At 41.8% G+C, this 111,563-nt stretch overlaps 5 protein-coding genes across 13 annotated transcripts in view; 2 read left to right on the top strand and 3 right to left on the bottom strand.

Moving 5' to 3' along the window:
* dock5 (dedicator of cytokinesis 5) overlaps positions 1-7,229 on the top strand; it is a 36,129-nt gene extending 28,900 nt beyond the window's left edge. Inside the window, exons 45-51 of one of the 3 annotated variants that reach the window (XM_086207242.1) lie at positions 3,184-3,267; positions 3,356-3,493; positions 3,725-3,897; positions 4,147-4,270; positions 4,384-4,543; positions 4,740-4,858; positions 4,984-7,229. In XM_086207242.1, the coding sequence (XP_086063368.1) occupies positions 3,184-3,267; positions 3,356-3,493; positions 3,725-3,897; positions 4,147-4,270; positions 4,384-4,543; positions 4,740-4,858; positions 4,984-5,085 (900 nt within the window). In that variant the 3' untranslated portion in view covers positions 5,086-7,229. Of the gene's footprint in view, positions 1-3,183; positions 3,268-3,355; positions 3,494-3,724; positions 3,898-4,125; positions 4,271-4,383; positions 4,544-4,739; positions 4,859-4,983 lie in introns of those variants that run through there. The other 2 variants (XM_086207241.1, XR_015116632.1) reach the window with 2 other exon arrangements.
* A 2,071-nt stretch (positions 7,230-9,300) lies between these two features.
* tas2r202 (taste receptor, type 2, member 202) lies at positions 9,301-10,278 on the bottom strand. The gene has a single exon (XM_086205477.1). The coding sequence runs from the start codon at positions 10,276-10,278 to the stop codon at positions 9,301-9,303; it is 978 nt and encodes a 325-aa protein (XP_086061603.1).
* Positions 10,279-14,442: 4,164 nt separating this feature from the next.
* vsig8b (V-set and immunoglobulin domain containing 8b) lies at positions 14,443-19,806 on the bottom strand. Of its 2 annotated transcripts, none has more exons than XM_086205475.1 (8): positions 19,579-19,715; positions 19,344-19,423; positions 17,782-17,942; positions 17,471-17,669; positions 17,072-17,224; positions 16,831-16,953; positions 16,509-16,647; positions 14,443-15,398 (listed from the first exon to the last, which is right to left on the bottom strand). In XM_086205475.1, exons 2-8 carry the CDS (start codon positions 19,393-19,395, stop codon positions 15,149-15,151), a joined length of 1,077 nt encoding a protein of 358 aa, XP_086061601.1. In that variant the 5' UTR covers positions 19,396-19,423; positions 19,579-19,715; the 3' UTR covers positions 14,443-15,148. The 2 variants fall into 2 exon arrangements, with proteins under 2 accessions (XP_086061601.1, XP_086061602.1); XM_086205476.1 differs by lacking the exon at positions 19,579-19,715 and adding an exon at positions 19,718-19,806 and having other exon boundaries at positions 14,444-15,398.
* A 16,520-nt stretch (positions 19,807-36,326) lies between these two features.
* On the bottom strand, positions 36,327-39,932 carry lrrtm4l2 (leucine rich repeat transmembrane neuronal 4 like 2). The gene is made up of 2 exons (XM_086205474.1): positions 39,693-39,932; positions 36,327-39,351 (listed from the first exon to the last, which is right to left on the bottom strand). The coding sequence occupies exons 1-2, from the start codon at positions 39,694-39,696 to the stop codon at positions 37,754-37,756; spliced, it is 1,602 nt and encodes a 533-aa protein (XP_086061600.1). The 5' UTR covers positions 39,697-39,932; the 3' UTR covers positions 36,327-37,753.
* A 6,652-nt stretch (positions 39,933-46,584) lies between these two features.
* On the top strand, positions 46,585-104,517 carry LOC147260600 (leucine-rich repeat transmembrane neuronal protein 4). 6 transcript variants are annotated; one of them, XM_086207234.1, is made up of 5 exons: positions 46,585-46,640; positions 47,091-47,338; positions 47,527-47,904; positions 48,356-49,896; positions 103,200-104,517. In XM_086207234.1, the coding sequence occupies exons 3-5, from the start codon at positions 47,853-47,855 to the stop codon at positions 103,416-103,418; spliced, it is 1,812 nt and encodes a 603-aa protein (XP_086063360.1). In that variant the 5' UTR covers positions 46,585-46,640; positions 47,091-47,338; positions 47,527-47,852; the 3' UTR covers positions 103,419-104,517. The 6 variants fall into 6 exon arrangements, with proteins under 6 accessions (XP_086063360.1, XP_086063365.1, XP_086063363.1 ...); XM_086207239.1 differs by having other exon boundaries at positions 47,091-47,904; positions 48,356-49,945; positions 103,200-103,321; XM_086207237.1 differs by lacking the exon at positions 103,200-104,517 and adding an exon at positions 52,232-52,947 and having other exon boundaries at positions 47,091-47,904.
* Positions 104,518-111,563: the final 7,046 nt, after the last annotated feature.

Here is a 111,563-nt window from a genome sequence, read left to right as displayed (position 1 = left end):
AACCAGTTCTTCCCTGGTCAGATTTTTTTTTTTTTCCCCCTCCATGAACTCACATATTTGAGCTGCTTTTAAACATTGTGGAAAGACGTGTGGATCCTAATCCAGCAATGCTGGTCGGATTCACGGATGAGGGTGAAGGGATCTGACTCTGATCTTGGGTCCAGCTGATAACCTCGACACTGCTTCCGTGTAGACAGAGTAACAAACACACGTACAATCCTCTCAGCCTGTATGAAAGATGCATTTGTTTTTTTAAAAAAAAGAATCAATTTTCTCTGAAAGGAACAAATTTGTCCTCTTTCGTCGAGCCTTTTTAGACCTTTTCCACAAACCAACCTACCTCACTGAAGCTATTTGACATCTATATTTGATCTCAATTTGAAATAAAATGCAAAGCTGTCTCCTTATTTAGAGTGAAAGCTCTCTGTGGTGAGGACTGTTTGCACTACGTCTTTGAAAGGTATGAAAAAGAAAAATTATAAAAGGGGCTGTCATCCATACAGACAGGTGACAAATTAAAGGAAAATCCAACATAAAGTGTCTTAGTGAAGTGTCAAGCTGCCTGATCAGCTTGGCAACACCTTAGGATAGAGACTACAAGATTTTGGACTCTAGTGGAGGAGTCGAACATTCATGTTGACGATGTTTCTTCCTCGAGTCTTATTAACATCAGTCTTTTGGACACACAACAGAAGGAATACTCGAGACCTCGTTTTTCTCTTGGTTTGAAGATTGATTTATTATACTGTGAGGTTGTTTGATTAGTCATCACAACTGTATTTGATTTAATTTCGTACCCTCCCTGCTTATTAATAGCTCTCTGATCCATAATCACCTGTCTGCTACAGTTTTCTGCCACTTTCCATTGTAACGCTGCTTCGCAGCGATGTGGACTTCTTTAAACAATTTTCAAACAAAGACCTTTTAGCGCTGGATAAAGTGGCCCCCATTAAAACCAGATCGCTGACTTAGATTAAGCCCAGCACATAGATAAATGACAATATCTGTTCTCTTAAGAGACTGTCGGCAGAGTTGAATGTCTTTGGAAATCAACCAATCTACCTTCATTTAGATTTTAAATTTCATCACTTTTTAAACCCTTTCATCGCTGTGATGCCTGAGCTAATAGTACACTGACAGTAATGATGTTACTCCTGCCTCACCTGTGGATTGTCTTGTCTGTGGGTACGATTAATGAGATAAGATCAACCATTTAGCCCTTATCTCCTCCTCCTATCTTGGGCTCTCCTCTGCTTACAAGCCTGCAGTTTTTCTCCAATAACTCTCGCGAACCTCATGAACCTAGTTAATCGAATGGAAAGTTTCCTCTCGCCCTCTTGACACCTTACCACAATCTCTGTGTAAAGTGTCATTGGCTCGATTGCTTCTATTCTCCATAATCAACAACTCCTTGCTATCTGCTCGTGTCCCTGCTCAAACCAAATGAGCTGTTATTCAATCACCCCTAAGAAAATCAAACCTTGATCCTCAGCAGCCCCAAAATTACAGGCTCATTTCCTCGTTGCCTTCACAAGATGCGGTTGCTAAGCAGCTCATGACTGCTTCAGAAGAGCATCGTGTAATTGATAAGTTTCAGTCTGGTTCCTGTTGATTGGGCTCATAAACAGCTTTTGTCAGACTCTGGGATGATACATATTGATAGGAGGTGACACAGCTGAATGTTCCATCTTTGTGCTGTTCTGCGGTTCAGTTGCTGGATCTGCACTGCAGGTGGGTGTCTCTGGGCCGCTTCTTACCCAGTTTCAGCTCCTCATCTAACCCAAGCTGCAGGTCTTTGTCCAGGTTTCCATTAGAGTGTTAAAAGGGCATGTCCTTCACTGCTACACTAATGAGATTAAAATATACACCTTTTTAAACCTCAGCTCGTACTGTCTGAATTGTATTCCTGCCTACGCAGTCTAAAAATGGATTTCCTCCCAATTGCAGACAAGCAGAAATCCACAGTTCTGCTCCTCCCAGTCTTGTCCCTGAGATGAGGGTCTGGATTCTTTTCAGTTCAATCCTCTATCAGTAATTCAATTGTCAATATGGACCAGGGTCTGGCTCTGGACCAGTGTGTCACTGGGCTGATTGGTTCTCATTTTTAGGCCTCCACGGCAGCAAAGGAATCGTATTTCAAAGGGAATCGCATCAAGTTTGCCACAGTTGGACTGATGAACGAACGATTTTGATTTTGAGTGTCGCGGTGACTGCGCTATAACCGTAGGATTAAAACATTAACGCTAACTTATTTTTGCTCAAATCTCCCCATAACATTTAACAAGGAACTGGTGTCTTTATCAAAAATGTCAAAGGTCATCATCATACTCTGCACAAAACTTTTTTGGGCATTAATCAATGCAATTTCTGTAAATCCTTCAGGGAATAATGGGTGAGATTTTTGCAACAAAAAAGTCATTCGATACCTCTGTTTTATATTCTGTTAAAGTCTGCACTCTCCACAGTAGACTGAATTATACAAGGCTGCCCAACCGTTGATGTAAAGCATCAACTGGACTAGTTTGCAAAGGCAGACCAACATTGTAAACCTCAGATACATTTGTGTCTCAAGTACAGATGGAAATAATCTCAACTAAAGTCCTATGATTAGCGTTCGGTATTTTCCTTAATCTCGACTCAACAGTCTTCCACATGAGGACACTGAGCAGTTGGCTTGAGATCCACTTGCTTAGACTTCCTTTTTTTTAATGTTCAATTTCCTTTGTGATGTCTCTGCTCTCTAAAGGTGCTATATAAATAATAACATGCATATGATTCACATCATTTTCATGCTCATCAAATCATTCAGTGACCCATCTGTTCATTATGGAAGCATCATTATGTTTCTACACTCATTTATTCATTTTTTCAGGCTTGTCCTGACTACGCATATAAACATGACTCTCTTGTCTGTGTCAAAAAATAAATCAATTCCACGTCCATCTAGGTTATAGGTTTTCCTTATGTCTGCACTACAAGTATTTTTAACTGTGTGTTTTAACTTTGAAACTTCCAATAAAATGAGTTGTAAAGATAAAAAAAAATCAGTTCCGAGTGGCCTCAAGCCTGTTTTAATCCCTAGGTAGCTGCTGTGGAAACATATTCAGCGTTACTTGCAGCTATATTGTACACAGTATTTTTTAATGCGCTTCACATTTTTCATCCGCTTTTCATCCTCTGTAGGCGTTCTTTACAGACACCTACATCCAAGAGCACCCAGATGACCACGAGCGCATCGAGGTCCTTAAACACCTCATCGCCCTGCAGGTAAATCCTTCCACCATCGTAGTCATTCACGCTGACCTTAGAGCAGAACATGCTTTGTGATATTTTAAGTGCTCGTCTCTTCCTCTAGATCCCTCTCTTGGCAGATGGGATTCGCATCCACGGGGAGAAGACGACAGAGCAGCTGAAGCCCCTACACAACCGTCTGGTTACTTGCTTCCAAGACCTTCGGGAGAAAGTGGAGAAGCATTATGGCGTCATAACCTTGGTGTGTTGCCAACTGCAAACTCAATTTAATGTAAGAGGGTGCCAACTTAAGCTATTGGCCCTCTTGCCTTCCTATCAAACTCTTCTCATTCATAGCGGAGTCTACATTATATTAGTGCAGGCCCATAAATCTCCCTTTAGCCAGTCCATTGCGACCTGTGTTTTGTCTGTCATTGTGCTCCTCCCCTGCCAAGATTCCCTGATGATGCTTAATCCCATTTGTGTGTCCCAGCCGTGCTCTCTCACTGAGAGGAAGAAGAGTCGCGTGGGCTCGGTGGTGATGCCCTACATCCTGTCCTCCACACTGCGTCGCATGTCCACTGTCTCAACCCTCTCCAACGCCTCCTCAGGCCTCTCCAGCGGCTCCGCGTCCTCAGATGGACCCTCCTGCATTTCTTCCCAAGAGTCGGTTCCTGCATCCTCTCCCTGCTTTCTTTGCCTCTGTCACGCTGTTTCTAGTTTTGTGCTCCTGTGTTGTAGTCACTATCAAGACTGCTATTTTAATAGCCAGTTTGGTTTTGTTTTTTTACCTCAAATTCAAAATTAAGCTTAGCCTAAATCAAATGCACCGTATGTCTTTGTGGTTGTTCATATTTCTGTGTCTCTTTCTCTGCCCCCATCATTCACAACCAGTTCCTTGTTGTCCCGTCCCAGTGATCGCAGGACCTCGGTTTTGTGCCGCTCAGAGGAGGACAATCGGATTGCTAGAAAGAACAGGAAAGAATGGAGTGTGAGCAAATCCCAGGTCCTGCTGGAGAGGCAGTCGGATGTAGATGAGGTGAGCTGTTATTATGTACCTGTCTTGGAGAAAATATTATCTTATTCAGTTGTGAACAGGGAGTAGCATCTCTGCTTTACATGGAGATGTATCTGTGTGTGGTTTTCTTCCAGACTCCTCCAGAGAAGCATCAGAGGCCCAAAAGTTTGCAGTTAGGAGACCGCCGTCTCACCCTCTCCCTGTTCCACGGTGTTTCATCACAGCTCAGCCTATCTAACCCTCTCAGCCCTCTACCTGGCTCTCCACACACACCTCGCACGCCGCGCAGCTCAAGTATGTACCAAAGAAACTCTTAGCACCGCATGTCATCATTCTCTTCTTACTAATATGCTTCACACACAGAAAAGAGGGACTATGCTAACGTTGTGTGAGCAATTTCTGGTCTGTAGTACCAATCAGGTCACACACACATGCATATTCACTGATGGATGCAGTATGAAATGCTTTTTCCCCCTCTATTCTGTGGCAGGTTTTTCATCTCTTCTCAGTGACAACGATGTCAATAGCATTTACACACCAGGGACCCCCCCTCCAATGCCTCCAAAGAAACACCCGCACGAGATTGACAACGTCGGGTTCTCTTCAGAGGTGCAGTCGCTCAGAGAAATTAGCAAACCCTCGCTATTGCATATTTAATGTCACGTAAATGTTAAGATATTCTTTTTTCATTTTGAAGTTCTAACATGAACTCCATTCTCTCATTTTTTTCGCAGTTCACTCCTCCGCTACCGATGAAAATTGAAAGTAAGCCTCCTCCGCCGCCTCCCAAAACACGCAAGTCCATGTTCCCGTCATACGAGCACAGCCCCCAGTAAAGCTACGCCCACACACACACACACGCCTTTAAGTTTGTAGTTCTCTGATTTGGCCGTGATGAAGCGTGGTTACAGATGCAGGACCGTCTACGTGGGATGTACGTAGGCTCTCTGGTGGTACAAGTTACTATCTGATGCAAGTCACTAATAATTCCGAGCAGTTTCTTTGTTGTGGAGTTGTGTTTATAAGCCTGGAGGAAGAATATGTGCAGTGTCGTAAGAGAGCAGTTTATGGTACTAAAATGGATGTATGAATTTTGGGTACAAAAGGTCACTGCATCCTTTGATTTAGATGCTGTGTTTGTTTTTTAGTTGACGAAATAGATTTTTTTTTCAAAAAGAAAAAAAAATCACTATCACTAGCAGGGAAAAGGAATGACCAACACTCCAATGTAATATTTTGTTTTCATTTGCTGCAGTGGCACTGGATGACTGATCTTGCCCCAAGCTGTTTACTAGTATTCCATATCTGAACAGGAAAAGCTGTTTTAGACACTTTTTAAATGTCGCATTGATCAAGAGCAGGGAGTACAATGTACAGAATTGATATGTGTTGATATGTACTTGTTTTGTGTCCGATGGCGGTGTTCAGTAACGTGATCAAACACCATTTTTTTCCAAACCACAATGTTTCAAAGACACTGGATGTTATTAGTGAATGTGATTATGAAATTGTTGTTTTGCTTGTTTATGTCATTGATCCGATTACTGTAACTGATGCTTCCAAACATCATCTTGTTGATGTTGGGGATAGCTTTTACTTAAAGGAATAGTTTGACATTTGATGAAATAAACATATTTGCCGTCCAGGAGTTGGATGAGAAGATTGATGCCGTTGTAAAATGGAGCTAGTTAGCATAGCTTAGTGTAAAGACTAAACGCAAAGAGAAAGATCCTCTGCTCTGTTTAAAAGCACACCTACCAACACCTCTGAAGCTTAATAGCAAAACTATGCTAGCTGCTGACTCTTGTTTACAGTTTTCATGTTAAGCAAAGTGTGCAGATATGGAGAGAAACTAGACTCATAGTGGTCACAAATTTATATTGGATGAAAAAGAAAATGTAAGACAATTATTGTGGGACCTCTAAAATGCGCCTTTCATTTCTCACTCTAACGAAGCAAATTTGGAAAGGCAGAGTGTGTTTGTGGATCTGTCTGGTGCTGGAGACCGCGAAGACCCTCAGAACTCCACATGCGAGTGTAACCCGATCTGTGACTATCAGGCGATCCGTGTACGCACTTTTAACCATCTGTAAATAAACACGAGAGAAGGTCACACGTATTTGTTTACATTATACATACTACACACAGGAAGTATTTCAAAAGTGAAAATGATCAGATCTGGAAAGTGTAAAATGCAAAATACTGATAATTAGTCAAGTTGGTATATGTGCATTTCTGTTTGGCTCATGTTTGAGTGTTGATCAGATGATGCATTTGTTACCCCCCAATCTGCAAGAATCACGTTATATTGCATTTGAGGACCATTGTGAGTTGATTTTCTCCATAAACCGGCTCCTCGCTGTATCGACATATTTTACATCCATTAAAGAGGATCTGTGTTCTTTATGAGTCGATCAGTGTGTCTGCAAAAATATCCAACTATTCCTTCAAAGTACCCTAAACACTGTATGGTACAAGCATGGATGCCTTTGAAGTTCACTTTGGTTTTATATTTCAGGTGTTGGTTTCATTCTAGAAATTTAAATTATTGCTGTTAATTGAATTTGAATATTTCAGCTGTTTTGCACATCCAGTGTGTACAGAGATGGTTTATTTTTATGCTGCATGAATGTAGTCATATTTCAACATATTGCTTTGTTGTGCACTGCCAAATTTATGCATGCACGCTCCTTAACTAAATCAAATTTAATCATTAATTAAGTTGTCAGTATTTGTAGAATATTTTTTTAGGTTTTTAATTGTTTTACAAGGCATTGTTTTTCTCTGTTGTTTGCATTTCCCAACAGGGATCAAATTTTATACAAATATTGCCTCAAGAGATATGATATGAGTTGTATGTACATACTGTATACATACATACATAGACATATATATGTATATATATATATGTCTATGTATGTATATATAATATGAATAAATGCTGTTGTTGCTTGAACAGAAATAAAAACTTGTTGAAAGACCTGTGAACTTTTGTTTTTGTGGCATTATTATTTTAGGTCCTTTCAATCGACATAATAAAAGGAGATGACTCACTCCAGTTAAAAAACATCAAACAATGTGATGTGAAACTGATGGTTTATGTATTTAGAGTGTGTGTGTGCAAATCTTGGCAGACAACTTCAGGAGGTGAGGAGCCCTTCTGTGGGGAGGAGGTCTGCAGGGAGGAGTTTCGGAGATGTTTATCAGAGTTATGCGATGGGTGCTAATCTTGATCGCTAATGGCCGCCTCCGCCCTGCATGATAGTGAGGTGCAGGATATCACTCTCCCTCTGAGTTCAGCAATAACTATTTAAAGTGATGTTCTCTCATGTGAGAAGAGCAACGCTGCAACTGCCAGGTGTAGTTGGATGCTCTAAAGTGTTACCATGGAAACCCCCTCCATGGTTCAGGCATGTTTGTGCTGTGAAGAATCTGAAGACATCAATCACGAGGCTTGTTCCTTTCATTTACATCACTGACATCCACAACTTCCTCTCGGCTGACAAGTGAGTGACATCGAGTCTGAACTTTGTGTTGTGGAGTCCCAGGTCAAACACACACATGCGCACACACAAACATGCACATACACACATATACACAGAGATGTAATTATACTGAGATACACGTGATAGAATGCAGTTTAAAGCTGTTGCATTGCATAAATATGTACAGATGGTTTATTATCATTTCCAAACAAAGAACTTAAAATGGAAATTTATTCTATATTTGTTTTTTCAAGTGTTTATTGGTCATATTTATCATTTTTGAGCTCTTTGTGCCTGTCATGCTTAAATTGATTCCCTCCAACAGAGAGAGACAGACAGGAAGATGGAAGCGGAGGCCTTGCTGGGATTTGACTCCCCTGCATCAAAGCAAAATATGCTAGTTCTTACTTTGTCCATTGAGTTGCTGGAGGGATCCCGAGCGTGTGTGTTGAGTGGGATTAGCCTCACTATTGTATCTGCTTTGAACCTCACTAGGTGGTGCCAGAGGGTGTGAACTATTGGAGTATAGCTGAGAGATCCGCTAGTCTTATTTTTTTAAATATATAAACCTTTCTCCTTCTATTTACCCAGGGTAGGTTCGATTGCACTTTTCAGGAACACCCAGTTTCACACCCACACACACACTCATAGTTACACCTGGGAACTGCTGAGGGCAGACAGACACACACTCCTGCAGCGGACCAGTGAGCAACCACACAACCAACTCGCAGCATTTAGATCTGCTTCTCCCTGCGCAGTTTAGTTTATGATTACTGTTGCTGCCCCTGTGTGTGTGTGTGTGTGTGTGTGTATGTTCAGCTGAAACCATCTGCAACCTGAGGGAAAACTCTTAAATCCTTTGTGTGAGAAAGAATCCAGGTTGTGGGTAGTTTCTTATTTTATTAATATGCTCTGTACTCTCACCACAGTTACATGTATTTTTTAAGCTTCTTAGATGAGTACAGACCTCCATCATGTCTGGCAGCCATGCTTGTGCGTCTGTCTCATGAGCCTGACTATTATTTGTTGTATTGAAATATTAACATTCATAGGTACAGTCTGATGAGCATGTGATTTAAATGGTGTGCTTGTTACCTGGCAGCTGTGATCTGTGCAGTTCTAGCTCTGCTTTCACTGGCTAAGACAGTTAAAAAAGCTGCTTTGAAACAATGTTATTAAAGCAATACTTTACCAAAAAAGTGCACTTTGCCTTTAGAGTTCTCACAAACAGGCGTCTTTCGTTCGTAATGACTTCTTTTTTTTTTACCCCTGCATTTCTCCTGTTTGACTCCAGAATTCAGAAAGAGCCAGTTTTATGTATTTAGCTTGAAGCTAATGGTGACTGACGGCTAACAGCAAAACAGCAAACTGCTGGTAAAATGTCTGTTAAATCTCAAGCACATAATCCAGTACAAGGCATTACTTCCAAAAACACTTTAATTTTATCTGGCTTTTTTCCTGTGTCCTGGAGTCACATGGAAGGGAGGACTTTGGAAACTGCTAGAATAAATGATCACTAATCAGGTGTGTCTCAGGTGTTGAGTTTAGCACAATCTATCACAATTTTTACTTGACTTTTGCAGAAGCACTGCAACAGTTGGCCTTTTGCTGGGGCACTTTCAGACAGGAAAAACACAGATATTCATCCAAGAAGATATTAAATTCACAAATCAGTGCTTTCCAAAGGGTTTTCTTCCCGAGGATCAGCACCATGGCGGTGGCAGTCGTGTAGACGGAAGTGAAGAAGAAGGTGAGCACGATGGCGTTCTCCTTGTACACTGCTATCTTATAGTTTACATACAGGTCGACCACAAGGAAGATGAGGAAGACGGCCACCAGAGACAGAGCCATCTGGATCACTCTCATCTGAGAGCCCAGCTTGGGGCAATGGGTGCCATTGGTGCTGGCTTTCATGTGGCGGAGATGGATGGCCAAGTGGATGGAGATGGAGATGCAGCATTTCATCATGAACATCCCCGGTACTACATCAGCCAGGAGCAGATAGATGGCTTCGTAAATGCGACCGGAGTGTGTGTCGGGCATTATAACCCCGCAGTCTCTGTTGGCTTGGGTGTAATTGGCTGGGTGGAACATCACAATCATTGGCATGCAGGTTCCCAAGCCACTCAGGGGGATGAGGAAAAGCACTAATGTCATGTGCTTGAGGATGGTGGCCTGAATGTGTGTGTAGCAGCGATTGGGTGTGTTCACCAGTTTGGTGCTGAAATAGAAGGTGAGAAAACTGCTGTCCCACATGATAGTGAACTTCAGGCTGAAGATCAGGAGCAGCATCACAGTGTACGTCATTTGGAGGATTCGACACTTATTATCAAACTCATCCATGGACATCCAGAAGTAGCAGACGAGCTGGTGAGCCATGCTGGCCGCAGACAACGCCACGATGATGGTTTCACTTGGGCTCCACTGCTTCCTCTGCCTGTAGTTCCGCAGACTCATCAAGAAGATGTAGAGGTTAAAGAAGATGGTGGTGACAGCCAGCAGACCTGTCATTACCCATAGGGCCATTTTATTAGCCCCGAACATAACGGCACAGCTGCAGTGCAAACATTTACAAGGAAAAGTTCATATCTATGTACTGTATGAAGTACTCGACTGCCTGTGTGGGGTTTTGAAGTGTTTCACTTTTTGCTGCATTCAAAGGGATGACAAGAATTATGCACACACACTCTGATTCTTCATTTCGTCTTCGGAATGGAATCCGTCACAGCTTGTCAAAAGGCCTGGAGGAGAAACTCACACATTTAGCTTTTTGAAACGTAAAACAGATTGAAATAACATTTTGAATCTCCCTTAGTCGTTAAAAATACACATGTTAAAGTAATACTTCACCCCTACTGTGTATTTTGCCACGCAAGTACTCACAAATAGGTACCTTGAACTCACAAAGTTCTTTTTTCCCCCCAATTCTTTGTGAATTCAAGATAACAAAAAGAGCTAGCAACCTATATTTAGACCGGAGTTACTGGCACCCTTCTCAACCAACAGCAGCGGAACTGTCCAAAGACATCTGTTTACAAACCCTTAAGAGAATCAGCCAATATTATCCACATCTCCTGGATCCAGGCACGATGCTCGGTGATCCACAAACCCTTTGTCGCTATCACCAATGAGTGTAAAGGTTCAACTGAATGCGCCAGCTGGTCACGCTTGGCACGACAGTGAACAAGCAATAAATTACAGTGAAGTATTGAGCATAGGAGGAGAGAGCAGACATGGATTATACCGGACGATACACTTGAGGGTTTGTAAACTGATTTTTTTTTTGGACGCTTTTGTTGTTGTTAGCTGTCAGAAGCCATTAACTTCAAGCTAAATATACACAGCTGCGTCTCTCTACATTGTGGAGCCTCAAAGAAGTGACGCAGCAGTAAACTTGTCTTTGTGAATCCAGAGCTCCTACTTGGAAGTACTTGAAAGTCAAAATGGAATTTTTTTGTGTGAAGTATTGCTTTAAATCTGCAACTTGGTTATCAATGCAAAATGCAGAAGCTGAGATTAAAGTATGAAAGCAATTAGGCTTGAAAAAAAATATTTTTACCTCAGACCAAGGTCCCAAGGGGTGGACTGTTTTTTTTTGTTTTTTTGTTTTTTTTTCTGAATCCCACTCAAGGTTTCTGCTTTCACTCTTTGTTTGCAAACTCACAAAATGTCAGATTCAATACCTTTGGCTGAAGCCGAAGGATCCTTTGTTTTATTTATCCGAGTGTTAATCCTCACCTGGAGTTGTCTGCAGAACGCGCACAGCAAGGTGAAGTTGTTGGATTGAAGTGTTCCTTTACCGCGACTTATGTGTGTGTATATATATATATATATATATATATGTATGTATTTATAGGTATGATGATTTGCATCAGTTGTGGCCACAGGTGCTGTATTTGCATTCAAAAAGGGGGACAGGACACAGAGGCATTACCAAAATCCGGTGGCTTTTACTGTATGTCGACCAGCGCAGCATGACAGACCTCAATCTACCAGACTCCCCATGCAAACTAGATATTCCTGCTGTCCTACCACATATTTACAAACACCAGACTGACACGCGCGCACACACACACACGCACACACACACACACACACACACACGACCGCACGCACACATGCACACACACATGCACACACACACACACACACACACACACACACGACCGCACTCACACACGCACACACACACACACACACACACACACACACACGACCGCACTCACACACGCACACACACACACCTCTTTACCTGATAAGAAAGGCAAATAACCTCTGAATCACCTTGAGGAATAGCCCTGTTAATGCAGCACATTATTATTGAAGCCTGTCCTGCAGGCAAAGCTTCTACAATCTTCAGTTTGGATGCTTGTTCTACGCACGACTACTGAACCAAAACAAAGCTGGTTCGGTTACATAAGCAGTTAATATTCTCATGCACACGTTTCCTTGTGAACAGCACCTTAACTTGATATGCTGCATAATAGGGAGGCTAATTTCTGATAACAATCCAAGTCCAAATTTCATCAGCCATTTTTTTTTTTTAAAAAGAGAGAGGAAAAAAACCCCTTTGAATGTGAAAGCACAGTGGAAGTCTTTGCTTCTAATGATTAAAGTGCCAGGGCTTCTAAATTGCTGCCCTCTAAGAAAGTTGTTATTAGAGGAGATTGTAGTTTCTGATTGAGGATTCCACACAAGTATTTGCAATTAATTACTGTATCTATTTTTCATGCTTGGTTCAAAGACCGGGCTTGTGTGTTTGTGTGTGTGTGTGTGTGTGTGTGTGTGTGTGTGTGCGTGCGTGCGTGCATGTGCAGGCACATAAAAACAGTCCTCATTCCCTCTGATGTGTGTTTCTTGGGATGTTTAAACTGAGCAAACAGAAGGACTGAGACATTAATATGTACTTACAGAAGTTAAGTTTTCAATTTGCCTTCACGCAGAGCAAACAAGTCACAAAATCAAACACACCACAGGCAAATAGTACAACAACATGGCTCTTACGGGTGTTTGAGCGTGTGTGTAACCAGCAAATGGCAGTGCTGCTGCTGGTTAGTTTCCAAGTCACCTCAAAATACTTTGTTGCTCTTGTATCCATTGATTGTGCCTGTCACAGTGACCTTTGACCACCAAAACCATTTCAGTTCATCCTGGGGTGTCAGTGGACGTTGGTGCCATATTTTCAAGAAATTTCCTTCGGGTATTTCTGAAACATGGAGTTAACTGGGATGAGATGGACAAACAACCTGAAAATGTTCTGTCTCTGAGCCTCGGCTGGCTTTTACAGGTTCCGGTGCAACTGTGGAGGAGTGTAACTATGTAAACCTAAATTTACCCAAGCACTGTTCTGAAGTCCAAAGATGAAGAACAATTTACTTTTTGAATCTCTATTTCTGTTCTCTTATTAAAAGATAGAGAACAAATAAACACATAAGAAGTACAGCAAGTAAAACACGGGCGCAAGAGAACCACAGGACGACGAGACACACTAAACAGATACAAACTATCAGAGCAACAAATTGCAAAAAATTAAGATCCAAAAATATATTCATAATTATGTAAGCATGTGTGAGGGTTCTTTTTTTTTTAACTTAAGTTGTTCTTTTCATGCCAGTTTTTGCTTCCACTACACCCCAGAGGGAGTTTTGACATCACTCTCTGACAGCTTCAGTCATCTGTTACTTTTCATTTTCAGGATTTCATAAAGCACAGACGCACACAATTTACAGGAAAATCCTGAATAAATGTGTAGGAATATAGCAAATGTAGATAATGAACGGAGGGATCACAGGCAAAGGCGATACTTTTAACATCGACTACCTGAGGGGTAAATCTCTAAGATGCCATTTCTTGTTGCTTCGGGTGGAAAAATGTCAATGTCAAACATCAAACTAAAGAGGTTTAAGAGACAAGTGACGTCTAAGCACATTTTCATAAATTGTTTTTCATTTTATGAAACACATTTTTGTGTATGTGTTTTTTTTAAAGAAATGTTCCAGTTGCAGATTAAACCCCATGTTTTTGAATTAATTTTTTATATTGTTTAAATAGTTTTTAATTGGTATTGACAGAAGCATTGTTCAGTGTCAAAGTCAAGGGATTGTGAACGTCCGATGGGGTTGGATGAGAACAAGAGAACAGAAGAGAAGGGAAATGATGTGACTCATGTGCTTCAGTTTTACAAATTAAACTGATTCGTGCAAATTATTTTATTGTTAGGAATTATGAAAATACGTATTAAAAAGCAGTCGGATTAGAATAATTCAAAAAGAGCTATACCAAAAACAAAGGGACACTTCTACATGAACATCTTTCACTTCCAGTATTTTGAATATATTTTCATAATTACATTACATTTTGGTATTGGTGCTTTTACTGACAGATGATGTGAATACATCTTCCACCACAGCTGCCCTAAAGTGGTGCAGATCTGAATTTATTTGCAGATCTAGCAACCCTCCCTCCTTCCAGCAGCTCTTATTAATTCAACATACGCCGCTCAAAAAGGGGATCGGGCTAATACAAGGCACTTTGAAGGGAGGAGGGGCCGCAGGCGGACTGCTGACTGCCTGCTTACAGTACCAGCGGGGGGTTTAGTGCATCAGATATTTGCCATTAGACCAACAGCTAGTTAACTAGTTGTGCTGCAAGAAACTGTAGGAACTCAGCACACCAGGCCATGCTGCAACAGTACGCTGCGTAAATGAAATTTTGTAAGGAGGACCAGAGGGAAAAAACTGCCATCAGAACTGCAGATTTAGATCAGGCTGTAGCAGAGCTCTTTGTTTGGCACCATTTTTCATCTTATAGCATCTCCAAGCTCACTGACTTAGTTGTTTTGAATGACCTATTCCTGAGTCTCAACACACAACATCTGATTTCATTATGACGATTGCAAAAGTGTGATTTTTTTTGTTTTTTTGGAGGGAATTGACAGATTTAGTATCCTGGGAGCATCTTTCAGATGTTGTCCTAGTACGTTTTGTCATAACAGAAAAGCGTCAAGAACTAAAATATGCAGTGCTGACACCACATTCAGAGTGAGGAAACCATGTGTAGGATTTGCACTGTACTCTTCTCTTTGTCGCTTAAAAAGAATTTTATTGTACAGAAGCGAGTACATTCATCATAGAAAAGGAAACAAAATACCATCTGCTATATACATTTGACATACAGTTTGTTAAATGCTCGCCTTGACTCAGAGAAGCGTGTTTTCTCCCCTGTTGTGCAATATAGACATTTTGTTACAGTGCATCAGCAAACATTCAACATTTGTCCAGACGCTGAGTGCTAATAATGCATCAGTATCCCCAAGATACTGTGAGGCACCATTGGAGCACAGTCCTTATTTTACACTGGCATTAAAAGAAGTCTCGTGTGCTTGCTCTAAAAAGTCCATCCTGCATATGAAATGCTACACAGGGTATCCGTAGCGATGGTCATATTTCAGAGGGGTGAGCCGACTCCCTTCAGCGGTTGGCTGTGATGTCATGTTGCTCCTCCCTGAGAGGATGAAGCTGCCTCCAGACTCGCTGGGCAGATGTTTCCTCACCGAGCTGTAGTGCACACCATGGTGGGTGCGGTAGCCCAAGACTGAGCGGAGGCTGGAGTGCCTGCTGGAGTGCCTGCTGGAGGGTCGGCTCTCCGGAGCCTGGACGTCCTCCCTGAGGAAACAGATCCTAGTCAGATTATCATCTCTTCCAAGGAGGTTTTCAGTTGTGTTTGTCAGCAGGATTATGCTAAACCCGTGTGGACGATTTTCAGCAAAATTGGTGGAGTGTTTGAGAATGAGCCACAGAGGTACCCAGTACATGTAGCAGATTACTCATAGGGCCAGCTGGAGGGAGGAGAGGGTCAACCAGATCCATGTTAAATAAGATCAGAATCTTCCTAAAATCTTGGTGAAGGGAAGACTGAGTTTATGTTACACTGTGTAACTGGAGCAAGGCGGCGAATTTTGATTCTTCACCATTGAACACGGAACTGTTGTAACTGGACTCCTCAAGGCCAGATCCTATCTGAGCTTGATATAACTGATGAAATTCCAATCCTGAATACATCTACGGGCTGCATTTAGTCACAGCACTACCTAGTGGCCACATGAAGTATGCCTGATGTAACAAATTGACAAACTGGCAACATGAAAATGGAGAAAAAGGCATGAGGTCCTGGAAATTACTCACCCTATTAGGCAAATCTCACCCAGTGTTGTTTTGAATTATTCAATTTCATGACCAAAGGATCACTTCATTGGTGCTAGTTGACTTTTAACTTATATCATGATAAGATCCAACTATACTCTAATATAACTATACTATAGATCGTGTTTCTGCTGGCAGGCTTCTCTCAAACGATGGCAGGAACTTGTAAATCTTAAAAAGGCTGACAGTGACTGGCTCAGTATGCATTACCACGGTAACAGGGCCCTCCATGAGTCAGGGACCTGGCTGATCCAGTTTACTGTAGGATTCTCCTCATTCTCAGAGAGATCTCAAATCTAACTTGTTTTTCAAGAAGGTAGATGTCCTCTGAGACTTCCACAGGATTTTCTCTTCCAGAACCAAGGTGTGTGGTCACTGTTCAGTTCTACACTATATATCATCATATACATATATCAAGTGTCTTCTCTAGCGCCGAGGCCTGCTCAGCGCTGCTTACAGCTTCAATCCCATGACCGTGCCAGGGGCCGAAAAGTTCCCGTGGTGCACACATGTACCCCCTGAGTGCTTTCTTGCTTCAAATGGAATGTTTCCTTCTTAGCTTTGACACTGTACCTTAACTCATTTGCAACCTCCTTCTCATAGCGCCGCTTGTGGCAGCAGCAGATGAGCAGCCAAATGAGCAGCAGGAGGAGGAGGAGCAGCAGCAGAGCGCCTATCACCGCCCCAACGATGATGCCCACTTTATTGGTAGCTGGAGGAAGGAACATGGTGCTCAGAGGTCAAACAAGTTGGGGTTTCCTTCCGTACAGTCCTGAATGCCACCATTAATCAGAAGCTTACAGAGTGGAGCAGTTAACAAACCAGACATATAAAATGTTCCTTGAGGGTATACAGTAGAAAAATGCATTACTTAGGAATTAGAAATGAGGCTTACGGTTGTATGCATGCAGTGCATATCTACAGTGGGCTTTGCCGACAGCATTTACCGCCTCACACATGTAAGTTCCAACATTGCTGTCTGTATGGTTCATTATCAAGAGCTCCCCAGTCTGTGGGTCTGAGTAAAAAAAAAAACCCAGAACATTCAGTTAGAGGACATTACAGAAATACAACTTCCACTAAGGTTTTACGTCTCCTCATAGAAAGGCCTTTTTTCTGCGGAGCTGCAGCCTTACCTTGGACTGCATTGGGGGGCATTGCACCTCCACTATCTCTCCTCCACACGTAAGTGAGAGGAGTGGATCCCTGGGAGGATTTGCAGCGGAGTGAAACTGTGCTGCCTTTCTCCTCACCGCCTTCAACCCAACATTTGGGCACAGATGGAGGAACTAGAGAAAGACGATGAGTTTAAGGTAATGCTTTACTATGGTGGTTCATCACAGGGGAGGAGAAAGAAACAATCAGACTGGAGAGGGGAGCGAGAGAGCGAGAGAGAGAGAGAGAGAGAGAGAGAGAAGAGTGATAACTGAACGAGAGAGTGGAAAAGACATAAGAAACATTCCATGTGAATGAGCACAACGTTTAAAAGAAGAGCATGAACAGGTTGTACCAGTTCAGAGAGTGTTTCTCCTCACCCATCACCACCAGAGTGACTTTCCTTGAGTCCACACCCGGTGCCTTCTTGACTTTACACTGGTAGGTGGCTTTATCTGAGACCCTCACATCAGCGATAGAGATGGAAGCGTCGCCCAGCTTGGGGTCAGCTACAAAGTTGAGCCGATTGGAGAGGGCGGGGTCATAGTGGTGTATCTGGCCTCCTGTATATGTTAAGATCTGAGATGCAGAAATTGTACTGAGTGACGACACAAGCAGGTTTTTCCACCAACAGAGCCTGAAGCTGAGAGGCAACCCCCGACTCTAGCATGTCTGTAGGCATTCCACCTACCAATTTATCTTTCTGCGTCATATCCGGGCTGAGGTTGGACCACTCGATGTCCAGCTCTCCGGTGTCTTGGGGCCCGGGGGTGAACGTACATCCAAGAATGACATTCTCTCCTGTGGGCTTTTGGATAGTCTGTGGCCCCGTGGACGTCACCTGCATCCCTTCTGTGAAGCAAACGAGTCTGGTTTGTCCGTCCTGTGATATGCAGTTCTCCAGCTTTACGATGTGTGTAATCCAAAAGAAAATTATCATACATTCTCCCTCTTTAAATGTATGAATATTTTTCCCACTTAATGGCATTCAAGCTGTGGGCCAGTGCCTCTAAACAGAGAAGAGCGCTGATCTGAAACTAATTGGCCTTTTTAGTCAAACTAAGGATCTCTTCAAACCGCAGTAAAAGGAATATTTTTTGTGTGAAAAGTATTTACACATTGATTTAAAGCGCTCCCGGCTCATTAATTGTCAGGAATATATTGATAAAAGATCAAAGCTGAAGCTATCACTTATGGTTTTTAATTACACCTCAACATTTTATGGAAAGAACTAAATGCTCATCAGCATTATTGAGCTGATCATTTATCTTGGTAATGTCATCCAACCTCTCGAGCTTTTCACCATGTCCCATTTAGGTGTTTAACCTTCACTAAATATTTTAATGGACCATGTTGATGAATCCAAGCTGCCTCACTTTTGATACCATTCGCCATTTAATCTACTCTGAAAGCACTGTGACAAAAATAAAAATAAAGTCAGACTTGTTTATAAAAGCGTTTGAATGGCAGATGCAATCAGGGGAGTTTGGAATAAAAAAAAGTTCAAATTAGTCAAATTAGACCCCCCCCAACCACCACCCTTGAGCAAAATGCTTTGATCTGAGGAGGACGTGTTAGCACAGAGACAGCTAACTCGCTGGTGGAGTCAGTCACTAAACTTACCAACAAATATTCAAATCCTCAGACTCTGATATCATTTTCTTTATAGTTTACAACTGGGAAGCTAGAAGAAGAACTTCAAAAATCAATCAAACAGCTGGTATATTGAAGTGGTGAAGATTTAAGAGGATTTTGTGGATAAGAGTCTTGCGTGTAATCTCTGCTTCTGACTTTTCACTTTGCTGCCTGCATGCATTTCTTTTAAATCTTACACCTGTTTTTATGTTCAGACAATAAAAACTCCACAGGGAAGAATAAAGTCTCTGACTTTAGAGAAGTAAACAGCAGTACAAGGAGCATGAGGAGAGGGTAAGAATGCTATGCAGGCTACCTGTCAGCCACACACATTACATGGATCACTGCACATCAGCAATGGCATTCGCCCAGTGACATTACCGTCAGATCATTTGCTGTAAAAGCACGTCACACTGGCCGCTCTTTATGCTCAAATCACAGAACCGACTGACAGAACCCCAAGGAAATAGATTCATCAATACCCTTTAAATGAAATGTGAAGCTTGCTATCATATATTCTGTACTTTTTACATAATCGGTCTTGTCTGGCTTCAAGTGCGGCATTTATATTAAAAAAAAAAACCCTGCAGAGCTTTAAAGAACAAAAATCTGACTCACCTGTCTTCAGCAGCAGTGTTACCAGAAAAAGCCCAGCCACCTTCAGCCTCATGCTTGTGAACGCAGAACAAACCTGGGAGCTACAGTGAGAGGACAAGATCCTTTTGAGAACGCTTTCACATCAGAGAACTCCCAGAATTTCGGAATCCTTGATATTTCTCGTCATCTGCTTCCTGCTGCAGCTGTTTATATGCCTCATGTTAGAAATAATTATTATTTACAAGCAGGTTTTTACCTCTTTTCTCAACAGCTCAGGGGCAGAATGAATGTAAAGCAAGCAGAGGTAAAAGAAACTCAAGTCTCAAGTCCACACTACCAAGAAAATTAACAGCTGCCGTGTGTTCAAAGAGGAAAAAGTGATAGCTGGAACCTACCTTTCAGTGAAGAGATAATCCAGCGTGTGTGTGTGTGTGTGTGTGTGTGTGTGTGTGTGTGTGTGTGTGTGTGTGTGTGTGTGTGTGTGTGTTGAGGCCTGCCAGTGTTGCAGTACTGGTGAAGCTTGCTCATTCAGTTCTCAGGTGAAACTTAGCAGCAGTAACTAATGCCACACCCTCTCTGTCCATAGTGCACCTTTTGGCCACTCCCAGACTCGGGAATGCTCATTGGTCTGTGTTTTGTTTTTTGTTTTTTGCTTTGATTAGTTTGTTGTTTTTTAAATTTAATCATTCAACTGGATTTGATTATTGCAGGTTCATTTATTTGTTTTTCAAAGGAATTTCAGTTTTTATTTTCTCTCAATTTTGTAAAGAATGTAATGTAATGTAAAGAATTTATTAATATATATTTCATGAGGGGTGTCACGGTGGTGCAGTGGTCAGCACTGCAAGAGGGTTCCAGGTTCGAGCCCCGTCTCCAGCACGGCATCTCGCTATGTGGAGTCTCCATGTTCTCCCTGTGCCTGCATGGGTTCTCTCTGGTACTCCAGCTTCCTCCCACAGTCCAAAGACATCAAGAGGGGACGAGGCTGATTGATACTCTAAATTGACCGTAGGTGTGGCTGTGAGTGTGGTGGTTGTCTGTCTATATGTATTGGTCCTGTGATGGACTGGCGACCCGTCCAGGTGAACCCGCCTCTTGGCAGAGGGCTACTGGGATAGGCTCCACCCCCCTTTACAGGATAAGCTGAAGAAAATGGATGGATGGATGGATGATTCATGTACTGTTTTTAAAAATGAAAACTCAAAATAAAGTATAAATCATAATAGATAAACATTTTATATCAGAAGGAACTGTATAAATAAGCATCAGACATTTGAGAAGTATTATTTGTCTAAACTGTATTAATGATTACCTGCCACATGCGATGACCCTGCAATACTTCATGTGCTAGTCAACGTGTGCGTCAGCTGTCAGGTTTGTTTCTCTCATCATCACCAAGAGAACAAACATTTTCAAAGAAATTCTGCATCAAGATGCTTGACTTGTGTCACTTTATGTGTTTCATCACACTTCCTGACACACCCATGACTACACACTGTTGTTGTTGTCATACACACGCACACACACACACACACACACACATAGACACACTATAAAAATTACAGTATGTAGGATTTGCCTTCTCGTGAACTTCAAGAACAACAAACTCAAAGTATAAATGAACCTTTTATTTACAGAAGTGAAGCTCTTATCTTATTCAGTGTCACACTTCTTATCAAACATGACCGTCAAGTCCAGTCAAGGCGCTGCTGTAGATCAAATAATCTGCTTCACACTTCAAGAACATGTGGCTGATGATCCAAAAATAAAATGAGAGACATTTTCAATTAAGCGGGACGAGGGCGGTGAAATTATTCTGTATTGATTGTGCGAGAGTGTACATTATGTGGTGTGAGCGTAGAGCATGACGTTAGCCATTAGGAAACCTAAGTGCTGGGTTAATGTGATCCTGCCAATAATGTTCATTAAGGAGATGAACCAATCAGTAACGCTCTCTCGCTACCGGGCATGATCAGAAAGCAAATGTGAAATCAGAACTTTTGCTTTGTTGCGGGGCATGTTTGTGCGAGCTGCACCTGGGTGTCATGCAGCGTGACTGCGTCTTGGTAAATCTGTTCTGCAAGTGTCAGGGTGTGTATAATGCCATGTTGTACGGCTGCTTTACCAGCAGGTGGTTAATTGGCCCACTCCCTCCCCCTGGTGTGAGGGGGTATCTGGCAAGAGCCGTGAACAGACTGTATGACAGGAGAAGACGGCCAGTTCTGGGACATGGCATAAGACCACCATTGAAAGAAGGAGGTAAACGTGTGATCTGAATCTTCGGGACGTGCTCACGACCTTCCTGCCACCTGATGCTTTCTTAATTATCTTACATGAGCGGAAGTGAATCTCTCTCTTGGATTTTACAGCCAAAACTTCAGGTGTCATCATCTATCTTTTCAGTTTTGGCAAATGTTGCCTAATCGCACCATGGGGTGGCAAACAAACCACCTTGACAGATGTCCAAATTACATGTAAACAGCTTTCCAGGGGAGGCAAACAAATGACCAGCATGAAGAAGAGAGAGAGAGAGAGAGAGAGAGAGAGAGAGAGAGAGAGAGAGAGAGAGAGAGAGAGAGAGAGAGAGAGAGAGAGAGTGGCTAAGCCAAGCCAAGGTTTGCCGGCAGCCATACTGAAATAGCACAGCAACATGACTCACTGTGTGTCAATGTCAGGGAGCCGGTTAGGCACATGTATTCGTCTTTTTAAGGTGGAGCGCTACTGGGACGGGATGGCACTGGCAGGAGGAGGCAGTGGCTCGGCTCCTCAAAGAGCTACGTGACAGGAATGCAGCCATCTGGGCCACACCGTATTCACGACCCCCTTAATCTTCACTTTCACACGATGAAATTGATTTTTTTGTCTCATTTTCAACAATCCATCATTAGTCAGAGATGTCCCGGCCATCATGAACATATATTCTGCAGCCCGTAACGAGTACAGGAGTTGTCAGGTGTAGCCGGTCGTAATCGTTTTATATTACCTTGTGAAACCCGTACTCACTCTTTCTCAAATCTCAGCTGCCCTGCTTGCTCTCTGTGTGCCATGCTATAGAACAAACATTAAAAGAGGCAAATTAAAGGGCCATAATTTTCAGGAAGCAACCTACTGAGGGAAAGCCATCTAGCATCAAAGTATGCCTGAATGAAGTTGGACACAGCAGGACAGAATCCCATCGGTTACCTGCCATGCTTTCATTCTTTAGCGTTGATGATATGGAAGACTACTTTCATCATTTCTGACTCACATCTAATGCATTTAAATGGGATACAAAAGAAAAAGCAATTAATGACAAAAGAAGGAAAACGAGGGAGAGCCTAACATCCCACGCGACGTGGGCTAAAATCTTTGAAAGGTGAGCAGGGTTACTACATCGAATAGGCACCCAGAGGACACTAGAGCGTGTTTAGTGTGGCAGTAAATCGTTCAGCTGTGAATCTTCGTCTGCATGGGGACAATTATGGAGTGTTACATCATCAGCATCGTCCATCCCAAGCGAGAATGTGTGTCACAAACTCATCCTGCACATGCAGAAAAAGTTGACTGAATTTAGACAGGTGCAACAAAAAAAAGAAAAATGAAAAGCCGGAATGGTTCCACTTCATTTACGGCTCCTCGGGTCTGTTTAAACTTCCAACCTCAGAACATGAAAAGGCTGAGCTCTTTGAGAAATTCTGCATATGAAATAGGAAAGTAAATGGGAATTTATCGTGTATTTACGACTCCATCCCTCCCTCAGTTCACAGGCTGCCCACCCACACATATCCCCTGCTCACACACTCACACACACATTCAGCCTCCAGCAATATGAGCATAGATGCTGGACCCCATAATCCAATAAGTTGTGCTTCTTGTGCTAAACCCAGTGAAGTCTGGCACAGAGTGAGAGTCCACGGAGGGAACAGTTCCCTAAGCCTCGCTCGCAGGAGTGGGATGGAAACTGTAGCCTCTGATAAAAAACTTCAGATCTCTCTGCCTCGCTGCTACTATGACAGCTGATATTTACCAAACACATTGGGGAATTATGCTGTAATGATGTAATTTAATGCTTGGTTTTATTTATTTTTTTAACAGCAAATTAAGAGAACGCTGGGCCGTTAACATAGGAACGGTGATTAAAATGAACACCACGTATTATCAGTTTTAAAAAGCAGATATTTATTTGGGAAGAACATTATTCCTGCAGACTTGACAGTCAATTGAATTGATTTCTCTCCAGAAGCATCATTATTCATTGACTATAATGGCACTTTTCATCAAAACATTAACAATAGTTTATGAAGAAGAATCGTATCTGTCAGAGCAACAAATTGGCGAACTTCTCTTCATTGCGATCGGTTGGTTGTTGTGCACAGTAATCACAGCCCTCTCAGACAGCAGGACACCCAAACGAAGACACATGGGAAGGTTGAGCTCAACTGTAAAACAAACCCTGATTTCAAGCCTAAAAGTCCTTTGAGGGATTGTTTGGCAGGTGAATTTCCTGGAGTCAAGAAACCCGGCACATAAATTCTTATCAAAAGCATTTGTGCTAATTATATTAATTGATTACTTTTATATCAGCTGTTGATGAGCTTTAGGGGTGCTGGTTGACAGACGCAGTCTATTGGCTTTGCTCTGGTTCTTATCCAACGCATCGATCACATCACTTTTCAGGGCTGTGTGGACACAAATCCAGTTTTAAAATTGGACTTGAGTCACCTACAGCCATCAGATCAGGATGTGGCTTTTTGGATAGACTGTAACGGAGTAGCTGAGTGCTGTTTTCATCGGCTGGCGCCGGCAGAGTGAGATTAGAGCCATCAGTGGAGGTTTGGCCAAGATTTGGGGAATACAGCAGAAACTGATGAGAAGCTACAACTTGGATTGTGTTTAAAACAAATATTGTTGAGTTTCACACACGGAACATGTGCCTGTGTCGTTCCTGAGGACGGCTGTGTTCACATTTGGCTACAGCCAGATACAGGTCACTTGTAATTGTGTGGGGAAAACAGAACCCAAATGCAGAAGGCAGCCAATGGGAGTGCGACAAAAGCATTTATCACAAAATTCAATACAACATGAAGGGTTCAAAGTTTGGAAAGAAAACAAAGTATCAACGAAAAGGGTCAACAGGCCTAAGTCCTGGACGAGTTCAGAGAACAAATCAAATGACATTCTCCAAAAAACGGTCAACCGAGGACTCATGGGAGACACAGGGGAGCAGGGAACACAACATGGTAAAAAACATGGTTTGTGAGGAGTGGTAAGGGCGGCACGGTGGTGCAGTGGTTAACACTGTCGCCTCACAGCGAGACAGTTGCGGGTTCGAGTCCCAGCTCGGGCACGGGATCTTTCTGTGTGGAGTCTCCATGTTCTCCCTGTTCCTGTGTGGGTTCTCTCGGGTACTCCGGCTTCCTCCCACAGTCCAAAGACATGCAAATGGAGACGAGGCTGATTGATACTCTAAATTGACTCGTACGCGTGTACGAGTGAGTGTGACTGGTTGTCTGTCTATATGTGTTGACCTGCAATGGACTGGTGACCTGTGAAACCCGCCGCCTGCCCGAAAGCCGAACACCCCCCCTCACCCATAACAGGATAACGGAAGAAAGTGGATGGATGGTTAAGGGTAGTGAGAAGTTAATGAGATCGTTGAGTTTCTTCTGTAGGTTTGCTGGTCTGGAGCACTATGGCTGCACGCCACAGTGTCACCTCTTTAGGAACAAAACAATCCAGTGCGGTGAGGTTAAAACAATCCCCTTACATACTGCACGTTTAAGTCTATGTTTTTGTCACTTGAGGAGCAGCACATCAAATTTTACGACCATATAAAGTTCCAACTTGTTAGCAAATATTAATTTACACATCCAACAGACACAGACACACACTTGCAACCTCCAACTCTCTCGTCTAATTCTCTCATGCATTTCCACATATTATGTACTCATATACCATATATTAAAATTTGTAGCTGCCTTAACTTGTCATTAACCTACACATTAATCTAAACCTACTTCTGACTACAACTTTAAATCAAACTACAAACCATAAACTAGTCCATTAGGAAACAAGGACGGGCCAGAAGACATTAGAGAATGACCTCACAGAATACTCTGAAGGTCTAAAACTTTCTCTCTCTCTCTCTCTCTCTCTCTCTCTCACACACACACACACACACACACACACACACACACACACACACACACACACACACACACAGATTCATCTCTCCAGATGAATGGGTGGTATAGGTCGATTGCTCGCTCTGAATTGAGCTTCCCATTTGAACTGGAAAGAAAAGGAGCTTTAACACAAGAGTGGTGTGATAAGAGAGAGAAATCAGACAGAAATACTAGATCCTTTTCACTTTTTGATTTTACTGAACTGTGAGCTCAAGCCACAAAGCCCTCACCTTTCTCCATTTAAAGGACACACACATTGCCCAAAGATCCCACAGTGAAGACATCCAATGACCTGCGTTCAAATGAAGCAGCACACAAGAGTTGACTCAAGCAACACAAATGTTTCATTTTGCAAATAACTGCACACATGTAGCACCAAAACCTCCCGTGACACCAAAACACAAATCATGAAAGAGAAAACACATCTCTCTCAGAAAGGTTCATGAAAGTGTTTACACACACACACGCGCGCGCACGCGCACGCACACGCACACGCACACGCACACGCACATCAATAAATAAAAACCCCAACTGTAGAAAATAGAAACAGGTTTTTATTGTTCCATATCTTCATCTGAGTCCATACTCTGGACCCTGGCTAGATGTGTCACAGTAAAATACTTTGTCTGGCTTGGCTCTGGACATTGGTCAAGATTAATAGACGTGCGACTGCAAGGAACATATGGAGTCATTTGTTATGTTGCAGCTGAAATGTTGCTGGAAAGAAGTTTAATATCCAGATGGTGGATTAAGGTGCCGAATGCTTCTCTAGTAGAAGATCTAATGACTGAATGAATAGCACCGTCTTATTTAAATGTTTGAATCTACATAATGCTGCACAGGTAGTCTTTAAGATGAATGTTTGCTTCTCCTTTTTGGGTCTTGCTAAAGTAGATTATAACCAGGAAGACCGTTGCACGCATTTTAATAAGAAGCACTCTGTCACTCGCCATATCAGCGTGTAGAATTTATGATAAATGATTCAGATTCATGTTTTATAATTATTTAATTATTTAACACAATACTTAAATGTTTTCATTAGTTTATATTCATCCGAAAATTAAATGATTGTGTTTTCTTTAGTTTAGAATGTTCTCTTTATAATTAGACAGGGAACAGGGTCTTTTCCTCTATGCTGGCCACCAACTACGGAAGCCCAGAACAGACAAAATACAGAATGTTGCCACTCATAGTTTGTGTAGGATTGCCTTCTTCTCTCTGTTGCTGTAGATGTTTCAATCCTACCATGACTAAATTATTTAAGCAGCTGTTGCTAAACAACTTGGTTCTGCAGAGACGGTTCCCTCTGCAACCATCATTAAGATATTCTCCACCAGCTTAGAAGAAGCTGCTTAAATTACTTAGTACTGTAAGTTTTGGTTTGAGGGAAATATTTACCCCTGATATTAAAGAGATTTAAATTTGCTGAACTTCAAAAATACTTTCCTGATTTAAGGATATGACAATACATTCATTTTCTACTGCTTATCCTTTTAAAGGTGAGAGGTGGGATTCACCCTGGACAGGTCGCCAGTCCATCACAGGACCAACACATAGAGACAGACAACCATTCACACTCACAGCCACACCTACGGTCAATTCAGAGTATCAATTAACCTAGTCTTGTCTCTGGACTGTGGGAGGAAGCTGGAGTACCTGAAGAGAACCCACACAGGCACAGGGAGAACATGGAGACTCCACACAGAAAGACCCCGTGCTCCAGCCGGGTCTCGAACCCAGAACCTTCTTGCTATGAGGCGACAGTGCTGACCACTGCTCCACCGTGCCCAATATGACAATACATGCTAGAAAAAAAAGTCAACTTGCCAGAGGACTCAAAACTTTTTTCTTTTGTCTTATAATAAGCTGACCAACAAATTTGATTTGTAAGATTAAGAAGTCAAATTTTGATAAAGGGTGAAACAAGGGTGCTGAGTGTGAAACTTCACCACTAGATGTCTCTATATCAAAATTCTCAATTTCACTGCATTTGGTTTATTGAAAAGAATACAAACCTGTTGCTTAGAGACATTTTTTAACATCAGGACTTTATGAGCTGAGTTTTCAGTTACACACAATTTTTTTCACGCATTATATTGAAACAAAAAGTACATTCAACGTGACCAAAGATATTATGACACAGTTGTTCTGATGTAGAAGTCGAGTCAAGTCAAGTCAAGTCAAGTCAATTTTATTTCTATAGCGCCAAATCACAACAAAAGTTATCTCATGACACTTTACAGGTAGAGCAGGTCCAGTACCACACTCCTTCAATGAATTTACACCCAACAATTCTCCATCAGCAGCACATCCTGCAACAGCGGCGACGAAAACCTTCCTTTTAACAGGCAGGAACGTCGAGCAGATCCAGGCTCAATGGGGACGGCCTTCTGCTTTGACCAGTTGGGGGGAAAGAGAGCAGGAGAGCGGGGCAGAGACAAAGACAGATAATGGAGGAAGACAGATATGCAGAAGGAAAGAGAGGGACAGAGATAAAGAGAGAGAGAAAGTGAAGAGACTGATGGACAGACAGGGACGTGAGCAGGTGGAGCTACGGGTGGTAGCTTGAGCCTCTTCAGATCTGCAGCCTCCTCCAGCAGCGCCTGGGATCTGGGATGAGGGGTGAAGAAGAGGAGTTAGTAATACGAATGAGTATGATTTATGTTTGACACATAGAGGAGGACAGAGAGGAGTAGAGAGAAGCCCAGTGCACCATGGGAGATCCCCCAGCAGCCAAAGCCTATAGCAGCATATCTAAGGGCCAGCCTAAGCAGCCCAACTATAAGCCTGATCAAAAAGGAAGGTCTTTAGTCTGCTCTTAAAGGTCGAGAGGGTGTCTGCATCCCGGACCGAAACTGGTAGACGGTTCCACAGGAGGGGAGCCTGATAGTTGAAGGCTCTGGCTCCCAGTCTACTTTTAGAAACTCTAGGAACCACAAGTAACCCTGCATCCATGGAGCGAGAATGCCGCAGTCAACCCAAACTAGTTGAAAACACAAATGCATTTTTCTTCTTCATTAACTTCCAAACAAATATACTCCTGTTTAAGGAATATTAAATGCAAAAATGATGATAGGGAATTGCATTTTGGCCTCTGTTCTCATTGAGGAGCCGCTTGGTTTGGGGGCTGAGTGCCACAGAGAGGGAGGAGAAGGTGGAGAATATTGATATATAATATCACCAGATTTTTGTTTCCTTTATGGGATTTGTTGACAAAGACAAGAATTACTCATCCCACATTTAGCCATTAGTATAAAATACCTTTGCCAAAAACCCTGCAGACACCTGCTAACTATCAGGCTTTGCAGTGGGAACAGGTTTAATTGGCATTCACTCACTCAAATGACCCCACCGCCGACACGGGTAATTATAGGCTGCCATCGCTGGTGATGGGAACAAAGAACCCAGGTGAACATGCTAATTACAAATTAAATTCTATGTACAGAGGAAATAACACGGAAAACAGAACCTGCAGTAATTTTGCAAATCAATGCAGTTACTTAGATATGATTTCTGTCACATTACCATGTTTGTATCCCCATTTTGCAATTCAGTGTACTGAAAGCCCTTGATATGTCATGCAGATAAGAGCTGCTTAAGAAGCTACTGTAACATGTGCCATCATAATAGTCCTGCAGACTTTAGTACCACGAGTCAAGCACAAACATTCAAAAAGGCCCACCAGGCCTCAACAAAAGTTGTGTTTGCAAATATTTTTGATGCATGAATTCACAGATTCAACCAAACAAACCCACAGACATACAAATAAATGAATACAAATTTAATTTCATTCAAATAGACACAGAAATTTGCCATGACAATAGTCGCTGCACATGACCAAATGAATCACAGCGTAACAGAGATGATGGCATTAATGACCAAGTACATGAATATCATACTGTGCCATAACAGAAATATTTACATATTGCATAAGACATTTACATGGAAATTATACCCAACAGTGGTGAATTCTTGTATTGTCTTATTAACGAAGCCAAGTAGCTTAAGTTTGCAGCTCTATTTGTGTGCAAAAACTACAAAGTCAATATTTATTAGGGTCACAGATAACCCCGTTACGCAGGAGTAATCCAGGATTTTATTTTGTCTTTTCCTTCTCAGCCGTGAGCTTATTCAATTAAACCTTAATAGCCCTTAAGATCCCCTCCACGCATGTATAACGGTATCAGAAAGTACTCTCAATGATACTACGTGTATCTGATGTTCAAAACCATTTTTGAATTCCCACACTGTATCCCTAAAACTCCGCCTACTCCGCTTCCACATTAGAAATTTGAGATTATATGAATGTCCAAACATTTGCTATAGATCTCCTCCTTCTCCACAAAGCCCGTCCTGAATGCTTGTGAACTGGAGGTGGCAAAGTGCCACATGACGCTTCTGTGGACCAGGATCAGCTCGTTGAATATTTGTGATGTCACAAATCATGCCAGCAGGACCACCTCAGAGAGCCTTCCTTTGTCACAACTCTGCACATACATCATCGTACACAGAGCATAAAAGCAGATGAACAACTCATGTCTGACTGAGGGGGACTCTAATGAACTAAATCTGTATTGTTAGGAGAGATTCTTTCGATGTGTTGAATTTTGAAAGGATCCAGATAATAAAAGTATAATAACACTGTTGTTGAACTTGACACAGGACTGAGTGCTCCTTTAATTTCAATCAGAACTCAGAAGTCCAATAAAAGGAATTCACAATCAATAACTTCACCTGCCTCGTGATTGATGCGTGTCACTGACGTCTTACAGAAAAAAAAGTACAATCCCAACATTATGTTATAGTCAAACCCCGACTCGCACATGATTGAGAGACGGTAGAAATAAAGAGTAATCATCATTTCAGCTGATTGGTGAGTTAGCAGGTTATAGCATTGATTTAAGAGGCAATCATCCTAATCTGTGGGCGACAGTTTAACAAGAAGTGACAATTTACTGGCTCTGTGGGGGAATCAGGTCTGCTGTGATGAATGACGAGTGTGAGTCACACCTAGGATGTCAAAGTAATAAATATGGCATTGTTTGTCAAACCCAATAAATGTCAACAAAATTGATTTTTTTTTTTCTGTCATCCCAAAGCTCAAAATGATCAACACATTGCTGATCAGAGACCCGGCGTTTGCACTTTGTTTGATCAGAAGTGAGAGAGCCGGGCTGCCACTGCGAAGCTTCGAGGAATGTTTATTGCATAATGATTTATTAAGTGCTGAGATACACAAATTTATGAAAGAAACATAAAAAGCACCAACCATGTAGGCAATATTTTATAGATGAATCATACTGCATTCAACTATTTGCTGTGTTATGTAACATAAATGACTAGCTAACGCCAACTACAGCACGGTTTTGCAATTAAATGCAAAAATTATGAATGCATTTTAAATTATTGAATTTCCCAACAAATTTAAGTAGATTTCTTGGGAATTTTAGCTGAAATGAAAATAAAAGGCACTGAATAAAGCATTTTCTCCTGATGTATTTATCTCTTTTCAGGCTTGTGACCAAAGGAAACTCCTCTCTGTCTTCCTGACTTTCCAAACTCAAGGGATTGATAAAACTCTGTTCATTGAAAAGTATGCGCTACGTTTTTGTGTGTTTTCAGGCTTTTATTCCTAAGGAGGGAGCTCTTAGTGGGGTGGAGACACATTGTAATGTCAGAGAGGAAGATACCAGGAGGGGCTGCCCTGCAGGGACCGAGATAAGTGATTCTCAAACAAGCTCAAATCCACTGTCTCACGGGATCGAAGTCCTCAAAACTCCTCAGACACTGTTAGCAGCATCACTTGTTTGGCTAAAGCTCAAAGAAGTTTAAATGAATGCAGTTTATTGCATCATAATCAGTCACATACTTCAGGCCAACTATCATGTTAATTCATGCTTTCTTGTCTTTCTTTGGTATTATCTACCAATCAGATACTTGTACAGCAGATACTTGTACCCAGAATTTACAAAGAAGTGATTTTTTTTAGACATGTTCTACCGATACCAACAATAAATGTTGACCTTATGCTGAAGTTTGAGTTGTTTTTTCTTCGTCACTCCGTTATTAGGCACGTTTAACTCCCTAAAACAAAAGAATTGAATGCACATTGCTGTACTCACTTGACACACAGTGGAACTACTGCTGGCACCCACCAAAACCCATTTTCAGTTGCATTATAAAAAACAGCATTATCACGCAATACAGTCATACAGATACTCTTGACGTTTCAACATATTTCAAAGTTACACTTTCTCTGATTCAACTGAACATGAAAACATTGATTTTGATTTCTTCATTAATGCATGCATTCAGAGGAAGAGAGTGGAATTAAAAGATGTAAACAATCAGTTTATGGATATGAAGACACTCAGCAACTTGAACTATTCATCTTATTATTTTTTATTTGAGAAATTGCATTCTCCGGTCAAAATACGTCAAAACAGTGCTATAAAAATGGGTTTTTCTTGAAGTTGTGCTGATGGTTATTTGCTTTAATCAACAAACAAGCTCTTGTGGAGATGGTGCGATGAGGTTTTTGTGTCCTGCAGCAGGATTACGCAAAAACTCCTGTGGAAGGATGGAGCAAAGGCCAGAGGCCATGGTTTATATTTTCATGATTTTCTTAGTTAATATGGCATGAACCCGTACGAGAACATTCAGGCATATATCAAATACTTTTGGAAATATTTTCAGACGTAGACGATGGTTTAGATTTAGATTTCTTTAACAGTGCAAGATAGTGCATGCGAGACACTTTCATTAATCTCTCGGGAAATTCACGGAGCTTTGTAAAAGAGCACTCCTAGAGATTGTATCTGATAATATAGTGCTTGTCAAACTTAAAAAATGTGGTTTTCAGCCACCCACATCCTGAAAAATGCAAAACAATATGGATTGGAAAAAATAGCCGGTATAAGCCATTAACCATATTTTTGATTAAATGGACTTCCTTCTTGAGAGAAATGGTCTTCTGATTTACACTGAGGATATTTTACGCAGCAGGGAGTAGAATGCAGGTACTTACTGTATGTGAGGCTGTCACGAGTGCAATCAACATTTAAGAGGACAATATGTATGGAACTTCATGGCCAGTGTTGTAAAAAGGTACCTGATTTAGTTGTCGGTGCATCTAGTTGTTTCTGTCTCTTCGGATGAGCAAAACAATACCTCCTACCGTACTGCAAAGTACCTCGAGAAGCCCACATGCTCCCATTTGTGATAATACTTACGTTTTTTTTTTTTAACGGATCCGAATAATATCATTGATACCGATGTCACTTTTCTTTAGCTGGTGGTAGAATTCAGTAGATGCCAAAGATTACGTAACACCATTTTATAAACAACTGAAGAAGAATCTGTGTTCCACGAACAAGAGGAGGACCAGAGGAAGCCCACACCGCCAGAAGCTGCAGATTTTTAAAAGCAGTCAAACCAGTTGTTGCTATGTAATTTGTTTTCCTGCCCTTTACCAACCTTGACTGCGGTAATAAAGACAGCTTCGGTTCTTTTTATCTTTATTAGGATGCACCGTGGCACTGTATGCCCCCGCGGCTCTAATGCTGCCATCAGTCATGTGGAAGCAGTGAAGCTCACAAATGAGCCGGAGGAGCTTCTGTCAAAGAGTCCCTACACGGCAAGAAGGGAAAAAGGCAATATTTAATAGTCATTTATAATAGCCGTGTGTAGTATGTTGGAATAAAACCACTTATAGATTTGAATATTGCCTCTTATACCACAATATGTATCTGATCTCTTTAATAAATAATCTGCCCACAATTCAGATGCATTTGAGCCCCTCCTCTTAAACAATGTGGTATAAACCAGCATCAGCAGTAATATGCGGATGATATGTCCCCTTTTTCTCACATATTTTATTTATTATTCTTATTTTTTTGTTCCAGTTTTGTCATGCCAAGTCAGCGTATCTGTCTGTCACACAAGCACACACACAGACACTGCTGTCAAATCCCAATATTGTCTTTGAGGGAGAGTTTAGGTTGTGTGTGTGTGTGTGTGTGTGTGTGTGTGTGTGTGTGTGTGTGTGTGTGTGTGTGTGTGTGTGAGAGAGAGAGAGAGACAGAGAGACAGAGAGACAGAGAGTTTGCATTAGAGAGGATTTTCTCTTCTAATTTTGCAGAACTGAATAATTTTTATTTTTTTGAAGCCACTGAAGTGGCCACTTTCTGTTGGTGCTGCCACAGACTCTTTGTTATAGATACAACCGTGATATTTTATTGCCCAGGAAACACCAGTAAGACCACTGTTGCTTATAAATCTTATACATCTAATTGTTGTTGGCTCGGTTGATTTCCCCGGCGTAGGGAGCAGAGCTGCGGAAGAATCGGGGGAAATAAATCAAAGAAACAATGAAACAATGAGGCAACAGCTCAAAAGAAAGCACTGTATTATAGTTACATCATAGAGAGTGTGTTTTGTTCAAAACAACCTCATCTATTTGTGTGGCTCCAAAATCAAAACGCGCACTTTTTAACAGGTCAAGCTGGTTTAAGCAGCAAGTGATTTCCTGATGTTAAGTAAAGCCAAGTAGCCCTCGAAACACTTATCATGGATGAGAGAGTAACTCATGAGATATTGAACTGGACGTCTGGTTTGCTAATAATGTCAAACGGCGTCGCTGAGAGGGTTTGAACAAAAATCCGTTTTGTTATGACAAATATTTTAAATACTGAGAATAATTACAGCAGCTCAAGTCACTGATGCAAATAGACAGGGGCAATATATATATATATATATATATATATATATATATATATATATATATATATATATATATATATGCACTGTTCTTGTTCAAATGTGTTCAAGAAGATAATGAATTAGATAAAAGACAGATAATCCATTATTCAAAACAATCTTCTCAGAAGCCTTTCGGGTAAAGTGATACTTTTAGAATGATGACGTTTGCACACCTAAAGATCTCTGAGCGTCAGAGGAGTAAACCAGTGACGCATCCACAGCCAGATGTGTTTTACGGGCGACAAAAGGTGGAGTAACTTTTATTTGAGACTTTTTTTGGTGGGTGATAAGTTCATACTTTACTTATTCTATTTTCAGATGACATTAATCATTTGAATTTAGCAGCCTGGAACTCATTATTTTGACAAGGCAGCTTTAGAAATGTCTATGTTTGAATTTTTACATTTATATAAGAAAGAAATAAAGAGGAAAAAGAAAGAAAGAAAGAAAAAAAAACAAAAGAAGGAAGACTTCTTTTCTGTCTTCTGAGCTAATTTTGGGTTAGGACTTCTCTGGCTCAGTCATCCTTGAAGAAATCCCTTCCAGTGGATGGCGGGCGGAAGCACAAAAGCAACAGTGGGTGCAATAATGAAGAACGCTCAAGAAGAGTAATGAGCAATTATAAACCTCCTGCAAAACTGCAACATATCACTTTATACACATTTCAGTGAGGACGAAATTGACAAAACACGCTCATTAAATTAGATAAGTCACGAGAGGTGCGGGTTTGTTCCTGCAGTCTTTATGCTAAGCTAAGTAGCTGCTTGAAAGACCTAATATTTACCACACAACCATGAAATAACATTTATTTTCACATCACAGCAAGACTGCAAATTTCAAACTGTTGCTTTTCACCTCATATATGGAGATTTTAGTGCAGGCTCAAAGGAAATGCGTATAGGCATTGACAACAAAACCCAAAGCAAAATCATCGATGCTGTTTTGGCTTTATTGCTCCTAGTTTTAAATTCAGCGGTAAAAAAAAAAAAAACTTTGGAAAACATTAAAAGAAAATTGCACACGATTGTATAGAAAAAAACCTACAGAGAAATGTTAATCCAAATTTCCCGACTGCAGGAGAGCCCTGAGTGTTTTTCTGGGGACATGATATTTGCAGGCTTGAGTTTGGCTCATCGGCTTTGGAGTACACTCTGTTATACCTTCAATTAAGTCAAACAGACATTTGTTATTTCAGGAGTCTTTCAGCATGCAGGACTTTTTCAGCTTTTGCTAGTGGAATGTGTATGTATTTGTGCTAAGTCAATACTGTGCACCAACACAATTTTTCACCCAAACAAATATCCCGGAAAATGATCAGCGAGATGCAGGCCACGTCTCTCTAATCAGCATTCTTTTCTTAGCTACATGGATTCCAGCACACGGGGGAATTGCTTTTCATCAGCCACAATATGACAAATCAAACACTAATTACAATATCTGCCAAAATTAGATCAACAAACCATTTATCCTGTTCTTATTACATTTTTTTTGTATTGCCTTGCATATTTTTTCATTGGCCCCTGACAGAAATTCATCACATATGCATGTGCTGAAAACTAAATATATGGATAGGCTGTCAGTCCCGTTGGCAGGGTGCCTCTGTGGCAGCCTGCAGGCTACAAAAACCCTGAGTCATGTTTGGAATCTGAATGATGGAGGATCATACATCCTTATCTGAACAAACTTTTCACTAGTTAAAACTTCACACGCTATGTGAACAAGATAACCGCTAACAAGGAGGAGGAATCAAACGACTGACAGGTCTGATGAAACAGCTGAGGCCAGGCTGCTGCTGACTGGAGCTGTGCCGTCTCACATCATCGCTAATTCAACTGGTGCTACCTAGTGTTGGGTGAGTTGAACGTTTTTGGATCGAATGTTTGTGTTTGCAAGACACTCAAGGCTGAATGCTGATGCTGCCAAAATAGTCGCATCACTACTACAGAAAAATAGCGTGAAATATCAAGATGAATCTCTATCGCCCACCACTGGAGCCGATTGTTGAGAGAAGTGGATTATTGCTTTCCATTCTCTCTCTCTACCAGGGCTCCCTAATCCAGCCTGGCTTAACAAATGCACGTATGTCCCCTAGCGCAGGTTAATTTTCTCCCCTCAGAGTGATGGAGGAAGGGGAAGCGGACAGACTGAGGTGGGTAATATACTTTATATCATAACCGTCTTGACCTGCATCATTGTCCTCAGCAGCTGTCCTCGCTTTGCTTTTGCAGCACACACAGCAACATCAGAGAAACCACAGACCAGTAAACAAAGGATTCCTAATCTGTTTTTGGTTTCAGGGACAGGAATGAATGGCCTTGCCTACTTGAGCTCTACTTAGACTAAAAGCAAACCTGTGTAGGAGAAAAAAATAGTAAAAAAACAGTTCAATTCAGCACGGCGATATCCCAGGGAGCGATAACCTGCAACAGCCTCAAAACGAGACACGTGATGGAAAACGTAGCAGCATCCTTTACATGCAGCAGCGGTGGATCCAATGGAATGTGTAACGCTGCACAATGCATGGATTTAGGGGGATGTTTCTTTTCATGATGTGCCAGAAAACGCATCAATATTCCCACCAGTGACACGCTTTTTCATCATCAGTGTTTCTTTTAATTATACAGCCATTTTCACATAGAATGCCTAGTACCCATAGTGTTATGTCTTGACACAAACAATGCATCATCATAATGAGAGAGATCGATACGAAATTTGTTATGAAAATCATTACTTTGAGAAATCAAGTTCATCATGGGACCTGACAGTGTTTACAGCTCGGTAATATCAGTCCTGAGGTGGCGACTGTGAGTTTTTTGTCAGCTTGTGTGGTTTGCACAACAAAATACAACAATACCGTCAATTGGATCTGAAAATTTGATTTGAGAGAGAGAGAGAAAGAGAGAGAGAGAGAGAGAGGGAGAGAGAGAAAGAGAGAAAGAGAGAGAAGCGTCTTACATTGGGAGGATGAAATCATGCAGAATACTTCAGAACAAGGTTCCCCGCTTCTCTGCTTTAACGCTACTGATAATTGCTGCACTAGTATGCCAAATAGAATAACCACACACGTATCTGTGAGACTAAGGTGCAACACTGTAACACTTCTGACCAGAAGTCAGTAAATCAGGATGATAAATTCACCCCCATGGCAAACACACACACATACACACACACACACACACACACGCACGCACGCACACTCATACACAAGCACACACTCAAAGATGCTCACTGTCGTATGTTACAAGCTACATCATTAAAAAAAATCAAAACTAGCAAGTACAAAGTGGCATTATTGGTTCGTGTGTCCTTGTTCGACTAATAATAAGGTCTCTGTACACAGCGAGCGTGGCAGAGGTCCAGTTCTTACACAGCTAACCTGGCTGACCCCTCCACAGCACTCGTGTCCAAAGAAGTCTTTGTTGCTCATTATTATTTCCTCCAGTGCTGCAGAATCTACCAGATTAAACCACATCAAGGAGAAACATCTGCTCACTAATGTTTAGTCTGTTACACTTCACATTCTATGGATCCCGATATGGTGCACGTGCACGGCCGCGTCTCATTCACCAAAGAGTCCATCGCCTCTGAGTTTGAGTGATAGCTCAGATAGTACTCCTGCAACTGAGAGTTAAGGTCCTGCTCCTGCTTCCGGGCCTTTTTCCGGCGCTTATGGTTGACAGAGTGCTGCTGCAGCTGCCTCATGGTGTTAGGGTAGCGCCTCCACGAGACATAAATAACCAGGAGGATCAGTGACACTGACAAAAACAGGGCTACACTGCCTGCGATGATTTTATGGAAAGCCATATGTTCAAATGGCAGCTCTGGGATGAAGGATGTCGGGGGTTCAGGGGAAATGGGTGATAGCGAGCTCATGGCCGAGGTCGTCTTTCTGTCCACGCCACTAGGATGGACAGGTGAAGGGGTTAATGTCTGCACAGTCCACTCAGTAAGAGCCTGGTCTGTGTTGTCAGGGGGAAAGGGACGAGTTGTAATATTCATTAATGTGGTCAAAACAACGAGCGCAGAAGTTGATACGTCCACACAAACCGAGAGGTTCCCCACTACGTCCACCACCCTCTCGCCCTGCACAGCCTTGGGGCTGCTGCATATCATGCTGATATCTTTGGCGTCTCTGACAGTTTTCAGCCACCCCATGAGTGGGCAGATGCTGGCGCTGCAGTCCCAGGCATTACCAGCCAAGCTGATGGTTGTCAGAGAGGTCCAGGCTGCCACAGCTTCCACTGGCACGCTGCTCAGCTTGTTTGACTCAAGGTTGAGTATCTGTAAGTTTGGCATGCACTGGAAAACAGCTGGATCCAAGAACTGGATTTCATTCCCTGACAGGTCCAGTCTTTGTAGTCTGATCCAGGTCCAAGGCACACCTTGATTGATGGACCGAATGCGATTCCACTGCAAATAAAGAGCTTGGAGGTTGGTAAGGCGAGGGAAGATGAAGAAGTTAATCCGAGAGAATTGATTGTGCTCTAAATGGAGCTCCTTCAGCCTGAACAGCCCTAAGAATGTTGTGCGTGTGAGGCTGCGCAGGCGATTATAACCCAAGTCAAGAAACTCCAGGCTGCGGCACTCCAGAAACGTACGAACAAGAATCTGCTTGAGCCCATTAGACCGGAGGTGGAGATTTTGGAGCTTGCGTAGACCATAAAAGTGTCCTGGCTGCAGGGACTGTAGCTGGTTATAGGATAGGTCCAGGTTTCGCAGGTTTGGTATGGCGCTGAATGTGTTATTGTGGAGATGGCTTATTTTGTTGGAGCTGAGAATGAGCTCTTTGAGCCTGCGCACTCCATGGAATGCTAAAGCATCTATGGCATTGATGGCGTTGTGGTCCAAGTAAAGCCAGATCAGCTGATTGAGATGAGCAAACTGGTACGGCAGCAGCACCAGCAGGTTGTTATAGCGCAGAGACAGACCTTGGCATCCTGTGCTGATGTTTTCCGGGATGTCTTGGAAAATACCAGATTCACAATAGACTATCTTTCCTTCACAGCGGCAACTTGCAGGGCACATCCTCTCCCCCTTGCTGAGCAGCAGCAAAACAGCTGTCTGCAGAAGAAGATGGGATAACCTCCAGTCCAAAAGCACAGAACCTGTTGGGGGGTAAAATGGGGCACATTATTGCTTTTTTTTTTTAAAGAATGTGTTCTCAGAGGCATTTCATTCTTCAAACACCAGATCATGCAGTGAGGAGAAGCTAGAGGTCTAATGTGTGAGACCTGCTTCATGAAGAATTTATAGCAGTGCGACGGTAGCTGCTCTAAAGGTGTGAAAACATTCAGAGGGAGAAACATGAGGAGGACAAACATAAATCAAATAAATTAAATAGCTGCTCCATGTGTTTAATGAACACACAGCATTAATGTGCCCATTAAAAATAAATCAAAGAGGAAAGAAACTGTGTCACTAAATTGTGAGGAGCATAATGACTTACCCATCGTGTCTGAGGAAGGAGTGATTCTCTGAAACAGAAGGATGAAGAGCACATTAATCTGCTCTCAGACTAAATTGCTCTTAACTGAGAGGGGAAGAAATCGCAGTTCATTCAGGATCCGAGTCCGCTCTTGAACATCACTTCTGTCTTCAATTAGAGGAGAGAATCAGACGGAGGCAAGTTTCTGCGGCGATCCGGAGCCCTGATGTTGCTCTGACGCTCCTTCACTTGGTAGTTGGAGTCGCCGCTACTTCAGCCTGCGATGTGCGCAATAACGCGTTTGAGCGCCAGTCGATGGATGCACAAAGCTCCCCCCTCTCTCTCTCTCTCTCTCTCTCTCTCTCTCTCTCTCTCTCTCTCTCTCTCTCTCTCTCTCACACACACACACACACACACACACACACACACACACAATCTCTCTCTCTCTCTCACACACACAATCTCTCTCTCTCACACACACACACAAACTCTCTCTCTCTCTCTCTCTCTCTCTCTCTCTCACACACACACACAAACTCTCTCTCTCTCTCTGGTTGGGGTGTGTTTTACACACAAATTTTGCTACAATTACAGATCATTTTAGTGGTTTTTTTTTACGTCCACGTCAGTGCGGTGTTTTGTGTGAATCATGCGGCTTAGTTGAACTTAGAATTCAAAGTTTGAGTGAGTTGGTGTATGAAAAAGCTTTCAAGACAATTGACATTATTGCAGGTGTAACTCAAATATGTTTTTGGTCAAAATATTTGAGAGAAAGATAAAATAAACTGACTCATTCCTTCAAAAAATTATCAGATTGTGTCTCTCCCATCACAGTGGCTGTTAATTATGGCTCAAATGTGATGTTGACAAGCAGCATCCGTCTGCACTGGGAGGCAGTGGAGATGTGGCGTCACTGGGATTAGTGGTGCTCAAACTGATGGACTTCTAGAAATTCCAGGTCCCCAGGGAGTTGCAGATGGATGTGAAAACAATCAGAGCGATATGAGGAACCCCGTAATCCTCATTTTTTCAATATTCGCTTGTCTTATGTTGAACTGATTACAGTTGATTCAACAGCCTGGCTGAGATTCTGACTGCAGAGGTTTGAGTTGTACTGTGTGGTAAGAGCAACCCCTTGTGCACAGAAAGAGAAACGTCCTGCTTTGACAGCTGTTGACATTGATCTTCAAATATCAGCAAGGAAGAGAGAAGAATCAGCATCATGTGTTGGTTTAAAAAAAAACCACTCATCCCACCTCCTGTCTGGGAGGGAGGGAGTCACATTATTGGTTGAAGAGGATTTTCTTTGACGCCTGTGGATTGTGAGTGGAGAGGGGATGTGTTTATGAACTCATGAACACCACAGCAGGGGTGAATGTAAGAGGTCTGAAAATGAGCCAGTCTGTTAATACCCTCCTGACTCACGGTAGCACAATTTGCAGCTGAATGTCAAGCACAATCTGCTTCTCAAAGAAGAGACTGCTGTCTCACACGTGCCCTGCAGGATCACATGTCATTGGAGATATATTCACCTCAAGCGCTGGAGAATGTGGCGCTTCGCATATGTGGAACACAGTGTCAGTACCAGCGGAATGAAAACGTCCCCATCGGTTTATCTTATCTTTTATATGAAAACATCAAAAATGAATTGCCCGTGCGCACGCCGGTGACATCTGGGAATTTGACAATGCAATCATCTTCAGAGAGGTGATAATCGCCATCCATAACTGCCACTAACAGAAGGCAGACAGAGCAGAGAAATAGATAACGCATCACTCCTCTTTGATATGTAGCACAATTAACCTGTTTCACCCCCATTAAGAGGGAGCAGAAGGTGAATTCACCTTCACCAAATGATCATTGAAAAGTTACAGAGCGGGTAGAAAGTAGTGGCTTTCTAAAGAAGTACAATTTGAATGTGTGTGTGTGTGTGTGTGTGCGCGCGCGCGCGCGCGCCCTGACAATTTGCCGTCATTACATAATACAGGCAAGCAGATGGATGGACAGTTACACTCAGTCATATTTCACTGACCTTTTACTCCTCTGAGTTCTCCAAAAACAACCATCTGGGAGCAGTCATGCCACCCAAATAAAAGCACTGCTGTTTACCCATCGTCCATGTTTCTATTCTGAGGTGGCCTTTCATGATATTTGAAATATCCTCGCTGGAAAGTAATGCTTCAATAAAAGTCAGTGGCCTTTGTCTTGAGATGGATGGGCAGCATTTATCCACGAAACCTTCTTCATTCCAGGGCCTCGAAGTAACTAAGATCATTTGTTCAGGGATGAAACACTGAATGGTGGATTTAGAGGTAATAAATGCCTTTCCAATGAGAATAAATGGATTGTGGGGTGAGATAAGGTAGCCAGTGTCAGTGTTTCATGGTAAACTTGATAGGAAAGTTGCAGAACGCACATGTCAGTGACAAAAAACAGAACCAGGGGGAGGCACCCTGAGATAACCTCTGCGATGAACTGGCTGTATATAAATTAAATTTTTATTGAATTGAATTATTTGCATGGCTTTTATGTAATCGTGTGTTAACTACATTTTACATGGTTTACTTCTTGTCATGTTTTATTTCTCATGTTTATCTTCAGACAAGGTAGGCTAGTGAATATCTAAGAAGCCATTATGAGAGCGCCAGCACGCCGAGGGCTTTCAGAACATCCCGTCGCTCATTCAGATAAGTGATTCCAACTCAGATAGTTTATTAAAATTTTATTTGCAAATAAAGAACAAACCAGGAAGGAGCACTCACATGATATTTACTCATGATAATAACTGACAGTAAAAACATGCTCAAAGAAGACAAACTTATTCATTCAAAAAAGTAATTCTTAAAATTGATGTGCAGCGAATAGAAAAGTATAAATAAAGTTGAACCAAAAATAACTGTACATGCGAATGGATTATGTTTCTTCAACATACTTTTTCAAGAATGTTTCACTAATTCCGTTTATCTGTTTAGCCCTTGCTATTAAGTAGGACTTTGTTTTTATAAAGCAAAGTAGCAAATGATTTTTGATTGAAAAATCTATGACACTAATCCAGCTTTGCAATTAGCTGAAGCTCCATCTGAATCTAATTTGTGATCATCTTTGACCTTCTTTGTAGTTTTCTTTTTTATTATGTTTACAATTCAATCTCCCAAAGCGTATGACCAGATCCTGACTTTACACCAAATTATTTCTACATCTCGGTCGAACATGGCAACATACAGTATTATGAATTATCGGATGTTGTCTTCTTATATTTTTGCCCTTCATTCGTGCTCCAATCATTCTTCAAAATCATTCTCCAATCATACTTCCACCCGCACTGCCCGCCCCCCACCACCACCACCCACACACCCACCCACCTAACTTTAACTCCTTCTTTGTAGTTTTCATAGGTTGCTGCAGCTCCTGTCTGGCCTGATACGTACTGTAGATCTGTGTCTGTACAAGTCGAACAAGCGGCGATACACAAAACTGGATTTTTTTTTTCCTGATATGCTATTGGTTGATATTTTAGAACTGCTGATTTGGCCAATGCACAATACTACTGGATATCTATAAAAGATAGTCTATATGACTTTTGCAGAAAAAAATGCAATGGATTTGAAAAAGTAACTTTTTTTTTTTTTTTAATTTCCAAAACATAAGCAAGAGCTCATAAATCCTGCATTTATTCTTGTTTCCACATCACTGGTAGTGAGTGGAGAAGCGAGTTGAGCAAAACTGGATCGATACCAGTATCAGCCATCGGTCCGATACTGATGTATGAGACGATTACTGATATCTGCTGATACTGATGACCTGCTGATGCACTGCATATCCTGCATCAGCATGATTACGTCAAGTTTCATGGGACTCAACTGCATGTTTGCCTGTTTGAGATGTTCACAACCAACCAACCCATCCTCCAATGCAAGCAATAAATTAAAAAAAAAAAAAAATATATATATATATATATATATATCCCAAAAATTTGTATCTATCTGATCTAATCTTATCCCAAAATTCTCCAGCTCCACATATTCACTATGCAGTGCATGAACACACATGCAAACACGCGTTATTCAAGTTATTCACATGTAATTCACAGGCCCCCAAACTGATAGTTAATCTAGAACCTCTGACACAACACAAATGTGTCTTCAATTGCTCCGTATTAGAGTTGAACCATTTAATGTTGAGCACCTCTTTTATGAAGATAACTTACATCCCGGCGGTCTCTTGTGCACAGAGCCATTTAGGATACATTATGTATGAGGACATTTACACATGGAAAAAGTTGCAATAGCAGAAATGTTACATTCATATTGCAGAAAACGGTTAATTTGCCAGCAAAGTTAATTATCAAATATAAAAGTTGTGTCTGTCAGAATTTCAACGCCGAGGCCCATTATCATCATCTCCATAATACATTAGCAACTGATCCTCACAGGCTTCCGTGCAGAGGAGTGTTTTCTTATGTATGAGAGCAACACGAGGAAAGGTAGGCTAGCATACAAAGGCTTGTAGGATCATCTACAGTGGAGTGCTGATTTAGCCTGTAATACAGTAATAAGTTGTGACTCTTTCCAGCCACCTTTCTCTCATTAGCATCATGAATGTTGCAGCACCTCTGCCTCTGCTCTACCAACAAGGGAATTTATCAGATTATACAACACACACTTCAAAAATGTGCTCTAAAAGAAATCAATGTATTAATGTCAAGGCAGATGATAAACTTTCAGTAACCGAGAAAACAACAATGATAACCCTGTCAGATGCGAGAGTCCAACTGAATTTCGAATGCAGAAACACAAATTTAAGAACTTGAGAGAATTGTGGATGGATAAAGAATCAATTTTAATAATTGCTGTTGAAAATCAAAGCCGCATCAACATACGCTATACCTCTGGTTTCTCCGAAGACAAGGAAAAAGTGTATGCGGCATTTCTTTTGTACTTGAATCACAGAGGAGCCACATGTTTGGGGACGAGCCCTTTGTCTCAGACATATTCACCCGCTGATCAGATATTTTGTGCGTGTTCATCACATAACTCATATTCCACATTTAGAAGTCAGGGTCAGAGTAAATAGGACCCACTTCAATACTTTTAAGTTTCTCTTCCCTCTAATTATTTGACTATTTATACATTTCTCCACTGTGTTTCACTGGGATTCATTACGCTGAAGAAAAGCAGGTCCTTGCCTCACTCTATTATTCAGGGCTCAGTCACTCACAGACAGTCATTAAAGTTTCATAGGAAGCAATTTGGTGGCTGAGTTATTTGCAATGTGAGGTGAGTGCATATGGTGGTGGTACTATACCTTTGTTTGTTGCTGTACCAGCGTGTGTGTTTTCCGTGTCGAGAGAACGTCTTTCTTTTCCCTCCCAGGATCAACCTAAAGGAACAAGATCTCGGTCTATGGAAGGTCGTTGAGGAGTCAGGCAGGTTGCAAAGTGAATATGTAAAGAAACACGAGTGATTGCAGTCGGAGAAAGTTCTGATAGTCAAGTTCTAGCTGGGAGGAGGATGAAGTGGCAGGACATAAAAAGAAGGGAAGGAAGTAGGGAAGCATACACTCCATAATTACAGTTCTAAATTAAGTAAGTTCTGCTCGAGAAAATGTTAGTTATCACTTTTTAAATATACACACATGTGTGTTTGTGTGTGTACAGTATGTATGTATATATATGAACTTTTAATATTTAATATTTATATTTCATTTATGTGTCAAACGTGTAAAAACATGTAATTAAATCAATAAAATACTTAAATGAATACGTGTCTGTATTAACTGATCAATAAGTTGATTATTTGAATTGACAGATAGATAAATATGTAGATAGTTAAATGTGACATTTACATATTTAATGTTTCATTGAGTTTGTTGGATATTCATTTTCTGGAGACAGTTTCACAGTAAATTAAATCATTAAATATCTCTTAATTTATTCAGAAATTTGATTTTGTAACATTTGTCTTCTCATAGATTTGGCTGTGCCACTTGAAAGTTTCCAGATAATAACAATGATAATTTCCATTGAATCACCGTTTCATTCTCTAACATGATGGGTGCTGCCTCACTAAATTTGAATTCTACAAATCATTCATTCCCCCCCCAAAAAAGGACAAAACACAAAATAAACGAACTGAAACATGAATTCATCACCAGAGGTACTTTATGAAAATTTTCTGTAAATGTTGCAGTAACCCCCCCCCCCCATACACACACACACACAAAAATAATGCAGTGATATCACGACAGGCCTTTTTAATGTATGTTAAATATTGTGTGTGTGTGTATATATGCGTGTGTTTGTGTGTGTGTTTGTGTGTGTGTGTGCGACTGCCGCCTACACCTCCAGTCAGCCGATGGATCCAATGATGCTAATTTGATCAGTAAGTGCCAACGATGCGCCAGATGCATCAGTTTTACTTTTGTTTCTACTAATTCTAGTTGTCACAAACTGTATACAATTTAACCTCGAACTGTTCATTAAAGTCCGTCACTGGTAATTATGTTAGCCATTAAGTACGGGGGCAGAGGGACTCATTACAAGTGATGACTTTGACCCCAACTCAAATTCCCATTATGAGGCCTTCAGTGCACTCTGTGTTTACGCATGATGCATTTCAGTGTCACTGTGTGACAATGAGCTGCGAAGAGACGAGAACCCAGAGAGAAGCTCCAAAAAAACCCAGATAAGTGAGGGGACATAGACAGATGAACGTTTCAATATTATTGGTACACTTTTCATTTCACTGTAAATACATCAACATTTCGTAAGAATGATACATTTGAATGAGAATGGCCGGCTCTTGATGGGCTTTTCCACAGCAGCCGTGGTGACATGGGCTCGTCAGTCAGCACAGGTGTTAGCAGTGACATTATATTGGTAGGGTACCAGAGGCACTTAATTAACAACTGGATTAGTAACACCTGTGTTTACCTGCTGTGAAAACTGACTCCTGCAGAAGGATTCAAATGGTTTGTTGTTTGACGCTTACTTGATCTGTATTTTAAAAAAATAACAATTAAGGAATATTTTACTTCTTAACCATGCTTCATTTTTTTTAAATAGCTATTGGCATTTGATTTGCGGAATATAATTAAACTGATGAGCTTCTCCATGCAGCAGAAGTCTGAATAGAATATGTGAGTTCCCAATGGCTCCTACTTCCAGCCAGGCATTTATAAATTCTGAGATGGTGCTGCTGATTATGATCAACCAAATTAGCCTGACATTGCAGTTTTGCTTACCTTCGGAGTATAGAGACAACAGTCTGTCCTGAGGCATTTATCAGTTTCAGACTCATGGAAAGCAACAAATCCCGTAAAATTCCCCCCAGACTTCTGGATCTTCACAAAATCGCCTACATTGAGGCTGTTCTACATGATATTCTTTTGATAACTAATTTTCTTTCTCTTCCCTTTCAGTGGCGCCGCCCCTGGGGAGGCCTGCCTTCCACTCCCAAACCCCCTGAGACAAAGTAGTCCTGTCCTATTTGAACCAAGAATTATTTAACAAAAGCATTCTTCATGTTATTCATATACACAAGTTACACTAGAGGGAGTGTGTTTGAATTGATGCTCTGTTCTGGAGGATAATGAGTCGAGTTAAACGGGAGCTGTGAGAGTCACTCGGCGGCCAGGAGAGGGCATCTCAAGTCCTGAAACGAGCACCGGTGAGTTCTGTGGAGCTCCAGCAGCACCAGCACCATTCATTCCTGTTGCTGTTCAACTGATTCAGTCAGGATGCAACGGCTCTGATCCACACTGGCCTCCCTCATCTCAGTCAGGATACACCCAACTTGTCGGGTTTGGACATCAGTTTGATTCTATTTCTTCACTTCAGTTTCTTTTCTACCACCAGATTCAACAATTGGCGACTCGGTGGTTAAATGTTTTCTCCCCCAAACGCGCGCTGACAGTCCTCCTCCTGAGGCTGGCAGCTCAAGGGCTTTGACAGTCTGAAACCTGCAACATCAGGCTCATGTTTTGCTGTAACGGAGGAAACTACCGGTTGATGCTCATCTTCTGGAGCTGCTCAAATCTCCGACAGGTGGACAGCTGTGCGCTGAGCGGACTTGACTGCGCCACAAAGTGCGTCTGTTTTCCGTGCAGACAGGCGTCCTGGGTGCGGGTGTTACACTGTTCGGACTGAACGCCGAGTGCGTCTAACATGTGGACCTGGGACGCATGCAACAGAGAGCCCTAAACATGTGGAGGAGCCGACACCGCGCAAGTATGGGTATGTACACCCATATGTAATGCACTTACGCGTAAAGTCTTCAGTCGGTTTAATCACAATTCACTTAAAGCGTGTGTTGCTGTGTCTTTGCCCCCTGCGGCTCCTGAAGGATGACTGCAGGCTGGAGGTCCAGCGGAGGGCTTTTTTTTCTCTCTCTCTCTCATCAACTATCTGACAGATCTTGTCTGACGCATTTGATTATAAATGATCCACCTTCATGTCTCAAGATCATGAATTTAACTGCGTGTGTGTCCAGAGGGATGCAAGTAAACTAGGCTGCAAACACTGTAAAATATCCCCCTCTGCAAACATTGACCCCCAAATACACCAGGCTGCAGGCCCGTGATTCAATTTCATTCCATTCTTTTTATTATTTCTTTTTCTATTCCATTACATGTACATTAATTATCTTTGGTCCGTGCTCTTAAGTCTATGACTTTTGTGTCTGCAGGACTTCCTGTGCTTTTTGGATGGCTTGTATTCACAGTGGTGGTGCCCGCCTGGCTGCTTGCTGCTCCGAGCAGTCTCCGTGAGCGTCCCTGCCCCCAGAGCTGCAGATGTGATGGGAAAATAATATACTGCGAATCCAATGCCTTCCGTGACGTGCCAAGCAATGTGTCTGTAGGAACACAGGGCCTCTCCCTGCGCTACAACAGCCTGATGAACCTCCGAGCCCACCAGTTCGCTGGCCTGAGTCAGCTGGTTTGGCTCTACCTTGACCACAATTACATCAGTGCTGTGGACGGCCAAGCTTTCCATGGGATCCGCAGGCTCAAGGAACTGATCCTCAGCTCGAACAAGATCATACTGCTAAAAAACAACACTTTCCATGATGTTCCAAATTTGCGCAACCTTGACCTTTCTTACAACAAACTGCAGGTTCTCCAACCTAATCAGTTTGTGGGGCTACGAAAACTACTTAGTTTACACTTGAGGTCCAATTCTTTAAAAACTGTCCCGATGCGAGTTTTCCTCGAATGTCGCAACCTGGAATTTCTTGATATTGGCTACAACCGTCTACGGAGCCTCACGCGTAACGCCTTCGCAGGACTCTTCAAGCTCATTGAACTTCATTTGGAGCACAACCAGTTCTCAAAGATTAATTTTGCTCATTTCCCTCGCCTGACTAACCTAAGGGCGCTCTATCTGCAGTGGAACCGTATCAAAGTGCTCACACAGGGCTTGCCCTGGATGTGGACTTCTTTGCAAAAGCTGGACCTCTCGGGGAATGAACTTCAGATGTTGGATCCGAGCACATTTCAATGCCTCCCAAATCTCCAGACTCTTAACTTGGACTCCAACAAACTCAACAATGTGTCTCAGCAGACAGTGGAGGTGTGGATCTCCCTCACCACCATCAGCCTGGCTGGCAATCTGTGGTACTGTAACCCCAACATCTGTCCCTTGGTGGACTGGCTCAAGGCCTTTAAAGGCAACAAGGAGTCCACTATGATCTGTGCCGGTCCTAAGGAGGCACAAGGAGAGAAAGTGACTGATGTGGTGGAGACTTATAACATCTGTACAGCAACACCGAGCCCCATCCCCTCAAAATCAACACCTCTTACAAAAGCATTCCAACCTGAGCTGCTGCCCCTTCCCACTCAGCCTGTGGTGGATAAGAAGCTGGTGTGGAACAGGACAGCTTCTCCTACTCCCTCCCAGGCCTCCCCCACCATCCCACTCCCTGATACCGAGTATGTGTCCTTCCACAAGATCATTGCTGGAAGCGTGGCCCTCCTCTTATCCGTGGCTATAATTCTACTGGTTATCTACGTCTCGTGGAAGCGCTATCCCAGCAGCATCAAACAGCTTCAGCAGCGCTCTACAGTCAAAAAGCGTCAGAAAAAGGCACGAGAGACTGAGCGCTCCCTTAATTCACCACTGCAAGAGTACTACGTGGACTACAAGCCATCACACTCAGAGACTATGGATGTGCTGGTTAATGGGACAGGACCTTACACATACACCATCTCAGGCTCCAGGGAATGCGAGGTATGACCGTTGCCCTCCAAAAATCCATTTCCACTGCGAGGCATGAGAGGTAAATTTTCTAACAGTCTGTGGAGAAAAAGCACCTTTTTTCCCCTCCTTTGCTCTTGTCTGTTATGGGATAAGGAATTAAAGGTCAGTGCATGGTGACTTGTTTTGCAGGCAAGTTCCATATGATTACCCAGCTGTTGTTGTGAATCATGCAGTTTTACTGCGAAAATATGATTCCCATTAGATGAAAGTGCAGTGGCAGTGCCTCTTCCTGGGTCCTGCACACAAAGATTAAACGTACATACAGTGAGGTACATTATGCACAAAGTAGGTTCATCCTTTTACTCTCGACACAAAAGAGGTCAATGATGAATCTGTGTCTCAACCAAGCCAGCCTGTTATTTATTCACAAACGGCTCGCTGTCCTCAGTCGAATAAAACAAATATGCTGCATCGAGTCACTGTGCAGGTGGTCCTCTCTTATCCTGTGCGTTTGCTACTCCAGCTGGAGTAGCAAACGCACCGGTCGTGTTGAGTTGTGATATTTGTTCTCTTCTGTGTTATGTATGTAAATATACCCACAAGAGCGTACAATCATAGCATTACAATCAGTCCATTCTGCTATTAGGCCTATGGCGATCATGTTCTTTATATTTCACTCGTTAGTTTAATTCACACGCTTCTGTCACTGAAGGCTTTAAACAAAACACCATGAAAGCCCAGAGCTAAATGAAAGATAAATTATGCATTTGGCCAAACTACATTATGCTTTCATTAGCTTTCTCACTGAAATATCAGCCTGTATAGTCTGCAGAAGCTGAAACTTTGGTCCACTAAGAGTACACTGAATGCCTAAAGCTTTATTTGACTGACTGTTTGGCACAAAGGGATCAAGACGGAAAGACCCATCACTTTGCTTAATTAGGCACCTTTTTGCTTTTGCATGTGTAGTCCTTTTCCTATCCCCTTTTGTTCTGCAGCTATTATCATGTGGCAGAATGGTAGTATGTGATTACTAGGCGTGGGGAAATCATAGTCACTGGAATGGTAGCGGCGCCTTCATGTTGGACTAACCAGACATGTTGAAGACTACAGAGACGTCTTTGCTCCTCAGTTGTAACTGTCAGCACAGCTCAGTTTTATCTCACGCTGCCACACAACTCATTTCCTTCACTCCGCATGGATCCTATAAATAATTTTGGTTTCAAGTCAAAGGCAGCCTGTGTTCTTGATCGTTCTGTGGCATCTCCTACATTCTTGTTGTGTCCTTGCTGGTGTCACCGGAGCAGCTTCCTTTGTTTTCAGTCAAATCCCATACCGTGAGGTTAAATCAGCTCTTTAATCAGTCAGATCATCTGTGGCAGCGCATTTGTCAAGCGCTCAGGATGCTTGAGGTGAGCTAGCCAGCATATCAATCTTGTAGCTTTCATGTGAGAATGTGGCGTGGGAGCATTAAATGGCAGACCTAATGGGGCTTCTGCTAGCTAGAATAACTAATAGCCCATCAGAGGTAAGGAGCCGCGACTTCCCTCAGCTTTGTTATTCCTTGCCCTCTACAGCTCAAGGGAGCAGCCCGAGTTGTTAAAAATGTAATGGTTTTTTTCCCCCCTCTGTTATGTTTTGTGCCAAACAAAGTAAGAAAACATATAAAACTGCAGGATAGAGTCTCAAACATCAGCAGTTTTTTATGCACCTTTAAACGGTGCTTTCACTTTACACCGCTCATCAAAACTATCCAGTCCAAAAGAGTTTATTAGTCATGTGACGTGTATTTTGTTACATGCAAGCCTGTGAGGCACAGTGATGTGTCTCCAGAGCTGTTTACACCCCAACTGAATCAACGCAGCGCTGACAGGGATGGCTTTTCACTTTTATTGAATGGAACGTGGTGGAAAGGGTCAAGAAAGATGTAAGCAAGTGTGCAGGTTTGGTCTCAACACAAATGTTCTTGTAGAGGAAAAAGTAACTTGTTGAGTTGGATAAAAAAGTCTTTTGTCAGACCGCAGACTGTCTTCCTCAGGTCAAGATTACAACGCGAACATATTAATTTATTTGTGATGAAATTACAAGTCATCATCTCCTGATAAATTGTATGACATTAATATTACACTCTATTAAGCACAGCATAAGTATTTTTAAATTACATTCCTGGCTTGCTGTTATATTTACAGATTGCAAATAAATCACTTGTTAGTTTCCTTAAACTCGTATCAATCTAGTGTTGAAGCCCCGAGTTCCACTTTCCATCACTGTGTGACTATAAATTATTCAGCTTGTCACCATTTAGACAACAAGCTCACTTTCTGCTCCCTTCAGCTCAGTCTCAGTGCAGGTTTGTCTCTTGTAGAATTCGTTGTGATGTCCCACTACGAGATACACCCCCGGCTGGCTGTCAGTCATGACGTCTGTGTCAGGACCCTCGGCTACATGCGGCTAATGCAGCCTCACTCGTCATTCGTCATCTGTTCTCAGCTTTTGTCGTTCTTTAATCTTTGGTGAGCCGGCTGGACTGTTCTTGGTGCAGAGTGGACACATGCGTCACCAGGTTGTTGTGGCCAAAGATACTTCACCATAAGTCGCTTCAACAACTGTCCCCAAACAGTGGAGCTTTGTAGCCTCTGGCGAATTTAGAAAGGGCACATTGGTTTAGCCCTACCAAGCAAGTGGTGGAGAAGGTGAGAATCATGGGCACTACCATCGCAGCAGGGGGGCAGAAATTGTCTCCTTACTGAAAGAAGTAAGAAAAACTCCAGCGAGACCTTCAAGTGATGGATAAGCACACCTTTGCCCATACGCTGCCCAAGGAGCTGCAGATAGCTGCCCACATCCACCTGAGGATCACAGCTACATCATTCAGAACACCCACCTTTGCATCTAAATCCAAACTCTTCCAGTGCACAGCAAATGTGGTTTCTGTACTTAGAGCCTCAGTGTGAGTGAGAAAAAAACTACTTAAAAGACCTATAAAAGAGAAAATTGCCAGAAAGCTCAGGGAAAGCTACAGTACAGAGGCGGGATCCCTCTCCCAGGTCATATAATTGATGCCTAACATGCTGAGCAGTTCAGAAAATACAACATCACCATTTGATTTCAAACCTTTTTGATATATGTAAAATTATAAAATAAATGTGACAGATTCTGATGTCGAGCAATTTCAGCTGTCGCCAATTGAGCCTCGAGCCACGTGACCTCCTCCCCATCCAGGAAACAACGCTAAGATGCACGTGACAGGAAAAAAATGAGGTGACAATCACTGTCTGGAAAAACAAAAAACATAAGAACATGGGACATGATGCAACAGACTCGAGAGATTAGGAGCATGTAGAACATAAGCGAGCGGTTACAGATCCAAGAGGTCAGCGAGCAGCTTCAGGTGTTGTCAGTGCCACTCAGCCTCCTCTCAGCTATGGGGACCTGGAGGAGAGATGACACACACACACACACACACACACACACTGACAGCTGAGAGGGGAGACAACACAAGGAGACCAACAGAAATACGTTAGAGAAAAGCAGCAGTTATTTGGAAGTTTGCAGTTTTATTCTTGTTGGCAGGACATATATAGACTATAATCTATCATTTTGCCTGTCTCTGACTATGTTGACATTGACTCAGAAAATAACACATCTGAGTCTGTTGTCTGATTCACTCAACTATTCAGCCCACTTGTCAGCCGGGAGAGTGGACTCATTCAGGGCCGGGGCATTTCGTTCTGGGAAAAGGTGTCAAGTTTGGTGTATGTCTCAGGCTGTTGGCCTGATGGTGTCAGAACTGTTGAGTGGTGAGGTTAGACAGACTCCACATGAGAGCCTTCCAGTGTTCGGGGACGCCTCTCAGACCGGACCCGGTATGCCACAGATATAGCGGGGGTTACTGTCTTTGCACAGTATTGAGACAATGAATGGCAGCTTATCAGGGAGGGGCGGTGTAGTTTGATGGCAGGACATTGAATGGGGCGTGGAGTGGTCCACACCTCTCCCTCATGTCTGTAAATGACCTGAAATCATTAGCTATCTTTCTTTAATCCCCTTTACTGCTTAATTTTCTGCGAAAAAAAGAAGATGCTTTCTACTGTCAAGGAGTACTTGGCTATCATTTGTTTTAATGGCCAATCAGTGGGCCAGCACACCCTCACTGGTCAGGAGGCACTCTGTTACCCACCTCAGGCTAAATGCCACCCCCGTGGTTCTGGAAGCCCTCGCAGGCCTTCAACCATCTCACCACAGATATGAAAATAAAAGTGGCTGTGTTGATGGTTCTGAAGATGAGCATGACATTTACGCCCCACAGCAGGAAGCCCATTACTAAACAAATACAAGACTGCTTTGCATCGGCCTCGTCTGGTTCTCCTGCTGGACTGAGGGTGCATCCACCAGGGGCCCTGTTTAGAGGAGTCAAAGTCCTGTCAGGTAGCACGGTAGTCGTCTTCCCTGACATTTACAAGCTTTTATAGGTTGGGTCGCTGAATCCTGCTCGTGTCTTACCTGTGTGTGCTTCACCACGTGTGAGTGGTGCCAGTGTTGAATGACAAGTGATGCTGTGTCAGCCGTCGGAGCGCCTGACGCACACAACTCAGAGCTGGAATAAGTATTTTAGTTCTGAATACTTGGAATGACTAGCGAATCTGTAACTCACCTGGCTGACCAGCTGATTCCACCGCTGTCGTCTTGATGAATATTCCTAAACTTTGCCGTCATCTGCAGCCAGCAGCAACATGTCCAACACTGGCTGGCATTGTAAAACAAATACAACATAACCTCATGTGTTTTTGCAAAATATCCACTCACTTAAAATTGCCTGACAGCTAAATTGAAGTGTGTCTATTCGTATTCAGGGAGCTGGGTAGTGACATAGTCATCTCTGTAGTACTGACCGGCAGTCTACAGACCACTGAGTGTTCACACCTGCAGCCTGTTAGTCTGTGACTATAGGCTACTAGTGATATTTGAAATGCTTCCTCATGCTTAAATGTGATAACAGATTATGTGAGTGAGATGTAAATGTAATGACCAGCGTATAAGAGTTAAAAGTCTGCTGCATTTAACTACGGAGTACTCCCCTCCCTTTCAGCCGTTGCTAGCAGTCTAAATTGGTTGTCTTGGAGATGAAGCCTTGAGAGAGCACATCACAATCATCTTACTTGAATAGACGGTGAAATAAGTATGAACATATTTTCTGGAGTATCAGAAGGGACAAATCCTCACCATCCACGTGAAAAACCTATGCCCTTGAAATGGAGAGAGAGGATGAATCCAAAAGGGGTGCTCTCACAGTCACAACTGAGTGAGTCCCCTATTTTAGCTTTTCCAGATAGCAAGCACTTAAGCTATTAGCTGCTGTTTCAATTAGGAGAAAAAGCTTTGTAATTGAGGCCTACTACCCTCTGCACATGCCCAGACCACCAGGCATAGAGTTAATTTGTTTCTATAGATTTCCTCCAGCATAGCTCAGCAGGTTGGCCTTGACACTGCACACTGAACATGGAGAGTGTGAATTTTGAGGAACACTTTGAACTGTGCAGATCCACGGTCTTCCTGTGGCAGATAAAAAAACCTCTCTCCCTTGTATGCCAGCCACTTCTGTGCTCAAAGAGCAGCTGCAATAGTTGACATCCACCCACAGATCAACCCCTGCAAAGTTAGCTCTGGGAACACGTTGGAGAGCTCACAGCCAGTTCAGCTCATTCTGGTACTGGGAGCGTGTTGGGAAACATTAGCAAGGTGACGAGATCCTGTGAGTCAGCTGTGAGAGGTGGACTGCTGCTGGTACACCAAGCTGATTGATACACGGGCCTTCAGATGTTTATGTCAACTAAAATTAATATCTACTTCTGATGTGTCAAGGACAGACGTTGTAATTTTAACATAAAGCAACAATTTAAGTGGTTTATAGTTTGTCCCGCTTTTGCAAAGTTCAAGTGTGTGATCTGTAATATTACTAACAGCAGTAATAATAATGCAGTTTTCAATGTTATTTTCAGTGTCTCATTTGCTGTAACAGAGTGAGGAAAATGGGCTCTGCGAGTGTGACCACAACCTGCTGAAAACACATAATTTTTTCTACGTGACAGGAAAAGGAGAGCTTATCATTTTTCTATGGTGTTGTACAAAGGCTATATATTTTTTTCAATTTATTTAATGGATCTTTAAAGGTGTACTTACTTTGCCTTCCAGGTAGTTGAGCTCACAGTTAGTTTTTCTCTGCTCCATAACTTGTTTGTGACCCCAGAATGCAGGAGGAGCCAGCCACATATATTTCATATAATGCTGTAGCTATATATTCGTGGCTGGCCCGGTCTCCATTCTGGAGTCTCAAAGTAGTGAGCCCAAGATGCCTATTTGTGAGTACTTGAAAGGCAAATTACACTTTGGGTGCAGAATCGCTTTAATGCATCTCCCAATATTAGCTGCTAGCGCTATTTAAAAGTAATCCTCCTACTGTAGCTTCGGCCGTGATGCAGAAGCTGGAACGAGTCCTGTGGTCCAGCCCGCTAAAAACACACCACTTAGGTCTGTATTCTGGACATAGCAGTAAAAGATAGGCTTTTCATTTTTGCTGGGTTACTGTTCATTGTTTTTCCTCCTGGGTTATGTAGCCAGAACAAAGGCATTAGGTCCAACACATGTGACTGTTGTTTCGTTGTTATTTCAAAGGATGCTTGTTGTGCAGTCGGTCTGGGTCGCCATGTTTCAGCCTATTGAAAGTTTGTTGCTGCAACATCACATGAGCAGTTTTGGGGTGTTGAAGTCTGTTTGATACCACTCTTGTAGTGAGTTTCTGTGCAAGACAAACATAATGAGCTTTGAGGTCTATGTGAAGCACTTCCTTGAGGATATTTATTTTTTATCAGCGCCCCAACGTGAGTTATTTCAGAGACCCTACAAAGCTCAGATTATAACTCAAAACCTGTGCGCCTGCACTCGGAGGCACCCCGTGTCGCCCTCCTGGTCATATTAAAAATTAACGACTCCTGTGGATCTAATATTTGCCCGAGACAAATCTTGCAGCTGCGTGTGCATTTTATTCAGCAAACATTTGTTTAATTTTTGAGGCACTAGATGTGAGCCCTAGCTGTCTTAGAAATATCAGGAATAAAAAACAAAGACGAGGAGGAATCAAAATACACTGCTCAGACGTGCCAAGATGGCAGCTTGCGCTTCATCTGTGCAAAAATGCGCAGAAGGCAGGCTTCCATCATGTGAAGAGAAGTTGATGGTATTCAGCGGTTGCTGTTTGCTTGCCAAATAAACGTTAGTCACAGAAGAAGGATCGACTCGGAGAGTAGGATATATCTCAAGATTTAACAGGACTAAGTACAGTGAGTATGGGACACGTCAGATGAGTGAAATTATGAACTCATGTTAGTGTCCATAAAACACACCAGGCTGCTGCAGTGAAAAGACACACACATACCCAAGGCTTGGGTTTTTAGTTATGCTCATCAGAGCACATCATTTGCCATTAATTCTGTTTCTTTGGTTGCATTCCTGCTTGTTGGCATCCAACACAGTTAACAATTACTACAACCTCAAGCAAGACTAATCGATGAATCCACGGAAGACTTCCGTTCCTCTTAAATACCTGTTGATTTTGTGAAAGATGGGCTTTGGACTGTTGGATTCAAAGGGCAGCAAAATGCAGAAAGAAATAGCACTTTAAGTGAATTGGCGAACGCTTAACTCTCATCGGCCGTGGCTCTTTGTAATGGCTGTTACACAACATCATTTTTCATTGTCATGTATCTCCTGTGGCTTTGTATTTGATGATATAAAAAAAGAAGTGATCAAGCATATCTTACAAGTACAAGGTGGTTTTTACATGAGGGACGTGCACAGAGGAAACTACAGTGTATATAGTCAGAGAAATGCTTTCTCTTTCATGCAAATTTAAATATTTGCATGAGAAATATTCAAGCTCTCAGCACCGCAACAGGTCCAATCTTACGTAAGTCACATTTTGTCTATTTAGTGAGTGATTCCTCATCCAACATTTTGTGACTCAATTGAGAATCTGCTGTAAATAGATGAAACATACTGTACCAGAACAATATCTGAATTCCTACATTAAATCTGGCTCCAGTCAAGGCTAATATGCACATAATCAGACCTAATGTGTCTTTGGTGGTAAGCACCTCTCTGGCGGTGGCATGCGGGGGGTTAGCACTCCCCCAAACAAACATACTGAGATATTATGATTCAGTCTTGTGACAGATGTTCCCTTTCGAGGTGTGATGTCTGCTCTGGTGAGGAGGTGGAATACATTACACGAACTTAGCGGCGAGGAGAGGCTCACAAGATCTGAGCAGTATGTAGTCTTCTGCCTTCCCTCAACTGATGTTTTCATGATTTTATTAATCTCATTATGATGTACTAATCAGAAATTCTCCTGCTTGTAGCTGCCACCGGAAAAAAAAAAGAGTATGATGTCATCCTTGCACGCTTCAACACAGTTGATATTGAATTTCTCTCTAGTTCAGATGTACTTACTGCACAATTTAGAAGACAGCCTGATTTTTTTGGTTGGGATTGATCATCCGAGAGATGGAACCAGGCAAGTGACAGTCGCAGGTGGATCGCAGAGGACACATTTCACTGCAGAGAAAACAAGAAATGAAAGTCATTGCTTTGTTAACCTCCAATCCAGCAACTTAAATTGAGGTCAGCATTGATTGACAACATCATTAACTCCATGATGCAATTGATATTACATGATTACGTAGTCCTTCACGTAAAGCCAAGATCAAATTAACCTGCCAGTTATAAACAAATCACTTCAGTCCGTCTGCTACTGCAAAGTTTTCAAGGCCACTTTGCTCCGCCAACTGACACCAGTTTTGTGGGAATGGAGGGTGACACCCCTGAGGCTGTGAAAACAGCTGGATACAGTGAAGAAAACAATCCAGTCATATTAAGATGCATCATTTGGGATTCCCCTCTTGAACAACACGTCTCCTGATCTGACGCCCCTTCAGGGGGGATTAAAATTGTCTGTGATTTACAAAACATAACAAATGCTCACAGAACACATACCTCTGCCAAGGTCATGTACTCGTAATATGAACATCAAATCATCAAAATCTGCTCTGAGATTTTCTGACTTTGTTCGGCATTAAGTTTTCACATTGTCGTCCTACTCCTGTTGACGTGGTATCTCTGGAACGCCTTCAAGGAATTTCTCTAAATTTGCCACAAACCTCCACCGGGGACTCAAGGATGAACTGAAATGATTTTGGTGGTCAAAGTCAGGGTCCAGGATCAAGGTCTCTTTCACCTCAGATGAACACAATACCTCAGGAAAGCCCTGAATTAATTTACTCAAATGGAGTTCAAACATCCACTGGGACTTCAGGATGACTTTCTGGCGGTCAGAGGTCAAGGCCACTGTGACAGACACACATTGGGTTTAAAGAAACCCACCTGACTTTCTGAGTGTATTTAAATACAACAAACAACTCACCCAACTACTCTAACATAAGCAGAGCTGATACTGTTGCATCTCCTTTTTTTACCATTTCAAGACTGACTTATTGATGCGTTACTCCGTCTTTATTGATGTCCAGACTTAAGAGGCTGCTGTTATTGCAAACGCTTCCATGCAAGTAGTAATGTCTCAGGGGACATTTGCAGCAAAACTGTAGTTTCAAACTTGGGGAACACTGTAACCCCCCCCACACACATACACACACACACACACACACATACACACGCGTGATGTCCCTCTGGTGATATTGCAGACGGGGTGGAACAGGACAGCTTGGACGGGTGAATTGTGAATGTTCAATTTGAGGGGAAAACTGAGGGAAAGGGCGCAAAAAAAATCACAAACACGACAAATAAACTACTGAAATGTTTTTTTTTCAGTGATAAGTGAGACACAACTGCGAAATTTGCCGGGATCCATTTTTTAAACAGCCTGCTGAGGTTCAGGTCCTTTAAATGGAATGGGAGATGACACTGATGGTTTAATTCATGATCCACCTCAAATACACCCATGATTCATTTAGAGACCAATTACAACCCCTTTGTGTGGCGCGCCTGACTTTGCACCCAGATTATGCATCATTAACTAATTTGAATGGATCGTTGTTGCCTCACGTGCACTGGCGTTGGGCACACACACCTTGCATCATCTGAAAAGGGCCCAGGATGACTCCTCGGCTGTAACATTTCCACTCGGCTATGACTTCAGGCGAGAACATCTTGTTTTGGTGTCAGACACTCCGAAAGATTGGCCCACAATTTTCCACCAGAATTCAACAATCCATCATAAAAGAGCAATGCATTATAGAAGAGGCAGTGACACCAACGTCTCTGCTGACAGCAGCCTCAGCGGACTATAATGCAATGCAGCTACGTGATACATTACAGCATGTGCTATCGCTGTCTCTGTGCCAACATGTCGAACTCTCTCCTCACTCTGTTGAATGGCGGTTAGGGACATGCAGGAAATCGCTAAATGATGTTCAAGCAGATGTGGCGAGTTGAGGGACGCTGGGTACCCAAAATATAATTTATGTCACCTCATTGTTAAATGACTCTTGGCATGAACTGAGTGTCACAGATTGATGATACATAACAGTGTGAGTGGATCCCTGAAGTGGAGGTTTTCCATTCTAGAGCTGGAGAGTAATGTGCATGTTTCAATTGGGAGGGAGATGAGGAGCTGTTTGAATCTATATATTTCGAATTATGTTGGAAAAAATCCGGATGGTGGTATTATTACCTCATATCTCTCGATCAGGAATTACATGCCCTGGTTTCCCAGTTCAAGCTCCTGCACACCCAGGCAGTGATACTTCTGCTTTAATGGGATTTGACAGTTTATCTTGCACTTTGTGTAAAGTCAGGCTCTGCAGACAGAATATATAATATTACATGAGACTATTAGAAGATTTCACTCACATTTGTTCACATGTTAATTTTTCTACTCAGCTTGAAGCAGTTACAACCTATTTAGCCCTCCATGTTACTGTGATTGATTTAATTAGGATTATTAAGTTAATATGACGGAGATGTACAGCCTCTCCGTCGAATAATCGTAATAATCCTCCCGACTGTGTCACATTCATTCAATGCACACAAAGTTAGAATATTATCCAATAGATGATTGTCAAGCCGAGGCAGGAAACTTGTCTCTGTCCCGCGTCTAAACACTCATCACAATAAGATCCTCTTCACTTTCTTTACAAATTAACTGAAGCGTTTACTTTTCTACATGTCTTAAAAAGTTGTTGGACTGAAATATGTGTCTCCAACTAGATTTGCATCCACGGAGCAGTTTTATCTCTTTGATGTAATGTTTCACTCTGATAGTATTGTGATTGATTTCCCCAGAAAGTAAAAGCCCTTCATCACGTCGCTACAGTGTCTGAGTCCGTCCGACGGAACAAAATGGCGAGTCAGTCAGCACAAACAGAGAATGATGCAGCATCTATGCCTACTTCTGCCTGGCTTATTGTGCAACGACTTTCAGGCAGTTGCATGCTTGTGTATGTGGGAGTGTGTGTGTGTGTGTGTGTGTGTGTGTGTGTGTGTGTGTGTGTGTGGGATTCCCCCCAAATAAGCACAACCTGAAATGTTTCAGTTTCTGGCTGGTGTGTTTCTGTGAGCTTCACAGGCACAGATGAGAATCTCAGTAGAATTTTAGAGGTGTTTACTGAGCTTGTTGCCAATTATCTTCATAGGAGGAAAACTTTTTGCATTTTCTTTAATTTAGCAGGGTCCTGTCAAGTCTACAAATACAAATGAGCCCAGAATAGTTTATTCGATTTGCATGAAAGAGCTCACGCTGCGCTGGTTTGATATCAGTTGCACATGAAAGTGGAGTGTTTTCTGCTGTTGAAGAAACAAGACTTGGAAATTCTGTATGTAAAATATGTTTGCTATCTTGATGTTGTCAACTCAGTGAAAATATCAACTACTGATGCGTAATAAGAGGGATTTGAAACGTTAAAACTCGATGAGATTGTTTTCCAGATATATATTGAAATGCTTGGTAACTTTCTCACTTCCTGGCTGGTTCCGCTGGAGACAGAGAAGCTGGGTGAAAAAAAAATCGCAATCCTGTTGAATTCTGTCTCTTGGTTTGGGTTTACTGTTGAAACGATTTCTAATGGTACTTTGTGATCTTTTACACTGTTCACTTTTGTGATAAATCAGATGCATGACACCTCTGAACACCTTTAAATACATATTGCATTACCTAAAAGTTCAATTGGGGAATTGCTTGAGGAAAAAAAGACAATCTTTTTAGCCTAAAATAGACGACAAATCCTGATAAAGAATCACGGTAGAAATAGAGAGAGAGAGAGCCTTTGCCATACGCTCGCCAGAATATAGATGTTTTAAACTACAATACCACAACATTTACTTTACTCACCATCTTGGGTTGGATCGCATTAAAGTACTCTGGACAAAGTATTGGACGTGCTTAATCTGGAGCTGTTGGTAATGTAAGATGACAATTCCCCCTCCAGCTACCATGCTTGTCATTGTGAAGAAGATAAAGGAAAATTCTGGTAGTTTTCAACCTGGAATTCAGACTTTCCAATGTCTTTGATTCAAAATGATGAGTAGGGACCTCCACCACCATTTAGCTTCACTTGCATGTGGGTCAGCTACCCGAAAGAGCTTGTTGTTGCCACAGAACGGTTCAGATTGTTATTTTCAGCGTCAAAGAACATCATTGAAAGGATTCTTCATTAAAGTTTCAATGTCACTTTCTGTGCTAGCGCCTGCGGGGGGGGGGGGGGGGAGGGTTCTTTAGGAGTATGAATATTTACTACCTGAATGTGAAGGCAGTGAATATTTATCTGAGCCAGAACAGAACAACAAGAGGGACGGCGGAGAAACAGTTTGAACGAGCAGACGCCACCGACGCTGGTGGTGGTGCTGAGGGCTCTGTCATCTAAATGAGTCCAGCAGGGAGGAGAACTTGGACTCAATGCAACACTGCCACTGCATTTCACTCCTCTGATCAACGGTGCTGCACTGGAGATCTTCTTTTATCCATCCAAAATAAACAGGAGGAGACAGCAGAGACCAGAGGGATCATGGGAAACGATCAAGACCTCAGCATGTTAGGCACACGTCTATCTTTGAAGGATTTTCAGTCATTCGATAGTCTGAATCACAAAAACTAACAATTTAAGTGGTGGACTTTATTGTGGACAGTCTGTTAGAACAGTTGTTGTGGTTTTCATCCCTATCAATCATTTTGAGCCAAACACGCAGGGACAAAGGTCGTGCAAGTTGAAAATTACTGTAATTTCCAGCGCTAAAATTTTTATTATCTGGGGAAAAAAATAATGTAGAGATTTTTGCTTTTCTGGATATATGTTAAGTCAGGGGTGGGCAATCATGAGCCATGGAGGGCCGTGTGTATGCAGGTTTTCCTTCTAACCAAACACTTTAACAGGTGATTCCACTGATTAACACTCTTCTGTGGCTGAAGGTGTGTTAATCAGTGGAATCACCTGTGAAAGTGTTTGGTTAGAAGGAAAACCTGCATACACACGGCCCTCCATGGCACATGATTGCCCACCCCTGTGTTAAGTGGTGGCATTAGAAGAAAAGTTAGGTAGCGGAGCAGACATGAAAGTTCTGCGATCCACTCAAGAGTGGAGTGAAGTGATCGACCTCCAGACTGACTGACAGCTGTGACGCCTCCAGCCACAATGTCTCTTATTCCCAAAACACATCCAAATTTCATGTAAAGCACTTTGTTGAACTTTGAGTAATCCTGCAGCCTTCCCTGTTGATTCTCTGCGTGGAACGTCGCCAGGGTCACACATCGTCTCTGCATGTAAATTGGCAATCAATGCTGTAGAGATGTTGCACTGTTTGCTGGCGTGTAATTTGGTGTGACATATATTGTGCTCAGGTGGAGGGAGAGGAGGTATTTATCTCTCGCTCTTCCCTACGGGCGCCAATGTATCCTTTTCAAATCAAACAAATGAACCAGCCCTTGTTCCAGGAAAATATTTTTACTCACCCTATGTGAAAGCCATGTAATGCACTGTGATCAGTGGGGTGTTGCAGCAGGGAACATTTTAAATGCCTACCAGGTTTGACCGAGTACACATCAGGCATCTGTTAACTCTTGAAACTCACTCGGTGCTGGCAGAAATGATGATAAATGTGGTTGTTCCCGGGGGTAAAGGATTAAATGTGTTTTGACTGAGCAGAATTAGAACAGACCTTCTGTTCTCAGGCTCTCTAATGTTGGGCTCTCCATTGCCCTGGACCTCCTACTCCGTGTTTCAGTGCCATGTTTCATTTTTCTTCACCAGCATCCTCGTCTACACGTGATTCCCCAGTGAAAAAAATCAAGTGGCAAACAAATCAAGCTTTGTGTAGCAGAACTGGCATAGTGGTCCCAGTCACTGGATGGAAAATATATAATCTGATCAATTCCCCTAAATTCTTATGTAAAGTAAACATTTAGGAGCATGCCGCAACTCCCTGGAAGACATGTACAGCGTAGAGAGGTTGGTTCTTGGATGGCAGGCGTCAAAGTGAGGGGGAGGCTGGACCCAAACACAGAGGCACAGACGCAGGAACGAGATGAGAAACTCAAGGTTTACTAAAGTTAAAGAGTGAAAGAGTGTGGAGAAACAGAACGAGGAATGGTAAAATATAACAGACGACTGAACAAAGGCTAACAGAAGAGACAAAAATAAAACTAATCACACAACAAGAGACAGGTGGGACAACCCTAGACACACTGGGAGCCAGGACTGACGAGGACTGATAAGCAGACGTGACACAGGTGAATGACTCATGAACAGACAAAGACAGGAAGTATAAATCAGAACGAGACACGGGGGGGAGTGATTGCAAAATAAAACAGGAACTGACTAGAAAACAAGAAACGATACGAAACTGTACAAAAACAGAGCCCACAACAGATAGTCCACATGGTTCAAATGACACTCTGACAGCAGGTGGAGCAAAGTGCGACAGTACAGATGTCTTATCTGCGTAGTTGTTTTAAAAAGGGATTTGTTGTTTTGACCAAGTACAAGACCTTTTTGGAGGAAATCTTAACGTAGAGAAGAGAAAACAACCTGCAAGAGAGCAACAGAATTAGCTCATTTTCTTGGAGAGAGAAGCTCATTTTTTCCGCCACTACGTTAGCAAATTAACTTTAGAGAGATATATTGATGAAAAAAATTCCATTTTGGTTTTAATGTTGATGGATGAGGAAGGTGATACCGAGTATACCGAGTCTATAAGGAACTTGGTTTTTTGACCAAGTAATCATTTTTCCTGTTTTATTTCCTATTAAAATGATGTAAGAGTCCTACGGTTTGAACTCAACGTGCTGCAAGACGTGCAAAATAGACAGAATGCACACAAATTAAGAAAACATTTTCATCAATGTGACGCCAGGTGGGCAGCAGATAGTTTGCAAATGGAAGGTGTGACTATCTGCACGAAACAGAATGAGCTGGACGGGAAGTTCCAACTGGATAGGCTCAGGGAATCCAGGCAATTTTCAAAATAAAACACCATGTGCAGATTCACGATTGCAAAAACAACAAAATATAACACAAACTTGATGGATGCATGACATAAACACATAAACCGAGTGACAGCGAACAAAGAATCTGAGCAAGTTAACAAAGTTGGTCGGGCAAATCGTGACATGGCTAAAGCTGCAGGTGGAAATTGCAACTGCAACATTGCAGCCCTGCCTGGTGGAAATTCGGGGCCAGCTGAACAAGGTTTATCGTCTATTATTGCCATTTATGTTGTCAATACTGATTAATTCACATGTGCATGGAATTCATCCACCTGTCTCCCACAGAAAGGAATCGTTCTCTTTAATTTATAACCTACACTGACATTTCACTCCACCTGTTGCCTTTCAAATGATGCTGAGCAGTGTTTCATCGGCTGGTCTGTGTAACAGCTGTGCAAATGAAAAAGAAACATTATGCTGTTGTTGACCATAATCACAGCAAACTGGGAAAAACACAGGCTCAAGTCCTGACGTGCGCGCGCGCACACACACGAGTCAGGTGACCAATCAGCTGTCAGGGGAGCGCTGCTCTCTGCTGTTCAGCTCATTTGTTTATTACTTCAGCACCCGTGACCCGTATCAACCAGATCAACAGCAAGGCTGGCAAAGGAGCAGCTAGAATTATTTCCTCAGTCTTGGTTGAGTCCATGCAAGTGCAAGACTTCTGTGTACCAAACCATCAAATCCGCATTCATGCCCTTATACAGATGTTTTTCAAAGTACATGTAAATACGCTGGGCAGCACATTGGTGCTGTGGTTAGCGCTGTCGCCTCACAGCAGGAAGGTTCCAGGTTTGAGCCTCGGTTGTAGTTTGAATGTTCTCCCTGTGCCTGCGTGGGTTCTCTCTGGTACTCCAGCTTCCTCCCACAGTCCAAAGACATCAAGAGGGGGACGAGGTTGCGACTTTAAATTGACTGTAGGCGTGGCTGTGAGTGTGAATGGTTGTCTGTCTATATGTGTTGGCCCTGCAGTGGATAGGCGACCCGTCCAGGGTGAACCCTGCCTCTCACCCAAAGGCTGCTGGGATAGGCTTCAGCCCCCCATTCCCCCACGACCTTTGATAGATAAACAGTATAGAAAATGAATGGATGGATGTTAATAAGCTGTCAAAAAAATCAGATATGGCAGAAATGGGATCTAAATGTTCTCTGGACGAAAGACAAGTCAGGGCTTGTCAGGGCTTCTCAGCAGCAGTCTTACAGGTCAAGTAAACAGCTGCCCAAGTCTTATTTTTAGGTAATTAACCTCAGAGTGGAAACTTGACTCTGCAAATGTTCATCTGTTGGTAGAGAAGCCGCAGACACATTCCAGTCAGGTTCTCATCCAAATGTGTCACAAATTATAACAGAATTTTCAGAGATTCAGCAAAGGAAAGTGCAAATTTATGCACTTTTCCTTCCACTGCTGTTTTGCAAATATGAGGTATTTGTTCAAGATAAGCAGTAGGTGGTGCCCTCATTCTCCCATACACCACTGTAGAAGAAGGCCCATTGAGTTGATGAAATTAAAAGAGCGTCAAACCTCAAACAACACAGACACAAATGAAGGAAAACGATAAACGCGAAGGACATAAACGTGGGTGCCGAGGATGGAAATGGAGAGTTTTGAACAACTTGTGGAGTTCTGGCAGCAGCTCTGATGAAGAGCCCTGCACTGTGCGTCATTTATTTGTTTAGTCACATAACTCACCCAGGTGTTCAAAGTTACTTGCAATATTTGTAGAAGCATGGATGGAAAAGCACCAGGTGAACACAATGAATGGGACAAGGGGCAGCTACAGTGAGCTCTTGCTCAAGAGCTCTTCAGTGGTAGATGCTGAGGGAGAGAGTAGTGCTGTTTCACCCCCCCCCCCCCCCCCCCACCACCACCACTCTGTTGAGTGGGCGGGGCAGGCCACGGCTACATCTATAATTTCACCAAATTATGGATGCTCTCTTCTTTCCATCTCCCTCTTGAATGTAATGTTTGTGTTTATCCCGACCACATTCTGGTATGAGAAGCAGCTCCAGGAGTGAAATGAAAGGCTGTCAGAACAATTGCAGGGATTCTACGTGTTATGCAGAGCATTCCTGGTAGAGATAAATCAGTGGGTGAGATTATCTCTGGAGCCAGGAGGAGAGGCATTTCATCAATTGGAGATCAGTAGTCTGTATTGATCCTGCAGCCCATGCATGTTTGACATTTCTAAAACCTCTCTGTTTTTGGTGACTCTGGGATCTCAGTCAATCCCCATTTCCATAGAACTGTGTGTGTGTGTGTGTGCGTGTGTTTGTGCGTGTGTGTGTGTGTGAGAGAGAGAGAGAGAGAGAGAGAGCAAGTGTGAATTCGGACTGGTTTCTCTGTACTTGGATGTCGCCAAAGGTAGCTTCTTACTTCCACCCACCTGTCAACCTCCTTTTCTTCTCTGTAATAATTTAACAGTATCATAGAGACACTGCATTGCAATTCCAGCCTTTTTGTTTCACTCGTTTGGGCCTCTTTTGACCCAAAACTGATTTTCTGGTCTACTGTTGCAGTTAATGTAACAAATTTAAGATGACGAATATCATCCATGAAATGCTTAATTTAGATTGTAATGTCTCACTAAAGATATTTCTGTGGATGCTTTTTTCCCTGCAGAGGATTTTATTGTCCCCGATGCATTTTAAGAGGAGAGACTTTTCCTAATCACAGTCAAGACTCTGCAGGGATACAGAACTGCACTTGAAACACCTCGTTTTGCTTGAACGTGACATTTTGGTGCCACAAGTTTTTTAGCAAAACGTGTCATGTTGTTGTCTCAATCGAGAAGGATGATAGCAATCTCCGTGTGCAGCAGCATTTAGATGAATCTGTATCATGTCAACCCACATCAGACGCGCGCGCACACACACACACACACACACACACACGCACACACACACACAGTGTTACATAGACTTGCATTCATTTCCTGGAGATTTGCCCTAACTTAGACTCACGGATTAATTTCTAAATGTTTCACCTATGAAGACTGAGGACGTTCTCTGAGGATTGGTGCTAGAAATGAAACAACTAGAGATTTAACACCTGCTTTGCAGAACTGATCCAAAGTCAGTAGGGAAGCACTTTGGTGTGAATCGAGTGACAGTAATGGATTGGCTCGGCCACAGAAGAAAACTCAAAGTTTTATTGAAGGTTTGTTGCAAACATAACAGTAATTTAAAAAGTTACAACTAATTTTGCGTGGGACATCCATTTTGGATAAGTGTCTGGTTTGTTTCACTACTGAGGAAAACTGGGTATGATCACTTTTTCTGGGGTATCACCGTCACCCAGGCAGCTACCAGGCATTCAGAGATCCCAGTAAGTTAGTAGGCTGAGATCTTGGATGTCTGGTATACAGTAGCAAGACCAACTCTAACCTAAGTCTAACTTGCCTCACTAACCCTAAACCTGGAGATGAAGGTTGTGTGGTGGTAAATCCTGGAACGGGACTTAAACTAGGAAGCTTATTGTCAATGACAAAAGGAACAAATGATCACAAAATTCAAGGAACAAATTTGTCTTCTAGACACAAAATAACAGATATCCTGCAAAGAAAAGAATTCCTCAAACACAAACAGTATTTGAAAGATAACCAAGAGCACAAAAGTTTAATATCTATAAAGATCCCAAACAGTTGCCATCTGAGATTCCTCCAAGCGGACCTGTCCTGTCAGACTGTAGCAGAGATACATATCAAACAGCTAAATATATTGATTATTGTTAAACATTTTGTCTGTGAGACATCCATCATATGTGAAAGTCCCTTATCATTTCACAAACATTATTAAAGAGTTCCATTTTCCCTCTTCTTTTGAAACCAGAGAAGGACTATGAGACTTTGTAAGTCACGCATCCAAACACGTGTATGATTGGCAGAAATGTCCGAGTACAACATCAATTAAAGAGTTTTTCTTTCATAGTGGAAATTATCGGTTAAAGCAGCTGGTTTTATAATTAAGAGATAAATTTGACTACTTGTACTGGAAGCGGGCCTAAAGCCTGTGTGTTGGACGAGCTGTTACCTGCTAATGTACCTGACAGAAGCTGAATAAAAGATTCTTCAGTCATGAATTTCTGCCGGCTACAACTACACTAACAGCTTTATCATGGAGTTAGTCCTGGCTTTACCGCGTCCGTTATGACAGCTCCAGTCGGCCTGCAATAGGAGCATCAACGGACATTATAAATGTTCCAACTTCTTTTTCAGAATGTATTTTTTGTGTTTTACATGCATGTTGTTGTACTGAATCATTTAAAGCACTTCAGGGGTTTTCAGTAAGTATAAGAATAGCCATTAATATACTGATGTAACTGAGGCTTGGGGAAGAAAAAAGGAATTTAAATGACCCGACCTGATAAAATTACTTCCATTAATCATTGCTTATGTGGAAGTCAACAACCATGGGTCCGATTCATAGGAATCAATGGTGCAAGTTATCTGTTTTTTTGTGGGGGTTTTTGTAGGTTTTATTTATATATTTACAGTCTTCTGAACATGACGGCACAGTGCAGGACACTGAGCTCCACTCTGATCGTTGAACTTCTCACCCTATTATGCAAAGTGAGCCCGGCCGCTCTGCAGAGGAATCTCATTTGGCTGCTTGTGCCAGTAATGACGACGATTTGGTCCCTTATAGCTGACGGCTCCCAGAAAGATCAAGGACTTAATCTGGAGCTTTAAGGCTGAGCAGGATTTTTTTCTTCTTCTTTTCACCACCTACAGTATGTTCTTAAAATCACTGTTGCCTTCCATTTTGTTAGGACGTGTTTCAACATGCTTTGATAAATGTTGTATAACAGTCATGCGATCACTGCAAGAGTAACAAAATCGATAGCAATCCTGCATTGTGTTTTTTTTTTAATAATCCTTTGCACTGTGCAAGTCACATTGTTACCACGAATAACTACAGTGCCAAAAACTGCAATGACTTTCTTCCCTTCCTTGTGATGAAGGAAAAAATTCAATGTTTATTTAGTATAACCTGGAACTAAAGATGCATTTTTCGGTCATTAAGAGGAGCGTAACCTCTACAAAGAGATTCTGTATATAAATGCAGATAATAATCTTTATTGTGATAATTCAGCTCATTATAAGAAAAAGTCTATTTCTTTTGTTTTTCTGACTTGAGGATGTGTCACTGTAGGTCAGGCGATCTGATTTTAACCAACTGTGAGGGATCTTACCACCACCTGTCGTTCTGGATAAAAACTTAACTCAGTCAATAAACTGATTCTTTTCCAGTTCTTGTATATTGGAACATCATCCAGTGGCCTCATTTATTAACATGCATCTGTGCATGTAAACACACCCACTGACACGATTATCACATCTCTCACCTCAGTTGTGGAATGCTGGCATGCTAAATATAAATGTTGTACGAGAACACCAACATTGTTTAGTTCTAAACAAGCCAAGCATTTTAATAACTGCGTAATCTTTGCGTTTGTAAAGGTGCTCTGACAGAACCCATTGTTTCATTCATTTCTCAAGATGAATGTCTCCAAATCAGTTTGTCTTTTATGAATCGTTATACACACGGCAGATAAGATACTCAACAGTGCCGCACGCTGACATTTGCTCCACAATGACATTAAAGTGATGCATGTAAAATTAGATATCATGTCTCACTTATAACAAATGCAATATACATCATATATTGTTTTTGGAGGTGTCAGCCTTTGAATTTGAGATTATTTCAGGGCAGTAAAGGTCAACAGGAATCTCTTCTGCAGTGCGTCAGTACACTGTACATCTATATCTGTGTTGAACTCCGTGTCTGATCTGTGGAGATAAGAACGCTGCAATAGAAACACAAGAGACTGACGCCCACATGGCTGGTAGTTTACTTTGTTTAGTCTATTCTCTCACCTCTAGCATGCTGCTGTTTAAAATTCCAAGAGTGCCTCATTATGTAAATATCTGTCACAATGAACACGAACAAATGGTAGCTCTTGTTTTTAAAGGATTAGCCTCTGAGAACACATGTGCCTTCCCACACACACACAGAATGCTTTGCTGATATTTTACACTACAGTCTCATCAACCCCCCCCCCCCCCCCCACACACACACACACACACACAGCCAGGTGCATTGATGGTGTTTATGTGTATTTGTGTGTCCAACTGACTGGAAGCATGTCTACAGTGATTCCCTGCTTTATGCCCAATGCACTCTGGGATTGGCTCCAGCCATTGGACATGGAAGAGACTTATGCTGTACAATGCAAACACATGTTTACTACCGTTGCGGAGAGGAAGCACTGACCAAGACAATTCCATTTGCTTGCTGCGTAGAAGCAGAGGAAGGTGGGTGCAAATAATGCAAAATCAGGACATGAAGCACATGCATGGAAACAGAATCCCACAGTCTGTTTGACTTGGATAGAAGTTGTTGCTCGTGATGAGGAGAAACCAAACGTCTGCACCGTCTAACAAGGCTCAGATGAGAGCAGCTCTCCTCTATCACCTCTTGCAGTCCATCAGACTGCTCAGACATAAAAGGGAGGTAACACACATGCAGAGAGTTTGTAATAAAAGTCAGATAGCACACTGTATCCGCACTGGGCTTGCCTTCAAACACAATTACGCAGCGTTTGCTGTCAGATGTGTGTGAAAGATCATGTCCACTGGTTGGTGGGAAAGTCAGACGAGTGGGACCCTGGGATGTAGTATTTAATATTTACCCTCCCAACCCCGCTGACAGGTGTCAAAGAACAAGTCAAGCCTGTTCACACTCACAGCACTCGTCAATTAGTCTTTCATGTAGGCCAAGTTCAACTTTTGCATAATATGGGTGTTTGACTTTGTAATTATACCAGCTCATAGCCTGTGCCTACAAGTCCCCCCAAACTGGTGTGGTTTCTTAAACTAGGGCTATACACGATTTCCTGAAGTTTGGTCACCTCTCCTGAACCGGCCTGTGTTCTCACCAGTTTTGAGGCGAGTCATTTGGAAGTCACACACCTGTGCTGAACTGTCTCTGCTGCAGTGGCAATAAAACAGGCATGTAGACAATAACGTTCAATCACCTGTATAGAGACAAGGTATTTAAAGCAGGAGGAAGTTTCATTTCATTGGTTCTCACGCAGGCGATGCAACGCTACTTGGCAACAGTGGACTGCGTGTTGCATGTTCATTTCTCTACATGTATCACCATGCTGTAAGACAGCATGGAGGGGTGGGAGAGATGCAGTCACAGTTCACAAGACAAACCCTAAATTTTTCAGCTGACGCTGCAAACCTGAAGTCTGAGAACAAGCAGCCAGTCAAAGGTTTTCAGGACTTCATTTGGACACATTAACACATTGTCGTAAATCTTATACTCAGAAAAATCGAATGTAAATAGTGTATAAAATGGTAGATTATGGGAAACAATAAGACTGTTTCAAAAAAGAAAGTAAAGAAATCACCATTGTTTTTATCAGAGTTGCACCATTAATTTTAATTGAGTGATGTACAGTAATATGGCTTGGTGCAGTTTTTCTAATTGTAGCACAGTGCAATATTTCTTAAAATAGTAATTGTGGTCAAGGTACCACTTTCAATTTAACATTGTGGTGCTGCTGAGATGTCCCGACTACACAACATCTCCTAAAGATGCAAGAAAACAACTTTGTGAAATTACACCACAATCATTTAAACGGGGTTTTCCCTAAGAACAGAAGTAATGATGTAAAAATTAACATTCAGTCTGATTTTTCAAATCGTACCGCAATATTAGTCAAAATTAATTACAATCAGATATTTTGTCAAAGTCCTGCAGCTGTTGTTTTATACAGTTCTGTCTGGAGGACACAAACATTTTCGTGGCATCTCTCCAGGAGCTGTTGAGATATTTGACTGAAGCAAACTGGAGGGATCAACACAGTTAGTGGGCTTTATCTTCTGGGGACAATCAATCCATCAATTCCACTTTGTGGCTGAAATGCACCGTCACAGTCACAGGTTGACAAGGTCATCGTGGGGCATTTCCTTTATGCAGGTACAGAGCACAAGGCAGACAGAAACACCAGAGCTGTGTAAAAATACGTAAAATTAAGAATAATTAAACGTGTTCCTCATTGTATCAGAGATAATGCAAAGCAGCATTGTTGAGGGTTCTTTTTTTTTTATTACTATTCAAAAAGATCAATCAAATCAGTGGGTATTCATGATCCTGTTGTTAAAGCAATCAATACACACAAAGACACGCTGATAATGTCTGAAGAAAATTACTGACAATGTAGCCGGTAAAAAGGCCCACCTACACGATGCAGCACATATGTGCCTGGTGTGGTGTCTGCACTTGCGTCCTATTGTGACGAAGCTGAATAAATAAGGCAGTAACATCAGCAGTGATTTAGACTTGTGTATAAATATAGAGAAGATGAGTCATTTCACATCTTTTGTGCATTTCACCTTAGCTGATTAGAGCCAAGACCACAGGGCTAATTAGTTCTTGGAAGTGATTGATATCAAGGTTGTGAAGACATTCGTAATGAATGCAGCCTGTGATGACTCATGAACCAGAACTGAGCCTTGCAGTTTTTAGATTTTTTTTTCTTTTCGCTTATGTAACAGAAATGCTCATTATTAAAAGAAAATCTTGATTTTTAAAGGTTCCTGCGTACAGGTTTCCTCATGAAGAAAGCCCCATGGTAGCAATAATAAGATGAGATAAAGCCTCTTCGGTCAAAAGAGACATTTTGTGAAGACTTCTCTCTCAAGACAACTTGAAGGGATTTGTGTTTTATGAAATATTTGTCCATAAAGTACGATTATATTCTCGGGTCCTCCTGCTCCCAAAAGGAGGACCAATTGATTTGGCCTTCAGGACTCAAAGTGCCACAACTCAAACTTTGGCTTGAAGAAGGAACATTATTCACACAACAATGCAGCAAAGTTATCAGACCTTGTCAGAAATATGCTGTCTGAGTGTTTGATGATTTGCCTGATTACTTGGATTAAACGGGAAGCTGCATCTCATCACATTTGATGCATCCTGAAGTGATTTTTCCCCAGCTCATATGCTAATAGCTTCACTGGATTGAAACTGACATGATCCACGTTACCTTGCACATCTTACACACACAAAAAACTGTTGTACGGTAGCATCACATCAAAGTTGTTGTTGTTGTTTTTTTTTTAAATGCTCCAAAAGTTAAGAATGAGTTGGTATACAAGTGAATATTGTAATTAATCATGACTCTGTTACTTCTATTGTCGACTACCACCAGGAGAAGTTTTCAAACTGCATGGCGTGTAAGTTTTTTATATTCAGTTGTTGAATAGTATGACAATTTAATTTCCCCTGAAACCTTGGAGTTCTCTTCATCTAATATTTAAGACCGTTAGTGTGAGCAAAAGCTTACCGAGGCCAAAGTTACACTGTGTGTTTTCATTGTGGTGGGATTCCACTGGAAGCAGACGGATCCTCTTCACTCATCATCCAAATGTAGTTAAACCAGCTGGACTCACACTGGAGCCAAATTTGTTCTCTATCACCACTTCCGCGTTCATTAAAGCACATCAGTGCCACTTTATCGGCCCTGAGTTACCGATGATGAGATAGATCAGTGATTTATATTCACAGGAGACAGGCAAAATATGGCGTTTTTAGATTCACTGCTGTCAATTTAATGTCAGACAGATAAAAAGACATAAGTTGAAAAATAAAAACAGGCTCCAAACTTAGATATGACAAAATTTTAACGTGAAGAAATATTAAAAATCACCTTCTAAGGACTTGAATGTGAAAGATGTCAGTTAACAACAGCGTTCTGTGTCATTAAACATCGTGATTGAATTTCGGTCTGTCGGATTCATAATTAACATTCAACCAAATATCAACTGCTGACAGACAACTGACTGTGCAGTTTCTCAGCTTATTGTTTTGATTTTACAGCCTATAACTGAAATCATCAGTGCTGTGTCGAGGTGTTGAACAGCGAAGCATCTGGCCCTGAAATGACTATATTCCAATTCCAGACAGAAACACCAACTCTGTCCCATCCTAATGCTGCTGTGTGTCTACTTGATGTGTAAGTTGTTATCGAGAGCAGAAACCGAATCTTTCGTCTTCTTTTTTGGAATAAATAAATCTTGTCACCCACCACATCCATTCATGTTTTTTTTACCATTAAACTCATGATGACAAATCTTAACGAGCCTCTGGTTAATTCTCCACCTGTCTACTAAACCTCACAGCTCTGTCTCATCTCGAAGGAAGCATCTCACGCACACCACATCTGCGCGTGGAAGGGAAAAAATGATTACGTCTGACTTTGTATGAGGTAAAACGCTCAAATCACCAAAAAAAATGCAATGATCTGATGAATACACCCCCCCCCCCAAAAAAAAATAGAGAAAAGAATCCAAATCCTACTGTTATTGTAACAACATGTATCCACATACACAGGTGGAACAGTTTCACTCGCCTTTTTTAGCCTTTAATAACTTGCACATTGAAGAGCACCAGTGCTGCGTTTTGCTTTAAGAGATGGATGCACACTGATAGTGAGCACAGCCCAACATCTGGCAGGGATGAGGCTCCGACCGTCTACTGCAGTCTTTAAGGCAATTTGATCTCCCTCTCTTTCTATTGTATTTTGAGTGCTTTGCTTTCTTCAGTGTTTCTTTCTGTCCAGATATGATCTGATTCTGCACGATGCATCAAAATAAAGTCAATGGCCGAGCAAAGATACTGCATCTAATTTATAAATGGTAACTTATTGTTTTCATACATCTTACTTTTACAGAGAAGAGAGCAAATACATATTAGGTTGCTTATATTTCTTATGCAATTTTTCATGGGGCCGGCGGGGCTCAGGGGTAGAGTGGCTGTCTAGCAACTGAAGGGTTGATTTTCCTCACTTCCCCAGGTGACCATGTCCAAGTGTCCTTGAGCAAGTTACTGAACCCCTCATTGCTCCTGATAGCCCTGCGATGGGCTGGCGACCCATCCAGGGTGAACCACGCCTCTCGCCCAATGTTAGCTGGGATAGACTCCAGTACCCCCATCGCGATCCTTAATGGATAAGCGGTATAGAAAATGGATGGATGGATTTTTTTTAATGGCAGCATATTGGTCTGGGACAAACACAGATACGTTGCACAACACTAAAAATGGCAAATGAGCCGATCTGTTTAATGATCTTATATTCATCTTTATCTGATACAGCATCCTTTTCATTTCCTGTTGCGTGATGTTTGAGATTAACATGCAAATGGACCACGTTTGCAGCTAAACTGGGCCCAGATTATCTATTATATGGTTTATAGAACTGACAAAATTGCATTCTAAAGCGTCATAAAGTCCTCTGTCATCATGTTGTCATTTTCATCACCGTTTGCACTCGCCAGGTTCTTTTGTTTATCTGAAGTCCAGTTCTCAGCCATTAGATAAACATGTCAAAGGCCCCTGTGGCCTGGGTACACACTAATCATCTCATTGGCCCATAAAATGAGCACCGCGCCCTTATTTGCACCAAGGTCCTGTAGATGTGTCTCTCCCACACTGACAGACAATGGCCACAAGGCTGGCAGATCTGGTCCGTGGGCTAGAGGTTCAATTACTTCACTTGTCACAGAGCAATTCATGACAGATTAAGTGGTTTGCATCGAACACTGCTTGAAGGAGGCTGCATCAGAATACAAATGTCAGCCCTGTCTGTGGGTAAAGTTTCTCAAAGGAAAGGAGGATATTTTCTGTACCTCCCAAATCAAAAGGAGCAGGCGCATAGTTGCCTAAAAGATTACACAGAGATTTAATTGCTGTCTAACGGAGCACAGTCTTGTTATTTATAGATGCAACAAACCACTGGTTGTATTGTTCAGTTGTATTCATTTAGATTAGAGCCTCTGTCTTGTTAAATTCTTTTAAGCAGGCCACGATCTTTGCTAGGACAGACTGGAACAGCCATTATAATCCTATAATTAATAGAGGATGCACACAGAATTTAGACGCTGGATAATAAAGTGCTCTGTTGTGCCACTTTCCATCACATTAAAAAGCTAAAAGTCTCACTTGTGGCCCTGTGAGGCTGATCATTCACCAGAAAACTAAATAGGTGGAAATTCCTCTTGTTATTCTCAGATGCAATCCACCACCTGGGGAAGAAATATAAAGTTTTTGCTTGATGGTGGTGCCAGAGGAAACGATGTGTTCTGACCTGAACCAAATGGGTTTATCTGCCTCAGCTCTACTCACAACTACAGCTGCATTATTTGACTTTGCTTCCCAGATGGAGCGGCAACACAAGCAGCAAACACAGCGATGACATTTTATCACCTTATCAATTTGTTGTGGCAAATGTGTTAGCAAACAGTTGCTTGTTTAAACATCGAGTAGCCACGGAGTGACAATGTCCATGTTGGAAAGAACTGCCTGAACACTTCAAGTCAAGTTCATACTTGGCGAAGACGTCACATCACCAGCGTTCACACCTTGCTGTCTTGAGTTGGGAATCTTAAGGTTCAAACACACTGTGTAAGTGACAGAAAATACTGAAAATCATGAGTGAGGGAAACAAATGGTTAAAGTTGTTTGTGTGCTGGGCGGCACGGTGGTGCAGTGGTCGGCACTGTTGCCTCACAGCAAGAAGGGTCTGGGTTCGAGCCCGGCTGGAGCACGGGATCTTTCTGTGTGGAGTCTCCATGTTCTCCCTGTTCCTGTGTGGGTTCTCTCTGGTACTCCGGCTTCCTCCCACAGTGCAAAGACATCAAGAGGGGACGAGGCTGATTGATACTCTTAATTGACTGTAGGTGTGGCTGTGAGTGTGAATGGTTGTCTGTCTCTATGTGTTGGCCCTGCGATGGACGGGTGACCTGTCCAGGGTGAACCCCGCTTCTCACCCGAAGGCTGCTGGGATAGGCTCCAGCGCCCCCGCAACCCTTAACAGGATGAGTGGGAGAAAATGGACGGGGGGGGGGCTGAAGCCTATTCCAGCGGCTTTCAGGTGAGAGGCGGGGTTCACCCTGGACCGGTCACCAGTCCATCACAGGACCAACACATAGAGACAGACAACCATTCACACTCACAGTCACACCTACGGTCAATTTAGAGTATCAATCAGCCTCGTCCTCTCTTGATGTCTTTGGACTGTGGGAGGAAGCTGGAGTACCAGAGAGAACCCACGCAGGCACAGGGAGAACATGGAGACTCCACACAGAAAGATCCCGTACCTGAGCTGGGGCTCGAACCCGGACCCCTCTTGCTGTGAGGCGACACCGTGCTGCCCTTGCGCCAAACAGCAAATTGTTAAAAAAAAAAAATCTGTTTAGAAACTAGTCTAAACATCGTATGTAGCTCAAATCAAAATGTTTGTAGATTACTGAGCATACAGCTGGATAAAGAAGATGTGGATTATTCCAGCTGCTGCACTTGAGAGTTTGTAAACAGATGTTTTTTGGGTGTTGTGCTCTTAGCTGTAATTGGTGGCTATGGGACATCGTGAGCTTCGAGCTAAATACATGTGGCTGGCACCTTCTGTATTGTGGAGTCACAAAGATGTCATGCAAAATAGTTTTGTGAGCTCAAAGCACCTATTTGGAAGGCACTTGAAAGAAAACCACGACAGCAAACTGGCAAATTAATTCTGTCTTTCTACTGTCATTCATCCTTTATCATTGCTAAAAACCAGGATTTCAGACCAAAGCAGTTTGTAACTTAATGTGATTGGTGATCATTGTAGATTAATGGTCAGACCTTAATCTGCTTCCTGTTTATGTCCCATAGCGAGAACGGCTAAACAACAGAACTGAGACCAATTCATCTTGATCATTCACTGTTTCCTGCAGAGCGTAAAGAACAGATGAACAGGTGGAAAAAACAGAAACTTGTCTTCTATCACTGCCAACAGAGACCTCTGACATTTCTCCTGCTCCCTATCCCTCGTCGTATCAGTGAATTTAAATGCATATTGTTCTAAAAACATTGAGGTTGCTGACCTCCACTCTCCCTCTTTCCTTCATCCTCTCCACTGTTTTTCCTACGTGATTTATGACCGTACGTTCTGCTGGCTTTATTGCGCCCTGTTCAGCAGACAGACAGTGCAACTGAGTCATCCTGCAGCGCTTTTGTCAGGGCAACAAAACGTTTGCACTGGGACTGTGAACTTACATCCCCAAGGTGACCTCCAGGGAGATCCTGTCAGGCTACTCAAGGTGACAGCTGAGCACCTACGCCAAGAACACGGGGGCTGCTCTGCAGTAAAACGAAGGAGTCATTCGTCTTAATAAAGTGGACCATCAAACTGATGTGGCTGCAGAGCTGCTGGTTAGACAGAGGAAGGAATGTAAGGAGACAGAGAGGCAAGAGAGGCAGACAGGCCATGAGAAAGGCTTTGGAGCTGTAAACACTATTCTTTTCCCAGCATTTGTCCTCGAAATGGAACACTACCTGTCTACGTGTTGGCAACCGCTTGGCAGAAAACCTCATTTTGAAGTTAATGACTCCCCATGCTTGGCAGCACAATTATTCTTTTAAGTTAAAATATGTCACTCTTTCATATACTCTACAACTTCATTAGCTTGTGTATAATGCAGAATGTACAGGAAGGTTGTTTCATTCCTGTTCTAAGCACCCAGCATCTGTGAAGTCTCTCCCACAGGATATCTCCTGGAATGATGCATTTCCAGTTGCCAGCAGTTTGTCTGTAATAAATAGGACGTTGTTAGCACAAGCAGTAAACAAACAAGGACAATAGCATCACCCGCAGAAAAACAATTCATCATCAGAATACTGAAGAAAAAAAGATTGAGAAGTAATCTTTTCCTAGTGCCATGCAAAACCACTGCAGTAGTGACACGTCTGGCTGAAAGCCAGTGCATTTGAAGGACCTGATCGAGTGATGGCGTCGGAAAATGTGATGCCTGTTACCTGTGGTTCCTCCTGCCAGCAGCTGCTCCTATACTTGGAATGTTCGAGACATACCTGACCTTTAAGACAACCTGTCCACATGATGGTTTAAATTGATTTTGTAACTAATCTGACTTCAGCTGCTTCAAAGTACCATCCTTTTGACTGTCTGACATAAATGATAAGCTGAAAGTTTGTGGCAAAGGTCAGAGGTCATGTCAGCATCTTTAAGGATTTTCAATCATTCCGGCTGAATATAGTCCCACAGTCTGCAGGGGTCCGTCCGCGCTCTTCACCAGCCAGGTTGAACCCAAGCACCCCCCTTGGTGTGTGCGTGTGTGTGCGTGTGTGTGCGTGCGTGCGTGTGTGTAGACATACTGAAGATGAGGGGTCGAATTTCAAATCTGCCACTTTAATCACCTTTTCTGTTTTTCTGCGCAACTCAAGATGGTGCTTTTCTAGCATATGGATATACCATATTTGAGAAGCAAAATGTGAGAACAAATAAGTTTCCATCCAGGTTCAGGCTCACCTGAGGGAGCCTGACTTCAACTAACACCCTCGCAAAACTCAGCGGTCCTTCAGTGCGTTCTTCATTTAATGAAGTTGGACTCAAGAAAAGGCAAGCATGACCGTGTATTCAGGGTAGAGAGGAAACCTGACCAGTCGATGGATGACAAGACAACATAATGATGCATAATGACTAGAAAGTGAGAGCAGTGTGTTCTCACTGGCTGAACAAACTGTCGATTGAAGTGAAGAATACAAAGAAGTAGACACAGAAATAGGCAATATATTAACAAGGCGAGTGAGATGGCATGGTCCAAATAGCTGTCAGAATAAATGTCGCTGTCAGTCACCATCCCAATACAATTTCACATCATCTGCAGGATACCAGTGCTCTAGTAGTCCAACCCGACCTAATCCCCGTTAAAACAGAAGCCGAAACATGTCCCTTCTTCCAAGGGTGAATACGTAGCACGGACCGCCTTGAATAAGCATCATGATAATAAGTACATCTGAGGAAGAGTTCTTCATTTCGTTTAATTATTTAAGTCAATCACCTTTTTTTTTTTTTTTTTACCTTTTTTTTTGTTCAAAACTTAGAGTTGCATTTGATATTTGATCATATATAAAGTTTTAAATAATTGATTTGAGAGACCATAAAATGATTGGACAGGATTTTCATGGGCTTTTATTTTCATTACATAACACGGGGGATGCGAGCACTGAAATCCGCCCGACAGTCTTTTCGTAGTGGGGTTTTTTTGTTTGTTTTTTTGCATCAGACGTAGGCTTGAATGTTAGCATGGCTGGTTCTGCTGCATAAATGACTGGTGGGGCCACCGAGCTGCGATTCAGCCACAGTGATGGAATGGAACTCTCACATGAATGAACCAGGCTTATCCAATTAATACTTCATATTTTCCTTCCTCCAGCTTGATGGAAAACCCTCAGCTCCCAGTGTTGTATATACATAAACTAACTGTTGTTATTTGGTGTAACTACCACACAGCCCCATCTAAAAGGACCACAAATTGTATTTTTGATATAATTTACTACAGGAAGACACAGTCTGGTCTGAAGACTCTGTCCTGCAGTTTCAATCTGGCAGATTTACAGTAAACCACCAGAATTCATCCAAGTTTATCAAATTGTAGTCAAGCATATTCTAAGCCTGGGGGTGGACAGGGAGGCCAGCTGGGGACAAAAGACACATGTGTTCCGAACTGGGTGAGAGGTTCTGGGTGCATCTTAATACCCCAAAAGTGACGCAGTGACTGGAAGAATAATGGAAGCTGATGGTAGATAAAGTTGAGCTCATCCGCGGAGCCACGTTGCAGGCTGAGCACTATGGGGACCGTAAAGCCACTCAAAGCTCATCACTGGAAGCTTTGTCAAAATGTTCTTCTCACACGCGATTCTGTATTTGAGAGTGAAGATCATGTGTTTGAGTCACATGACATCTCTCTGACCTGAACCATCACACAATGGGATGTGCAGCATGGCTAAAGAGTCCAGGTGAACGTGACATCATCACAAATGACATCAGTCTTGTAGATCCATTGTTCTGAATGGCAGTGGTTGTCATGGTGGTTCCACGCAGCTTCTGCATCAGATCACCTCCGTTGTATTAATGATCCTTCTGCTGTATTGACTCCTCATCTCTGCTGAATCGCTTAATATCCGCAGAGTGAAGATCTTTGTCTGGTGGAAATATCACGGGAGCCCAAACATCTGGCTGCAGTTCATCTCTTGTCGCCTCGCATTTTCAGCTCCATCAATATTGGACAAGTCTGTTTAAGTTCAGAAACCTGCTTCTTACTGTAGCACTCTCACAGATGGCCGTCCTCTTGGCCTCTTTTCAGCCAGCAAATACGCAGAAATTAGATCAAACAAAACTCCTGTTTTTCCTGCAAAAAAAAAAGGTTTTGTCAGCTATTGTTTGACAAATTGTTTCCCAGTGAAAAGGTTTGGTTCTTCAACTAGAGGGGCAAGGATTGTGTGTGTGTGTGTGTGTGTGTGTGTGTGTGTGTGTGTGTGTGTGTGTGTGTGTGTGTGTGTGTGTGTTTGTATGTCTGCTTGTGGTCCTATTTCTATGTGCTTTCTGGTCAACGTGGTGCAATATTAAATTATTAAATGCAGAAAGTAAATGGGAAATTCACATAATAAGGGAGCACATAAAAATATTATGCAGCACACACACACACACACACACACACACACACACACACACACACACACACACACGCAGTGTTCTGCAGCATTAAGAGTTAGACATACAACCCATTCTTTTGAGTTATCACCATGGAAACTGGACAGGAGTGGAAAGCCTGCACTAGTGGATAGAGGAATGGCACAACAACATCCTTGGTCCTACTCTGTGTCACTCATGAAATATTCCAGCACAATAAGCTTGATCTACAACTCTCCTGAAAACCAAAACATGTCGGCCCTTTATCGATGTTGTTACGTGCTACAACCCCAGTAAAACCAGTCAGTAAAACATCAGGAGCCAAACTGGTTGTGCTGGCTTCTTTGCTGGATTAAAGGTGCCTCAGTACCTTTGAGAGAGTCAGGTCTTCTTGAATATTCACTTTTATTTAGATAGTCCAACAATGACACTTACAGTAACTAGTGTTCAGGCAGCTGATGATGTTATACGTAGTTTCCCACCGTGTTATGTGACTACTTTGGTGTTACAGTTGGTGGAGGAGGCAGGAGGCCCCCGAGTACAGATACAACATGAAGGCAGGCGGGAGAGGAAGAACTTTGATGGTTGAACATCTCCAATAATAGGCAAACTAAAGCAACAGATGAAACTGACCGAATCAAACACAGACCTACTGACAGGCAACTACAAATTCTACAGAATTAATGAGACTGAGACCAACAGGTGGTAAGGAATGGGGGCAGGCAAAGAACTGATGAGAGAACAGGAGCAGAGCTGAGCTGGCTAGGACTGATTAACTCCACCTACTGTAGGTGATCACACAAGAAGGAGGGGGAACAACAGGAAGCAACAAACAAAACTAAAGGATGAGTACCTTTTTTTTAAACATCAAAACAGGAGCTGACAGTGACACAAAGGAAGAAATAAAGAAGGAGGGATGTTCTGATCTAATCTCAAAGATCTGAATTGGGCCAATGAGGATATTTATAGCCAGTCGGAGTTCTCTTATTTGAATCAAAGCTATAGTCATAGAACATAGAACAGTTGTAGGCTTCTCCATAGTTACAGTTTCCACTGTAAAAACGGTGGATCACTTGTTTATAGCGTCACACAAAACCCCCAAGAAAAGACGGGTGTCACTATCACTATTTTGGAGTGAGAACATTTGCAAAACTATTAGAGGTGCACAATTAACTATTCATAATCATTGATGTTAGCAGAGAGCTAACTGGAAGTAGTTACTCCCGCCGTGTCTCATGCTGCTGATGGGGTCTTGGCTGTGACAACCCTGTGAAATGACTCATCTCACCATCAGAATCTGGTCCATTTGGTGTGATAACATTTGGAACGTCTAGAATAGCCACACGATTACATTATTCATCCACACTAACGTTAGCGGAGGGCTAACAGGAAGTAGCTTGCTCCGCTGATACAATGTGCAGTATGACTTGTGAATTAGTCTATGGATTTTAAACTCTTTATTTAAAACAAAACAAAACAAAACATCTTTTTAACAGTACTCGTAATTTAAAAAAAAAAAAATTTAACCACAGTTGTAAGTGCGTTATTGGTTGCTTGTGAACAACTCATAAACCATTAATTAAAAGTTGTAAATGACTTATAACCTAATTTCCCAAACATCAGTGCTAGGTCACAATTTGGCAACATGAAGGTATGCTTTACGACTGCATTTTTAAGTATATTTTATCCATTTAACCTAGACTGATGCAGATGCAGTTGTACAGCATCATCTTGCCACAATAGTGACCCTGCATTGATGTTTGGGAAATTAGGTTATAAGCCATTTACAACTGTATAATTAATGGTTTATGAAATGTTTACAATGTAGTCAATAATGCACTTACAACGATTTCTTCATCCTTCACAAAAGGATACTTATTGTAAAGTGATATAAATAATTGTAATGTACTTATACTGGGAGAATCCGCTTGTTGGATCAGGTCCCTGTATTATCTGATATCTGAATTTTAAATGACTTCAACTGGGATCAGGGGGATCAATAGTAAACGAGTAAAAGAGTCCACTTCCAAAGTCTAAAACTGAAAATGATTAGGCCGAGAGCCCAGGTGAGACCGGTATGCTGTAACCTCCATCATGTCTTATGCCATCTCTCAACTACAATAACATCCAGAATGTACACACGACTTCAACAGCAGCTAGAGATTTATTGCGTCTTTCATCTCATTGTTGTGGTTTTACAGCCCACCGGGGGCATCATACCCATCGGGGAATGAAGAGGACACGCTCACCTAACTTGTCAAAACTTTTCTCCCTTTCACTTTTTATGACTTTATTTTATGAAGTCACCCGAAGACTCTCAAACTGAATTTTCTGAGACAAGAGAATTTGAGACATGTTATCTGAGTAGTCATCTCTTGAACTTGCAGCAATAAGCTTATCAAGGAGCAGCAAGTGGGGTCAGGACTTTTTTTTTTTTTTTTTGCCTTGGGAATCTCCTCTCCCATTACTAAAAACTTGGAGCATGACAGAACCCCCCCCCCCCCCCCCCACAAAAGGCAGTTCTTTACAAGAGCAAGTAGTCTAAACTCCTCCACATGTTGCAACATAAATGATAATCAGTGAAGCTATGGTATCATTTTTCATATCCCTACAAACCACACATTAAATATTTAAAAAAGCAGTGGAGGACTGTGTTCCATGTATTGAAGTTGCCCATTCAATATTCGCTATTATCAGATGGTGAGGTCTCTATCAATGCACATGTCATTACGTAGCAACAGTCATCAAAAGGAATTCTCTGGTCTTCACCAGGAGGAGAATAAGACTGCAGGATAGATTTCCAAAAGAATCTCGGAGGGCTATGCTGATACTCATGGAATATGGAGTTATGGGAATGAAGGCGCCCCATTTGAGACGTGAGTAAGGCGCCAGGCCTGATCGCATCAGTCCTTGTTTACCAGATTTAAGACTGAATGAGTCATAGAGGACTCAGACATGTCACACGTATGTGGGGGGGAGCCCACTGCCTTCACTCTTCCTGTCTGATCATCCTTTCTCTTCTTCTCTTGACCTCTCGGTGCTTGTGGTTGGACCGAGCATGAGTTTAATTTGTTGCACATTAGTGTCTGTGTGACAATAACGTAATTTCCTGTACCTTAAATGGTGTTTTTAAGGGATCCTATGTTTGACTTAGACAAGCGGAGGGATTCAAGAGATCACATGAGAATCCTTTTTTTCCAGGCCTCAAGCTGTGAGCTCACCAAAAGTGATTCAGCCAGTCAGCATCATTTAGGGAAATAGAGGTGGTGGTTTAGGTCTGACGATAGCCAGACTGCCTGGGGACAACAATGGCAGCTTCTGAAGATTTTAGGGTAGATGCTGCTATAGCTACTAGTTATATCAGAGCTGGAGAGAATTTCCTCTTTTAAAGAAGAGCAAAGAACACCAATGAAAAGATGGAAAAGATGTTTTCACTTCTCTACTGACTGGTTGATGGGTTAAAGCTCGTGACAAACACTGATAGACAGATGCTTCATCCAATCACCTGCAGCGTCTGTCCTTTTCCGAACAGTTTCTACCAAAGACTTCCAGGATGGTTCTGTTTAACAAACTACATGGTGTAACTGTGTGTAATTTAAAAACGAACCCAAAGATGCTTCAAGCACACAATTCACTTAAGCACTGTAGTTTAAAGGCACAAATGGCTGAAGATTCAGCTCAGAGCAGTCATTTTCATCCATGTTTCGTGTTCCTGACTAAAAGACAGGGGAATAATAATCCTCGGCAGGTCAGAAATCACCTCTGCATAATTCTGCAGTTGTTATTCCGTGATTTTTCTGTCGATGAGTTCAGTTCAAGTGCTGGCAGCACCGTTGTCACAAAAGTACCAGAGTCTGTCTCATTTATTCTCCATGGAGAGGCTGTGTGGTGCAATGAAACTCAGGTCTAACAATTGAACTCAAAGGCAGTGCTTGATCATACACGAATCAAGATTCTGTCACTGTATTCCCACTTTGTCACCCTAAATGCATTCGGAAGATCAGCTTTAAAATGAGACGGATTGTCAGCGCTTGGCCGCCATGTTTGATCAGCGTTTCTGAACTCCACTCAGACACTATTAGATGAACACAGGAAATACCAAAGAGGAACTGATTAGAAAACATACCGTTTCAGAGTGATGTGCTACTTCACAATGCAAGAAAAGACATGTAAAAACGATAAGAACATAATAATTTCTGTCTGGTGTGTTTCTCCCAACAAGAGTTTAATTATTTAGAAAATTATAAGAATATTTTTACCAATACTTTTACTAGTTGCTAAGACATGTCAGTCTTAGCCAGGACCTGGCTGATAATTGTTAATGTTAGAGATTAGTCGCCAAATCAGCTGATGAGAACACTTTTGTTGAGAAGGCAAAGTGGCTTGTTGAAATAAGCATTGATGCTCCTTGCATCATTGTCAAGCGCTGCACTGATGTCATTTTGAACTATGAGTTATTTATCGTACAACGATAAAATGTTTATTGGGATTCTATCTTTTTTTTCTTTAACTCTCTAAAATTGCCATTGGCTCCCAAACTCCCATATCGTTCCAATGGTCCTAATTTTCACTGCATGTTTACGTGAATCGCCTCCACCACTGCAAACACACTCTTGTAGCCCACAACTCCGACTCCTTGCTCATTGCTCTTTTCAGCAAAAAATGTTTTGACAGATTACACACTACCTGCTCAGCACCAAGCAGAAGACAGACCAAATTAGCAACTTAATAGTGAACGAAGTGGAGTATTAAGCAGTTTAGGAGTTGCATATTTCCCCGAGGATTTAGCAGAGACCCGAGCAGAGCGTAAGAGAGAGTCTTTGGATATTGGACTTTGTGTTGGTGGCTAGAGACAAAGGCTCTGAGTGAGATGAATGAATCTGACTCTGTCTAAACAATTTTGTTCACCATATTTCACGATATCCACTTCATAATGTCAGTGATGCTGCTTCTCCCTTGTGACATTAATGCACTCATGTCTGTTACACAGCAGACGTGAGAGTGATTGTTTAAGCTTAAACATGAAACTCTGCAGCTTCTTTGTCCCTCCTCAGCTCTACCCCTAGATAAAACTCAGGTCCATTAATCACAGTTCAAGCACAGTGATTTCTTTCTTATGAGATGGTTTTTGCTAGATATATTTTTTGTAAACAGTCAGAATGTTTTTGTGCAGCACTCTATATACATTCCTGAAGGAGAATGCAACTGAGAAACACTTTCACTGACTAATTATCTTCTGTATTCACAGTTCAGGTGTTTGTCAGGGTTTTCCTTAATTAGCGGATAGCTTGTTAGCTTGACTGCCTCATGCTGTCGAGTCTCACTAACAATAAAAACAGAGAGTGGAAGGGAACTGAGTGTGATAGAGAAAACACCCATGGGTGGGATTATAGCAGCGGCTTCTCTTAAATCACACTCGTGTAGCCTCTAAAGCTGAAGCTGAGGTTTATCCAAACTCTATATTTAATCCCAAACCCCCAACCCTAACCTCTCTGGATTGTAATCCCCAAATTAACCCTGAGCCCAAACTTTGATTTATCCTTTTTGTATGATTTCTACATTATGGCTAAACTCCCCAGACTTGTTACTAACAAATACTGATCAATGAATAGCCTATCAAAAAACAAATGTGAGCAAACGATCTCTTTTATGACGTTCTGGATTCCTGTACTCATACAGATTAGAATGCCTAAAATAAGGGAAGATATCTGTAAAATATAGCCCAACTTCATCTGATCCACGGCAACTGTATTATTATCACATCCAATTAAAACGAGTTTCCTTGTCAAGTTTTTCATATCTTCTTTTTTTCTTCCACTGAACAATCTATGATTTGCAACATTAGCTGAATATGTCTGCTGGAGAGATCAAGGCTAATAAACTCAATAAATCTATTAAGGAACGAAACAGCTCAGCCTTGGTGCTCTGAATTCCTCTAAGTCCTTATGATTATTTCAGTGTCCCTCTGTTCATTTGGTCTGAAAGTGATTCCAAAAAGTGTTTTCTTTATAAGCTGTTGTCTATGATTAGCCATCTTATCCGTTTTTAAAGAGTTTTTGTAAAATATAATTAGTGACTGCTGGGTTATGCAGCATTCCTCTACCTTACTTTCACTTTCTAAAAGATTTGATCATCATTTGATCATCTGTGTGTTAATATTAAGCCTGCAGACCATTGGCTGCTACGGCAATCCCTCCCCGGTTAAATTACACACTGGTGCTTATGAGCTCCGATCGGCATTGATGGGAACAGAAAACCTCAGGTTTCTCTACTATACGGATATTTTTGATGGTGTTTGTCTGGTTGTCTGTCAGCAGGATGAAGCAAAATTTATAAGACCAATTTTCCAAAATTGGGAGAGGGATGTAGCATGGGCTGAGGATGAACCCGTTAAATTTGGGCCCAGATTTATCTCAAACTTGATCAGGAACAGCTTAAAAACTTGGCTAGGGGTTGCCGTAGCGACTGTGAGCTGGTTAGCGTCCTAGCCTGTAGAAGCTGATTTTAAGTCATAGTGCTAAATAGTGGATGTAAGATATGATATTTGTGCACAATTGCTTCTTCGTGCAAAGTCCAAATATTAATGATATTTAAAATCAATTGATGTCTATTCGAACTGCTTTCAGGAAGTTCATTATGTCTTTTTAAGTGATGAAAGAGTTCAGAGAGTTTGTTCGGGCTGAATTACTTGGGCCGGTTTCTGAGGGTCAAAAATTAATTGCGCTGAAATATTTTAGTAATGCTTATTGAGTCTTATTCGCACTGAATTCTTGCTTTATGTCTTTTTGATCATTTCTAGGCCAGTCTAAGTCCTTAGACCAGATTATACTTTATAGATTAGTATGTAGTATTAATACTAACATGAATGCTCAGAGCTGATTTTCATGTCATGCGTTGTATGCATGTGGATGTCTCAGCGCAGCATCTGGCATATGATCAAACAGGATTACTAAATCCTTGTCCAGATGAAAAACACATCACCAGCAACACAATCCTATGCTGTAGATTTACTTTTCTTAACATAAAGATTTTTGGAACAGCATCAGCATTCATATTTAGTCCTCAGAATGTATGTTGCAGGATAAAAACACCATTCTACCTTTTGTGTCTGATGTTTGTTACATAAATCAATGATGCACCTTCAAATTCATATGAGAGAATGTTACAAATGCAAATACACAAAAACTACTGTGACCCTACGAGTGACATATATTATTTTTTTCCCGTATTGAGGTATTTAATAGATGTTTTGACAAGCAGCATCGATACCTACTGTATGTGTGTCAGGAATGTGTGTGGGAGTATAAAGAGAGGGGAAAACAGTCAGCAAGGAAGAATGAACCAAACAGCGTTCAGAGGCACACATGTCTTCATATTGTATGTCGTGCACCGAATATGAATTAATCCATACATCTATCATTCCTGGCATCCATATTCAGGTTACTTATATCTAAATACATCAGAAAAGACTCTATAGTGACTCATAAATTGTCCATCCAGTAAATAACAGTAAATCTCAGCTTGCCTTGCCAACATTGATGAGCAGAAAATGGGATGAGCAGCATTAGGAGACGATAAATCCCCACATCTGAAGGATTATGGTTATTTTGACAAATGCAGAACGCTTTTCAAATAGAAATGTAATTACATGCTGAATATTAAAGTCAGCAAAAGATGATCTTTTGGGAATTCTAGCACTTGCAGTATTACAATAGGCAAATTTTAAGTTCCTTTCAGACCGATGTCACTGTTTGCTCTCCTGAATGTTGTTAAAACCATACGGGTGGAATGCAAATAATCATCTTGCTGTCATATTCCTTGTAGGATACTGCTATGGTATAATATCAGAGTGTCTGCTCCATGCAGTACAGTGTTCCCTGTTAAATAGGTTTACTGGATACTTGTTATCAGCTAATTGTGCGTGTGCCACTCACGCTGAAATAATTTGTCAATGTATCTATTCAAAGCAATGATCAGGAAAGGGGTTTTTGCAGCCATTAGCATGCAATTCAGCAAGCATGGGCATGTAGCCTAATAGACGGTGATGATAATAGCGGCTTGTCTGTGCTCTCTCGCCGCAGCGTTGACCACTGAGTGAATTATCCAGCTGACAGAGAGCAGCAGCGCAGCCCGGGCGGAGGATGTTGTTAATATGCCAATGTGAGCTTGTGGCCCCCCCATGCCAGCCTGAGCCATGCTGGCGTGCTGCAGCTGCCTATCGCCTAATTGGGAATCATCTATTTAGCTGCAGCTTGACCTACATTCAGAGCAGTGCAAAGGGAAGGGGCCACCTATGTGAATGTTTTCATTAGCAAACTCGCGCTAAAAGCTCAGAAATTACAATTAATCGCAATGTGATGTGTCACGCGTGTGACTCTCATTCATCTGCAGTAGAGTGCTCTGGAGTGGGTCAGTAGAGTGCTTCATCCAAGACCTGTGACTTTTGTTATAAAACGCTGAATTTGTCAGAGAAGTAGTTTTATGTAACATTGAAAGTCAATGACAACAGGCCATTGACAGAGGCCTCCGCAACTGGAGTTTAAATCATTTTGCATTGTTCTTTTTTTTCCTTACAGTATTTAAAGCAACACAAATAGCATGATGGTGAGAAATTTTGAATTATGACACTGTGACAAATAATTTGCCTAATAATTATGATAAGTTATAGTCAGTATTATGACAAATTACTTGGAAAAACAAGGAAAATGTGTTTATGTGGTCAATTTATTATTAATGTAGCAAATGAGATTGCATTGAAAAGGACACTTAATAACTTTTGTTATTGGCTGTGTAGCAAACAATAAGCAGGCTGAACAAGTTTTACGGAGAAAAAAAAGGTAAAGCCTGTGAGGTTGGAGGAAAAGAAAAGTCTTAACTTGGTTTAAATATTTGGGAAAAAATTGAACAGGTTTCAAACTGTAAAGATATTTAACCCTAAAGTAAAGTTGCAGACTAATAAAAGAAAAGATAATCACTAAATAAGTAGTTTCATCTACAGCAGAATGAGTTGCAGAGACATGAGATCAAATAGAAGGAGTAGAACCTCAGTGGTGGGTGGTGGGAGGAGCTTCCCAGCATGCTCGCAGCCTTGTTGATGAACAAAACTTTACATTATATTGTGTTTTAAGTAATCTCAGATGTTAGTTGGTACACGGTCTTTTGTGTTCTTCACATTGATTCTGCAGTGTTTCTCCTGTAGTTCACGGTGTGCTGTTGTGAGAGAATGCCTTCTGCAGCGTCAGTGTAGTTGCGGTTATGGTGAGCGACTTCCCTCCAGCACACTGAATAATTATCTGGCTGTGTTGTCAGCATCCTTCTTGCTGCCAAACAAAATACAGCCGTGTCCTGAGGGATTCTCTCTCTACTTCTTACCACTTTGAATACTTAACTAGAAAATAATTTCATATTATCCTGTTCCACATACATGTCTTGTTATCCCGTTTCTGTATGTTATATTATATACAGATTACGTTCCCGGGAGGGGTTGGAAATGTTGATTAACACACTTTCATTTTACAGTTTTTCACCTCAACTACGAAACAAGAGCCTAATATTTACGTGTAAACGTGTTTGCCTGTTTTTGAATGTACTCGGGGCAAATAACAGCGCATAAATAACCAGAAGATGGAGCTTTGCAAACACGCCAGATATGACGGAAGTTTCCGAGTGGAATGAATTAACCTCCAAGTGTTGTACTACTGGGTTTATTGGTCACAGGCACGAGGCGATGAAGCAGATGAAGTGGTGTCCATTAATGTTATATTATATTATACATAAAATGTTGAGTTTATTTGACCAGAATATTGATTTGGTTTGAATGTTAATGGAACGATTCAACTTGTTTTCTCACATTCATTCAACCGAAGACGCTTGCCCACATGCTAACTTATGAAAGTTAAAACAAAAGCTCTTTCATGCTGAAGAGTGTGTGACTCAAATACGAAATTATTATTTCTAATAGACCACTCAGAAAATTGTTATAGTGTTTCATGCTGGCCAAACAATTATTCGTCTTAGCTACATTTTTTTTTTAATGGTTCAGCTTGTTTTTGAAGAAAACACCAGCATGCCGAGTTTTAGTCCCACTCACACTTAATAATACAGGTACAATGGCCACACACACACACACACACACACACACACACACACACACACACACGTGGGAGAGTGAAAATACAAGATGTGACTCAAGAATGATTGATTGGCATTTAGCTCCAGTGAAGTTGGACTGAAGAGACCTGATCAACAACAGAGACGAGCTCGAGCAGTAAATCAAATCTGAAGTAGAGGAGCTAATTTGTTAGTTCACAATGACGCTCACTAGACATGAAAGTACCAGGGTTTAAGCCTGTTAATGGAGACTGTGTGGAAGTGTTTGCCCTGAGGTTCCTGACAGAGTCTGGAGATGGATTCTATGCCCCTGATGAGCTGATGACTTAACCTCTGCGAAAATCATTTTTCTCCAACTCATCTTCTCTGTTCTTGTTTCTGAGGGAAAGGTGTATGCATCCAAACCAGTCACGGGAATTAGAATGAGTCAATCCCTGGTGGTCAAGGACAGGTGGGCTGAACTCCTGAAAGCTTCTACCTTTGAATGGAGATTGTTACTCATCCAACAATATCATGGTGCAATTTTAGATCACAACAAGCAGAGGGAAGGCAAAGATAATGTGATGTTGTGTATTCACGTCCTGTCTTGTAGCAAGAGGAACAGGCAATTTACACCTTACTTTTAAAGTATCTCTTACCCACAACCTGATTACATTTACAACTGGTACGGTCCTGGTACTGGTACTGCTATGTGTCTCCTGCTGCTGCGCTGACACATGATTGTTGGACGACAACATACTTTCTCCCCTCTACATGCAAACACTGCGCTATATTCAGAGGAGCTAGGTTCCTCCTCCCACGCTAGTGACCGAGAACTTTACAGGTGTCATCAAACTTCTGCTGTTATATTTCATATCCGCACACTTGTAATCAGCTGTAATTCAAAGTAGTTGATTAAAGATGCACTTCAACTTTTGTCCAGTGTGGGCCAAATGTATCCCGAGAACCTTCAGAGCTGATTTTGCCAATCCAATCACAAGCCGTCATGAGTGCATTTCCCCCCTGAGCATTTATGTATGTGGTCAAAAACACTTTGATTGAAATCCTGTCGTGCAAAACACATATTTTTTACCAGAGGTAAAGTGGGTCAAAGTTTAGCTTTTATTCTCAGATAGATTTTGATAACAAAAGTTCCTCTTCGAGAGTTCGAGATCACGACAGTGACATTACAAGTGAGGACAACACAATGTTACTTAATATCTCAAATTGATAACCCCCCACCCCCCCAGTCTTATTTTTTTACATAAAAACAAAATCACAAGTATTTAGAACTGCCAAAAAAAAGCCTTTGGGAACTCTCAAGGGCCATTAAAGTGTCAATCATCCACTCAGACTATGCTTCTATTCTACCCTTTGTGTACACACACACACACGCAAACGCAAAAAATAATTTCCATAGTTTTCAGTTTTCATGATTCATTTTCGACAGAGTGCAAAAGCAAATCCCGACCTGTGCTCTATTTGTCTTTGTGTGTGTGTGTGTGTGTGTGTGTGTGTGTGTGTGTGTGTGTGTGCGTCTCACTGGTGTGTAAAACACCGTGCAGCAACTCTTGTTTTGCATTTATTGTTGGTGTTGATGGCTCGTGAGCTCCCTGCTGTGTTTATTCCAGTTTGTTTATTGATTTCCAATTCACTGTAAGTTGGTAGCAGCTAGTGTGTATGATTTCCTGCTTCCTTGAGGTGAGTTGTGACAGAAGTGATGGCGTGAGGTTGATTCACTCTGGGGTAAGAGTGCATCCCTCTGCAGGGTTCGATTACACTCCACCAGGTAACTGTAGTAGCTCTGTTTATTTTTGGCTTCCAAATACTAAAAGTGTCAGTTTTTGGTTTTCCAGCACGTATGTCCACACACCACCACAGAGATCCTCTGATGATGACTCTGTATTGTGTGCAGTCAGGGAAAGAAGGTTTTGAGCTGGTTGTTTAGGGCTTAAAGGGTCGAAGATGCCAGCAGCACTAAAGTCTGGTGGTAGTAACTGGATCTGAGGGGGTCCTTGATGTATATGGTTACTCTGGTGATGGGAAGTCAGAAAATCCCTCTGATTCCTTGGAGTCTTCTGGAAGAGAGCCGGTCTTGTTTGAGGGTTTGTGCATCTGCAGAATAAAATTGGTGGAATTTAGCGACACAGAAAAGCCAGATAATCATCAGGATTTAGAAACTGAGGAGAATATCAACATAAATTGGTTGTGTTTATACTCCAAACAGCAAAACTGCCACTAGAACCAGTAGTGAGGGATTGCAGGTGCTTGTGTTTTCCTGAAGGTCAACTAGAACACGTGACATCCTCTTCTCCGGTGATTTTATTCTCCACATCAGGCCTATGATCATTTATAGGATGCTGCTTTTTTTTCCTCCCTAATTTTTATACATTTTTTAACTGTGTTAACCCCTCACCTTGTTATGACTGCACAAATAAAACGATGTGCTCTCAAATGAATGAAGACATAAGGAATATTTTTTCATACAATGAGTTGTTACCACTCCAAGCCAGAAACACTTCCCAGTCTAATTGAGAGAATAATTTGTTAACACTTGAGGCCCTGGAGGTTTCTAATGATACAGTGATGAGTCATTTCAGCTGACAGGAAGACGGAGAAGAGGAATAGTGGAGGGAAACAGAAAGAAGTGGATCATAGATTTAAAAGGGGTGTAATAATCAGTTTAATATATATTCTAAAATAGATTTCTCCACACCCTTTGCATAGAACGCTCATGTGCATCTCTTTAAACCCACTTCTGGATAAATAGTTTTGACTTTAGTTAACATAACGGGAAGGCGAGATGAGGCTGAAGCCAGATGCTGGCTTTATTATCTTGGCCAGAAGCCCAAATAATGACTTACTGTTGTCAGGAGGAAACAAAGCTATTCTTAGATAGCTATTGTAATCAAGAGATTTGAATTCATATGGTTGTGTAGTGCACACCTAGACAGAAAAGGACTTCCTCAGCCATTAAAGTTGCGAAAAGATGGTTATGCCTCGGGCTAAATTGACTGTATGCAGCATTCAGCGCTAAGCAGCTCCACTGGCAGCCGTCCAAGCTATGCTAACCAATGAGTCACCTCACTAAGAGCTCCAACCATAACAGCCAACATGTCCCCTTTATCCCTGATTAAACCTGAATGTACGCTCTGCTCACTTGGCCAAAAAGGCTTTTATTCTTTTATTCCATGTTAAGACATGATACTGATCCTCTACTTTGCTGCATCAGGAATGCAGATATTTACACTTAGTTGCACTCATGAGGACATGCAGGAAGACTGTGATCAGTGGGACTGAAACATGTTTAAAACGCAATGCAAATGCATGAAAACAATATTTATCCTGATTCAATGATCCTCAACTGCATTAAGAGATCATCCCACTCATGGAGAGAGACGATATTCAGGCATTTGACTTTGTTTTAACGCTTTGTTCAAACCCCCTTGTGCAGGGCAGTCAAACTCATTCTTTGAATGGGGCATAATGAAGAAAAATGATAATAAAATGTCTAACAGCTATCAATAGTTTGGATAATTGATCAGGAGCACTACTGTGTGTGTCCTTGTCAGCATGACAAAGCCACTTTTGTGGAAACAAACCAGACTTCAGATAATTGGGGACAGCATGTTGGGAAAAACCCGTGTCGCCATTTTGTGAATCAGTATCTGGGATGTGACTCTCTGCAGCTACATCTGGACTCCCTCCTGTCTCAAACCACTATGAGAGGGCAGAGTGCTTGACAGACAGGCTCTTTCATCCGATCAGAGCAATATAACACCATCACATGCCAATTTCAGTCAAAAGAACAAGAAAAACATCTTTCAACTGAAAAACTTAGTGCATCCCTCTGTTCTGGTTTAATTGAGTCTGTTTCTGCAGTACCTGTGCTTACAGCTGTTGAGTCTAACGTTACTGTTGGTTGCATCAAGAGACGGCATTTTCTACCACTCTGTTTTGCCAGCAACGGCGTCTATTAGCATCATCAATTACAAGAAACAATCAGAAGCCACTTTATTTTTGAGAGGGCAGAAGAGTACTTAGAACTCAGTCCTGATCCGTTCTGTTTCGATCCACTTTCTCAAAGTGGTTCAAGATTGGTGTGGATACTGAAGTAGCAAATTCTGAGCTGAAGTTTGGGTCAGCAGTTGAGGCAAGGTTCAGACATGTAGGGTGAAGGTCTTTAGGGGTTAGGATGGGAAGCTTTGGGGTCTATGACTTCAATAAATGTGTGTGTGTTTGTGTGTGTGTGTGTGTGTGTGTGTGTGTGTGTGTGTGTGTGTGTGTGTCCTTTGATGTTTTGTTCAGCTTTATTAGCCGTTGTGAGTTGTGTACACGTGGTAGTGCTGCACTTGTAGAGCGTCTGACTGGCTGGTGTCTGAGATCAGACGGGCAATCTAAGCTGGTCTGGTGAAATCGGCCCTCAGTGCTGTAACGCTGGAATTCTATCAGTTCACATCACTTAGGACACTCGTTCGGTTTGTACTCCCGACTGAGGGAGTTCATCGTGTTGCTGGGGACTGTAGTGCAGCAAGCTTTGGGCGGCATTTAAAGGGCAAATAATTATTACAAATCTAAATCACACAGCAGGCTGGATCTTTTAATAGCCAGTCTGACGGCCTTGAGTTTGATACAAAGTATCTTTCAAGATATCTTTCACAGAAACACCGCAGGAACAGACACTAACTGGTCAGCTAATTGAAAGACATTATGATGGCGCTGGAATTGAAAATATGACCTTGTGGTCACCACAAAGCCATTTCTCTATAAAAAAAAAAAAAAAGAAACCACTGCAAATATGTCAACTGCGGCTGAATTTTAGATACAACGACTTCAGCTAATTCAGGGGTGGCCACATTTTTTTTCCCTTGGAGGGCCGAAGCTAAATGGTTGGATACAGGCTCAAATTAAAGAGAAACCCTGTTGCTAAAATGCCTTTTGTCTGTGAGTCTCTGTCCCTGTTGCCTCACTCACTACAAAATGACATCATCGACAAGGTGGGGCCTGATCAAATGATGAGAAAAATAATCAATTATCAGGCATCCAACATATTTAAATAGTATTTTATCTCACAAAAATGTAACATGTACATAATCTTTTTTGTTTTCTTTTCTTATTTTTCTTTTTCCTTGTCTTTTTCATATCATATGCCACACTAAACCTCACGGTGGGCCAAATTTGGCCCCCGGGCCCCTCTTTGGGCAGCCCTGATCTTAAGCAGTTAGATTAGTCAGCTGTATTTTCTGAACTATATTTACATTTATTCATTCATCTGACACTTCTATCTGGAGCAGCTTATAAGTGAGGAACGTCAGTGCTGTTTGAGACCCTGGAGTAAGCCCTGAGCACTAAATCTATTTGATAAGATAACGTGTAAGGAGATAAGGTAAAGAAGTGCACAGTGGGGCAAGTTAGGATGTTAAGAGTTTGTGGAGATTTTAGGAGAGGAGGTGCTTTTAGAGGAGATGAGATCGTTGCAGATATCGGCGACGTCCCTGCTCTGATAGCATTCAGAACTGTAGCTGTACTGCTGCAGTTCCTCATTTGACCCCCTGACTTTGTCTCCAGTGCCAGCATCCACTCAGACCGGCTATTGGTCAGTGACTATATTTGCACAGCAATTACACTTGGATTTAAAATTTTGTTTAGGCTTCTGCTAATTAGCAAATATTAGCATGCTCATGCAAGGTTTTTCCTGGCAGCAAACACAGAAATGGTGATCTTTCAGGAAAGTGACTTATCAAAATGTTTTTTGACATTTTTGATTGAGCATGTTTATAACATTTCAAATTCTGGTTTGTTGGCCAATATTTCAGATACTTTTGATCAATCAGAAGGTTTATAACAACACCAAAAGTGCCAAAAATAGAAGCCATCTCTTTGTTTTTGTTGGTTGTTTTATTTTAAGAAAAGCACACAGGATAATTTTTAAATCGTATTTAGGTTTGTGTTTATGAAGCAGCAGCCACAGGCAGAGCAGTTCAGCCTCCACTTTTTCATTCTGTAAAACCTCTTCATGCACTACTTGTAGTCCAAGGCCTCTCGGTTTGGTCCATCTGTGGCCACCTCGCAGCACACATCCAAGCGTCTCTCCTTCGGCCTGTTGCCCAGCAGTGTCTGCTGAAGTGATTCCTCGCCTTGACTCCTCCTCGTCTTTGCCTGCGCCCTGCTCCTCTCCGCGAGCGGCCCCTTCCGTTCCTTGAGGGTGAGCAGCGGTATTTGCAGAGCTGATAAATGTATCTAATCTCATCAGTAACATGGATGATTACTTTTTTAACTGCCTAGAATGATCAAGTGTCTGCACCTCTTTAAGCAATGCAAGAGGAACAATATTCACCTGTTCAAGTGTGGACACCAGTGCTCTTCAAGGAGAAGGAGTTTCTTTAAGTTTATTTTCTTTGGTCTTTGCATGTTAAAGGAAACTGATGAAGATTTTGAATGATTTTAATGTGTTAGAGCTGGTTTTCGCCGACATTAACCATTTTAAGTGGCGGCGGCTGCCTCCGAAATTAATATGCAAATGATGATATTGCAATAATTACGCTGGCCTAGCTGAGCAAAATGTTAGCTTTAATTCAGTTCTTCCAGGTCAAAAACAATTTTTCTTCTTCTTTTAATTTGCAGATACCCAAAATGAAAAAAACAACACATTGCAGATAACCACTATATTTTGAAAATATCCAAATACATTGTTCCAAATAAAAATGTCATTACTGATTATTCATAGTTAATATTATGACGAATACAAAATGCAATTATAGATAGAAACAAATGCATTTATATCAGTTGATTCATCCGTGTTGACACTCTGTAGTGCTTTGTTTCATAAGAAAAGGCAACTTTATCAATAATTCCATTGTTATTTTTTGTCAAAAATCCAATTCCGAAGCAACAGCCCACAAGTGAACAATTAAAAAATATACTGAGATCACCCATTTGAGAAGTAATCAAAAAAATGGAAGATGAAACACATTTTTCATTAGTTAGATATCCAGAGTAGCATTTCTCCTTGTCAAAAACATATTTTTAGTGAGAGTGACATTAAAATCTGCATTTGTGTATAGTGAACCGTAATTTCTCACAGTAAAACTAGATTTAAAAGATTTAAATGCTTAAAATGTCCAAATCCAATTTACATATCTTTAAATCCATGAAGGATGTAAAGGTCCTCTGATTGAGAAGCAACATTTTAGATATCGGTGGCATTTTTCTCAGGACAAATGATAACATTCTGGCCATTCATGCATATTTGGCTTTCAATTTCAGATAAATACAATGACATGCCTCAATTTATCCAGGGTGAACATCTTCACTGCAATTTGAACGAGGAAAAACCTGTGCACCAGATAACTACAAACCACTTATTACACACATAATTTATGAATGTGGCAGGTTCTTTATCGGCAATTATAAATAAAGATAGACATCCATTCTTTGAATGACACACATCCATTAAAGCCCTAAATGCTATTTTAGTCCAGAACTGCTTAACAGGTCGTGAGGAGGTTACTATTTTAAATATTCTTATGCTTTCTAGATTATTCAGTTTGTTTTATGAGCAAACCTATATAATAACTGCATCACACCTTTCAACAAGGTGTATTTATGTATTTACAGATCTGTAGAGGTCCCTGGAGCTTCACAGTGATGGGCAAGAAAAAGCCTTTTATTGTCTCAGTAACTGCAGCTCAGTTTATTTTATGGCACCTTTGGATTTCAGCCGGGATAAACTGGCAATGTGGAAGTTAAACAGACGAGGCAAGAAATGTTGAGGAGACAAAGGTTATGAGCGCTCTGCCAACTACAGCTGTACTGAGAGCAAGAAAGGGCGATTGGTTCACCAGCCAACCAGCCAAATTTATATTGACTTTACCACTTACATGTTTGACTTTTACGATCGCAATAATTGGAGAAAACAAGTTCACAATGTAGCCTTTCCCCTTGACAATTTGTATGGAGAACTACCAGATAGGGACCCCCCACCGCCGCCGCTGCCACCACCGCTGCCACCACCACGACCATGCACACACAAACACAGCTCATTTTGCAGTCTGAGCATTGTTGTTCATGAATCTTTTATGAAGTCCTCTGAAGTAGTGTGCAAAGTTCAGCCGGTGAATTAGACGATTGTTTTCAACTAACCTTCCTATTAAAGCAGTGAACAAACGGAGGCCGATCTTTTCCGGAAAGGAAAACATGACCTTTTGAAAAATTGAAGGGTGATTGGCGACGGTGCCGGGAAGCTTCCCAGGAGGCCGCCGGCCGGCCACCAGGGTTGTTAGGATGTTGATATTTGGTTGAATGCAGGTTGTGACGGCGGGTGATGAAAAGTTCAACGACAGTGCGTCTAATGTCAACGTCATTTTGACAGAATACTGAGGACAGCCCCGGTAGATGCTCCGTTGTTTCTCAGATCAAAATAGTAACTACACAACACAAAATTCAGTCTTTTGACGTTGATATTTTGTCATACGCGGATCAAATCACTTTTGGTTTAAATCCTGTTGTGATGCTTTAAATATCCTCAACAAAAAAGAAGTTTGGTTCACAGCTGAAGATTCACTGCTTTCTTTTCATGCTGGTGTCTTCAAGGGACTTGGACGTTGGACTTGTGATTCGGGAAAAGGTTTAGCAAATATTTGACTAATACCCTGTTCTCACCACACATGCCAACACACACACACACACACACACACACACACACACACACACACACACACACACACAGACATACACACATGGGCACACACGCATACACACGTGGGCACACACACATACACACGTGGGCACACACACGCGTGGGCACACACACACACACACACAGACATACACACGTGGGCACACACACACGTGGGCACACACACACAAACACACACATATTCCTGTTATTTCTAATAAAGTCAGGTAAAAAAAGGTAAAAGAGGGTGTGGCCTCTCTGCTTTTGTCACCAAACAGCATATTAGGGAGCAGCTTGAGGGTCTGGTGGTTATAAATTGATAGCTTTTTGCAACAGTCTGTCTTTCAAACTGACTTGAATGCAGAGGGATGTCATTTGTGGCCAGGATGAACAAAAGCAGCATGTAAATTATCGCACTGACCAGGATTTTTATGTTTACATCAGTTTGTTGAAGAGCCAGAGCCGGTACCCACGTCTACTGCTGGGTCATTTTGCCCAGGATTGAGTGCCTGTCCTTTATATTCGTGAGCGTTAGTGGGTTTTTCCAGTTTAAGGAAGGAACAGGTGGTTGAATGACTGGATCGCGAGAAAGTGGCGTGGCGTTGTTGCTGAACTTTAGTTCTTATAACTTCATCAAAGGTTATAAAACTACTGTTTTAATTCATTGCTCCACACTTTAGTCAGAATCGACCCACAATAATTGATAACAGAAATTATTCATTGCTTTGAATACAGTTAAATGACTTCTGTGTGTCTATGAAAGTTTTATTCTGATTGCTTGCCTCTATCGCTGTGTTTCAGGGTAGAACACTTTGCTATGAAATGCGCCATACATACAAATGTGTTTTTCCTTAAATTGAATAAAAAAATGCAGCTATGTCTCAATGTAGAAGTCAGTAAGAGAATTGAATTTTCCTCATGTTTCCTGTGTTCTCTTACATTATTCATGCTATCGTATTGTTTCAATACATTTTATTCTGTCGCTTTGTGAATTTCAACATGAGTGCATCCATATTTTGGGTGAAAGCATGAATAGACATTAGTAGTCAGTATAAAACAAAAAAAAATGCGGCATTATCCCGTTTAATTTATATAATTTAGACCACACTGGCACATAAAACTAAGAAGAGTATCTGAATCAGCGAAGTGCTTGTAATGTAATAAGCACTCTCTTCTAAATGGGGCCTCGATTCCATTTAAAAGAGGGCAGAAAATATGTGTGCACTCTTGCTTAAGGCTTTCATCTTGCATATAAATCACTCCAGCTGAAAGTTGGTGTTAGAGCAGCACAGATTTCAGGTCTTGGGGCGTGCTCTGTATCACCAGCCAAGGCTGCATTAATGACAGAGCTGTGCCACGAGCAAATCACGCCAATTCCAAATATTCAGAGAGCGGATAAAATGTTGAAATGGAGGCTTTTTTTTGGCTGATTTAGAAAGTTTATGTGTGATTCCTTCTCTCTCTCTTTCTCTGTGCCTCTCCAGATACCGCGGCAGCTGAGTGCTCTGACGTTGTACAGGTGTGATCAGTCAGTACTGGATTACTGCCATGCTCACCTGTCACTGCACCTCAACGTGGGCATGGAGCCTCCCGCTCAGGAGCTGGGAGGTCCGAGGCAAGCCAGGTACCACCCGAGCCTAACGGCTTCCCTCCCCTCCGAGCCTGTGTTGCCTTGCCCCCAGACCCACTCCCTCCACCAGTGAGGCTCTGTGTCCAGATTATTGCTGCACAGAATCAGTAGACCTCGCAAATGAAACACAAGACTGTGTGGGAGGGGACTGGGACTGGTAAAGAAGCAAAGGAGACAATTAATCTGCTGCAGAGCATCCTGGACCCAGGGTAATGAAAATGAAAATATTTCTCAGTGGAAATAAGGGGGTGCAGCAGTATTGATCGGTGAGCTTCTGACCCACACGACCCCAAAAATCCTCAATTAGCCAAGGAGGCTGAACAGCAGCATGACTTTCCACGTTCTGCTCTGCCTCTTGAGGAGTATTAAGGAAAATAATTTAATGATTTGTTAATCGTATTAAACATTCTTCCTCCACTTCTCCTCATCTGGGCACCTTTGCTATGTCAGGTAAAGTATTAAAATGCAAAATACTATAAACAGAGCTGGGAAACAGCATGGTAAGCAACTGAGTAGCAGAACAAATGGAAGATCAGCAAAGCTAAAAAGGTTTTCTGCTGCTTTTTTTCTGATCATGCTGTCAGTCAGAGGTCTCTCTCTCTCTCTCTCTCTCTCTCTCTCTCTCTCTCTCTCTCTCGCTCTCTCTAACTGGAGTCCCTGTAGAGTTTTCATCAAATGAAATCACCCATAACAAACAAGTCAGAAAGTAACAGACAGTAATTGTCATATAATATGTACAGCCACACATCTTGTCGGCAGTAAGTATAATTTACAAGCTTACTTTTGAGTTCCTTAATAATTAGTGAAGTTGATGACATTATAATTTAATGGCACTGAGAAATAAACAGATGAAAAGTGAACACAGAGTACAGATCTTGGTGCACTTGGACGTTCACATATTTAGCCTACTTTTCATCATCATTTGAAACGATCTTGTAGTAAAATGCTTTTTGTTTCTAAAAATGTGTTCTTCAAGCAGTTATCTGATTGTGCACTCATATATCTCCATGTGTGTACTTTTTACAAGATGTTACACAATATATGGTAAATAAACTGTGGTAAATGACCAGTAACAGTGTCATTCATGAAGATCAGTGGGACCAAACCAAGATGCTCCGTGGCTGGTTGAGACTGCTTTAAGGGGACAGTTAGCTTAGCTCAGCACAATGAATTGTAGTGGATGGGCAGGATTGCGCACCTCCGTCAAACATCATCAAAAACACAAATATCGAATTGTCTTTGCTTGCATTAATAAAATTTGAATTGTGTATAACATCTGCAATTAAATTATTTAAAATTATGAGATGTTGTAATTTTATAAAATGATATCTACATTCGACAGAACTACCTTCCTGACCGGGCGCAGTGATTTGCATCTCACAATTCCAAACATTTTTTGATGACAAAGAATGACTGCTGCGAGGAACAATTGCCAACTTTGCAAGAGGGAATGAGGAAGATTACTTCCGCACAGACTGACTGGATGCACAATAAATGTTATTTTCATAAAATATGGGGTGTTCCTTTAATGACAGATGGAGGTAAAAGGCAAGGCAAGGCAATTTTATTTGTATAACCCGTTTTCACAAACAGTTTGTCTCAAAGGGCTTCACATGGCATCATAACAACATCCTCTGCCCTTAGACCCTCACATCGACTGAGGAAAAACTCCATAGAAAACCCTTTTAACAGGGAAAAATCTGAGAAACCTCAGGGTGAGCAACAGAGGAGGGATCCCTCACCCAGGACGGACAGACGTGCAGTAGATGTTGTTACAGACAAAACAGCTTGTTTTGGACAGATGATGAGCAGAGGGGCTACATAAATGGCTACTACAATATAAATAAAGGTTTTTTTTGACCGATTCCTTTAGATTGTGAATCATGCACAGCGTCTTGAATGTAATACCAAAATAAAAACAATCGACCGAGTGGAAACGAGATCGATCAATCCCCTTTAGTTATGATCAACACCCCGATGGCACCTGTAACATTTTTTCCTGTGACGTTCTCTGGCGGCATGCACTATATTTTATTCTGTTAAACTCGACTTGTGGATGTTGCAGTTGCTTTCTTCAAAGGGAAACACATATAGAACACAATACCCAATTAACATCCCACATGTTATCAGACACCGCTGCATGTTCTTCTCTCACAGTGTGCTGTGAGAGTTATCGTTATAGCTAAATGTGGGATAATTGGAATGTTTGTCATTAGGGAATTGACCGTTCCCTAAACTCCCAACACAAGTAGCAGTTGTCCAATCATAGCTTAGCAACGGTAACTAGGCACAGCAGTCATGTCAAGCTTCATGACTTCTGTACATGTGTAAGTAGTGTGTGGTAAGAGTTAGGAGGGTTATATAGGTTTAATTAGCCCTTCTAAAACTATAAACACAAAACCATAAAGTAGGAATTGAATTAATCTGTGGTATTTAAAGCTGTAGCTTAAGCTGCAAACATTAGCATGCCCAGTTAACTGAGCATCATCACCCTGCATTACTCCGAGGCCCCGGAGCATTTCATTAGCTAACTACATTTTGTGGGATTCAGGGTACATTAGCGTGAAAAGCCTGTTTAAAACTAGCATAGCCACAGTGAATAAATCAGAGGGAGTAGCATTAGCAGCTATATCCAAAGATGTATCCAAAGATGTGAGATATAAAAACATTTTCATCTTAATATTTTATGGAAAGTCTACGGAAATAAAAAATTAAATCAGGAACGTAACCTTCTTTCTTGTCCATTGATCGAATCTACGTAGCCACAAGGTTAGGTACAAATTATAAACAAGCAAACATTCCAAGGTTCGCTAGTCCAGAACTACACCCATACTAAAGGCAACATTTGTGCCTGTTGGGGGAAGGAATCACCTCCTAGGGTACTGTGTTCCTCTCTAAAATTATATAGATCTCTTCTTGTGTTTGTCAAATTTGGCCCATTTCAAATTAAAATATTTCTTATCATCCTTTTTAATTGATTTTTTTTAAATGGACTCAAATAGTTCCATAAAAACAAGAAAAATAAATGTGTGATAAATAAATAAATCCATTTTTTTTATCCATTAAGTGTTTGGGGGGGGGGGGGTGGAGCCTATTCCAGCTGACATCAGGCAAGAACCGGGGGAAGTGAGGATCGAACCAGCAACCATTCGATTGCTAGACAGCCACTCTACTGCTGAGCCATGCCGCCCCTCAAAAAAAACATAAACTATATACTTTTCACATTATGCGCTACATTAATCTGAAGAATATCGACCTCTCAAACACATGAACAACCTCCTGCTATGTCTCATTATGTGTGTGTGCTGGCTTTTCCCCCCGTAAATTCGTTGCTTCAGGCTCAGTACTTGAGACATTACCTGCTGCTTCTAAGACCCCTCAACTGGTTTCATCATTTAAAACAGCAGCAGACACTGAAATCAGGAATGGCGTTTACTAAGCATTGATGTAGGAACTATTTACTCAGTTAGTGCACAAGCATCTGATGCAACAGCTACCATTACAACTAGGAACTGGTTGTTGTAATATCAGTGTTACTTACCTATGGCATGTGACAACATGTGACGTAAATTATATTTATATTTATATATTTTTAAGGACAAAGGCATATTATTTTCCTCTATCAGTTTCTATCAGTCACATCACAAGCTTATAAAATACACAATCTCAATCATCCCCTTGCATCATTATTTCCAAAGGCTTTGCACACTTCACACTTTCAATGAATCCTCAATAACCGACATTTTGTAAGAGCTTGTCCTGGTGTTCATCTATAAAGAGGACAAAACTAGTCCGTGCACAAGATATATCTGCTTATGACAACACGTTGTGACATGACAGATTCATGCTGCCCAAGGATTTACCGCTCCGCAGCCGCACACGCCGAACAGTTTAACGACCCTGATAGATTGCATACTGCACTCACTTCAAGTGTTCAGAATAGTGTCGGCCGAGGGAATCAGGCCAGGGAGGAGCGGCAGACGCAACGGAGTAGCATTCAGATTTGCCTGTTCAAATGCATTTACACTAACAGGCTGATGACTCACAATGCCTCAATCAATAAGCACTTCTGGCACCGTTCTGACTCTGTAACTTTAGCCACAAAGTAAGAAAAATAATTATAACCCACTGCACGTCTTAAACAACTGCATGACTCATAGAGATGCTGGAGGAGTACCAGATTTTTTTTTTTTTCCCTTCTGGAGGTGTTCTCAACCTGGAGGGGTTGATAGATGATTTTACAGGTCACAAGATCATTTGAGGATGCCGTCGCATACTTCAAAATCAAGAAATGATGTCTGAAGCGATGAAATGACTCACCTACAAAGACTCAAATGAAATACCCTGAAAAACAAATGGAAGGGTTGAGATTGTGCAGGCGTATTTATGTCAGGCAAAATAATTTTTTAATGGAGCGTGTCCGTGTTTGCATAGCAAACAAACAGGCTGATTGTTGTTGTATCTGATCCTCTCACAAGCTTGATTTTCAGAAATGAGAGTGTCAAGGTAATGGGGAAAGATGCTCTTTGGTTTGTTAGTCACTTGACATTTTATGTATTTGGACAACATATTGGTGCTTCTGACAATCTTTTGGCACTTTCTTGGAAAGCAGCCACAAGCTATTTTCTTCCTCGCCAGAGCTGTCAAAGTAAGCCAGACAACGTAACACTTTATATTATACGGGCTTAAAACCGTCTCTCTCTGTTCCGTTGATTTCATCTAGTGATCTTATTTCCGAGGGATTCAGGATGTCATGATGAGATCAAGCTACGTTTCCTCATGAAAGCACAGGGTTGCAAAGGTTTCAGAAGTTTCAAAAAGTTTTTGTGTACTTTTTGCACTTCTTTGCTTATTTGATACAAATAACTGTGTGCAGACGTATCTAAAATCCAAAAAGTGCACCAGATGTTTTTGCTCTTGGCATCGTCTGACCTAAATTTCTCTCATGGATGGGGGGGTGGGGGAGAGGGGCTGCCACAATAAAAAATGAGTTTGAATATTTACCTTTTTAGTTTGTTTCATCACAAACTGCATGAAAGAGGTACATGCTTTGGTATTTAGGAAGTGTTTCATTTGAACAGAGATGTGGCTTTGTCTCACCCACAAGTTGACGGGGGACTTGAAGTTTTTCGATATCAGGTCAAGGTCAAGTTCTGGCCTGTTTTGGTCTGCCTGCATGTCGCTCTGTCACTTTGGAGTTGTGTTGCAACTGCTAGCGGGCAGGGCAGCAGTGAAAGTTCTTGATTTCCCCAGGGGGCTACACTGCTGCGATGCTTACACTCAGCTTTACAATCTCACAAGTCAAGGAATGAAACGGATGCCGCTGGGTTATTTTTACACTGTCCCTCAACTCACAAGGCAATTGACTACTTTCCTGATACCTCTCAGGGTCAAAGGTGTAGCCACATTTTTAATTGTACTGATGACTCACAGAGGCGTTTGTCTCATTAGACGCTGCTGTACGGAAAGATGTCTGATAGAGGAAGTTGTCCACAGGGGATAGATGAGGAGATTTGATTGCCAGACTTGTGATTCCAACATATTCTCATGAAACATTTAGTATGAAATCTTATGAATTCTTAGGGACAATTTCAGTGCATAATCCATTGGGTGTCAAGCAACGAGGGTCTTCAGCTGCACATCCCCTGCAGCGAGAAGCCTTAGCAGAATGATAGTTCCTTTGTCTCTCAGAGGACAGCGCGATATTTTAAGATAGTTGTGACAATGCTGGGGTTGCAATCTGATTTCGGTTTTGGCACAAAAGCAGGACGAGACCAGAACAATTATGTATTTGCAGGGATCTATTTCAGAAATGTTCCTTCAAAGGTACAGTTGTTGCTAAAGTACAATATTTGGTCTTCAAAAGGCCAGCGATGACCCTTTTGATGAGCACAGAGTGCGAATGTGAACTGAAGGGCTCACATTGTACCTTTGTGCTCATCAAAAAGGTACAACATGAACTGAAGGGCTCACAATGAGTTTGAATTTCACTTTTGAATTTTCACAAGTACTCCATTAGCCACAAGTATTTGTACTCTTTTAGGTGCACAGTGGAACCCGACATGTTGAGCATGAATAAGTACAAAGAGGTCCTGAGAACAGCCTAACTTGCTTCTTAAGCTAATAGCCCTCTATATTTATTGGATAGAGAGTCTCATCAATGTTCTTATCTGGCTCTCTTATACGAGGCAAAAACGTGCATTCCTTCAACTGAAAAACAATTCTAGGAATCTCACATCCTCATATTCTATTCGACAATCCTCTATTTCACAAATTAAAACTATTTTAGAAAAGGCGATTACTTTTCAATGCGAAGACAAGGGCCTCCTATCCCCGTGTAATCCACTGTTGATATGTCATCTCATTATGTATCGCTTTGTCATCTGGTTATGCAGAAGGAAAATCTCATAAAGATATATCTCTTGAAGTAATCACAAGCAATGCACTTGAGGATGGCAGCCTCATTGGATAGAGGGTTTTTTTTATTTTCAACCAATGTTCTCTTGATTCCACAGATTTACTCTAAGGGTCTTCAACACAATTCTACTGGGAAAAGACATGTAAACACACTAAAAACAGGGTTAATGCAGGACGATGTCTGAATAAAAATGAGGAAATGCATCGTTTCCTTCAGATAATGTTGAGAAACAATAAAATTATGCTTCAAATCCCCAGACTGCAGCAGCTGCACTTTCAGCAGACTGCCTCTGCTCTTGAGGCTGAGGCCTGGATGTCAAGATAATAATGCATCATCAATTGCTGCTATTTATGTAGTTTGAGAATCCATCGACCTCAATAACATATTCAGGGCTGAAAATACAAATTAATTATGGCAAAGAGAGACAGAAGCAAGCCTGCCTGGTTGGCATTAACACTCATTTCAGGATAACCCTGCATAGGCACTATATGATGTGGAACCTGTCAGTTAATTTTGTCTCACATTTGGTTAAAAAAAGTTATCAACAAATGAGTCCTGAATGACTTAGTTACATATCTGAAATTATACTGAGCCTTTCCTCATTATCATGCATAGTAAATTAATTATATTTGTCCCCATGCGCTGCTCGGTGCACCGACTGGTATTTGGACTGAGGAAAAAGGTTGCTAGGCAATCCATTGAGATCTAAGAAAAGGTCCGTGTGAGATGTGGCGAAGACAGAGAGCTGGCAGTTGCTGGGTAAATTGTGAGTTGACAATCAAAGTCATATCCCACTGAGCTGGGAAGCAGGAGAGAAGCCATCTCCTTCTGAAGCTGCAACAAGTGGTTGATATCAACAGGTGACGTGAACAATTAAGATGGTAAAAGTCAGTGATGGGTTATTTCATTTTTATTTTTTTTTTACTTTGAAAGATGAAAAAGAGAGAGAAATTAAAGATTCATCTTCACAGTCTGTTCTGGATGTTACCGTGACTGACAGAGAAAAGCTGCGAATGTGGCTTTGAGCAAACTTTTGGTTTTTGATTGAAGGAGACGGCATAATTGGGTTTTCACTATAGAGGCTGTTGCCCCACAAACACACACACACACACACACACACACACACACACAAACACACACACACACACACACACACACACACACACACACACATACACACATACCCAGCATCTGACAAAAAAAAAGTGACATAACGGCCTGTTGATGAAACACCATAACTGTCTTACACTCAGACAGGCTCACCCACTGACATGGCATGACTGATTGAATTTAGCCCTCTTTCAACTTAATACACAGGTGTGGCTGTGAGCCCTGAGGTGTGTGTGTGTGTGTGTGTGTGTGTGTGTGTGTGTGTGTGTGTGTGTGTGTGTGAGTGTGTGTAGGGGGGGGGGGGATTTATGGCTGTGAAGGCTTCAGCTGTCATGTCCCTGCAGTAGCAGCACCACCACCACTGCTCAACATCTCTGCCAAGGCGCAGTTTACTCTGCCAGCACTGCCCTTGCATCCCAATGAGCTGCGTGCAGGAGACGGCTAATGTTACAGCCTCTTGTGGTGTATCCTGGGAGATGAGCACAATTAACTCAACATAAGCACTGTCAATGGGGATCAAAACAGATGCAGACCTCTTATTCAGCTGTCTGTAATTACAGTTTATGTAAAGAAGAGTCACACAAAACAGGGTTGGATCAATGTGATGGTTGGCCTTGATGTTGGATGTCTTTGTTTCTCTCATTCTTGCCTGAAGGTCTGGTGGGGGCATCAGGGGTAAGCCAGGTTTAA

The sequence above is a fragment of the Aulostomus chinensis genome, chromosome 6 (assembly GCF_037954235.1).
Source record: "Aulostomus chinensis isolate RoL2024-O1b breed Wild chromosome 6, RoL_Achi_v1.0, whole genome shotgun sequence".
Taxonomy (NCBI): Eukaryota; Metazoa; Chordata; class Actinopteri; order Syngnathiformes; family Aulostomidae; genus Aulostomus; species Aulostomus chinensis.
Note: the sequence above shows the minus strand (reverse complement) of the source record. Positions and strands in the feature narration are given on the sequence as shown.

Excerpts from the sequence above, each read along its gene's own strand:
- tas2r202 (XM_086205477.1), bottom strand. The coding sequence starts at position 10,278 with ATGTTCGGGGCTAATAAAATGGCCCTATGGGTAATGACAGGTCTGCTG.
- vsig8b (XM_086205476.1), bottom strand. The coding sequence starts at position 19,395 with ATGAGGCTGAAGGTGGCTGGGCTTTTTCTGGTAACACTGCTGCTGAAG. Across the intron at positions 16,648-16,830 it reads TGCACTGCATGCATACAACC|CTACCAATAAAGTGGGCATC; the intron begins GTAAGCCTCATT and ends TCCTTCCTCCAG. Across the intron at positions 15,399-16,508 it reads GAGGTTGCAAATGAGTTAAG|GGAGGACGTCCAGGCTCCGG; the intron begins GTACAGTGTCAA and ends CTGTTTCCTCAG.
- LOC147260600 (XM_086207234.1), top strand. The coding sequence starts at position 47,853 with ATGCAACAGAGAGCCCTAAACATGTGGAGGAGCCGACACCGCGCAAGT. Across the intron at positions 47,905-48,355 it reads CCGACACCGCGCAAGTATGG|GACTTCCTGTGCTTTTTGGA; the intron begins GTATGTACACCC and ends TTGTGTCTGCAG. Across the intron at positions 49,897-103,199 it reads CAGGCTCCAGGGAATGCGAG|ATACCGCGGCAGCTGAGTGC; the intron begins GTATGACCGTTG and ends GTGCCTCTCCAG.